Source organism: Mugil cephalus, chromosome 6, assembly GCF_022458985.1.
Source record: "Mugil cephalus isolate CIBA_MC_2020 chromosome 6, CIBA_Mcephalus_1.1, whole genome shotgun sequence".
Classification (NCBI taxonomy): domain Eukaryota; kingdom Metazoa; phylum Chordata; class Actinopteri; order Mugiliformes; family Mugilidae; genus Mugil; species Mugil cephalus.
The window spans coordinates 5,347,026-5,458,897 of NC_061775.1; the positions used below are offsets into that span (position 1 = coordinate 5,347,026).

The 111,872-nt window shown below is 41.9% G+C and overlaps 10 protein-coding genes across 15 annotated transcripts; 5 read left to right on the forward strand and 5 right to left on the reverse strand.

Moving 5' to 3' along the window:
* Window positions 1-13,640: 13,640 nt before the first annotated feature.
* Window positions 13,641-20,965, reverse strand: lpxn (leupaxin). Its single transcript, XM_047586145.1, has 9 exons — window positions 20,828-20,965; window positions 19,848-19,933; window positions 19,606-19,673; window positions 18,943-19,039; window positions 18,403-18,645; window positions 18,126-18,299; window positions 17,603-17,684; window positions 17,379-17,527; window positions 13,641-15,302 (listed from the first exon to the last, which is right to left on the reverse strand). Exons 1-9 carry the CDS (start codon window positions 20,838-20,840, stop codon window positions 15,036-15,038), a joined length of 1,179 nt encoding a protein of 392 aa, XP_047442101.1. The 5' UTR covers window positions 20,841-20,965; the 3' UTR covers window positions 13,641-15,035.
* A 1,745-nt stretch (window positions 20,966-22,710) lies between these two features.
* scyl3 (SCY1-like, kinase-like 3) lies at window positions 22,711-29,497 on the forward strand. 2 transcript variants are annotated; one of them, XM_047586514.1, is made up of 14 exons: window positions 22,711-23,008; window positions 23,106-23,284; window positions 23,774-23,959; window positions 24,146-24,259; window positions 24,396-24,452; window positions 24,535-24,637; window positions 25,594-25,705; window positions 25,787-25,864; window positions 26,103-26,242; window positions 26,386-26,576; window positions 26,721-26,892; window positions 27,461-27,625; window positions 27,708-28,507; window positions 28,781-29,497. In XM_047586514.1, the coding sequence occupies exons 2-14, from the start codon at window positions 23,120-23,122 to the stop codon at window positions 28,841-28,843; spliced, it is 2,346 nt and encodes a 781-aa protein (XP_047442470.1). In that variant the 5' UTR covers window positions 22,711-23,008; window positions 23,106-23,119; the 3' UTR covers window positions 28,844-29,497. The 2 variants fall into 2 exon arrangements, with proteins under 2 accessions (XP_047442470.1, XP_047442469.1); XM_047586513.1 differs by having other exon boundaries at window positions 22,711-23,284.
* On the reverse strand, window positions 29,491-41,836 carry c6h1orf112 (chromosome 6 C1orf112 homolog). Of its 2 annotated transcripts, none has more exons than XM_047586512.1 (25): window positions 41,651-41,836; window positions 41,430-41,555; window positions 40,232-40,271; window positions 40,054-40,142; window positions 39,845-39,949; window positions 39,601-39,741; window positions 38,895-39,057; window positions 38,683-38,767; window positions 38,443-38,581; window positions 38,134-38,223; window positions 37,951-38,015; window positions 37,719-37,852; window positions 37,221-37,350; window positions 35,480-35,666; window positions 34,511-34,593; window positions 34,227-34,278; window positions 33,095-33,184; window positions 32,458-32,643; window positions 31,746-31,865; window positions 31,572-31,667; window positions 31,377-31,490; window positions 30,980-31,084; window positions 30,831-30,911; window positions 30,606-30,752; window positions 29,491-29,879 (listed from the first exon to the last, which is right to left on the reverse strand). In XM_047586512.1, exons 2-25 carry the CDS (start codon window positions 41,523-41,525, stop codon window positions 29,670-29,672), a joined length of 2,748 nt encoding a protein of 915 aa, XP_047442468.1. In that variant the 5' UTR covers window positions 41,526-41,555; window positions 41,651-41,836; the 3' UTR covers window positions 29,491-29,669. The 2 variants fall into 2 exon arrangements, with proteins under 2 accessions (XP_047442468.1, XP_047442467.1); XM_047586511.1 differs by having other exon boundaries at window positions 37,719-37,867.
* A 3,568-nt stretch (window positions 41,837-45,404) lies between these two features.
* Window positions 45,405-46,371, reverse strand: si:dkey-51e6.1 (uncharacterized protein LOC558617 homolog). Its single transcript, XM_047586519.1, has 3 exons — window positions 46,160-46,371; window positions 45,714-45,838; window positions 45,405-45,615 (listed from the first exon to the last, which is right to left on the reverse strand). Exons 1-3 carry the CDS (start codon window positions 46,299-46,301, stop codon window positions 45,523-45,525), a joined length of 360 nt encoding a protein of 119 aa, XP_047442475.1. The 5' UTR covers window positions 46,302-46,371; the 3' UTR covers window positions 45,405-45,522.
* Window positions 46,372-48,892: 2,521 nt separating this feature from the next.
* Window positions 48,893-52,704, forward strand: sele (selectin E). Its single transcript, XM_047586515.1, has 12 exons — window positions 48,893-49,046; window positions 49,155-49,215; window positions 49,343-49,747; window positions 49,836-49,940; window positions 50,024-50,215; window positions 50,347-50,538; window positions 50,662-50,850; window positions 50,935-51,117; window positions 51,267-51,470; window positions 51,591-51,770; window positions 51,873-52,005; window positions 52,098-52,704. The coding sequence occupies exons 1-12, from the start codon at window positions 49,044-49,046 to the stop codon at window positions 52,156-52,158; spliced, it is 1,908 nt and encodes a 635-aa protein (XP_047442471.1). The 5' UTR covers window positions 48,893-49,043; the 3' UTR covers window positions 52,159-52,704.
* Window positions 52,705-59,124: 6,420 nt separating this feature from the next.
* LOC125009029 (E-selectin-like) lies at window positions 59,125-61,728 on the forward strand. The gene is made up of 6 exons (XM_047586518.1): window positions 59,125-59,142; window positions 59,249-59,318; window positions 60,246-60,356; window positions 60,477-60,656; window positions 60,759-60,891; window positions 60,984-61,728. Exons 2-6 carry the CDS (start codon window positions 59,249-59,251, stop codon window positions 61,042-61,044), a joined length of 555 nt encoding a protein of 184 aa, XP_047442474.1. The 5' UTR covers window positions 59,125-59,142; the 3' UTR covers window positions 61,045-61,728.
* Window positions 61,729-62,455: 727 nt separating this feature from the next.
* Window positions 62,456-67,163, forward strand: LOC125009028 (P-selectin-like). Its single transcript, XM_047586516.1, has 9 exons — window positions 62,456-62,565; window positions 62,649-62,698; window positions 62,828-63,223; window positions 63,294-63,398; window positions 65,774-65,959; window positions 66,171-66,350; window positions 66,561-66,650; window positions 66,752-66,773; window positions 66,882-67,163. Exons 2-9 carry the CDS (start codon window positions 62,671-62,673, stop codon window positions 66,925-66,927), a joined length of 1,053 nt encoding a protein of 350 aa, XP_047442472.1. The 5' UTR covers window positions 62,456-62,565; window positions 62,649-62,670; the 3' UTR covers window positions 66,928-67,163.
* A 79-nt stretch (window positions 67,164-67,242) lies between these two features.
* LOC125009024 (selectin P) lies at window positions 67,243-72,753 on the forward strand. 2 transcript variants are annotated; one of them, XM_047586509.1, is made up of 16 exons: window positions 67,243-67,335; window positions 67,442-67,511; window positions 67,591-67,977; window positions 68,059-68,166; window positions 68,765-68,950; window positions 69,033-69,224; window positions 69,699-69,878; window positions 69,970-70,155; window positions 70,274-70,459; window positions 70,618-70,803; window positions 70,933-71,118; window positions 71,266-71,451; window positions 71,559-71,747; window positions 71,838-72,026; window positions 72,237-72,353; window positions 72,440-72,753. In XM_047586509.1, exons 2-16 carry the CDS (start codon window positions 67,442-67,444, stop codon window positions 72,499-72,501), a joined length of 2,610 nt encoding a protein of 869 aa, XP_047442465.1. In that variant the 5' UTR covers window positions 67,243-67,335; the 3' UTR covers window positions 72,502-72,753. The 2 variants fall into 2 exon arrangements, with proteins under 2 accessions (XP_047442465.1, XP_047442466.1); XM_047586510.1 differs by having other exon boundaries at window positions 67,267-67,356.
* Window positions 72,754-74,332: 1,579 nt separating this feature from the next.
* lmx1a (LIM homeobox transcription factor 1, alpha) lies at window positions 74,333-84,239 on the reverse strand. Its single transcript, XM_047587642.1, has 9 exons — window positions 84,026-84,239; window positions 83,882-83,929; window positions 83,313-83,493; window positions 77,937-78,157; window positions 77,190-77,365; window positions 76,600-76,677; window positions 76,140-76,227; window positions 75,789-75,974; window positions 74,333-74,932 (listed from the first exon to the last, which is right to left on the reverse strand). Exons 2-9 carry the CDS (start codon window positions 83,907-83,909, stop codon window positions 74,790-74,792), a joined length of 1,101 nt encoding a protein of 366 aa, XP_047443598.1. The 5' UTR covers window positions 83,910-83,929; window positions 84,026-84,239; the 3' UTR covers window positions 74,333-74,789.
* Window positions 84,240-84,661: 422 nt separating this feature from the next.
* rxrgb (retinoid X receptor, gamma b) lies at window positions 84,662-109,747 on the reverse strand. 3 transcript variants are annotated; one of them, XM_047588289.1, is made up of 10 exons: window positions 109,583-109,747; window positions 94,662-94,897; window positions 91,553-91,697; window positions 91,086-91,265; window positions 90,171-90,331; window positions 88,937-89,066; window positions 88,416-88,548; window positions 88,038-88,129; window positions 87,529-87,634; window positions 84,662-85,579 (listed from the first exon to the last, which is right to left on the reverse strand). In XM_047588289.1, exons 1-10 carry the CDS (start codon window positions 109,611-109,613, stop codon window positions 85,432-85,434), a joined length of 1,362 nt encoding a protein of 453 aa, XP_047444245.1. In that variant the 5' UTR covers window positions 109,614-109,747; the 3' UTR covers window positions 84,662-85,431. The 3 variants fall into 3 exon arrangements, with proteins under 3 accessions (XP_047444245.1, XP_047444244.1, XP_047444246.1); XM_047588288.1 differs by lacking the exon at window positions 109,583-109,747 and adding an exon at window positions 103,625-103,830; XM_047588290.1 differs by lacking the exon at window positions 94,662-94,897 and having other exon boundaries at window positions 109,583-109,702.
* Window positions 109,748-111,872: the final 2,125 nt, after the last annotated feature.

Consider the following 111,872-nt stretch of genomic DNA (forward strand, 5'->3'; position numbering starts at 1 on the left):
TGCACACACAGAAAAATGTATTGCTTCATTTGACTGTAATTGCCATCAATGCTAAATGAGCCACACAAATATTGAATTTTCCCTGTAACCATAGTGTGTTTGGGACTTTTGTGAAATCCACTTGTACTATAACGCAGTAGTGATTTTGGAGCTAGAGATACACAAACAGGCAATACATCAAACGTTATAAGGAGTATAGTTGTTTTGCTTTCTGGTGCAGAGCAAGATGAGAAGATACCACTCTGCTATCTTTTCCTTAAAGCTTCAGCCAGCAGCTGCAGACTGTTTCCAGTTATTTGTGTTGTGCCGGCAGCCAGCTACACATTTACCAGGCAGATATGCAGGCGACATCCATCTTCTCATCTAACACTCCCCAGGCAAGCAAATAAGTGTATTTCCCAAAATGTGGACCTGCTGCTTCAAAGGATACCCTTCGGTGAAAGAGTGGAAAAACAAAGCAAATGTACTGTAAATGCTTCCCATTTCTTTCTATTTCAATTTCAAAAATATTTGGGGCCACAGAATTGTTTGATGATCAGGAAGTTATTTGAAACATCATCTGGGTGATTATGGAATGACGTGTTAGCAAGCACTCCCCGACACCATTATTATCCAAACACCAAATAAGGTGTATTTGTGTATTTGGGAGAATGGATCCTTCCACTGTGGATGGCAGATTGTGGTAGACAAACAGCTGAATATTGAGGTTTACACATACAATACATACATACATATTTTCTTCTCAGAGACCCACATCTCATGTTTTTTCTAGAGCCTATAATGCTCTCACATCAAAGGCTTGGCCGCCAAAGTCACCCCATGGTGCCCTCCCCCTACCCCCTCACAGATGATCATTGCGTTATGAGTAATTGTATTATCAGATATTATATATCTGGAAACCCCCCTGCAATCTTCCCTCTCTCTCTGCCCCATTTACCCATGAGAGTCAAAGCAAAAGAGGTGGTGGAGTGAAAAGGCTCCTCCTGCTGTTAAGCAGATCTACCTTTTTGCTAGTTGAATGGTAAACGAATAAGATGTGGAGGAATAATGGCGTTTCCCCTCTTGTCATTTCAACAGCCATAGTGGCGCTGCTACAAAGCTCAGCACTGGACAATAGATGCCATTGATATCATAATATCATGGAAATGCGATATATATGTTGCTAATATTAGTCTCTATAATACTGTTGTTAGTCATTGTCAATGTCCTGTTTGTGCCTCATTCAAGCACAGGTTCAACGGAGGCTTTCAATGCCAAATAAGGCCCTTTGCATTGACTGGAGAAGACAGTATAAACAGCATGAGTTATGATACCATTAAATCAAAGCCTCTGGTCTGTACTGGTGCGCGAGAACCACACATGAATTCCAGCCTCAGGGATCTGATGAGCTCTTCTGTAAGTCGACAAGAATCGGGATTTGGACTTGACCTTCCTTTGAAGACGGTCATGTGCGCTAATGGGATCCTTTGGAGATTATCTTATTGTGCTTCTCTTTGAAGCACGAAAAGGTGCTTGAATGCCGCATGTATAGTAAATTCGTGGCATCGAAGTTTGCCTCTGTAAAAGGACATCACGCTTAACGATCAACGGAGGAGGGGAAGCTTTGCTTTAACTGCAGACTGCCCACGCTCTGGGTTCAGAGTTTACACTGACTAGAGAAAGCAAAGCCCGGCCTTTTGTCTGAGTGTTCAGTCTGTCGGCGGTGAAACTCTGTGTTTTTACCCTGCATTTGTCCAAGGTTTATTTCAACTTTCTCTCTGTGGTTGGTTTGTCCATCTACCGCTGTAGCCTACACTGGATATAATTGAGTTTGAGGTTTCTGTCATGACCGTCTTGAGCTTTGTTTACCCACATCTCTGAAGCAAGGTGTCCAAAATACCATGCAGTGTGTACCTGGCGCCTTTGGACAGACATGTGGCTTAAACATGTGTTTGAAGAATATAAAAATACTTCAGTAGCCTAACTTGCACTGTAGATTAGCGCCTTCGGGTCAGAGGGGACATCAGCAGCAGCTAGAAGGGATGGGGCAAACATGTTAAGAATCTACCATGAGAACCATGTGATGTCTGTACAGATAAAACCACTTTGATCCTAGTGATTAATAAATCTGGACTTCAGCAGCCAGGTCAGAACCAGTTTAAGGAAGCGAGAGAGAGGAGCTGAATAATGTGAAAGCCCCCCACCACCACCACCACCACGCCAGTATGCATGTTGTTTCGGTAACACAATATGACACTTTATGCTTCCTTTCTATCATCTGTTCTTTTCCAAGTCTCTGTGTCTTTTTCCCCCTGACGTCTCCTTTGGTTTTCAGCTCTGTTTATTTTCAAGATCAATGGGGCGTTCCGTAACACTTGGCCAGTCTGCTGCTGCGAACTCCCAGACTTAAGTTCATGTGTCAGTGTGGATATACATTCATCTAAATATGAGACATGAAGGAAGGAGGGAGAGGTAGTGAACGGAGGGGGAAATGAAAAGGAAAGAGACCCAAAAAGAAAAGGTGTTGATGGAAAGCAATTGATGTGAAGAGACACAGGAACGCCATAGAGGGATGTGATTATAAGGCTGATTGATGACTCAGGCATAATTTATCTCCTTAAAGGGCATGTGTCAAGTGTCTACAATTAATGGTTTGTGGAACGAGAACAGAAGAAAGGGGGCAGCTTCAGGATCTGTCTCTGTAATAACAAGCTGGCTCTGGAGTCAGATAAACACACATACACACTTAGACACCGATACAGGTACGCACACATTGACGTACACACAGCCCAGACTTCTTTGTGCTCTCTGGGCAGCGTTCCTGCAGCTACTCCTCACTCACACATAGAGCTGTTCTTGTGGCTGACAGGGAGCAGTGGAGCTGTCAGCAGGCCCAGAGCCTGTCATCACACACTACACACATACACACTCAGCCACACACTCACCGACATAAACAAAAATCCATACATGCACATGCAGTTGAAACATGTCAAACAGCACGGCTTCTTTGTGAAAATACACACAAACACGCTCGCAGCAGGTCAGGAAGAACACATTAAGCAGCGGGGCTTGTGCGACTGAACTGTAACACACACGCTCTCACACAAAGAACAGAAACACATTAAACAGCATGACCTTTATGACTCAACACACAAACACACACGTACACACAGGCACAGACAAATACACAGGCAGTCGTCCCGGGAAAAGTCCAGAGAGGTAATTTTCTGCTTCTTCAGCTGATCCTGAACACGTGTCATGGTTTATACTGTAATCTTCGTAAGAGACCGAAAAAAGAAAATACACCAACTTCACCTCCTCTTTCATTTCTAGATTTGTTTATGGTCTTGCCTGGAGTGCTGTTTGGGCTTCTACAGGATGTGTGCACGTGTGCTGAATATATCAGCGAGCTTACCTGTGCAGAAACGACTTCAGTGAGTCAGGGAGGTCATTGTTAAACGTGAGCCCAGATTTGCTCACAAAGCAAGCTTTATATTTTTTCGTGTTATCATCACATGGGATTTGACCACAAGGCGAATGTGCTTTCTCTGAGCAAACCAAGCTGAGTGTATAGCTGGAGTGAAACACATCAATAACTTTGTGATGACAGCCTCCAGTCTCCACTTGGTCTCACGGAAGATGAATTGCAGCCTTAACCTGACTGAGTGCTGATGTTCAGGTCCAAACTAGAAGGGGCATTGATACTAATACAGTAGGAGCGATACAAGCTGTACCTGAGGACACACATGGTGGAATTTGCAAGCATTTGTATATGCATATAGTACTTATACAGTACATAGTACACAGCAGTACTCAAATATTTGTGGTACAGCATGTTTAATGCAATTTGTTTAATTGGTTATAACAGAGAATCAAGTTCTTGTATGAGAATAATATGATACATAATCTCTCTTCGAGGTGCCTGTTCAAATGCTGTCTATATTTACATGTTAGTTAGTTGTTAGCTTTGTGAAACACAGCTCCTCTGGTCTTTTTGTTTTGAATGACAAATAGTTGGTATGGGGAGGTGTTTCCTCTCATGTAGGCACGGCACGCATGTGCTAGTTGGCTATTGGTTGTAGTCTTTGCAGTGAGTTCAAGTGTGGCCCTTCGGCCCAGACACAGATGATGTGAGGGACGTAACAGTTGGCCTTTGTTTCTCGTTATCTGATGCTTGTTTGGTATGTCTGAGCCTTTATAGCTAAGGGATTACCAAAGGCCGTTAAGATACGTGGTTAAGTGAAGTTTTGACCTGTTCATATGCCTCCATGGATGTTTGTACAAAATATCATGGTAGTTAAATCGGTGGCCAAGCAATACAGAAATATTAATCTATTTTTATAGGAAATTTGGCGAGGTCCAGTCAGACTCTGGTACTGAGCTTTATCTGTTTTGCAGTGAAATTTCAGTTCTTTATGAAACACCAGTGTTGTACAGTACAGACACTAGCCGAAGGGAAACTCCACTGATGACCTGCTGACCTTTGCAGGGTGTAATATGATGGCAGCCTGGCCTGACTGCAGAGGGTTAAAACATACATCAGACTGTGGGGAGTTCAGAACTCTGCAGCCAGGCTGAGACAGTCGGTTGATTTATGAGCCGGAGCTGAGCCCAGTGTAGTCTACTGGGTTGAATCGCACCACCATGATTGAAAGTCACATCTAAGCCAATGCAGCAGCCTCTCACTCACCACAGTGCATGCGCCCAGAGATGATTGTGTTCTGTTTTGATATTGGAGGCTCTCCAATTAACCGGACAAGGTAACCATTTCCAAAGTAATTTGACACAGGGTACAGACGTCTGATGTTCTTGTGGAGTGGTGTTTCGATTTTGTCACTTTCTCTTCCTTCTTTCTCTTCTACTGCCGCTTTATTTTTTGCTCCTATGGCCCCCTCGCAAGCGGATGCTTCCTTTCACATGCAGCTGGACAGAGTCAATGTGGTGCTTGGGAACTTTACAGCCATTCGACATCAAATGGTGTAGAAAGATTGAGATATTATCTTGAGTATTGCACAACCTTCTAAAGATGGAAATCCCGTCAGTCAACAGTTATGCACGTATCATTTTACATGTTGCTGAAACTGCTGAAGCAGTCTAGCTTGCACAATCAAAAAGAACCATGTCCATCCATTAAGCTATGTTAGGATATAATTTGGTGTCTGGTTTGATGTCATGCTGCTTAGCTGCCAGTCTAGAAGTTCTGGACATCAGATATCAACCACTGGAATTACACATTATGTTTCGCTACTCACCCTCATCTCAAGGGTACGCTTGGACAATGTGGGGACAGATAAAGAACAGAGTCGGCCAGCAGTGTCTTAGCCAGATTTCCAGATGGATTCAGTGATAATGTCTCAGAAGCTAAATGAGGCATGGCATGTTGTCAGCCATGCCTCTGTACAGACAGAAGTGGAAGATAACAGCAGTGGGGTGATGCTGGCTTTGGCAGACTGCTTGCGCTGCCAACAGGATGATGCATGACAAAATATTTTGAAACACCAAAATGAGCCTTGAGTTGTTTGGTCAGTGGTTTGAACTGGACTTTGTTAAACAGATATTCTAGACAGAGTTAAATCAGATTGACCTTTCTTTGACGTGACTGTTGAATCAGGTTCCAAATCTTTGAATGTTTTTACTCGTCAGAGCATTCAGTATTGATACATTTCCTAAATGGGTTGGTGCTGTGGAGGTTAAATGCTGTTTACACAGAGATAATTACTCAGCGTCTACAAAAGAGCGTCAGTCATGTGAAAATAGGATATTATAATCATCGTCATTAATTATCCGACCATTAAAACAAATTTTATTTTACATCTGTTAAATTATTCTACCGTCTGTTTGGTCCCATGAAAATAGTAATAATAGCACAGTGTAATTAAGGTAATACAAGTTATTTAAATTATATTTTTATAGCAGAAATAACAATAACAATTTTCTGAAGACGTGTTCCACAATCCCCAGCCTGAAACCTCTGGAGTAAGCTTCAAAGACATTTCAACATTAAGTACATATTTACCATGGCTATGGGATTTTTACATCTGTCTTCCAGTAAAAGCTGTTACACACCAGAAACCTTGCACACTGAGTCCAATTCGTTTTATTATTGTATTTGATGCAAAAATGTGCAAAAACCCCATACCAACTTCAGTTGTTAAGAAGAGGGGATGTTTTGCAGTACTCTGAAATGAAACGGAAAAGAAAATATCCATATGACACTGGAGAGGAGGGTTTACCCTGCTGAAATAAAGAAGCTGCAGAGTTGTCCATGTCTCGTTATGCTGCTGGAACTAAAACCACACAGTACAAACATTGATTACCAATTTATGCAATTCAACTGATCCTGAACAGATACTGGCAGCGTGTACGCAGTTTGTCAGAAGCCATTTTGGATTACAGTCTTTGCGTGTACGGTGGCTGGGAGTGACCAAAAGTGCTGCAAAATGGGTGCGAAGAAAAAGGAAATGCAACCTGTTCCACTGTGGCAGATGAAGGTTTTGGAGCTGACATATTATTGATATAATGGGCACAATAGCACAATAAATATGAAGGATGTCCTGATTGGTATCAGGGCTCATGCAGGCATTTAAATGATCAGATCCGATCGGTACCGGTCTTCAGCCAAGCCCAATCTTTTGTAGTGATTTATTTTAGGTCTGCCATAAACCAAAACCACAGCCTTGAAGAATCAAACTGGCTTGTTTTTCTTCATTGCCCAGCGTCACAGCTGCCACAAAAACAAAAGCAAAGAAGAAGACAAAGTAGTTCACTCTGGAAAATTAGTCAGTCAGACTGAAATTTGTAAATTATACAATGTGAATGTTTGGTGAGGTGGTAGTAGGAGGTTGTCATTTAACACCACAAACTTTATGCCACAATAAAAAGATAAAATAAATAGGCTGAGCACACTCCAGCAAAGGCTGCACCGAAACAACAACAAACATGGAACACTATGTTCAAAAAAGAGACAACTTTCTTTGAAACAGCCTCAAGCCAAAAATATTACAGCGAGGGTTAAGGAGCAGAAAAGAACATGAGTTGTCTGGAGCCAAGGTACAAGCTACCATTTCCTGGCTACATTAGCTTTAACTGCCCCATTTATTGTACTTAATACAGTTGGACAAGGCACATGTAATCACTTAGGATAAGATAGGAAAAGCCTATATGAATCTTTAGACATTTTGGATCAATCACTACTGAATATTAAAAGATATGTAGGATTGGGAGCAAAAAAACCCCTTGAGGCACTGATGACAAGGAAAGAGGACGAATGAAACAAATATTTCATGAGTTGGCCTACTGCTATCTCTACTGAGCACTTATACTGTTCAATACCATTTCTATATTTTTTAGTCCTCTTTGGTCATTAGTTTCATCTCGCCCAGCATAGTTTCTCTTGCTTTGCATGATTTTACAGTTATACCCACAGAACATCTTTACTTTGGTGTCTTCTCTTGCCTCTTCCATCCTCGGTAGCATCAAACGTTGCACATAAAAGCCTTCCTGCGGCGCTGGAAAGAGTTTCTCCCTTGCAATGTGTTTCTCATTTCATGCTATCATCATATCACTGGACATGTCCACATGCAACTTTTGTTTTGAAGACCGTGGATCCAGAGAGTAAATGAGCCACAGAGTCAGTAATTTGAGCTCTAATCCCACCGTAAGCCCCGACGGAGACTCGACTGTTTAGTGGAAACATTTACGAAACCAGACATCTTTCAAGGGAAGGAAAGTGAAGAAGATGTTGATAAAAATGACGGAATAATCCCCGAGTTCCTGTTTGTCTTGGCTTTGTTGGTTGCTATGTGACTGCGGGGTGTGAGACAGCGAAAAAGAGAGGAGAGAGTGAGTTTCTAATATAAGAGGGAAAGAAAATTAGGTGTTAAAAATCACAAGGTTTTAAGTTCATGAGTTTTGGCTCATGTAGCACTGTCAAAGTATGGTGGAAGGAAAAACTGGTACATAATGGAAGGACGCTGTCATGAATCTGCATTGGTCAGTTATCATGAAAAATGGGACAGAGAAAAAATGCTGAGAACGGGGAGACAAGCTTATGCATCTTCTCACGTACTATGATGTCAAATGTAAAGTTTAACCGAGACAGTCGTCTGGATTCTTAAAGATAATGGTAAAGGCTGGAAAAATGTATTTACATATCTAGAGGGTGTGATTTTATTCCAGTAATGAAACAGATAACAAACAGATGCAATTATAAAGATGTATCGTCTTTGTCTTTGTTTAAATTATTTCATTACAAACAATGAACACATTTTAAATATGTTTCTTGACAAATTAGAAATTTCAAAACCATGGATTTAGTTCGTTTGAAGTTGACAGCATTTTAAGAGGACGGCGCTTTTAAGATTAATTATTACATTTAAGAGCACGGTGTTTTTTGTGTTGCAGTATATCCTCAGGGAGAACTTTTTGTCACAGACCCCACTGCCTTTACAGATGAGTGGAAGTGGAATGACTGAAGTTGCCGGATTGCAAAAGGGAAGAGGTAATCTTTATGATGAAAGCAATGCAGTGGTTTTGAATTACGGTGCACTAAATCATTTTTATGCAAAGGAGTAACTCCAGCTCCATCAACATGTAGCTATGGGTGAGGCCTATGCTCAGAAAAGGGCTTATGATTGCATCTTAATAGCTTTAGTTGGAACAAGGTGTCACAGAAAGTATTCAGGGATTGGTGATTTCAGAAACGTCTCCTCAGACTCGAATTGTCGGAGAAAGCTGCTAATGTATCTTGTCATCAGGGAAAATCCGAATCCGCTCTGCTAAATTTAAATGGATGTTCTGTCAAACACACCAAAGCTGAAGCGCTGGACAATGGACACCTGCTAATGAAATTACTGTAAAACCCTACTGGAGTTGCCACGGTGAAATCTGTGCTTGTACGTGTGTGAACGTGTTTTGTTATTCAAGCCTTTACAGTGCAATTACAGGCCACGCATGTGTGTGTGTGTGTGTGTGTGTGTGTGTGTTACTGTCTGTGCCTTGACAAAGTTTTACTGTGATTTTCATTGCAGGCTCGTTCGACAAGAGGGCGACCTTGTGGGCTTCCTCTGCAGTGGCTGTGATTTATCAACGATCTGCTGCATGTGGGGCTTCCCAGCCCAAAAAAATCCTCCGAAACTTGTCTAAACCCAGGAGGCCATTCAGCTCTTAGGCAACAGGGCTGTATTGTGGTTAACCATCACTCTTTAAAACAAATCTTATAATGATCCATGCTGCGGCCACTACAGATGTGATTTGGATCATAGCCACATCCCCAGCTGGCCCCATACAGAGCTGCTACACTCAGCGTCTGACCCTGTATCCAAGCCTCAACCTTGCCACCTAGTCTTATGTTATAGCGGAAGCTCCTGGCTTCCAACAGCATAGAGCAGAAATGGAGATCTGACCAACCCCAACCCCAGTGTCGAAATGCCACCCATAACCCAGTTTCAACCTGTGTGAAAAACGACCTGACTGTCAGCACTTTTAAAGCAATAACCTGTGACCACAAGAAATTCAAACAAATCATTTCAGGCTTGCCCACTATTCAAAATAGCACTTAAAAACAGCATTCAATTTTCTCAAAGTGCTCCATCGATTCAAAGAATGGTTTCCCAGAACATATCAGAGACTGTACCACTCTGGCATGCTGTCCTATAAACCCACACATGGACACAATGAAGAAGCATAATGAAACCATCTATCTTCTTGACACTAAAGGCTAGCATACAGAAGGAGCTCACTGTCTTATAAATCTTTCTCATAACCCCGGCCAGTACAGTCCGTGCAGTTATTAGGACCTAGATATTATGCACTGTGCTGCCTCTCACCCTCCTTTTCTCTGAGATTTCCCATGTTGAGCATGGAGGTCCAACTGAGAGACTTGGCAAGAGATGTAAGGGAGATGAGACAAAGATGTGTAGCGAAGGAACAGGAGAAGAAGTGTTTTGAAGTTGTCTTGAGAGCCTCCCATAGAGTCTCCCTTGGGAGCTGACTCCATTTAACCCATAAAACTTGAGACCTCAAGTTCACTTGGTTAAGGATCAGTGAACACACAGAGAGGGCAGTGATACTTTCACAGATATGCTTTGTGTCAACCAAAACCAAGAGGAGCACAGTTTCTCTGGCTGCGCAACGAGACAGAGTCTGAGAGCAAACTCGTAAAAGGCATTTATAAATGTGTGTGTGTGCATGTGTTTTGCATCTGTGTGTGTGATCTTGTTGACCAAAGCCAAAGGCAGAGTGCATATGTTTGAATTGATTTGTGTGCCCGTGTATTTTTTATTGTTCTCTATGTGTGGCTGAGCTGAAACCATTTGCATTCATGTGTTTGTGCGTGTCTTTGTATGTGATTATGTGGAGCAGAATCCAAGATGGCATGAATAGAAAATCTCAAAATAGTATTTACAAGATTTTGGGGTTTGTGTGTGCGTGTGTGTGTGTGTGTGTGTGTGTGTGTGTGTGTGTGTGTGTGTGTGTGTGTGTGTGTGTGCATTTACATGCCTACTGCTGTGAGAGTGAGTGAGATATAGCTCAGTGTTCAGCCAAGGACAACAAGAAGTTCCCTTTGGACAAAGGAGCCAGTCATGAATCAGGTGTGATACCTGCACCCAGCATCAGCCCAACGCCAAAACAAACACATCTAAACTAGAGCCGCCTCCAGCCCAGCTTCTCTCTGTGTTGAAGCAATTACTGAGGTGTGAAAGTTGTCACTTTTCCATGAAAATACATTATTTTAATCTCTCACGCAGAAACATTTGTGTTCACCTTTGTGCGTGACCAAAATGTTCCTGCGCTTATTTCTTCAGTCAGACAAACATACCCAACTATCAGCAGTCACAGTGATGGCAAACTCTTTGTCCCGCTTCTACTAGTTGACTGCTGTATATGCTTCATACTGACAGGGTATGACAGTTTCTCAAAAGTTAATAGAGTACCTAAACTAAGCAGTCACAAGCTGAAATGAATCATTTTCCACATATTTTCCAGTCTGCATTGGTGCTCAACTAACAGCTGTTAAGTGGAGTCCCTGCAATGAACTTAACCATGCTTCTGGAAACCTGTATTATCCTTTTTTTTTCTTTAATCACAACTGGGAGTTGGATAATGACAGGTCTTTATTGCAGAATAATGGGAGGCTTTCATGTTCAACAATACGGGATGAGTATAAACCATATTCCAAACTGTGGTTTCTCAGAGGGAACATCATGTTCTGGCAGTGTGTCGTTAAACTTTTGCGACTTTTGATTATTTCTGCATATTGCCATCAGCATCACCTATGATAATGCTACGCACAATTTTATTGTGGCCCCATTACAGTAGCATGTATATCAAAATGTGAGCAGCTCAGTGGTGCGGTGGTTAGCCCCGATGCCTCGGCGCAAGAAGCTTTTTAGGTTCACTGACCAACTGGGGCCTTCCTGTGTGGAGTTTGCATGTTCTCCACGTGTCTGCATGGGTTTTCTCCAGTTTACCCTGGCTTCCTCCCACCATCCAAAGACATGCTCGTTAGGCTAACTGATGTTTCTAAATTGGCCGTAGGTGTAAGCATGAATGGTTGTTTGTCTCTGTGTTGGCCCTGCGGTAAATTGGCGACCTGTCCAGGGTGTATGAGTTATAATATTTCCATCGGTGTGTAGCTATCAAGTGGCAACCTCCAGACAGTGTTAGTGCCAGATAAGGAGGTCTAACACCCTATTGGTCAGTTTGTAATTTTATGTTGCGGGTTGAAGCAGCGTTGGGCAGGCAATCAAAATGTGGTCTGGTTCGGGAACATTTTGGCATTTTGTTCTGATTACTTTGTAATGCTGTTTTGAAATTAAGCCCAAATATATTTACTTCTTCCAAGTGCGTGTGTGCTCTGCTTGTGCAAAGAGTTTGTTTGCTATAGTTGTTCTAGTTGCAGCTCCCTAAAGAGTAGAGGATCCCTCCGTAGACCTAACAGTGGACTACATGAAGTCATCTTGTCTTTGTGGCAGCTAGAGGTGAGTAGCTGTGGCGGTCGGATATTATGATTTGTTGTTGTGTGATTTCTATGCTTCCACTGCATTTTCCTTTTTTATAGCAATCAAGTATTTAAAATATGGAGCTCGTATACCGTATTTGGGTGATTTTTAAACATCTTCACAGAAATAAACATGTTTAAAACCTGATACAAAAAAATAAAAAATAAAATAAAACAATTTGTGACTTTATGGCCTATTGGCTATTTATTATAGCTGCAGAACAACATGCCTAATTAAGGGTGTGTTCATTTTGATGTAGAGTGAGGCACTGCCAATTCGGTAACGGTGAGAATCACCACACTGAGCTTCAGAATCAGTGCTCAGAAATCCTTCAGCTACATCAGCTACATCATTGAGTGTTTCGCCCATATTTTTGTACTACAATGTGTATTCAAGCAAAGTTCTGATCATAGCTTAGTTCATAGTTCATAGCTAATGTCAACTTATTGGTTTTTGGGCTCAGGCAGAGTGAGCTGGGCGTGACCAACAGTGGAGCCGTAAGTATCTGAACAAGCTGCCCCTACATCCCCATCAGGGGTGGCCCAGCGGACACAGGCATTTTACAAGAGAGGAGGTAAGTGCTGGGTTTCAGTGTCACACGAGAGAAACAACTAGAGCCTCCCTCCACACCAGTATCCATTATGCCCTAATATACTCCTCACTCCCCTTCCGTACCCCGTTGAGCTGTAGCTGCCATCTCATGGCCCAGTGCGCTCCCAGACTGTTCGTACTCTGTTTCACTGCTGTAAATGTCACCTGAGTTACACTCTCTCTCTGCCTTCCACAGACTGCCCTTTATTCATCGGCCTTTTTTAAAAGAGAGCCCTGCTCACATTTCATGTTTTCTCATTTTTACTACTTGCTGGAGAGCCCCCTTTCCTCCGTGTTGACTCGCTCTTGCGACAACAAATATTTCTTTCTGTGAATGCCCCAGTTTCTTTTACATTGTATTTTTCGTCTATGATTTTCCTGCTTTTCCGTTGGAGACTTTGTACTTCACATATTGGAGTCAAATACGCTGAAAACTAGGGCCAGTGTTCACATGTCTGCTTTTCACTAATCTAAATTTAAGCTAATTGCTAGTTTATGGTTCTTTGAAGCCATTTGACTGAGAAACAACAAGTCTGTTTTGGCAGATGTGGAGCTGCTCATAATAGCAATCAGCTGGACGCTGCACCATCCAGAAAGAGTTTAATTTAAAATGTTACATGATTTGGTACAAGGTTCAAGCTGATGTTGTTCTACTGTATGTAAGACTCATGCTGGAAAGTGTAGTTCCTCGTGGATTTTCTAACAAAATATGCAAATCTCCGAGGTGTGTTTAAATTTACGCTGTGAGTTCAGTAGAAATATTGGCTCAAGTCTGTGAGAGCACTAAACACTTATGATCTTGGATTTTAATTTTGACTGAACATGATACGTTCACACTCCTTCCATGATGCAAGCCCCATATTCTGCAGAGACCATGAGAGGCCTTGTCTGACAGTGATGACAGCATGATTAATGCCCACCTCCGTTTGCACTCACACACTAACTCCACACAGCGAGCCCAAGTGGCTAGCTTTAAAAAAAACCTAAAGAAAGCTGCCTACAGGACAGGAAAAACTAACCAGTGTTCATCTCAAGATAACATACTCACAGATAAGACAAATACACGAATGATAATTAGCAATAAAACAGAACTTTTTTTTAATTTAATTAATTTCTTTTTTGATTTTTAGTATATCTGCATTTGCATTTACTTCAACTATCAACAGCAGTGTTTTAAAACAGCTACATAGATGGCAGCTTCATGGAAACATTTACAAAATTCTCCTTGATGGTGTGTTCAGTGTGAATATTAGACATCTGGAAAAAGTATTAAGCAGCAACTGAGCGGCAAAATTAAACATCTAAGCATTAAGACCAGGACTACTGGGCTTCAGACTAGCACATATGTAGTACACAGAGGCTCTAAATTTGGCAGCGCAGGGTCAAATTCCCGCACACGTGAAACACTGCGTCCTGTGAGATGGTTCTCCCAGTTGATTGATGCTTGTTGATTTTCTTCTACAATGACATGAATAACGCATTCTTCTATTAGAACGACAGTATATAACATATCATCCACACCATTAGATATTAGTAAACTATTAAATCTCAGCCCATTACTGACCCGGCCCAAATATGCCAACAACATCTAAAGCATTAAAACAGTTTGCGGTTCGTTCATCCCTCAGCCGTCAAAGAGTTCCTGAAGCGACACGGTGAAGTGAAGGGGCTGAAACCACGTTTGTTAACCTTGCCACCTTCATTAATCTTCTATGGGTGGCTATAAAGGAGCCTGTGTGGAGAGTGAAGAGGTCGTCTGAATCCAGCGCATGCCAGGGGCCAAGTGGTCAGTCAGAGTAAGAGGAAACTCAGGTTGGCACACTAAACCAATGCCACTGATTGCCAATACAAGCTATCAGACCACATAGACGAGCCCCTTGACGAGCTGCTCCATGCTGCGAGAGAGCATCTGTGCACTGCCAAGTCTCATGGCAACCTGAGGATAGCTTAATGGAAACCATGGGTTAAAACAGCACTGCTGTGTTTTGCTTTCTCCATTTAGGAAATTTATGTGATCATGATGTATGAAATCCCATAAAGTTTAGACCAAGTGTCAGCAACACGCCTTTTAGAAGCATTCAAGGTTCACATATGTAAAAGCTTTCTTTAAGGTTTTTATCATGGGAAATATGTATTTTCCTTGTGTTCTACAGTCATGCCATTAATAATCTTACAGCGTTAACATTTCTCTGGGTTATTTCTGGATAATATATCAATGATTTACACCACTCTACTTGTAATATGCTTTTAATCATATAATTCGGCACATAAGCTTCCATGCTTAAAATGTGCAGTCAGCCATGAAACACTGAGCATCTGTTCTATGGCAAAAACAGTCTTGTAAGATGATGTGACGTAAGAATAGCGCAGGTGCCTTATTTTAATTCATCCTTCATACTAAAATTAGATTCACAGCAATGGCAACGACGAATCATCTGTATGGCTCCTGTCGCTGTCTGTGTCTCACACAAAGAGTTTGCCAAAGCAAGCCGAACAGTACGGCTTCCCTTTCTGCTCCTTGACGACGCCCTGTTTGAGCTGCTTCAGGCAGAAGGCACACACAAAGTGCTCGGGGTGAAACTTGCGATTGAGAGCAGAGATGCAGGGGCCCATGATGGGCTCGCAACAGCTGCCGCACAAAGTGCCCTGTCTGGTGTGATAGTGCAGAGAACACAGGGGCCGTTCATCCAGCACCATGAAACTGCCATCTGGGAAGGGCATCAGACAGTCCTGGATATGATAACACAAGAGGAAGAGGGGGAAGAGGGAGGGACAACAAAAAGGGTGAAACGTCATGAACAGTTAAAATTTCTCTTTTCAAAATGGAATCTTGATGTTGACTGCGATGAATCAATGCTGTCTTGTAGTTGTGTTTATGGCATTCACTAATCCATATGGATGCCCCTCTTATGGTATTCATGTGGTTCAAATAGAACTTTTGAGCCTGGGATTACGACATGTTATCATCAACTGTTGGCAGTGGGAAATATAAAGGTGTAATGGTTGGGAATATCCACATTTTCTTCAAACATGCAACATTATGAAGAAAACTCCATGAAACTTACAATTTAACATCCACCTCAAACATTCCTGAAACCGACCTTACAATAAAAAGACGACCTTACAAAAAATTTACACTTATGAGTTTGTGAATGCCACCACGGAGGGCTCTTAATGTCCTTCTCTCACAAACACACTGAACACCTGAAGTCAGCAACATAAGTCAGAGGGCAATGGTGATATTCCCAATGGCCTCTTCTTTAAAATACACCTTTGCATTTTCTACATTAAGTTACCTAGTTGTTAGCTCGTTAATCTGGGGTTTGTGTGACTTACACCGAGCATTTTGTACATGCAACTACACAGGTTCCATTTGAAAACAGCATAAACAGCCGAAATTACTGAAAAGATATCTTATTACAAAATGCTCAGCTGTGTTTAAACTGTAGCGACATAATGACAAAATCGCAAACATCAATCTTGAACAAAGAAGACTTGTCACAGCTGAATTCAATCCCTTAATAACTGCTAGAACATTAGTGGAAATTAATTGTTCAGTGGTGACTCAGCATGTGGTCCTGAATTTACTCGAACACATTTCTCTTGGCGGCCACTTAGACACGGTAAAAGCGCAGGTGTAACGCTTAACATTACCAATGACTCTCTTCAATTTATCATGTGCCACTAGGCCATGACAGTGAGCCAGCCTGCACGGCCCCTCTGGCTTTTAAAGTTCTGAATGTCGTAATCCATTAATAATAATAGTAACATCTGTGTTGAACAAGTCAAAATGTCTGTTTGGCTGAGTGTTGGTAACGGCTGGCTTCCCAAAAACAGTCAAACTAAACAATGGATATATTTGATCATTTTCATGCAGACTGCAATCAAAATAAAGTGATGAGAGAGTGGACTTTTCTCTAATGATAATAAGTGGTCTGCTTGTGACGAGAAAAACACTAAAAACCTGATTAACAAGTCCAGCGGTAGCACATTTGGGGTTTGTCGGGAGCTAATGACTCGTGGAAATGGAAATCTCTTTACAAGAACACGCTGCAGAACAGCTCAGTGGAAGTGGCTAAACAGATCAAAGGTCCTAAATTGCTTGAACTGCCTTTTTCCATTATTTTTAGCAGCAGCCTGATTAAAAAGTCTCGGCCACTTTTGAGTGTCCACTGCGTCCTCTTTGTGGAGTGTTTGACCTCATGCCCACTGGATTAGATTGAGGCTATCAGAGGGCAGGTGAAAAGTGACCTTGCTGATAAGGACTGCTCTGTATAAAACAATGTTTAGGTTCTGCACTAATGGGAGGTTGCTGGTTGTGAGTAATGACTGCCTTAGATAGTCCTGATTAGATATATTCCATGTTTTATGCGATGCTGTTAACTGTAATTTGTTTTATGTGTTTTACATTCTGGTTTATGTACCTTGTATTTCATTCAGCTGCTAAAGGAACCTTTCTGTTTGTCTCTTTTATCAGGACATCTTGACTGAGAGCATTCTATATTTGACAATTGCTCATAGCGTAAAACAGAAGTAGAGCTCCGCACTGAACCGATTGTGACCAGATGCTGCGCGCAGAAGACGGTCTGAAGAGGATGTAAAAGATACCCAGGCTGAGGAATATGGCTTTCTTGATTTATCTGCATCATTTCAACCGCAGCGTATTCATCAGGCATACGGTTTTCATCAGGCTTGTGGTCAAAATGTTGCAAATAAAGCATATGTGTGGGTATCTTTCTCATTTACTCTCGGGCTTGATTGTGAGCCAGAGCTGTGTGTGTGTGTGGTCTGAGGTAAGAGGCTCACTGCGCAGACGAAGCACTCTGGATGCCAGGTGCCATTGGCTGCAGTCAGGTAGTTCCCCCTCACCGACTCCCCACAGCCTGAGCACTTGGGAGCAAAGAGGTGGTAGAAGTCCTTGCAACAATATGGCTTCCCATCCTTCACCAGATATCCTGGGGTAGGTAGAGGATACAGTGAGCTGTGTGTTCAAGAGGTGATTTCCATTGGCGAGAAATGAATGCACCCACCGTCTTCGTCAAACAGGCCTCCACAGTGTGTACAGAAGAAATGCTCTGGGTGCCAGGTCTGGTCCAGGGCTGTCAGGATGTTCTGATAAGTCAAAATCATTACATCATGACTTTACTTCCCCTGATGATTAGTAAGGTTAGTGTTCAACCCAGGAATGTGAATAGTGAGCCACATGAAGTGAATCATAGAAGAGGCTGCATTACTTTTTGATAAATGACTTTGGTTTGCAGTGTGCTGTAAGCTCAGTCTGCAGAACCTCTACATGGTTTCACGTCACGTCAAGAAAAATGAAGTACGTACAACTGTGTGTCATCATGCAGTCTTCAGAAGATTATTTTGTAAATAGATGAGTGTAACATATGACAGAACTAATCACAGTGTTAAATAGAAGACAAAGGGTTAGTTGAATGAACAAGTGTGGCATTTATCATGAACACCATTTATACTTTAACACTTGGGTTCTCTGTTACTCTGGTCCGTCAATGCTAGGACGTGATTGTAAATGATGAGATCCCTCCTCACCTGGATAATGGGCCCTTTGCAGTAGGCGCACTGTGGAGAGAAGAGCTGGTAGTAGTCTTTTTCGCAGTACGGCCGTCCGTCCCTCTCAAAGAAGCCTGTGCCGCTCAGCTCCATCTTACACGCCACACACACAAAGTGTTCAGGGTGCCACACTTCACCCAGCGCTGTGATCATCTAGACAAAGGAAATGTAAGCGTAAGAGGATTTCATCATCTGTTTCATCCAGCTATATTTCCAACATACTGGCTTCTTTGTGGGCTGTTGGTCCAGATTGTACCTTTCCCACGATGCATTTGTTGCAGGAAGCACAGTGGCCCTTGGCTGTGGTGCGTACACCGATCTTCTCCAAGTCTGAGCTCAGTCCTCCGAGCAGGTCATCTATAGTATCTGTTTTCTTCGTCTGGGTCGAGGCCTTTGAGTCGGCGGCGCTGCTGCTCCCTTGCTGTTGTTCACCTTCTGTTTTCTTTTTACCAGACTGCTTCTGTGTAAGTGGTGGTGGGGTCGCTGGAGGCGCTGGGTTCTAAATGAATATAAAAATAACCACAGATATTTGTTTCTTTTAGCCATACATTTAAAATCTAATGTTTAAAGGTCAATCTACTGTTACAATGTGTCACCAGTCATACACTGGGTTGTGTTGAGCTGACATTAGTACAATGCTGCCCTCTGTTGTTAAACCCACTTAATTTCACTTGCATAATTTATTTGCTGCACATTTACAGTTCTACCACACCATGTAAATTGTTTATATAAGAATATTCATCCTCTGTGAAGAGGAGAAGAGGATTTTATTTTGAGGCATAGACTCTGTACTGACCTCTTGTCCTAGGCTCAACAGATCTTGCAAGATGGATTCTAGCTCCAGAGTGGGTGACTGTGGCTCCAGGGAAGCTGCCACAGGAGCTGGTGGATGACTAAATCCCAGAAATTAAAAATCAGAACATAATATTTTACTTTCTAAAGCCAACCTCAAGTAATGTTAAATATTAAGTATTAATATTGACGGGGAATTCTTGATGTCAAGTTTTACCGTTGTAAATAATAACATTGCATATGTCATAAATGCTATCTGATTTTTTTTTATTTATGCATTTATTTTGATTGATCGGAATGGAGAGAGACAAGAAATTAGATGAGAGAAAGGGGATAACATGGGACAAAGAGACTAGGATCCAACCTGCAGTAAGGATATTAGTCTCAGTTCATAAACCTGCAGAAGTAATAATACAAATCTGCACAGGAGCCATTCAAAGTTTGACAACAGGCAATACTTGATTTAGATCTTGGTGAAATATTGTAGTCGTGACAATGAAGTAAAATTCAAAGACAGCCATTAAATCAATGAGCTCCTTCTGTGCACTAAGCTGCTTTAAAGGAAAATAACATAACTCTGACATCCTGTGCAGTGAATTTCAAGTTATTTCCTGCTTCCTCTGCACAGTTAATCAGGGTCCACAGGTGCCACAAGCTTCTGGTTCACCTGTAGACGCTTGAAGAGACTGAGCTGGTTCCATTTTTGGTATGTCCGGCATTAACTGCACCTGGTACCTGTGGATACAACCAAAATATACACATAATGATACATGTGATTATCTGATTCGTTGAGCAACTCTGTCTAAAATGTCAGCTGCTTGGTTGAAAACTAATCTCGGATACAAACGAAACACGGGGTAAAACAGAAAGCTGTGGTACACTGTGTAATGTTTATGGTTTTGTTTTCACCTCTCCGCCAGCTGCATCACTGCTCTTGTTCTCAATGGCGCTGTCTGACCGTGCTGAATTCAAGGCGAGTTCCTCTAACAGCAAATCTGTGGCAGGATGTAGACTACAACTCTTAAAACCACAAATAAATAACTTGCGTACAATGCAGAAATCACAAAACCTCCCAGTGCGCTGCTTTTTCATACGGATCGCTCTTTCTTGCACGTTTCCTGTGAACCAAAGTGTGTGTCTTATTTGTGCAGAGTGATATTCTGTGTAAAGCGAGGTAGAGTGTGCATGAGTGTGAACTGAGTTTGCTTCATGCAATTTAGGTTCTTCAGGAAGTGATGGTATGAAATGTTGCAGAAGTGAAACTTGGAGCGATGTTGCAAGAATCTAGTGACAAATATCGCAGCGAATTACTTACTTTATTCAGTGTAAACTGTGTGTGGAAATGAGAAGAATATGTGTTTAATGAAGACACGGGTGTTGAAAAACAAAGAAAATCATGGTCAGCTAGAAGCACTCCAGCCCGATCTGCACCTTCACACGTCTTCAGATCTCAGCAAAATAGTTCATTACTAAGTGAACAAATTGTTGCCCTTGTTGAACGTTGTACTTTTAATTTAGCAATATTCTTTTTTCTTTTGATTTGATTCAATAGTTGTTGTTTTTCTCTATTTTGCCATGATAGTTGATTGAATTAGGAACGTTTTTCAAATACTATTAGTAAAACGTCAGTGCAGACTATAAAAAGATGCACATTAAATTGACACCAAAACACTAGATTTGCATTTTTGTAAGAATTACTTAAAATGGATACATGACTGAGTACAGTAAATACTATACTTATAGTATGACAATACAGCACAAAATATGTCAGGCACTATCTTGCTTATAATAATTCCTTGTTTACATTTTCAGAATCAGTATTCTAAACTATACCCCTGATCAGTTGAAGGATTATCGACTATGTAAAATGTGACAGAAAGTTGTCTTACCGAGCTCCTCCATCTCGACTCCTGCTCTCAGTGCAAAATCTACTTGTTTGTGTGTTCCTGCTGGTTAGTTACTAAGGTTACTAGCCAAATGTATCATCTGATGTAAACCGTCACTTCCTCTGTGAAAGGTTCGTTTTCACTAGTATAAAGACAGTAGTTAGTAAGACTGTTTGCTGTTTCCTGGTAAAGAGGAAACAATGCATGTAGGTGAAATGCCAAGATGACAGCTGTGGTTGAATGCGAGTTTCTCTAATGAAACCTCCTGAGGAAATAGCTCTGAACTTTTTTTTTTATACTTAGTCTATGTTAGTCAACCCCTGGTACTTATAGGTCTGAACCGCCTCTACAAACTCCCTGTTGATGGTTATGGGCTGCAGGTTTGGGGCTGGACCTCTGGAAATCCACTACCATCTCACTGGTTTTAGCCGTATTGTTCACCAGGTTCTCGTACTACTGCTCTTGTCCATCCCCACAATTGCGCTGTGAACTTCTACACATGGCATGACTCTATGTTGTAGTTGAAGTCCTAGGTGTACAGGGTGAATAGGACAGGGGAGAGCACAACCCCCTGTGGCACTGTGATGATAGTTCCTGACGTGCAGTTCCCCAACCTGACATGCTGAGGGGTAGCAGTGAGATAGGCCACTATCCAGGAAGTGAGTTGTGAGTCCACTCTCATCTCTATTAGCACCAACAGGAATTAGGAATGGATTAGTGTGCAAGCAGAGTGTTTTTGTTGTAGGTGCTTGAGCTACTTTTAACCACATGTGTATTAACGTGTATTTCTGTGTGGAGTTCACATGTTCTTCCTGTGCCTGTGTGGGTTCTCTGGCTTCCTCCCACCCTCCAAAAACATGCTCATTAGGTCAACATCAGGTCGGCCCAGAAATAGATGACAGCAAGAAAAAAAAAAAAAAAAAAAAGATGACAGCTAGAATAGGCTCTAGACCCACCCTGACACTCTAGTGGTTATAGAAAATGAGGATGAGAAATGATCTTCTAAACTCATGAGTGTTTGACCTCTTGATGTTTTAGTAGTTTGAATGATTTGATACATAATGGTTTTGACTGAGCAATTATTTGAAAATCAATACTGAAATAATGAAATACTGAAAAGCTAATGAAAAGTTGGGTAAGCTAGATTTCAAAAGTTGCTTAAATTAAAAAAGTTTTATCTGAAATTAAATGATTACTATGACATGACAAAAATGTATAAAATAAGGCTTTGGGTTTTGATGTCTAACACTGACTAAACATTTAATATTTCCATCAGATATAATGAAAAGTTACAAATGGAAACACTCAAGGAATTACATGAAAATAGTTCTAACTGTATTCTGAGTTAATCTATACTTTCTACCGCCCCGCTGCTTCCTTTAGCCTGATGTTCACATATTGGGCGGGATGATTCTGAGTCACTACATCATGCACATCCACCTCCATTATGTAAGTCCCGTAGCAGAATAGTCACCTGACATGCATGTGATATGGTTTTAATTTCAGAGTTTCAAAACAGACACCTATAGTTGCTGTACTGTTAACGTGTAGTAGACAGAAATAGACACAGGAAGCTTCAGTTAACACAGGACGCCACAGTTACTTCTGTTTGTTTTGCCATATGGTGGTAGCCAGCCACCTCTCCGCGGCTAAACCTGCGTTGCCTCACACCACTCTGGTCGCATCCATTTCATACAAAGCAGGGGTGTTACTTAAGTTGTGTAGCACCTTACGATTAACCCTATCGATGTAGCATTTCATGGTTTACAAAAAGAAGTAACCGTTATACTGTAAAAATACTTAAATACTTTAAATTCAAGTAAATCAGTGCCAGTGACCAATAGTTAACAATACTGAGAGTACAGTCCCCCACTTTGTGGTTCCGGCATTTACCGGAAGGGTCGGTGTTTACAGAGCAGCTTTCGCTACATGTTGGGTATACGTTAGAGTCGCACGAAACTGCGAGCAAATTAATCAGTGACTGTGACACATTTTTATATATTTTTTGATATACTGGTTGCATGTATGGCACACTCCAGTGAATATGATTGTTAGGGGGCGGGGAAGCTATCGGGACGCATAACAATGACAAACTGGCTAACGTAGCTCTGAGGTTAGCCAGCTAGGCGACTAACAGCACCTGCTAACTTCTCACAAACCCGTTCATCCAGTGCAGTGAAACAGGTATCAGTACGTCAGCGTTGGCACTCTCGTTGCCACATATCACGTTTGACTCGCTTGGCTTATGTCCCCGTGTCCCCACATTGACCTGCTGGTCCAGGGAGGAGCGCGGCCATGGGAGCGGAGAGCAGCGCTGTGCGGGGCTTTACCCTGGAGGAGCCCCTCCTGACACTACCCTCTGGGCTCACCATGTACTCGGCGGTGCTTCAGGATGGAAAGCCTGCCTCTGTATTTGTCCACAAGCGGGGCAATGAAGACAAAGTCAACAAAGCTGCTAAGGTATTGCAAAGTGAACCCTTGTCCGGGTACCAGGGCATTAGTTGTGGATGTAGTGGCAATGTTTTTTATGTATCATGTCTTACACATCCATGCATCCCAGTGAGGTATCGCCTCCTAAAACACAGTTTTGCGTGCTTGATGTGATCATGTTTTTGGGATTAGTGTGTCTGCCTGCGATACTAAAAGAAACCCGACAGTTAATTTAATATTTTCCCTTCACTGTGTCAAGAAACATTTTTCTACAAAGTCAAAATCTCTGCTCCATAATTTATTTTTTACATGCTAATCACTTTTATAATTTCTATTCAGCTGTGTGATGTTCACATATAATTGAAAATCAATAAGTCAAGAATAGATTTGGGTAAGATGTATGGCACCTCCCACTGGGATAGGCTCCCGTCCCCCCCATGACCCCTCTAAGGATAAGTGGAGATAGACGGATGGATTGATCCAGGCACATTCCTGCTTTCCTTCTTTCATTTCCTGCAGCACCTGAAGACACTGAGGCATCCGTGTCTGCTGCGCTTCCTCTCATGCTCAGTGCAGGATGGCGGCATCCACCTGGTAACAGAACATGTGCAGCCCCTGGAGCTGCTGCTGGAGAATATGTCCCCAGAGGAAATCTGTGCAGGCATCTATGACCTTCTGCAGGCACTTGTGTTTCTGCATGAGAGGGTGAGCAGAAAAAAAGAAGGGTTTGCTCATTTCTTTTCAATTAACGTTTGTTTGAAGAAAAGCACGGAAAACAAGATACAAGATACTGTAGAAAGTAAAGTATTTATTCATGTTGTACTTTTCTCATTTGCCTTGTCTGCGTGTTGCACATGCACAAGTTCCTAACTGGTCCTCCTCTTCCAACAGGGGAAATCCACCCACAACAACGTCTGTATTTCATCTGTATTTGTCAGTGAAGATGGTCATTGGAAACTGGGAGGGATGGACACTGTCTGCAAGTTCTCTGAAGCAACTCCTGAGGTAAGAGGTGGAATGAAATCAAATGCAATACTAAGACGCAGTCCATGTGTTTTTTTTTTGTGAAAGCTCCAAACTTTTGAGGACTCCCTGAAATTTTTCAATATTTAATTTTTTTACATTTGCTACAACTCCATAGTTTCTCACAAGCATTAAGAATGCAAGAGAGGCCAGCTGTGTTCCTCCTGAAGAGCAGGTAAGCAGTATAAATGTCATGATTAAGTATAAACAAACCATCAACCTTGTGTGCAAATTTTCAAGAAACATGTTTTTGACAGGGTGAGGACTTCAAAATCCTTCCGGATAAACATGCTCACTCTCGGGATTGTTATTCTTTTGGAATGATGGTGGAAGCCTTTATTCCTCTCCTGAATGGCTATGGTGAGTAGTGATGACCTCAGGACTGTCTGAGACAGGAACCACGCGAATCATGTTACTGAGGACCCGCTCACACCTCTGCCAAACAAATGGTTTAATTAATACTGTACTCTGCTCTACCCTCAGTAGTAAAAACAAATGAATTGGATTATACACTGCACTTATTTATTTTTTTCAAACTCTCACAGCCCTGCACGGCTGCTTCACAGAACAGTTGGCATGGCAACTTGTAGTCACATCCTGATTCTAATCCTCACCACATAAGTAATTAAAACAAAACCATCCTTGAAAGTTACTTGACATGTGTTATAGTGTTTTAGTTCAGCCCAAGTCCCATCCACTAACATGGAGTACACTATGACCCACGCTGCAGCCAGCCACCAGGGGGAGCTGTACTTACTTTACTACTTGCTTCGCCTTTGAGGAGCTGTTCGCCCACATTTATACAGTCAGGGTATCACCATTAAAAATTATTTATAGTTTTGTATCCTGTATTTGCAGTAAGTTCTTTTATTTGTTTATTTATTTTTTACAGATGCATGTATGAATTCATCTGCTTGCATTTGATTCTCTCTTTACCTGTCCTCCCTTCTCTTCTTCCCGCATACTCTCTTTTTTCTGTCTTTCTACCTGGATGACCACAAACAGATTAATGGCTCCGTATGAGCTAGGTTCCGCTCAAAGTTTCTTCCTGTTAAAAGGGAGTTTTTCCTTGGTACCATCAGATTCTGTAAAGCTTTCTCAGATCATTTTGATTCTTGCAGGTGCTAAATAAATAAATTGGAATGCAACAGGCTGAACCTGCTCACTGTATGTTCATTACACAGACTCTGTAATAGGGAGTTAGCAGGGAAAGGTTGGTATAATGATTTGAACTATGTGGCTGCAGTGCAAGTCTGAAAAATGCTAAATATAACCTGCACGTACAATATTACATTGTGTGTGTGTTTTTTTTTCAGTGTCGCAGGAGCGGTCGGACAGCTTGACAAAGACCCTGCAGGCAGGCCTGCTGAACTCCGACCCCTTATCTCGACCTCCACTCAGCTCTTTACTGACTCACGACTTTTTCAGGTTTGTGTGGTTTCCTTTTGCCATTTTTAGTGCATACTGAGAATGATTTGCTTTAAAACACACTCTTTTTTCTGTGAATAGGAATGACTTTTTGGAAGTGATGAATTTTCTGAAAAGCCTGACCCTGAAAACAGAAGAGGAAAAGAATGAATTCTTTAAGTAAGAAGCAATATGGTTTTATAGCTTTTCTTGGCAATTGTTAATAAAGCACAATGTCAGTGATTTTAGTTCAAACGTATACCGATCAGGCATAACATTATGATCGATGGTCGATGATATTTACATTTCCTGTCAGTGGTTTTAATGTTGTGGTTGATCGGTGTACATCAGTGGTTTCAAAATATGAACGTTTAACTACATTGTACTTTCCACTCATATTCTGGTTGTGTGTTTTTAGGTTTCTTCTGGACCGGGTCCAGAGCCTCCCTGAAGAGCTGATAGCTGCACGTCTTGTCCCCAAACTCCTCAACTCTCTTGTATTTGCAGAACCCATGGCAGTCAAAAGCTTCCTGCCTCATCTTCTAAGGCCAAAGAAGGGTAAGATGGCTTTTTCTTCCCGCCAATAATAAATTGAACTCTATCCCATCTCAAAGAGAAAGGAAACTACTCTGTAGTAGCTGACAGTTTGAAATTTGAAGTAGCTGATGGTCATGCTCTGTGTTTTTCATCTGTGTGGACAGATCCCAGTGGTGGTGGTAACAGTGAAGACTGCCTGCTGTCTGTGTCCCTTTACCGTAAACACGTGATTCCTCAGCTACTGAAACTATACAAAGTAAACGAGGAACATGTCCGGATTGTGCTGCTGGCTCACATTCACATCTACTCTGAGTTCTTCTCCCATGAAGAACTCAAGAACCAGATCCTACCTCAGGTGGAGTACTGATATAGAAGCATAGTTTATAAGTTTAACAGTTGGTCTTACACAGAAGGATAGTTAGGGTTGACCCAACATAAATGCCATCATCCATCTCTTCCATTATCATAGAATCTCTTTTTTTGTTGTTGGTGGCTGCAGGTTTTGCTGGGAATGAGAGACACAAATGATTCTCTGGTTGCCTTGACGCTGCAGAGTCTGGCGGTGTTGGTGCCCCTGTTGGGGGCTCAAGTGGTCGTTGGTGGAGAGCGAACCAAGGTCTTTAAACGCACCACACCCAACTTCACCAAGTCTACAGAGGTCACCCCTGAAAGTAAGCAAGTCTGACTTCTGAGTAGCAATGAATGCATCGATATTAATAATGTTGGGAAAGTGCAACAAATAAGTGTTCTTATCATAATATGAGTCTGGTAGCACGCCTTTTGGTTTTCATTATGGGGCGTGTTTCAAAGAACACAGAGAAAAAAATACGTTTGGAGAATAGTCCTGCAACCATTCAATGCCATTTGTTGTAAAGAAATTCAACAACAGCTGTTAGTTTGTTATCCATCACCACATAAAACGATTCCACTGGCCTTGCAGGCCTTTGTTGGAGCATCATCTCCCAAAGGAGCCACTCCTGACCAACTTTTCCCTACAAAATCTTGGTGGTGGGGGAAGTTCATCTAATCGTACTTTGCCTCTGTGGTTTCCTTCGGGAGACTCACAAGCAGGTTCTGTGAAAATACCATTTCAAACTACGTGATCTGGACATAATCTCTCATTAGCCACTTCAGTCAAGCTGCAACCAATCAGTTGACTTGTTTGCCGTCACGTACCAATCCATCAACTGGATTGGTTTTCAAGGGTAACATCTATTCTTACTTTGCCTCTTTCTTTAGCTTCACCTGTACATATAATTGGAGGTTCCCACCCTCAGATGGCCCAGCCTTCCAAAGTATTGACCTTGTTCCCCAAAGGTTCAGGGACTGATGGCTTGGTCCTCGGTCATACGACTAGTTTTGTAGGTACAAGGGAGACCCCAAGGGATACCACGCCAATATCAGGTATCCAGTGTTACTATTTTCATTAATTTAATGACGTCATAAGACCCAAAGCTCAGTCTGCCTTTTGTCTTGTGTGTTCTAGGTGTAAATAGACAGAAGATGATTCTACCTTTGAATGGCTTTGGTCAGGACAGTGAGATGGAGCCACTATCCTACAGCCCAGAGAAGGCTGAAAGACTGAGAGGCGCAGTGGAAGACTGGCCTGACTGGAGTGACCCTGAGGAGAGCGAGAGTAAAGATGGACAGCCAGTCCAGATCAACATTCAGTCCTCAGTGAGAGCAGATCCAGTCAGCAGCGGACTCACACATCGCAACACAGCAGAAGAGCCGTGGGATGACTTTGAGGAAACTGAACCTACCTCAGACCTCTCCCCTACAGCTCCTTTATCAGACCCAGTCGTACTTCCACCGCCACAAGGGGGCACTCCAACTACACCTGCACAACACGCGCCTGAAGCACTGAGGCTGCCTTCTTCTAAACCACTTAAATTGACCTCAGTGATACGACAATCAACACAGGACAAGACCACTTCCTCGTGGGATAATGGCTGGGCTAAAGAGGAGAGAGACTCTGAAAAATCCCCCAGTCCATTAAAACTTAAGCCCAAACCCACAGTGCCACAAAAAATCGGTGAAAAAGGGAGCCTGGGGGAGGAGTTCACCATCAAGGTGAAGAAAAAGGTAGAGGAAGACCCAGAGCTGGATTTATTTGCAGACATGGTGCCAGACATCAAGTTGTCCTCTCCAGCTCTGCTGCTACTAGAAGAGAGTAATGTTGGACAGTCTCCAGCCTCTCCAGAAGACACTAACTCTCAGCAGGTTGACCCATCCATTGACACTTTAACGCTTACTGCCAAGTTTGCAGCGTACAACTTGATGGAGGTGAGTGTGTGTGCACGGTTATGTGTAGGACGATGGTATTTACACGGTAGTTCATAACTGTCTCATCTCTGGTGATCCACACATGTGAAACAATGTCTGTGTGCAACCACCAAGCTGGTCTCTGACACAACACTTTTGGATGTCTTCAGTTTCAACTGTGTACTATTTGACCTGCCGACATGACATGTTCTACAGGCATCCGCGGTAGAGAATTCCTGTTTGGAATCACTTTTCTCATCAACACATTTTGTTGTTTCTCTCTTTTACTCTCAGACTGAAACGGATGGCTGGGGAGATGGAGAGGACCTGAACTGGGAGGACGAAAATGTCTGGTGATGACAATTAATCACCGGAGAACTTAAATCCATGCACCACATCTGCCAGGTCACAACAGAGCAGTAAACTGGAAGTAGCTTTTCCATGTAACATGATGCAGTAAGAATACAAATGCCGAGGACGGGCTTTTATGGACTTTTTCTATTCTGTTGATTTCCTGACATTTATTATCAGTATGTTCATTATGAGAACTTGGGTTTGAACTGGAAGGATTGAGTGCATATCATATGTACTAGAGTTGGACAAAAGATGCCATTCATAATTATTTGCCAATTGATATTAGTCAGTTTAAGATGGCAGAGGTTCTCAATCACAGGTGAATGTGATTGAATGTGAATCTGGTTTTCATTTTCCCTTCTTTTATTATTATTTTTTTTTAATTGTGCCAACATCTGGACTGGCAGTGACATAGATGAGGTTTTACAACAGATAAAGGTTTTGGCAACACACGAGTCAGGTTTGATTAACAGAAGGCTTGCACTTTGAATGAATGTGAACTAGGAATTACATAATTTATTAGTAGCTTTTTGGTTGCTGGTGAAATAAACATTTTACAGTAGCAAATATGTCACTTTTCTGTTTTACAGCCTAAGATTTTCTCTACTGTTCTCAAAAGAAACTTGGTGAAGGAAATAAAGAAAAAAATGTTTGGTATTCATAGAAGTTTATTAAACAGTAACAAAAAATCAAGAATGACAGTATAAAAAAGACAAGATTAGAAACTATTTTCAGTTGCGGCAAAAGAGCTGTGCAGACATCCAGGGCTGACTGAGCCATTTTTCTGTACAGAGTGAATGATTTGAAGCTGGAAAACAATCTGGAGCTGCTAGGTCGTGTGTCTGACTGTTCTGATCTGGATTATGAGGGTCTGCAGCTCTTGTAGTCTGGATTCCAGCCACTGTGGAAGTGGTGCAGTTGTGTTGTCTTTGCCCTCAATGAGAGCCTGAAGGGCTTTTAAAGCGCTCTCAGCCGTCTGGAGGCAGCGGCTGTACTCCTCCTCTGAACTCGTCTCCTGCCGAGCTCTCTTTGGGCACGGCTGTGAGGGAGGAATAATTACGGAATTCAGTTCTCACACATTTCTACAAAGTGAAATTTAAATCATCGTTCAATACGTAACCTAATTCATTGACTTTTATGAATAAAATATCTGAAGTGCACCACCTGTGGGCTTAAATAAATCTGGAAGACCGCAGGGAAATCAATCTGGGAGAACATTAGATCTTTTTTTTTTTGTCAAAGAAGTTAAATATCCCATCTGTATTTCACTGTCAACTAAGATGAAAACATCAGTATTTTCCTTAATTTGTAACTCCAGCTTGCCTCAGATTTCTCTATTGGGTGTAAAGAGTGTCTACCGTGCAGCCTACGCTACTATAATCATGTGGATTGGCATGTTTTTGTAATTATGCCACTAAAATCTGGTCAGCCGCTAGTCACCTGTGTTAAATGTATGTGTATTTCAAACCATTGCGACTGAAACCAAGCATCATTTTGTAGCTAATAGATGAAAAACAGTTGTACTCAAATCACTGCAACTCAGAAAAGAGAAAAAAACATCACAGTAGATTATTTGTAGGAGACAGAAGGAGAGGAATTTCCTTGCTCCTTGCTTGTCCAGCTGAAACGTGTAGTTACATTTCTATGGAGGTATGTCATACCTACAACGTACCTACAGCATTGATCAGACAATGAAGAATAAATGTCTGCATGTATAGTCAGGCAGACTGAACAGATTACAAATTCATTTAACGATGCCACCAACCTCTGAATCTGCAACAGCTTCATCTGCTGGTTTGCTGGAAACTTTGTCTTTGCTTTCCTCCAGCGTCTCATTGTGCTGCTCAATTATTGAAGCTTCCTGTTTGAGCCTCTGTAGCCGTGTCCCCACATCTTCCCGAGCATTCACAGTCTACAGCAAAAGATAGTCTTATTCACCTCCACCTCGCATCTGCTGGAGATTTCATCACAATATGCCGATACTTCTTACCTTGCTTAGATAATTGACCACTTTGGTCTTGGTTTCTTCTTCACACAGACTCTGGGAAATTACCTCTTCATGGTTTGTATTCTTAAACACAAGAAGGACAGTTGAGAATGGTCCTGCACACTACATCTTAAAGATTGTTCTTGACTTACCTCTGCAAAGCCAGAAAAGGCCTCCAAGGCGTGTTGATGTAGCAGCCAGCATCTGTCAGCCAAAAGAACTCCGAACAGGCTACTCAGCCTAAGAAGAATTTGACTCTGTGGTACCAAAAGATTCAACTTCATCAGAATTTATAAATTAAGTATTTCAATATTACTTTATCATTTATTTTTCCTTTAGTTTATGGAATGTGAAAATAAGGTTCACATCCTTTGAGCAAGATTTCTTGTTTGAATTTATTTTGCCGGCTTTACAGATTTAGGAGCAGCTTATGGTGAGAACAAAGCATCACAGTAATTCACCTTGAGCAGCCATTAAAGTTAAAAAAGTAAAGAGGGTAAAAAACTCAAAGCGTAAAATCCTCAGCTGTAAAATGCGTTGTTTTATCACCTGGCTGTCAGAAGGGACAAAGACCTTCCCCAGGGAGGAGAGGAACTCCAGAGCAGCCAGCTGCAGCTGATCCTCACACTTCTGAGAAACGGCCGCATCCAGACAGAGCAGAGCCTGAGATAACACACCACGGTTAACACAAGTATTCTCCATTGTTCAACAGTGTAATATAGACTATGAAAACCAACAGCACACCTGAGAAATGACTTGAGGTTCAATGTTTTTCACTAAAACGGCTGATATTGACAACAGCAGCTGTAGTGTGCACTGGAGCACGGGGTGAGTCTGTAACTGGAGTGTAACAGGTTACTGATAATAATCTTACACTTATTCCTTTATTGCACCTTTGTTGCATGAGTAGTTTGATACCTGCTCTGGACTCATCCGTAACCAGATCTGTGTGACTATCCTCACTGAAGAGGCCACACACTGTTCTCCAGGAGACGACTGGCCCCGAACTACTGCCAGGAGGGACAACAGCACCGCATTCTAGTGATAAAGGGGACTTATGTCAATACATGCATGAATTTTATCACTTTGACTTCACCCACACTCATCCCCTCCAGTGTTTTCTTAGGTGGGTAGAATCATTCTGGACAGACTTTGACGAATAGCAGCTGAACAGCAGGGAAACGTGTGAGTCAACAGTCAGAGAGCACTCATGTCACAGCAGCAAAAGAGAGGTCACAAAGAAGTTTAGAAAAGGGAACAATCTTATCTTAATCTTGATATCACTTGTGATGATTAATAATCTGTCCACCCTCTCTTCAGTGAACAAAGACAAAATCTTTGCTTAGCCTTGCCCTTGATGCTTGTACTGCTTCTATTTCTGACAATTTAGTATCACAAAGTTATAACAGATAAACATTAATGAGCATGAACTTCTATTGGCATCTTTGTTTTCCTCTTTGCACAGTCGCCCCAATTTACATATATCTCACTTGATCACAAAGCAGACACATTGGTTTCATGTGAAGTGCAGATTTAAGAAAATCTATGATGTTATTAATGTAACATGTTGGTAAGTGAGATTACTACACTAACGCTGCATCATGTCATATACATGTATACAGTACAGTACCATTTTGTCCACTTGTCCAAGTTTGTATCCTCCAGTTTGCCAGTCAGTCAGGACTTTTTGGGCACAGGCAATAACATCCATCTCTACACGGTGGCGGGTGTCCTGTGGAAGAGCTCTGAGGAGGATGTGGCGCCACACCGGATGGTTTTCCACTTCAGAAGGAGGGAAATGCGCCACCAGCTCCATCTGTTACAACAAATACTAGTTTAAAATCACACTCTTACAGTAAGACATAGAGTTTGTATGGCTTTGTGTGGAGACCCAATCAAGAGGCATTAGTCAAACCCACAAACCAGAACTCTACACTGGTAGTTGGTGCAGGTGCTTTTAAGAGTGGAGAAACTAAATTCTAGGCAGTGAACGAGGGCTCACAAGTAAAAATGATATGAATCACCAGTCACTAGATCTCAATCCGGAGATGCTGGAACAATGTCAAGAAGAGAGTGTCCAAAAAAAACAAAGAGGCAATGCTGTGAATGACTAGTAAAAGAGAATGAAGTCTATGCCAACAAGCAATGGAGCCGTTTTGGTGGTGGGTGCTTTAGCTATTGTATTTTAATGCCATACATAAAATGACATACTGAATGATCCAAGTGTGGACAGTGAGTGATTTAAGTTCCTAAGGTCCGGTTCTAACCTGGTGTTGTGGCGTCATAAGGAAAACCATGCGTTTGAGCAGCAAGCCCAGGTGGAGAACCTTGTTACACTCAGCAGTGCACACTTTGACCTAAAACAGAAGGGGGAGACATAAAGAGGGACAGATTAGGTGAGTGTGGGGGTTCTGAATGAGTACAGGCGTCTCTACATTCTCTCTACTCTACAGTGTAGAAGTAAGAACTGAAGCAAGGGGGCTAGGCCTGTCGGAATAAAAAACTTTGCTGAACGAAAAATACAAAAAATAATGATAAAAATAAAGCAGACTGTCAGTAAAGGGTTATAATGTGGCAAAGTCCACTCTATGTGAGCACACACCATTTTGTGTCGTTTTGCTTATATTTACTGCGGGACGAAGGGAAAACTGGACCGGGTGGTTGTGTTTCAGGTGCGCGTGCAAGTTGGTTCAACTGGCATTCGGCTTTAAAGTCATTCCTTTTATTCCTACAAATTTCTACTCGCGTTACCTTGCTCTGTATTCCTCACGATGCTCATTTGCTACTAGCGGCCCCACCCCAAAGCCAACCCCCCACTGAGACTAGGAGAGTGGATGACCGACTGGAGGGTCCGCTCCATTCATTCCTATGGAACCAACACGCCCAGGTGCTGAGACGGATACATAGGGTGAACCCTCTCTTTGGTAGACAGAGATGAGAAAAACAAGCATGCGTGCACATGGCGATATATATCGAGGCCAGCAAAATTATTGAGTTTGTTTTCATTAATCCACGATTAATTGACTTATTGATTATCATGACAGGCGGCGGGAACATGTGTGGGATCCAGCTTAGTTCAATGCCAACCGCATCAATAGTCACTCTCCTTATGATGCCGCAGAAATCAGGATACATAACCTACCAACAAATTAAGACTTATTCCAAAAAAGCTCATAGGAATTCAGGAACTTCCACTTAAATTCAATTGTGTTTAAGCGATTTTTGCAAAAATCTAAAAAATCTAGCAAGTCTACAGAGTGAAGATTTACTAAGTATATTTAGAATTAATTTGTTGAAAGTGCACTGTAAGTAACATTTTCTGCAACCTCTCTTCATTTCAGGGCAAGAACACCATTCGTATTCTCTCGTGTCTCGCAGAGTTTTCTGTTCTCTACCTACCAGATGAGCAACAAGAAGGACATGATGTAGGCAAAGTTCTGCTGTCCCATACCTGTGTACACAGACAACAAAATCAACTGTCAGTTATGCAGAAAATAAACACATTAACACTGTGGCACAGTGAATATTCAGTTGTTTTCATGCAAACGATAAAGAGGTATATGAAGATATGGTACATGAATATACCTGTGAATTAAATAGCCAAAAATACACATTTTCCTTTTGAACAGTTCAAAGGAAAATGACACAAAGAAAGTGAAAACTGCATTTCTCGTCACTCTCACCGTGCTGTAAAACACCACACATCTGTTGCCAGTAAAGCTGTTTGAGTATCAGCCTGCAGCACAGCATCGACCAAGCAGCGTTCCTGAAAAAGCAAGATAACGCACAGGGGAAACCAGGCACACAGAAGGGAGGAAAACACAAAACATAGGAAAAAAAATAATTATAAAACTATTCAACACGCAAAAACGAAAGTGAAAGAATAACTTGCTTTGAATGAAGGGATATCCTGCGCTGAAAAAGCTAGTTATTATGACACATGAATATATTCCATTGCAGTGTTTCCAACACGTTTCGTGAGACCTGGGCATTTTACTTTATTGTGTCTATTGTGTGGAGGGGTTTGCTGTTAAAAAAATGTTGTATATAACGTCATGCGGTTTTATCAGATCTTTAGCCTCAGACCGGAGGTTTCCAACGTTTTTCAGGCCAAAGACCCCAAACTGATAGAGAGATTAAGTAGGGACCCCCTACCTACTATATGTTAAACTTTATCTAGACCCGTTTATAAATATACATTATTATCATTTTACACTCAATATTATTATATTAATATAGCTATTCAAATATATTTTTTTTATTTCACACAGGTGCAGTAACAGTAGGGTGACCGTGCAACTGCCGTAAACATAAACATAACTGATTGGTATACACAATAAAGACAGACAGATAAAAAAAAAAAATAATTGACAGATTCTAGTTTTAATTTTACCTGGGGACTGAAAAGCCTCTTTCGGCCAATTGCGGGGAATGTGGATTCATGTTAATGTGTATTTAAAGAATTTTAAACTTGTGTGGGAAAACTGTGGGAGAAAATTATATAAATATATAAAAATGTCAACCAAAGATTTTGCGACCCCCCCCCCTGCAGTTACCTCCGTGGACCCCGTGTTGAGGACCTTTGCCTCGGACATTATTACCTAACAGTGTGAGTCATTGCACGGAATTCAGTAGAAGTGGGTTTAACTCACCAGCAAGGGAAAGTACACTGGGGAGAGCAAAGCAACGTTGGCACAGAGATGCACACAGATGTGGTGGTGAAGGGTGACCTGGACTTGTGCTTTGCCCTTCAACATCACCCCTGGCAACAGTACAGGGACCTTACGCTCAGCGTAGCATCGTCGGAAACTAGTAAATGTGGCCTGAAAGAGAGGAAGCCTGGAGACAAACACAATGGAAAGACGCTTTGAAGTATTTTCGTTTCAAACTAGATTTTCCCTTTTTCAGCATTTCCAAATACGCAGTTTACTTTCAGCTGACCAAACTCTAGTCCATATGTGACGTAATAATTACGACAACCACTGCTCAGAAAAATTAAAGGGACACTTTGAAACACATCAGATCTCAATGGGAAAAATCATGCTGGATGTCTATACCGATATGGACTGGGTTATGGGGACAAAAGGTTTGCTGGGAATGAAAAGGATCTACTCTAATCTCTAATCTCTAATCAAATCAAAAAGGCACTCAGTACTTTGTATGTCCCCCATGGGCTTGTATGCATGGCTGACGTCTAACAAGATGGCGTCTAACGAGACGACGGATGGTGTCCTGGGGTATGTTCTGCCAGATCTGGACCAGGCCATCACTGAGCTCCTGGACAATCTAGGTTCAACCTAACGGCTCAGAGATGTTCTATTGGGTTTAGGTCAGGCAAGCATGGGGGCCAGTCAATGGAATCAATTCCTTCTTCTTCCAGGAAATATCTGCAAACTTTCACCACATGACGGGGGACATTGTCAGGAGGAACCCAGGACCCACTACAGGGTCTGACAATGGGTTTAAGGATTTCATCCCGATTCCTAATGGCAGTCAGGTGGTATCCTCTCCAGATCATCACTGACCCACCACCAAATCAGTCATGATGAAATATGTTACGGGCAGCATAACATTCTCCACGGCTTCTCCAGACCCTTTCATTTCTGTCACATGTGCTCAGGGTGAACCTGCTCTCATCTGAGAAAAGCACACGGCATTAGTGGCAGACCTGCCAATTCTGGTGATGCCAACCAAGCTCCACGGTGCCAGGCAGTGAGCGTGAACCCCCGGGGCCACCCTCGTCAAGCCTTTTTCTGAGTGTTTGGTCAGAGATCATTATGCAAGGCTCTGACAGCGCTCACCCTTCACCCTTAACAAAACGCAGACACCGGTCCTGATGATGGGTTAAGGACCTTTCCTGTTCTATCCAACTGCCCGTGTCCTGGAATTTCCTCCATGCTCTTGAGATGGCGCTGGGAGACACAGTAAATCTTCTGACAATAGCACGTACTAATGTGTCATCCTGGAGGAGCTGGACTGCTTGTGTAACCTCTATGGGATCCAGATATCGCCTCATGCTACCGGTAGTGACACTGACCCTGGCCAAATAAAAAACTAGTGAAAAACAGTCAGAAAAGATGAGGAGGGAAACCTGTCAGTGACCTCCGCCTGTTAAACCACTCCTGTTTTGGGGACCATCTCGTTGTTGCCCCTCTAGTGCACCTGATGTTAATTTCATTAACTAATTCATTTCAACACCAAAGCAGCTGAAACTGATTAACAGATCAATATCACAGAGGTTGAATCGACCTGATACTATACTTTGATAAAAAGTGTTCCTTTCATTTTTTTGAGCAGCGTACTCAGACAGTTCAAATGTATTTAAAAATAGCAGCAAATGAAAAAATAGAAAATCATAATTGTTCAAAAAAGAAATAAACCCTATTTTCTTACCTTGGGATCTCCTCTGAAAATTGACTACCAGTGTACCAAAGCTGCAGCACCTCTTCTGGTTGACTGCCCAGCTTTCCCATGATGTTTACCAGCAAGAGACACTGAGGAAGCTCATGTTCAGGACTTAACCCTGCACACAGCATGTTGACAGCACAAGGGCCAGTTAGCAGCAGCAGTGAGAAATATAATATTTTATCATTAACATTTTGCCAAATATACCGTCTATACTGTGTGTATATACGCAAACTATGGGAGATCAGCATGAAAACGTTTTTTATGTGAAATCAGTGCTGTTCCAAACCCACGTCCACCATTAAAAGACTTATTATTTCAGTTACATTTAAAATAAACACATAATACACTTTGGCTGATAAGTCTACTATGTGTCCTGCCCCCGCACCGAGAACTGACTCTGTTACAAAGAGAAACAGGAAAGTATTTATCAGCCTAATGATAGTATCTGGGAATATTGGCAAACAGGCCGAGATTTAAACTCACGCAAGTCCTGCCGGAGGACAACTTCAGCGAAGGGCCTTAGTGCCAAAAGCTGTATTAAGAAGGCATCCATGGGAACCAGAGCTGCTGCATTCAGCTCTTCAGACAGAGCCACGGGTAGAGCTGGAGCAGACAAGCTGGGAGGAAACTTACTAAAAAGATTGAGGGTCATTGGCATAATCAGACATACAATCATAAATCTGAAAGTTTGCTTTCTATTAAACTACACACGTACCTCATGATCTGCAAGTAGAGTTGGTGAAAGCAGCTACAACAGTTTGTCAGGAAGAATTTGAATTCCTGTTAAAAGGATAGAGAATGAATGTTCACTCAAATGTATGGTCACCTGCTTCAGATTAGAAAAAGGGACGAGAGATGGCGTGAAAGACGTTTGCACGTTGACTTTAATGTTTATTACCTTTATGTAATGAACCAAAGTGTTGGCAAAAAATCTGCACATCTTTGCAGTTTTCTGGAACAACTTGTATTCAGGGCTTTGTGTAGCCTCCTTTAAAGGGACAGAAGAGCATTAATAAGAAAGGTGCTCAAGAGTCTACCTTTGACCTCACCCCATTTAACACAAGCCCCAGTACAAAGGGTTACAACACAGGAAACACGCATCATTTTTATGCCACGTAGGATACAGCAAATACTGTTAAAGAAATGTCCACCATTGTCCTGACTTTGGTTGTAAATCAAATTTAAAAAGACTAATGTCCCACAGTACCTGCAGACCAGCATGTTTAATCTGTTCAGCCAACTCTATACAGTTGTGGAATGAAGCCAACAGGTTGTCACACAGACTGTTACTGATGTCACCGTGATGTAGATGCTCCTCCACCAATGACTGGTACTTCAGACTCTGTCTGAGAAAAATAAATGACAATAAAACATGTCACTTAGTAATGAAAATGTTAAACTCATCCAACTCTAGTATGGAGGATAATACAGCGTTAACAGCACTGACTTGATGAGGAACTTCCATGTGTTTGCGTGCAGTGCTATGTCGAGGTTGGAAATGATAGAGCAGATATCCAGAAGGCTATGAATCACTGAGGGAGGAGAAAATGATGCCACATTTTTAACTGCATGAGAATAGGTGTAATAAAGGAAAGACTTTATAATGACGAGCAGATCAATGAAAAACACAGAAATGCATATGTCCACGTACAAACTGACCTGAAACAATGTCAGAGACCTCCTCCTCTGAGGCATTGCTGTCGAGAGAGATTTTATCCAGCAGCTCCAAGAGACCCTTCTGGAGGGAATATGCCTCCTTGAAGAGTCCCTGCAGCAGGTCTGCCACCAAGGAGAGACGCCCACAGTAAATCACCTCACTATCCTGTGGACAACAGGGCAGAGTGTGTTGTTGTCTTGATTTCCGCTAACTTTTTTGCATGTAAACATAACATCAAAGCATTTACAACACATTATGTGCTGTAAATGCTTTGATGTTCCTTTGTATCTGTAAGTGGTTGAGTTTTCTGGTGCAACAGGATGCTTATCACACTAGCTTTGAGATAATTAGGTTTTCGCTTGTTGACAGCTTAGATAGTTCAAATGAAAGATGGAGTAAACAAAAAAGGGAACAAAAAAATAAAGTTAGATCTTAGTAATTAGCCATGTATATCCACTCTCATAAACCAAAAACTAACATTTTATTCTTACATAACACATTTCTTGCAGACATTAAAGCATAATTACATTTGTTATTAATTATAAACAATGATTATTTAATTTGTTTTTATCAATACTATTCATGTTTTTAAAGTCTAAATATACCACTATTGTTATAGCTGTTTAAGATAAATAAAAACATTACGCACAAATGGATTTCACATAAACACAAGCTCTCATCACGATCAAGTGAAGTGAACACACCAACCTTACAGTGGCGAAAGGTTTCCCTCAGGACTTTCAGGATGCAAGTCGGTAGCGAGCGGATAGCATCAAGTTCAGGGACTTCCTCAAATGAGCCAACGTGACGCACACAAGAAGACAGTGCAAAGATTATCTGCATCATTGCCTGAAACAGATGAAACGATCTCGTCACAAAACCAGATATACAATATAGCATGTACTGTGTATGGTACCGTTTTGAAGTACACTGCGTGGAAATACTGAGATACCTGTAAAATGTTCCTCAGTAAGGCGCACAATTCAGTGTTTTGGCTTGACAGTCCACCAACTTGGTCCATAATCTCTTTCAGCATGCTGTCAAACATTGTGACTACCTGCACAGTGCCCAGTGTCAAGAAACAAAAATTGAATCATCAAAAAAATATTGGTGTAGTATATAAATGCTAGTGACGATATTCACGTGATGTACGTTGTATACCTTAGGCAAGATCTTGGAGAAGCACTCATTTTCCAGCTCTGACAAACCAATGTGAGGGATGAACAAATCTGTAATTATCCTCAGTATACCTGTTAGGATGTTACACAATGGCTGGTTACACAACGGTTTGGAAACGGCACGACTAAGGCAGGTTGTAGTTATAAATGGTGAAACTCACGTATATGATCGTCCCAACTGTCAGACTTATGATGCAAAGAGTTAAAACAGTCAAGGGAAACAACAATATTACTTTAAGTCTTTCACATTGTACAAACATGATAAATACACTCGAGTGAGTTCATTAGCTATAATTGTGAAAATTAATCAATTCTTATATAACCATCCTATACTAAATCTTAGCGCCCTGAAGGTTATGGTATTCAGCATTTGTTTGAGAATAACCGAGAGTGCTGTTAATTCAACTGTGTTTTTTAGTTACGAAGCTGTGGTTTGTCATATTATTGACTTGTATTGTTTGGTTCAGATATGTTTCTATTATTTTGACAAACCTATTTTAGTGATACACCTAATTTCCAATACACTGATCAGACATAACATTATGACCACCTTCCTAATATTGTGTATGTCTCCCTTGTGCCTCAAAAACAGTTGTGACTAATCAGAGACTGGACATCAGGCACCCCCTCCATGACATCGTGGCAGGGGCAGAGAAGCAGCAACAGAGGGAGGCTTCTCTCACTACGCTGCAAGACTCAGAGGTCAGGAGGTCAGACTGTACTGTTGTACTGTTTAAATGCTCCCTTGTAAAAAATTTAAATGCATAGTTTGGGACCACCACTACTCTGACACCTTTTTTTGCACTGTTGCCACTCTTTTGCACAGACACGCACGTGAACACAGTTTTATAAGTATTACCAGTCTCCCATTTTCACTGCTCTTACTGCTACTTTTGTGTTGATGTTGATTTGGCTGTTAAGTTATGTTGATGTCTGTATGTTTGTGTACAAGCTGTACTGGATGCTCGAATTTCCCCCTCAAGTATTTTTTTTATTCTATTCTGTTCATTGTTGTGGTGTCTGGTCTGATCTAGGTGGGTGGTACATGTCTAAGTAACATCCCCATGAATGAATATCAGGTCCAGAAGTTTCCCAGCAGAACATTGTATTTCACAAGAGTGTATTGTGTCACAAGATTAATCAAAAGTTAGTGTTATTTACTTCTACTGTCGGTGGTTTTAATGTTGTGGCTGATCGGTGTACATACTCCCATCCCGATTTTACCCTGTAAACCTACTCTCAAATAATACATCAGAATTTCACACCACCATACTAAAACCATTTGCGTGAAACTATGAAGCATGTGATCACAATAATGGACCTGAGATGTGACACATAAGGTTACGTTTGAGAGGATATAGTGAGTTTGGGCAGGACGGACTTGAGCTGCTGGCGACAGGTTTCCTGACTCCACTGCACCACCTCGTCCAGGAGAGAAGTGTTGGTCTGGGACATGGCGAAAGCCACCGAGGAAGTTCAACAGTGCTGTCCAAAAGACAGGCATTTTTAGACAGTCCTTATCACCGAGTGAGTCACCGAAAGTGAATAGAAAGTTAAGAATAATACGTAAGACTTCCTACCGTAAATGCGAGACGCAGACTACTCTTCTGTTCATAAGGCCACGCCAAATTTTCTACGAGTTACTTTATCCAGACGTTGCCATTTTATATTAACAACGGCCGAAATAGAGAAAACAGTAGAGAAAAGGAGACAGCTAACTGTGGACAAACCGGACAAACATACCGCGCGCCGCTGAGTCGGATGTGTCGTCATGGTAGACGCTGCCGACGCGACTCGTCTTCCTGCATTTTAATTGGTCGAAATATTGAACTTCAGTTATTTCCAACGAATTAGAGGACAACGAATTACAGCGCTGAAAATAACAACTGTCCAACTGAGCCCTGAGATTAAATTAAAACGTGAACTATAAGTTATTTGTATGGCTCCGTATTTATTTTTTATTTATTTAGATTTAATTTTTTTGTTTGTTTGTTTTTTAATTTTGGACATTTTGAAAAAAACAATAAACAAAAAAACTTTTAACTAAATCCTTAAAAGGTTATAAAGTCTTTGGGATTCGACTAATTATGACGATGAGGATAATGATAATAAAATATAAGTTCATAAGTTTTGATTTGCTGAGCAAACTAACAATATAAAACAATACAATTTACCTATTACCTTATCTGGGTTCATGAAATATTTTGAATAAAATAGCAAAATATGTTATATATTTTGATTACAGAGAGAGTATAAAATTAAAAACGTCACATTCCATTAAAACATGTAATTAAAAGGATGTCCTTTAAATTCGAATGATTTAACAATACATTTCATGTTGTTTTTAATGAACAGAGGATAGACACAATGAATAGTGATTTTTGAGATCCAAAGAGGCAAAGACATACAGAATAGGCAGTACTGTTTATTAGGCTATAAATAGAATAGAATAGAATAGAATAGAATAGAATAGAATAGAATGCCCTTTATTGTAATTGCACAGTGTACAACAAGATTGGAAAGCTTCTACTTTTTAATACAAAAAAACAAAACAAAACAAAACACAAGTATGTGCTATTTACAAGATATACAGCTAAAGTTAAAATACTAATACTAAAGAAATATTCGAAATTTACAAAAATTATAAAATAAAATATATATTATTTTTATTGCAACAGTGGAAAAGGTATAGCAGCAGTGGTGAAGTGTAAGTGGTAAGTGTAAGTGGTAATGTGTAAACATGTATTTCACAAGGTTTTTATAATATTTGGATTGGACTTTGATAATAGCAGCTAAAGAGTGAATGCAGTTTCAAGTCTTGTATTGCACATTGTATATTATGTGGATTGTTAAAATAAGGTAAGATAATACTTCATTGATCCCTATTGGGAAAATTAAAATGTTACAGCAGCACAAGTCAGAAAAAAAAAAAAAAAAAAAACAGTGACCAGAATGAAATTAAATAGGACACAGAGGACAGGCAGCAAATTACATTAAATGGGACAAACACAACAGTCCACAGAAAATACAGTACACAAAGTGAAAACAGTGTGCATAAAGTGGCTATGTACGTAGGCTACATATGGGTCAGTGAGGTCAGCTGTTGTAGAGTCTGATGGCTGTGGGCACAAAGGAGTATCTGAAGCGTTCAGTTCTGCACCGGGAGAGTTCAGGGTGGTGATGGCTTTCGGAAAGAAACGGTTTTTCAGCCTGTTTGACAGTGATCTAATACATCTGTAGTGCCACGTATGGGATGGCATTTAGAATACCTAAAATCCGTCATCCGAGTTAGGGTTCTTGCCTGTTTACAAGGAGTTTCCATTCTCACAAAGTTGGGAAAACATGTTTTCTGTAACAACTTCTACTGAGAAATTCTCAGGCTGCTTATCTATTGCGACATGGTAATAAACTGAATCACAATTTCCTAGAAATCGATTGAGATGTGCAGTAGTGAATTTAGAGACTACATACAGAGTTGGGCGATATTTATAACAGGGGTCTGGAATTTCTGTTGACTCGACTTCACTCCATATTCATTGTCCGGCAGGCTATTGTTTCACTGATATGATCTTGACTATGCAAGAAAACCGTGCTGCCCTTGCGGTGGCTCCTTTTCCCAACAGCTTGAGGTGTGAGCTGCTGCTGCTGCAGGAAGTGACAAACCCCTGTTTCAGGAAACAAGACCCTGCACTGATGCCTATCTCTCTTCAGATGAGGTATATTGAAAATTGTATGTGCGCCATTTGTTGATCATTTTCCAGATTAGAATAGTATCAGAATTGATTAGTCTTAACGTAAAACAAAAACAAGCACAGTGAGGTTAGTAGTAGTAATTTTTCTTTCTCTTTTTTTCTCTCTTTTTTAAAAAAAATTTTTCTTGTCTGGTCCAAAACAGACTTCATGTAGCAAAATGTAGCTTGTCTTTGAGTTATTTCTATTATTACAACCAAATCTAAATCTATTATAGCTGATCTTCTTTTTCTATGTGAGAGAGAATATGCTGTTGATTGGTAAAGATTACAAAGGCCCCTTACTAGATTATAGAATTAAGCCTTTCAGACATGACATAATAATACAGACATATTGTGGTTTGGTCACAAGTCTACTGTTTCATGTGAAAAGAAAGTCCTAATTAAATTTTTACTGTAAATGCATTTTCCGAGAAGAGGGTTGAGCTTAAGTCAAGGCTTCTACTTCACTTGCTGACCTCCCTGTTTGTAGATAATGGAAAGGTTATCAGTCTACAGGAAACTGCCTCTGGATAGGGATACAAGCAGGAAGGAAGATGTATTTTGTTTTTCTTTTTTAAGGTCACAGGGTAACTGGCAGAATGCACAGTGTCAGTGTCTCCTAATGAGGGTCAAGGAGAACGGAGCCTTCACAGATGGGAGCTAATTCTGTCTCTGTTGCATGCCACTCTTTTTCTAAAGGTTTTCTTGCCATAAAATGCATAGTGAGTCACAACCAAAAACAATGTATACTGTAAGGAATGCGCCCATGTGTCTCACATGGGAAAAACCCAGTGGAGGAGGACTCTCAGGCTAACAAAAACATTCTCATTTACTGGAAACAGGATAATTATCGCTACGAAATCTGTCATCATTCCATACCGCATACTTATCCTAGCAAACGTGAGAACTAAACATTTTATCAAAACAGCTACATCCACGTTCCTTTTAAAGTCACCTGAACAGGTGCCACAGATGACTGTTTGTGGTCTGTTTTCTACTTTAGAATACACCTCAAGATATGGAGTATGACATTTTCTTGTATTTCAATTGCATTTTATGGCTGCACCTGCAACAGGTCAAAAGTCTTATTAATTCTTTTGAAATATCTCCCCATCTATGTTGAAACTGACCTGGTTTGAAACCTTAAATGCTAAATATAGATGTGGAAGGAGCAAGAGAAACTATGAGTCAGCTCAGGCTATTTTCTCTGTTTGCCACCATGGTTGCTTGTTTTTTTTATCCTGGTGGTTTTCAGATAGGGATTTATTTATTTTTTGTATAATTGCCTGTGAATGGCTTTGGAAGTTTGTTTGATGTTTATCGTGATACACAAATGAAACTGTAGATGCATAGCTGGGAACAAAAGGTGCTGTTTTTTTTTTTAAACAAAACTTTCCCCAACAGGATATGTCAGTGATTCCAAGTGGCTCACCCTTTCCTGTACGGAGTTTACGCTTGGCAAAGAGACCAACTGAAATTAGACCAATCAAACACAAAGCAAAAAAAAAAAACTTTCTATTCTGGGTAATCTTGCAGATTTCATCTTTCAGATTTTGGATGTATGATGTATCCTGCCTTCCTTTGCAGATATACAAGCAAACAGTTAAATGCTGAAGTACTGTTTATTGACTGTTAAAGCATTACTGTGTGGTTTCCGTATTGGATCAGATAAATAAAGGCAGACATTTGAAAGGAGATGGTGTTTTATGCTGCTTTGTTCCTTATTTTTTGTCGTCAGACCAGGAGATCTCATAATCGGCGAAGGACGTCTTCAGCTTCTCCACAGACACAGAGTGGTCTGCTTTGCCAAAGGCCTGAAAACAAATGAGAGAGCATTGACATTCACAAATGATCTATCACTGAGGAGACATTCGAGTCCGCCTTCCACACGTTTCGATTCAAATGAACTCACAGTTGATTCTCCAAACACCCTGAGTTTTTTCTCTGGGCTGTTGTGCTCTATCTTCCCTCCTCCAAGGCACTGACACTCCATCCCCAAGGCCTCCATGGCTGGAGCGACCTTTTCAAATATATGATCTGCAGATTTTGGAAGCAAACGAAAGCTGTAATCTAGTTTAGTTGCAGGACAGTCAAATACCTGGAAGCAATCGGCTAATGTAACAATTTACTTGAACTTCTGCTGCATCCAGTTTAGGCAATAAATAAATAAATACTAAGACTGGAAAGCTTCCCATGTCCCTGCGCAGTTCTAATGCATGCTATACGTTTGGAGAATGCAAATGTTGTAGAACTGCGTAAATATTGCAACAGCACAAATGATCAGTTTTGATCTGCATGTCATCTGAACTCACGCACTTGGTGCAACCACTGCAAACTCTAGTCTAGTCACGGACTTACTGTGATACTCTGCACTTTTTGTGCCTCGGACTATGTCTTTGTGCACATCGCCATCTTTCACTTTCACTCTGACCAGTATATACTTAAACGTTCCCTCTGGATCAATCTCTACATCGGGGATTTTAGCCAGAGCGTCTGCCATGGTGAACCGAAACTGCTCAGGTGTACTGACCACCGACGAGAGAGTGCGTCTACAAAATTGACTTTATATGGATCAGAATTCTATTTCCTGTCTTAAAGAGACAGACCATTTACAATCGTGGCTGCGGCCATAAATATGCAGGCGAATACTGCGCTCGCACGCTGGCGCACCCATGTGGCAGTAAGCGGGAGCAGTTCTAATTTTAAGGCCGTGTAGGAACCATTGACCCTACCCTACGGCCTAAAATCTGATGGTGATGATGATGATGATGATCAGCCCCACATCTTGACTCTCCTCCCACTTTCCCCTGGATGATCAGTTCATCTTGTGGTTACTGGACTTTTTAACCGATAACACCTTCTTCGACCGACAACACACCTCCACTGGCAGAGGACAAGCAGTTATAGAAGATGAGAAGGAGAATATTTTTTTTTTAGAGAGTTTCATCATCATCATAGCCTGTAGCAACCAAACAACAACCTTAGTGCCTCAAAAATAGCAAAAATAAAATAAGTTTTCAAAGAAGCATAAGCAATAATAAATGAGTGATTCAAAATGTACTTTCATGCTTTCTTTCTTTCTTTCTTTCTTTCTTTCTTTGAGCCCAAAGAACGGAGATCACTGATATGACCCAACTGGGAAAATTCATTGCTCAACCTGAGAGTGTTTGTATTTCCTGTCTTCCAAATGGGTAATTTCCTGTAGCCAGAAAACTAATTTCCCCTGGCACCTATCTGGACGGTCACAGGTCTGGATGAAAGTTTTTGGTTCATGAGCAGATTCAAGCAGAAGTTGTTTTTTTGATATGGGTGGATACATCTCAGTTTGTTCGGTGGTCTCCTGAACCAGGGATCCATCCAATGTTTATTCATTTTGGAACCTAGTTTATCAGACAGCCGCACACTTCTCCTCAAGGACTGTGTTATCATGCCAAATAAGAGTGATAGATAATAGTGGAGTTAAATGATTTTTTCTTTGCAGGGGTTATTGTGCATTGACTATGTCCCCAAATGACGCCTGCATTTATTATATAAAGAACACTTTTAAATGCATGATAAATAGTCTAGGTCAGCAATATGTAGCTTTTTCTTGGCTTTTCTTCAATTTGAGTCAATCAGAGAGCTTATATTATTTCTCTGGAGAAGGCATGGAGGTTAAGAGATGTCAAACAATAGTGGCTACTGTCCAGTGTCTCATTTCCAAGAGGAAGGATGTAAACTGTCACTTCTAGAAACACGGGCAGCCGGCAGGCGCCTCCACTTCTACAAAACACATTTCCCATCCCTTGACACTCATTAACGTGCATTTTTACTCATGTGCGGCTGTCCCTTTTTTTCTCTGCAGAACACTTTCTTTGACTGGACATGTCAGTTCATTTCCTCTCGGTCTATTGCCGGCGAGCACATTTTGTACTACTGTTATAAGTAGGCATCAGCCGGAATGAATCATAGAACACATTCATGGAGTTTGGACTGGCTCTAATGGAAGTTACTCTTTCATCAAAGATAATACCCCTTGTCTTTGTTTGTGGAACTATATATTTGAGTTTCAAGTCCAAGAAAGAATGCGGGCTGAAATCTCTCTGTATTACTGCTTTATCAGCTCAGAGGATTTCCGTGCTTTATTTAATATGAGCATATGCCGGTGAATGTCTCCTTTCCAGTTCAGCACATTAGTAGATACATTATCTTAATTATTTCAATTCTATGTTGAAATAAAACTGCTAAGGCAGCTATGAAGAATGTTTTAATAAACATCTCATACTCGAGACTGAATTCAAAATGTAGAAATACACACATCACAAAACACAAATCCTGCATGGACACCCTCAGATAGTTCACCCATATGAGTCTAGGACAACAGTATCCTCAGATTTTGTCACTGACATCTTTATGAAATCTTTCAATATGGAATGGTGAGATTTTAAAGTAAGTAAGTAAGTAACATCATGAGGATGAAATGTTCCTTTTAAACAAACAGTTTCATACATGCGTTGGCTCATGGTCATTTGGAGGTTGCACTGTGCTGGTGTTGAACTTCACTGCATTATATGCAGAGCGGACAAAATAACAGAAACAGTTCAACATCACCATGAAGTAAATCTTCCAAAGGTAGGTTTTCATTTAAAACAAACAAACAAACAAAAAACAGTTCATCATAATAATAATAAAGTAATGACTGTTGAAACTGAAGGGCTTTATATATCTTTTAGTGGGGTTGTGTCAAACAATAGATGGTGATTTATTCATCTACGCTCAAATGAATGCAAAAAGTAGAAAGTATAATATTTGTTATTATTCATGTAAGTACAAGAATTACAAATACTGGTGTGAAGTATAATGTCAGAGTATTCAAAATCATTCTTAAAAGCATTACCTGTGAAAATAATAATGATAACATACGATTTAAAAAAAAAAAAAAAAACATTAACAGAGGATTCTACTTAAAAGAAAAGATTTATTTATTTATTTTTTTTTTTGCTTCATGGTGTGAAGCAAAAACTGAGAGGAAAACTGTCTGGACTCCAGGAGGATGGGGCAGTAGTGGAGGGGGTGTGGGGAATTCCACTGAAATGTTGAACCGTGATGAAAGCTTCCAGGGAACCTGGACCGGCCCCCTGACCGTTATAAAAGCAGGCACCTCAGCTCACAGAACTCAGAGTCATCTCTCCTCAGACACACTGAGACTGACACAGAAAAAAAACAAAGAATCCTCCAGAGATTATCGTGCAGACCACTTAAAATGGTGAGTGTAGAGATATCAATTTAAATGTTACTGTCTTTAGTGCAAATTCATTCAGTTACAGATTATGATATGGTCTAAATTTATCTAATTTTTATTACGTTTTTACAGGAGTTCCACTTTGGATATAAGAGCTCTGCCTCACGGATCAGCCTGACCTTCTTATGTTCAAGTATGTGCATCTAGTGTAAACAGAACTTTAATTTTTCTGCTCTCAACTTTTAGACCCAGACAGAACTTTTTGAAATCTATCCTTGTTGTTTCACCATCTAATGCGCACCTCTGTTCTTCACCCTCAGTGCTGTGCATGTGGACTAGTGTAGAGTGCTGGTCTTACTACTACTCAAATACCACTATGACTTGGCAAGATGCTAGAGCCTGGTGCAAGCAGCACTACACCGACATGGTGGCAATCCAGAACCAGGAGGAGATTAAGCATCTTAACGAATGGCTGCCCAGGAAAGACACATACTACTGGATTGGGATCCGCAAAATCAATGATGTTTGGACCTGGATAGGCACCAACAAGTCCCTCACACCAGAAGCAACTAACTGGGCAAAAGGTGAACCAAACAATGGCAAAGCAGGGTCAAGTTCAGGAACAAATGAGGACTGTGTGGAGATGTACGTGAAAAGGCACCAGTCCCCAGGCAAGTGGAATGATGAGAGGTGCGAGAAAAAGAAGACTGCTCTATGCTACACAGGTGAGTGAAGGTCTGGGACTGAGATACTAGAGCACCTCATTTTGGGTTTTAAGCACGAGATATTTACATTTCCCTTTTCCTTTCTCAGCTGCTTGTAAGACTGACTCCTGCCTCCATGGAGAATGTGTCGAAACCATCAACAGCCACAAATGTCAATGCTTCGAAGGCTTTCGAGGAGACAAGTGTGAAGAGAGTAAGAAAATAAAGTGGCATCACTCTAGTTTTAAGCCACCTACAAGACTTTAAATCTAACCCCGTTTCCTTTGTTGTTGGCAGTTGTTAAGTGTGACGATGACAAGGTGACCATCCCAAATAATGGAAGTGTAAACTGCACTCACAAGTACAAAGATTTCTCCTACGACTCCTCTTGCAAGTATTCCTGTGACGAGGGATACCAGCTGAGTATGCCAAGACCTCTGAGATGCACCGCCACAGGGAGCTGGTCAGAGCAGCCTCCTAAGTGTGAACGTGAGTCCACCAATATTATCAGGATTTTTAATTTCATAATGATCAAGCAGGCAACTAAAATTCTGATCAACTAAAGTCTATTACCAGAGTGATGAAGTCTTCTCTAAAGCTTTTTGTTGTGTCGTCTGCAGTGGTTCGTTGTCAGGAGCTCTCTCACCCTGAAAGAGGATCCATGGTCTGCTCTGACCCCCTGGGCCCCTACAGTTACCAGTCCACCTGCGACTTTACCTGTGATGAAGGCTATGTGCTGACTGGTTCCCCATCAAACACTCTGCAGTGTGAGGCGTCAGGAAGGTGGAATGGCTCACAGCCAACTTGTGTTGGTAAGGCTACATTTGATGTTTTAACCTTGTATGTAGCAGTAATATTTTGTACATATGTCATATATTGTAATTTCTATCATAGTGAGTGAATAAAAAGATTTTGCCTTTCTCCCTGTTTTGCAGCCGTCCAGTGCCCTGCTCTCGGGGACCTAGAGAAGGGCTCTGTTAGCTGTGGAGATGCGACCGATACAAGGTTCAGCTTTGGAAACACCTGCAGCTTCACTTGTAACCCCGGCTACCACCTGGTGGGGCAGAGCAACGTGACATGCACATCTGCAGCTGAGTGGAGTGAACAGATGCCTCAGTGTGAAGGTAAAAATCCAACCATGGTCTATACATTTAAAAAGACGTCTTGTTTTGTAACTAGTCAGTAAATATGTGTTTTTATTTGTGTAGAGATCACTTGCCAGAATCCGGAGGGATCTCGCCTCATCACACAGTGCAGCAAACCTTTGTCTGAACTGAGGCCAAACTCTACCTGCAGCTTCAGCTGTGAACCAGGCTTTGAATTGAAGGGAGCGCACACCACTAAGTGTTCAGAGCATGGACTGTGGAGCTCAGCCATACCTACTTGCAAAGGTCAGTAAGCCTTTCTTTCCCCACATTAGTCTGTTATATTAATCACTGTTTACTCACCACAGCAGTTTCCCAGTCTTTTTTTTTTTTTTTGCAATTTTCTGCTGTATCATCTCATCTTTTTTTTTTTTTTTCCACATTTTGTTCTGTAGCACGACAATGTCCGGCTCCAGAGCTCTCAACCAGCATTCGGATGAACTGCAGCCCTCTGACTCCATCCGTTTCACTCAGCAACACCCACCCAGTTGGCGTCATCTGCACTTTTAGCTGTGATGAAGGCCATGAGCTGCAAGGCGAATCCAGCATGGAATGTTCTCTCCAAGGCCAATGGAGCATCACACCACCAACCTGCACAGGTATGCATGTTACCTCCACTATATGTGCTGTGCTACTTTATCTGCATGCTCAAAATGTGGTGACATTAAAAAAAAGATACAGTTTCTCAACATGAGATCTCTCACTGTCTTTTTCAACAGCTGTAAGATGTCTGGCGCTTGAGTCTCCGGAAAACGGTCATGTGAACTGTTCAAACAGTGAGCCAGTTTACAACACACAGTGCTCCTTCACATGTGATCAAGATTTCTCCTTAGAGGGACATGAGCTGCTGACTTGTGATCATCATGGCAACTGGACAGGCGAAAAGCCCACCTGTCAAGGTAAAAAACAAAAAAGGCCAAAAAAGTAAAATGTAATAAACTATGCTATATACAGTTAAACTAAACATGTAAAATTATTCACATGTCTAAATATTTTCACAGCTCCCTCAGCTCCAGTTGCTGCTGTTGCCTCTGGTGTGGCAGCAGGGGGCACTGCCTTATTATCTGGCATCTCTCTGGCTTTGTGGATCTTGAAACGACTGAAGCAGAGGGGAAGCAAGTTTGAGCTGAACAGGTTAGTTAAGTAGGTTTCTTTAATGGCACATTTTTCTTTTAAAATATTTGTTAAGAATAGCAGTGCTCATCACGTTCTGTCTTCTCTTCCAGCAACTCCGACATAGATCCACCCCCACAGGTCTACAAAAACAGCATCGACAGCCTCATTTAAATTGCATTCTTACAAGGACAGCATTGTAAACATAACTACATATTCATCATAGTAATGTGAATATTTTTTACCATTAGCATGAAATGTGTTAGCAGGTAAAACCATTTTGTCAGAGCAGTCATTTGTGAGGAAGTTTTCTTTAGACTTTTGCATGAACATAAGATCCATGGTTGCTCTGTAAAGTTGTTCAGACATGTATTTCCTCCCCAGGGGAGTTTTAAATGGAACACATTGTTCTAAATTGTGCTGGAAATGTGGCTCTATTCTTGTCACTGTAAACGATAAATAGCATTGAGGGTGGATTGTCATGTCACTGCGGAACTGTGAATACGTTCACTATATTGATCACAGTATTTATGTGCTATTTATTTAATATGCCTATTCCATAAGAAATGTTACAGATATCTCTATGTCTAAAGCAGCACCGACTTTTACTGAACTTGTAACAACTCAACCTATCATGTTTTATATCTGAATCTGTCCATGTTTGTTCTGGTATTTGCACAAACCAAATAAACTCTGTTAAATAAAAACTGTAATATCCTGTTCTGTTTTTTTTTTTTGTGGTACAAAGGTTCAGTCAACCTTGATGGCTCAGTCATCATCTCTACACAAAAACAATCTGTTCCCACATTTTGAGCAATGGCATTCATCCTGATGTTGCGAGACATGCATTCTCCTAGAGATCCGGGAAGAAACCTTTTGAAAAACAGCGCATACCTATTGTCTGTGTTTGTCGTCCTCCTCATTTTAAAGGTCGGCGCAGAGTAGTTAGATAACAGTGAGAGTGCCTGAGTACCACCCTGGGCGTGTCCGGTCGCTCCGTCACGCTGGGGCTGGGGGGGCTGTGGGGGGTGAGATCTCCGTCCGCCTTGGGGGCACCCCTGCCACCCCGGGGGGTGGATGGGGGGGTAGCTGATGCCATTGCTCGGCTGGTCGGTGTTGGTTCTTCGGGGTTTCCTGGGGGTCTGTCGCATCCTGGTTGCTGTTCTGGGCTGGGGGAGGGGTCTGGTCGGGGGACTTCCTGAGTCCTGGGGGCCCTCGCCCCGTCTGTGGGTCCCATGGGCAGCTGTTGCGCCTTGGCCCTGCTGCCGGGGACTTGGCCCTCACTTGCCTGCCTCCTAAATTGCACTCACCTCACACTCCACCATACACTATGTCGCCCATTACAACCAAGGCTAGATACACCACACACACCCATCCCAAGTTTTTAATGCACCTCACCTTAGGGGTCCACCCAGGATCGGTCAGGGTCAGGGCAGGCTGCAGGACAGTAGTGTGCTGCAGTCCTCTGACCCACCTGACCCTCCTGTTTGCCCCTGTCTTAATGCACCACACCACATCCAGGGTCACAGGGTCACGGTGTAGGGGCTTGCTTCCTCATCAGGGACTGAGGAAGCACAGTAATAGGGACACTGTCACTTTTCATTATCCATTGGCACGGCTTGGGGGGCCTGGTCCTCCGCTAGCAGGGGGATCTTGGGCTGGCGGTCTGTGGCCCCACGGCCGTTGGTAGGGGTACCTACCTAGGTTCTCTGGTGTCCTCTTGGCCTGGCTTTGTCTCCTGGTGCTGCGTGGCGACGGGTTCGTGGGGGCTTCCTTGGGTACCCGGTTGTTCTGGTATCGACTGGTTCAGGTGGTGGCTTGGTGCTTCCCCTCTCCCTTCGATGGGGGGCTGGGGTCTCTCCCTGGCGGATGGGGGTTCTCTCTTCCCGTGGTCTCCCTGGCCCAGGTGCGCCAGGGGCATGGGGCCGGCTCCCTGGCCCCCCGGCTCGGTTGGCCCGTCCCTGGTTGGGCGCTGGGCCGGTGCCCGTCTGCGGGGGCTTTGCTGGACTCCTGGGGGAGTCCTCTCGGCTGGAGAGGTGTCCATGGCTGCCCGCCGGGCGGGGGGTGTTGGCGGCGGTGGGTGGACGGGCTGCGGTGGCTGGGGGGTGTGGGGGGTATGGAGGGCTGCTCTGGCCTGCACCGACTTGTGCTCGCTTGGTTGGTCTGGGGGTGTTGGTCATCGCTCGCCATCTACGCTGGGGTGTGGCTTGCCCCGTGGCTACGGTGGTTCTCTGGTCCTGTCACCCATGCGCCCCACACTGGGGTGGAGGCTCTCGGGCGCTGGGGCTTCTGACCTGACTCTGGGCCCTGGTAATGATCTCACTCATATTTAGGAAATGCCCACATGCATGTGTGTTGTCACCTGCCAGCCCGTGCTGGATCACATCAAAAAGAATTGATGAGTCCCGGCTATTAAGGGCTGGATTATTGTTTTCACTCTATCACCACGTGCCCTATGGCAGACTTCTCTCCTTCCATTGAGACACCCTTACCCCCCTGGACTCTCTCATCTCTCCAGAGATGACTGTACCCAGTCATACTTGAGTGAGGTGACTTGGGAAGCACAGAACCCTGCACTCCACTAGTTCCTACTAGCACCACATGTATCTCCTCCACTGTCCATCCTTCTACATCTTTTCTTTCCTTTGTTCCCCCCCTCTATCCACTGAGGTGTAGCACTGCCCTCCCTGCCACACAAGGTCACTACACTCAATAAAGATCAACAGGACAGTTCTCAGGGAGGGCTGGTGATGGTCACACTCACGCACTGAAGTAATAAAGCTTTCAGCTGCAAGAATATAACTGCATCAACCTCATATAATGTTGACACCCTGTGGTGTTCAACTATGCAGACAAATGCAGACAAAAAAAGAAAAAAAAAAAAAAAAAAAAAGATAACAGTGAGAGTTATGTGAGGAAGGAAGAAATATAGTGCTGGGGTAATCATTTTTTCCCAGATCATCAACATTGTTTGTTTGAATGTAGTTGGTGTCTACCTCGTCAGCAGCTTAGCAGGACCAGAAAAAAGTCTGATATGTTACATCAGGCTGACAGCCACTGCTTTGTCTCTCTCTCTCTCTTTAACTCCTTCCCTCTGTGACTTTGCTGTTACGGTATTATTGTCAAATTCAGTTGAATATGTCAGGAAGCAGACATCCAATGTCACCGTTGGATTAATGCTGCTATGTGACCGTTACATGAAGTTCACTTCCAAGTATAACATGACATTAAATCATTCAGCAAACCATTCATCACATTCATTCAGTCTGTACAGTAAACATCCAGGTATTCTACGATAATGTCGGTCTCAGTAGCCAAACAGAAAATATAAAAGCCTGACACTCATTCCTAGCTGCACTGTAATATTGCAATATTGCACTGTAACTTGCAGTGCTGGGTTTTAATCTTTCATGTGTGACACAATTAGGAAACAATTCCAGTTATGTAAGAAATATCATTTTAAGTAATTTTCATGATTGGTATTCATTGATACTCACATTGCTACTTATTTCTCCTTAGACAAACAGCCTGGCAACTTACTGAAAATTGACAGGAATTAGTAAGAGCGATCATGTTACTCCAGTTTTAACTTCTCTTCAATGACTCCCTTTAAAATCCAGAATTGAACTTAAAATCCTCCTCCTTATATACAAGGCACTGAAAGGCCTAGCTCCATCACATGTGAAGGACCTTGTTGCACCATATTGTCCCAACAGAACAGTACGATCTCAAATTGCAGGTCTACTTGTGGTTCCTAGAGTTTTCAGAAGAGTGGGAGGTAGAGCCTTCAGCTATCAGACTCCTCTCCTGTGAAACCAGCTTCCAGTTTGGGTTCGGGAGGCAGACACCGTCTCTACTTTTAAGGTCAGGCCTAAGACTTTCCTTTTTGACAAAGCTTGTAGTCAGAGCTGCACTTAACTATCCCTTAGTTATGCTGCTATAGGCCTAGGCTTGTGCATGTTAAAAAGAACATGCAATTTTTCCCACATTTAGTTACTTTTTTTTTTATCACATTTACCAAATGTTAAATCTAAATGTTAAATGTTGAATCTAAAACATTAAATATAAATGTAAATAATACATTCAAATTTTTAAATGTAAATGTTAAATCTAAATGTTAATGTTAAATCCAATTGTTAAAAGTAGCGCATGGTGAAACTAAATATTTAGCTAATATGTTAATATGCGCATTTGTTTTGATTCTGAAGTGTTGCACTCTGTGCTGAACATTTACTATCCACATCATCCAAAAACTAATGCTCCTGCACCAGAGCCAATTAATTTAAAAAGCATGTAAGAGCTCACTGTCATTATAATTTTTATATTGTAAAACCTTACTGCACTGGTGTTTTATTTTTATATTAACTTTTCAGGGCTCCATCAGGATAAACAAGGTTGCATCAACAACAAAACTGAATATTCCAGTATTGCTTCAAAAGCTAACTGTGGTTCATCGTGTCAGACCGTGACTGTGAAGGATAGATTTAGCAGGTGTGTTATACAGGAGAAGAACAGCTACAGTTCAGCAAGTAGGCCTACCTTGTGTCCAAATTTCAAGTGTCTACCGATGCCTCCTGAGAGCTCCATGAGCGATGACTGTATTATGTACAAAACCAAAGGAAGCACCTTAATCCAGCTACACCCTTGATCCTGTAAGGAGGTACTTGAAGTTGACTGTGTCAGCAACATATTGCATATGTTGAATCTAAAACATTAAATCTAAATGTAAATATTAAATTTAAATATTACATGTAAATGTTAAATCTAAATGTTAGATCTGGTGTTTATATATTAGTAAACATCTCGCCCAAAGATTAAAAGCACAACTACTTGAGTTTGCTGAGTGTGCTTTCCCTGCTAGAGACAGTGGGATACAGCTGGTGCAGTACCATGTTCAGAGCTGGTGGAGCAGTGATAAGACATTTCTGTCCAGATACAATAGCATTAGCTTTAGGATGATGTGGATTGTAAATGTCCAGCAGACAGTGCAGCGCTGCAGAATCAAAACAAATGCGCTTTGCACCGAGCACGTTGATCGCTAACTAATTGAACAAAGAGTCGGCTGCATGTGCTGCTAGTTTTAGTGAGTTAAATAGATAGTTTTACCTTCACACTTCAGTCAGTGAAGGACAGCACGGAGAGGGAAATCTCCGACTGGCGCGGTCCCACCACACCACAGCTCAGAATGAAGCTTGTATTTTGGTACTTCCGCTGAACAGCAGCGTGAATTGGCATATTAGCTAAATATTTAGTTTCACCAAGCAACATTCAGATTTAGCATTTCACATTTAGATTTAACATTTAGATTTTAGATTTAACATTTAGATTTTAGATTTAACATTTAGATTTAAATTTAACATTTAGATTTAAATTTAACATTTAGTAAATGTGATGAATGTGACAAATTCTTTAGTGTTTTGGAGCTAAATGTAGGAAAAATTGCGTGTTCATTTCAACATGGGCAACTCCATGCCCCTCCACCTCTTGACCACTTGAAATTTTTTCTACAGCTATAAAATGCACACATTCTTAAGTGCCTGGTTTCCATCACTATAACTACTCGTCCTATAGTCAAGAGATGTACAATGGTGGTGGAGTCACACTGACCATTCAGAAGTTTTAGTCATTTGTGAAACAACACACAATTTACAGGCACACCTGAATTCAGTAAACAACAAGATCATCTAAGGAATAGTTGTATATAGTGGCACATATTTACATCTCTTTACAAATTTACTCTCAACTGTCAACTGCACATTTTACTTTTTGACTTATCATTTTGGAAGAATTTTAACTTGGTCATCACAAGCCGAGCATCTGTTTCCTATGCTTCCTGGGGCATGACTGAAGATCATACTCAAAATGCTGATAATAAATGAATCGGCTTGTATGAGCTTTTTTTTTTTTTTTTTTTAAAAAGGAGCCTATTTTAGGAAACTACTGTAAGACTTTACATAACGGACTGGCTGTTTAACCTATTTGTGCTCTCAGCTGTTGAATGCCCCCCTCTGTCTCAGCCTTATGATGGATACCTTAACTGCTCTGGAGGAAGCCAGGGGTACAACACAACCTGTCGGGTCAAATGCAACCTAGGTTTCTTCATGATTGGCCACACTGCTATTACCTGTGGGGCCACCGGGGTCTGGGGTGGACCAAGACCTATTTGCGCAAGTAATTGTGTGAAGTTATAAAAAGTTTCAATAGACATTGAAACAACAATCAGCACTGTGAACCAAGTCCGACCATTTCATGCACTGCTTTTGTTACCTGACAGGGATTCTGCTTCGAGTGGCTCACTAGTTGTCATTATTGTAATCCAGGTCAACACACGGTCAGACCAAGTGCTGCATGATAAAGATCACTGTGTTTTGTTCCCTCAGACTACAAACAGGCTCTGTTGGCTGTAGCTGGGTGTGGGAGCATCTCCACCATCTGCTGCTTCTGTTTTTGCTGGATGGAGCACAGAAAAAGTCAGTGTTTCTCAATTACGCTACACTAAACTAAGAGATTCAACACAGTCTCATTGCAACACACCTCAATAAAGATCTGTTTGCCTGCTCATTTCTCACAGGAAAGAAACTTGCCCAAGGAAGGTCAGTGTTGAAATGAAACATTTGTCTGAAGCAGCTCCACCCTATCCCACACTCTAAGGGTTAGTGCTGAGAGTTTTGCGTTAATGTCAGTCTACTTGTCCTTTACAGGCAGCCTGAGGAGGCAACACGTCCACCCAGCGGTGTGCAGGGATGAACAACCGTGGAACATCATTTATATCTCCTTCAAATGTTTATTTACTCATTTTAATTGTACAATTAATACATAAACCAAAGCACTTTGTCAGATACCCAAGCTTTTATCTAATATACTCACACATTTAATTTAGTGCATGAAGTGATGTAAAGGTCCATGTGACGGTGTATCTCAATCATCAGTCTTGTACTAAGAGTAGATTTTTTTTCACAATAAACGTGAAAGTGTGATACATTATTGATGGATGTCTCTGGGTTTTTTGTGGGTGTGTGATGTGTGTTATGGGTGGCTGAGAGATATCTTCCTGAAAGGAAGCTGTGGTACAAGTGATATTACAAAATTGGCTATTGACTCATTCCCTGGAGGACTAACAATACTCCTTGACTCCTTGTGCGAAAAAGCAAGACAAGAGTACGTGCCTGAAGAAAAATGGTGAGACGTAAAATGTCACTGCAAGTGTTGTGAGAATTTATACTTGACCTTCAGGGAATTCACACTTTTTTTCTATTTTTTTCAGATGGCAGTTGATCTCAGAAGAGTCATGCCTCATCTAATGCTGATAGCTGTTCTGATGGTGTTTGCTCAAGGTGAATCTACAGGATCCAGACACCAAACCCCCCTCGTGTATCAAAAGTAAAATCTTCCAAAGGGACAAAACCATTATAAGAAGAACAGTTCATTATGATAATAATAATAATAACAAAGTAAGGACTGTTGTAACTATTGGGCTTTATATATCTATCAATGGGGATGTGTCAAACAATAGATGGTGATTTATTCATCTATGCTCAAATAAATGTAAAAGGTAGAATATTTATTATTATTTATGCCTGAAATCTGAGTGCTAGTATAAGTATTACAAATGCAGGTATGAAGTACAATTCTGAAGCATTCAAAATAATTCTTAAATGCATTACATGTGACAATAATAATAATATAAGACTTAAAAAAAAGTAACAGATTACACATGTGACTAAAACAGCTGCAGTTTCAAGCCCTGAAAAATACTACTTAATTACTTGAATTACATTACGAGTGGATTGGATAAGGATGCACTAAAGGGGCTCACTCTACCGTACAATTACTACGAATCACTACGAAGTGAAGGGAAACTGACAGATTTATGATCACAATTAAGTCCTTGATGACAGGTTATATGATTAGTAATTTAAACTGATATGCTGGCTGCTTTATATTGAATTTATCTGCATTATTTTATAAAAAAAATAAAAATATATTTTTTTTTTATAGAACAATGGCAAATTATTTAGGGGGGCTAAAGAATATTTTAGCGGTGGGGGGGGGGGGGGGGGGGGTGCTTCAGCCCCCCTAAAACAGGCCTAAGGACGACACTGCTGTAAGCCTTTGTTTCCCCACATTAGTCTGTTCTGTTCTAATCACTGTTTACTCACCACAGCAGTTTCCCAGTCTTTTTTTTTTTTTTTTTTTGTACTTTTCTGGGATGAACTGCAGCCCTCTGACTCCATCCGTTTCACTCTGCAACACCCACCCAGTTGGCGTCATCTGCACTTTTAGCTGTGATGAAGGCCATGAGCTGCAAGGCGAATCCAGCATGGAATGTTCTCTCCAAGGCCAATGGAGCGTCACACCACCAACCTGCACAGGTATGCATGTTACCTCCACTATATGTGCTGTGCTACTTTATCTGCATGCTCAAAATGTGGTGACATTAAAAAAAAGATACAGTTTCTCAACATGAGATCTCTCACTGTCTTTTTCAACAGCTGTAAGATGTCTGGCGCTTGAGTCTCCGGAAAACGGTCATGTGAACTGTTCAAACAGTGAGCCAGTTTACAACACACAGTGCTCCTTCACATGTGATCAAGATTTCTCCTTAGAGGGACATGAGCTGCTGACTTGTGATCATCATGGCAACTGGACAGGCGAAAAGCCCACCTGTCAAGGTAAAAAACAAAAAAGGCCAAAAAAGTAAAATGTAATAAACTACGCTATACACAGTTAAACTAAACATGTAAAATTATTCACATGTCTAAATATTTTCACAGCTCCCTCAGCTCCAGTTGCTGCTGTTGCCTCTGGTGTGGCAGCAGGGGGCACTGCCTTATTATCTGGCATCTCTCTGACTTTGTGGATCTTGAAACGACTGAAGCAGAGGGGAAGCAAGTTTGAGCTGAACAGGTTAGTTAAGCAGGTTTCTTTAATGGCACATCTTTCTTTTAAAATATTTGTTAAGAATAGCAGTGCTCATCGCGTTCTGTCTTCTCTTCCAGCAACTCCGACATAGATCCACCCCCACAGGTCTACAAAAACAGCATCGACAGCCTCATTTAAATTGCATTCTTACAAGGACATTGTAAACATGACTACATACCCATCATAGTAATGTGAATATTTTTTACCATTAGCATGAAACATGTTGGCAGGCTTGAGGATGCTACGGGCAGATGGAGACATGCTCCTGGGGGTTGAAGTTTACATCCCTCCCTGAGCGAACAAGGACACCATACAACACGATCTATGTCACTGTTGTTATGCAACTGACCAGACAAGTGGATCATCTTGGTCACAGTTTTGCCAACTGCTTTTGTACATTTGTTCATAATGCTAATTCTGTAATTTTTTTGATTAGACTGTTTATTTTATTTTACTAGATCATACTTATTTAAATTTAATTTTTTATCTAATCTTGATTTATTTTATCTTTCTTTTTACTTGTGTTTCTTTTATGTAAGAAGCTAAGCTACTTCTAAAATCAATATGGCATTCAGAGCATTGAGGGTGGATTGTCATGTCATTGCGGAACTGTGAATACGTTCACTGTATTATCACAGTATTTATGTGCTATTTATTTAATATGCCTATTACATATGAAATGTTACTCAGATGTCTCTGTATCTAAAGCAGCACCGACTTTTGCTCAACTTGTAACAACTCAGCCTATCATGTTTTATATCTGAATCTGTGCATGTTTGTTCTGGTTTTCGCACAAACCAAATAAACTCTGTTAAATGAAAACTGTAATTTCCTGTTCTGTTTTTCTGCATGTTCCAGCACTGTGACTTATAAAAAGAAACAAAACAACAACAACAACAAAAAAAAGCGGTCACTTGTGCCACCACACTATGAAGGTTCAGGCATCATCTCTACACAACACCACAATCAAACACCACATTTTGAGCACTGACTAAAACTTTTTGAAAAAGAGCGCATAGCTACTGTCTGTGTTTGTCATCCTTCTCATTTTAAAGGTCGGCGCAGAGTAGTTAGATAACAGTGAGAGTTATGTGAGGAAGGAAGAAATATAGTGCTGGGGTAATCATTTTTTTCCCAGATCATCAACATTGTTTGTTTGAATGTAGTTGGTGTCTACCTCGTCAGCAGCTTAGCAGGACCAGAAAAAAGTCTGATATGTTACATCAGGCTGACAGCCACTGCTTTGTCTCTCTCTCTCTCTGTAACTCCTTCCCTCTGTGACTTTGCTGTTACGGTATTATTGTCAAATTCAGTTGAATATGTCAGGAAGCAGACAACCAATGTCACCGTTGGATCAATGCTGCTATGTGACCATCACATGAAGTTCACTTCCAAGTATGACATTAAATCATTCAGCAAACCATTCATCACATTCATTCAGTCTGTACAGTAAACATCCAGGTATTCTACGATAATGTCGGTCTCAGTAGCCAAACAGATAATATAAAAGCCTGACACTCATTCCTAGCTGCACCAAACTACATGCACCTTTGCAGTGCTGGGTTTTAATCTTTCATGTGTGAAACAATTAGGAAAAAACAGGGATTTAAACTTAGCAGCAGCCTGTAAAGAGTGTTCTGCTAACAATCACAAATTTAGGTACGTAAGAAATATCGTTTTCAGTCATTTTCATGGTTGGTATTCATTGATACTTGTATTGCTACTTATTTCTCTTTGAACAGACAGCCTGGCAACTTACTGAAAATGGAGTGGACCCTAATCGTCATCCTTGGTGGGTATTAGTTTTGACACTATGCTAAAAATGAATAGTTGCCAGGCAAATATTTTTTCATATCCGACGTAAATGTGTGAGAACTCTGTTACATCTAATGATTAAGCGTCACACTGTGAGTTTCTTTAGGTTGCTCCTTGGCTAGGAATTCCTACGGATGGACTTATCATTATTCAAACATCACCTTGAACTGGACCGAGGCCAGAAACTACTGCCAGACCCACTACACCGACATGGTGGTGTTCCAAAGCCAGGAAGAGAACGACCATGTGGTTAAACTGCTGCCACAGAGAGAAAAGAGCCCATATTTCTGGATTGGAATCACTAAAAACCACAAGAATGAAAGTTGGACTTGGGTTGGGAATAACAGCACTTGGATTGGTAATAACTCCTGGGCGCCCAATGAACCCAACAACAACCACTTCACAGAGTTCTGTGTGGAGATCTACGTCAACAAAGGAGAGAAATATGGAAAGTGGAATGATGAAAAATGTGCCAATAAAAAATCCCCACTTTGTTATAAAGGTATGTAAAAGTGTTACAGCTTTTAAAATGGTAGAGGATGTCTTAACTGTTGTTGCTGTTATCTTAACAGTCCAGTGCAACGCAACATCATGTGAAAGGGGGAGATGTGAGGAGACCATAGAAAACACAACCTGCATCTGTGAACCTGGCTTTAAGGGAGAAAGATGCCAAACAGGTGAGGATAAGTTGACATTTTTCAACATTTATACAATACACACGTGCTTAAGTGCCTCGTTCCCATCACTGTGATTATTCGTCCTATACTCAAGCAATTTACTGTAGTGATGGAGTCACATTGACCATTCAGAAGTTTTAGTCATTTGTGAAACAACACACAATTTACAGGCACACCTGAATTCAGTAAACCACTAGATCATCTAGGGAACAGCTGTATATAGTGGCACATATTTACATCTCTTTAGAAATTTACTCTCAACTGTCAACTGCACATTTTATTATCATTTCCCTAATAATAGTTCACTGACTGATCATTTTGGAAGAATTTTAACTTGGTCATCACAAGCCCAGCATCTGTTTCCTATGCTTCCTGGGGCCTGACTGAGGATCATATTCAAAACGCTGATAATAAATGCATCAGCTTTTGGTACGTTTTGTTTTTGTTCTCGGTGCACGACAACTTGCGATGAGGATTTTCTGCTGAATGGGACTTCCAGCTCTGAATGCACCTCCCTGAGCATGTGGAGCGCAGACATTCCACTGTGCTTTGGTAAAGCAAATGTTAAATTTATGACTACTAAGCAAGTCAAATCTGCATACCTTAAAATAGACAATGACAGGCCTGGAATTTCGTCGTTTTAGTGGCAAGGCCGTTTGGCCTTTTGTGTTGTCAATTTTTTGAGGGCACAAAGGCCATGAAATAAAACAATGATTTTAAGTTCACGTCTATAATGAATTTAATTTAAGGACTAATGACACTTCCGAGGAAGATTGCAGTCTCGGTCAAAACTATCAAGCAGGTAAAGAAACATCTACTACACTATTATGTCTGAAGATAAGAAAAATATTGAGCATATCTAACCGTATTAATCCATCACTCACTTCAAAAACTGTAAAACTTATTAAACCTATATCCTCCCATAATTTTTTTTCAATTGACACCGAATGATTCAAAGAGCATCTTCAGACTGTACTACTACACAGATTTTTGATTAATCAAAATTGAGTCTGGAGTGCATCAAAATGTTTCACAGTAAATGAAACATACAGTCTACAAGCAGGCTACTGATTAGCATAACCCATAAGAGCCCAGACCGATTTCTCAATCAAGGAAAATTATTGAGGCAATAAAATGAACTAAATCAACGACAATATATACATATATACATATACATATATATATATATACATATATATATATATACATATACATATATATATATATACATATATATATATATATATACATATATACATATATATATATTTCTGACCTTTTGTTTTTAAAAACAGCATTCTCATGTCTGAAATATTAAATACAAGCAAATTTGCAGAACACTGCAACACTGGCAGTAACAAAACGGTGCTAACTGTATAGATTAAAAAAGTGGCTATGAACAGCCAGCGCATGTCCCGTATCATGTTACGGCAGGAACAAGCAGTAGTAACATCCATGACCTTAAGCTTAAAACTCGACAAAGGAAAAACTTTGTCGACAGCTATACGTTGAAATTCCTATATTATACCGCTTCGAAAATACCGCTTCACCTTTGGAGCTTTCTCCCGCTGTGAGAGCTTAGAATTAGAATAAATCACTGTGTCCTGCACAGTGCCCGATATCTGCCGCCAAATCTCCTCGGATGCAGAGCGCTGCCATGATGGTTAACCTATACCAGATAGAGTATAAACACAGTCACACACGTATTCCCCGATCCCGAACATGACGTTCACCTATGCCCTTCCATTAACGATCATGTAACACATTTGATTTGTTTGGAAAATCTCTGACTTTCAGAGATTGGTCTTTATGGGAGTAGACCAAATCCTGTTGTTGAGCTGAAGCTTCCACGATGACACAGTCTGTCAGGCCGTCGAATGAGAAAATCATCATCAGAGCAAAATACCCGGGTCGACGTAGCTTTCGTGTTCACACGAAGCCGTATGGAGCCGAGACGATAAAATCCTCTCATAACGAGCGGGGCTTTGTTCGTTCATTAATTTATCGCAGTCCTACCTCAGTCAACTTTTTCTCTCTTCGGTGAAAATTCAACGTCACAGAGGTGGGTGAGGGTGCGTTTGATTAAGTCTCCTGGTTGGCTGATGATAGGTCGGTGTCAAGTTGTTATTATACCCCGTCCCAGCGGTTCATGCCAGACTCGAATCAGATCCACCACTGATGAGTTGCCCAACAAGAATCCAGACGTATTTTCAAGGCCACTGTGGCCATAAGGCATTTTTTTAAGGGCACAACGCCAAATTGAAATTCCTGCCCTGGACAATGACCGCAGTCTAGACTGATATCACTTCAGTAAAAATGCAAACCAACAAACATTTGGACAATTTTAACCTTTCTCTTTTCCTGTTCCTCTCCAGCCAGGAGGTGTCCACCACTGAACACTACCTCCCATAGCTCCTTACGCTGCTCAGATCCTCACGGAGAGTTCAGTTTTGGTTCACGCTGCACAACAACCTGTGAGGAGGGCTTTCTTCTGAATGGGACAGCTGACAATGAGTGCACCTCTCAGGGCACATGGAGGACAAACATTCCACTTTGTTTGGGTAAATAAAAACATCTGTGTCATAAGCCCAGCATCTGTTTCCCATGCTTCCTGGGGCATGACTGAAGATCATATTCAAAATGCTGCTAATAAATGCATACGCTTGTATGAGCTTTTTTTTTTTTTTTTTTTTAAAAAAAGGAGCCTATTTTAGGAAACTACTGTAAGACTTTACATAACGGAGTGACTGTTTAACCTATTTGTGCTCTCAGCTGTTGAATGCCCCCCTCTGTCTCAGCCTTATGATGGATACCTTAACTGCTCTGGAGGAAGCCAGGGGTACAACACAACCTGTCGGGTCAAATGCAACCTAGGTTTCTTCATGATTGGCCCCACTGCTATTACCTGTGGGGCCACCGGGGTCTGGAGTGGACCAAGACCTATTTGCGCAAGTAATTGTGTGAAGTTATTAAAAAGTTTCAATAGACATTGAATCAACAATCAGCACTGTGAACCAAGTCCGACCATTTCATGCACTGCTTTTGTTACCTGACAGGGATTCTGCTTCGAGTGGCTCATTAGTTGTCATTATTATAATCCAGGTCAACACACGTTCAGACCAAGTGCTGCATGATAAAGATCACTGTGTTTTGTTCCCTCAGACTACAAACAGGCTCTATTGGCTGTAGCTGGGTGTGGGAGCATCTCCACCATCTGCTGCTTCTGTTTTTGCTGGATGGAGCACAGAAAAAGTCAGTGTTTCTCAATTACGCTACACTAAACTAAGAGATGCAACACCGTCTCATTGCAACACACCTCAATAAAGATCTGTTTGCCTGCTCATTTCTCACAGGAAAGAAACTTGCCCAAGGAAGGTCAGTGTTGAAATGAAACATTTGTCTGAAGCAGCTCCACCCTATCCCACACTCTAAGGGTTAGTGCTGAGAGTTTTGCGTTAATGTCAGTCTACTTGTCCTTTACAGGCAGCCTGAGGAGGCAACACGTCCACCCAGCGGTGTGCAGGGATGAACAACCGTGGAACATCATTTATATCTCCTTCAAATGTTTATTTACTCATTTTAATTGTATAATTAATACATAAACCAAAACACTTTGTCGGATACCCAAGCTTTTATCTAATATACTCACACATTTATTTAGTGCATGAAATGATGTAAAGGTCCATGTGACGGTGTATCTCAATCATCAGTCTTGTACTAAGAGTAGATTTTTTTTCACAATAAACGTGAAAGTGTGATACATTATTGATGGATGTCTCTGGGTTTTTTGTGGGTGTGTGATGTGTGTTATGGGTGGCTGAGAGATATCTTCCTGAAAGGAAGCTGTGGTACAAGTGATATTACAAAATTGGCTATTGACTCATTCCCTGGAGGACTAACAATACTCCTTGACCTTGTGCAAAAAAGCAAGACAAGAGTAAGTGCCTGAAGAAAAATGGTGAGACATAAAATGTCACTGCAAGTGTTGTGAGAATTTATACTTGACCTTCAGGGAATTCACACTTTTTTTCTATCTTTTTCAGATGGCAGTTGATCTCAGAAGAGTCATGCCTCATCTAATGCTGATAGCTGTTCTGATGGTGTTTGCTCAAGGTGAGTCTACAGGATCCAGACACCAAACCCCTTCTACACCTTTTCACATTGATCTCATTGTTCGTGTATCGACTCTTAGACTTCAGCAGCAGAGGGCGAGCACAGGCATGGACGTACAACTACAGCACAGACCCAAACCGGAGATGGCAGGAGGCCCGCCAGTGGTGCCAGACGCACTTCACCGACATGGTGGCCATCCACAACCAGGAGGAGACTGAGTTCCTCAACAATCTGCTGCCGTCTCACTCAAAATATTACTGGATAGGGATTGAAAACGTGACAGGAGTGTGGACCTGGGTAGATACTAATCAGACTGTTCCTCGAGAGGCCCTAAATTGGGCGACATCAGAGCCTAGTAAGATACCAGGTCAGAACTGTGTGGAGATTTACATCAAGAGGGATGTAGAGCCGGGCAAGTGGAACAACGAGAAATGCACGAAAAAAAAAGGAACCATATGCTACACTGGTAAAACACTCTTTACTTTGTCTGATTGAGGAATTTACAGAGTGTATGAATAATATAAGATTTCTCATTTCACATCTGTAGTCTCTTGCCGACCTGATTCCTGCAGTGTTCATGGTGACTGTGTGGAGACCGTAGGAAATTATACCTGCAAGTGCCATCCTGGTTTCACAGGTCCACGCTGTGAAGAAGGTGAGGCGATATTGGGTGTAACACTTGAAATGTGAGATATAGTTATGGAACAAATTTGTAATAATATTATAATGAATAAAAGTGAATTACTCATGGATAATATGATGCCTTTCTATAGAGCACGTACGGAGACATTCCATTAATATCTAATCGGGTAATGATTATTTCACGAATATCTGACAATATCTTAACATTTAAAAAAAAAATACTCAAATGATCTCTAAAATCACAGAGTATAATACATCACCAATCTCACGTTCTTTGCTAATTATTTCCAACCAAACCAGAGACAGCAGTATTTTAAAATTGATATTCCTCTTGATTAATAAATTAGGAAATAATCAAAATAAATGCTGGACTTTCAGACATCTCCCAGTCTCTTCTCTTGTAGTATCCACTATTAAGAATACTCCTTGACTGAGAATTACTACTCGCCAACTCCTCATCATGCGTTGTTCCTAAATCCTCCCCTCAGTAACTCAGCACATTTTGATTTGTTGTCTCATAGGAGTGTTACCTGCAGTTTCATAATATTTGAAAAGCCCCTATCTTTTAACTGTGATGGCTGAAATAACATATCTTCATGTTTTCTTTTGAGCTATCGCATGCAAACCTCTGCCAGATCTGGATCAAGGTTCTAAGCACTGTTTCAATCCCTATGGGTCCAATCGTTTCAACTCTTCCTGTCATTTCCAATGTGAACTTGGCTTTTCGTTGGAGGGTGTGCCGCAGCTGCAATGCCAAGCTAGTGGAACGTGGAGCAACTCTTTTCCTCTGTGTCAAGGTATGACAAACAAATACCAACCATAGCTGTTATTTCAGTTGTCAAATCTACAAGGAAAATAATGCTTTACTACCCATCATAGTGGAACAGTGTCAGGTTCTGGACCACACCAAATTCAGCGATGGTGCTATGAGCTGCAGCCACCCCATCACACCTTTCAGCTACAATTCCACCTGTGAGTTCAGCTGTAAGGAAGGCTATGAGCTCATTGGACAGGACTGGATACACTGTGACCACAGTGGCCAGTGGTCTGCCAGTGTACCAACATGTACAGGTAAAGTCCCTGTTTTTAACTTTGAAGTTTAAACGAGTTAACCTAATTCAAATTCATGCAATTTCATGTAAGTGCTGTCATTTTCTGGAAAGCCTCACTGGATTTCGCATTTCTTTTTACTTTCTTTTTTGTAATGCTTGAAACCTGTTAACAGATTGATTGCCACATTTTACCAATTCGTAGTTGGCCTCAGTAAGCAGTCACATCCTGTCCAGACTGTACAGCAGAACAGTATCAGGTCACACCTGTCATCACTTTACTTCACACTCATTTATGTGGCCACTGAACATTGCGATTTTAACGTTGATAGGCAGTCACTGTTTTCCTTTACCAGAAATTATGCCTGCGTGATGAGTAATGCCTCCACAGCATGCATGTGCTGTGATTATAAAAGCGGAGTCATAACACACTTTTGTTAATGTGTTTCATGAAAACATTGATCTGAATCCCGTGTGTATATGTTTCCCATCACAGTGAAAAAGTGCCCCCCCATTGTCTTTCCTGTCACGGGCAATGTGACATGTGTGGACGCTGTGGAGCCTTTCTCCTTTGGCTCCCAGTGCAATTTCACCTGCCCGGAGGGCTACCTGGGAGATGACACGCTCACCTGTATGGCCTCGGGACAATGGAGCAAACCTACACCAACCTGCACAGGTGGCTCACGAATTATTTGCCGGCTTCTTTTAGGCAGCACAAGTTGCCTGAATGTGAACAAAGTTAAACAATGGTGTTTCCTCTTTTCTAGTTGTGCAGTGCAACAGTCTAATGGCTCCACTCAACGCCTATATGCAATGCCAAGATCCTAGAAAAGAGTTCAGCTATGGCTCAACATGCAGCGTGCAATGTGAGGAGGGATTTGATCTGATTGGCACAAACATGACGAAATGTTCCTCATGGGGCAACTGGAGTCATGCACTTCCTCTTTGTCAGGGTATGACCACACATGACTAAGCACATGACTAATTCACCCAAGAGTGAATTTTCAGTAAAAATACCACACAGTTAAAATGTGTTTACAACTGGTCTCTCCTTATCTGTTTTTCTTCAAGCTAAGAGGTGCAATCCAATTGATTCTCGTCCTCATGGTTCTCTGTCCTGCTCTGACCCGAATGGTTCGTTCCGTTTTCGCTCTCGGTGCACGACAACCTGCGATGAGGGTTTTGTGCTGAACGGGACTTCCAGCTCTGAATGCACCTCCCTGGGCTTGTGGAGCGCAGACATTCCACAGTGCCTGGGTAAAGCAAATGTTAAATGTCTGACTCCTAACCATTTCAAATCTGCATACTTTAAAATTTACAATGACCACGGTCTAGACTGATGTTACTTCACTAAAATAGCAAACCAACAAACATTTGGACAATTTTAACCTTTCTCTTTTCCTGTTCCTCTCCAGCCAAGAGGTGTCCACCACTGAACTCTACCTCCCATGGCTCCTTACGCTGCTCGGATCCTCACAGAGAGTTCAGTTTTGGTTCACGGTGCACAACAACCTGTGACGAGGGCTTTCTTCTGAACGGGACAGTTGACACAGAGTGCACCTCTCAGGGCACGTGGAGGACAAACGTTCCACTTTGTTTGGGTAAATAAAAATATCTGTGTCATAAATCCTGTCAGAAATTACTTAAATGGTTTAGATTATACGTTTAGATGAGTGTATCTCTTGAGTTAACAGCATCTCAGTCCTTCTCTGCTTCTGTTTCATCACCAGCTAAGAGATGTCCTACTCTCAGGCCTCCTGTTCATGGCTCTTTTTTGTGCTCTGATCCTCACGGAGAGTTCAGTTTTGGTTCTCAGTGCGCAACAACCTGCGAGGAGGGCTTTCTTCTGAATGGGACGGCTGACACTGAGTGCACCTCTCAGGGCACGTGGAGCAAAAGCATCCCAGAATGCTTTGGTAAAAACAGTGCCCGTCTAGTGGTCAGACCTCTGCATACAAGAACAAAAGATTTTTATGGCTCTAAGTAAATGGAATAACCGAACTCTACTGCGATGTACAGATTTTAAATTGTTCTGTTTCTCTCTATGTTTGATTTTCTTTAAGCTACAAGATGCCCTGTCCTCAGCTCTCCCTCTCATGGCTCCTTAGTCTGCTCTGATCCCCATGGAGAGTTCAGTTTTGGTTCTCAGTGCACAACAACCTGTGAGGAGGGCTTTTTCCTGAACGGGACAGCTGACGCTGAGTGCACCTCTCAGGGCACTTGGAGCAGAGAAATGCCTCGGTGTCAGGGTAATAAATCACTGCTCTTGTCACATCAGTGTTACTACATCGGTAGTCATGTCTGACACAATGAAAAGATGAACTGAGCTAAAGTTTGTGTTTAATGTTATTCACAGCACGTCAGTGCCCTCTACTGGCCGATGTGCCTCAGCATGGCAAGATGAACTGCAGCCATCCACATTCTCCCTTCAGTTATGGCTCACACTGTGACTTTGAATGCAGTGAGGGCTTCCGGCTAAGAGGAGCATCAGCAGTGATGTGCAGCAACTCGGGCCGCTGGAGTCGAGATCTACCCACCTGCCAGCGTGAGCCCTCTGCATTACTTTAAACGTACTGGTTTGTCTTCCTGCACTTGTAATTACACACAGAATCATGACAGCCTCTGTCCCTTTCAGCTGTACAGTGTAAGACCATCAGTTCCTTGTCTTCACACCACTCTATGAACTGCTCTCATCCACTGGGGCATTTCAGCTTTGGCTCTAAGTGTGTGTTCACCTGTAAAGAGGGGTTCTCCTTGAACGGGACAGCAGCACTGCTTTGTTCCTCCACTGGCGTTTGGAGTGACAACCTGCCCAGCTGCGAGGGTAAATACATTTTTGTAATTAAACTTACCCTTTGTTTGAATGTTTCTATTATTTATAAAAATGCAGTGTTTCTGAGGTAGATGTGTCCAGCCTTTATTCCCCCATCAAAGATAACCACAGTGATAAGTGATGGTGCTAAACTATAAGAAAAAGACAGAAATTTCAAAGACTTTCATTCATTTGAGTCTTTCTGTGTGTTTATCTGTGAAGGTATGTCAGTGGGGACTGCCATGTTGCTCTATACTGGTGTTGGTGGAGCCTCTGCTATTGTGATTCTCATCTTGGTGGGACTGGCTTTGTTGGTCATGATGCGATTTAAGAAGAAAGGTGAGACCTGTCATAATGACACCGAATCATTCACACCATACAAATACAGGGTGCTAATGTCTAATCCTAACTTTTGATCTTTGAAGGAAATATGGTCGTATCTGACGTCCAGTGGGAGGACAGAGATAATCCAGCGTTTGAATTCTGATTTCTTTGTTTCTTTCTTTATTAAATTCAATGCATGCTCTTTCTTCTTAATATTATTAATATAAAAAGCACTGTATTGCATGGCATGGCATGGTCCCAAAACTGATAATTCCAATTTCCACTCAGTACATATCATTATTATACAATACATGCACGATAAACATACATAATTATATGTGCAGCTTTTGCTTTTTATTGTGCTTGGTTGTCGATTAATGATCAATAAAGTGTCAGCTTGAAAAATGGTTTCTAATTTTGTTTCCCTTTTCTTTTACCTGGCTTGCCCTGTGTGGCAAATCAAGGATTGTATCAGTGCTGGCATTATTTTAACATTGTCCACTATCATATGGTACAATATGGGATGACCCTGTTGTGCCTGTGCTGTCACATTTGACACTCGGACACTGCTGGGTCACTGGGCAGATAATCTCTGAGCTTGCCAAACCGCCACAAAGTGTCAGTTTAGCACGTTTAGTAACCAGGAAGCTGATGTCACAGAGTTGATAGAAGGTGATCTATTATCAATCTCAACTCATTGTGTCAAATGTGGCACTGATCCACAGTAAGAGGGGCCAATCAGTAACTAATGTACAATCGATACTAAAAAAAAAAAAAAAGGTGACTATATTGGGGATGATAAAACCTTTTTCATCTGTCTGTTCCAAGAGTATATCCCAGACATCATATGTGTGCTGCAAATGGGCTTCGGGGTGTCTTCAGCAGAGCATGTGCATCTGTCTTGGCGCTGCAACAGCATGAAGCCAATTATAGCAGTTAAAAGACAGAGGGTTTGTGGCCTGTGCTTGGCATGAAGGGTGCAATAAATAACCGAACTGTTGACAGGAAACGGTTTGGCCAGCATCAGAATAATAATGAGGTTATTGCTACCTGCTGCGACCGTATGATCACGGTTTGATTATTTTTCTCCCCCCACCCCCCACCCCATTGCTGCTGGCAGCCGTATATGCATGCCAACTGTGCACAGACTCGCGCATTAGAAGGGAAAAGGCCCCGCAGGTAACCACCTTGGCTTCCTTCCCTGATATTTAAGTCTTGCTTTTCTCCCCTAATCTACCTAAAGGCACAAGGCAATGCATTATGATGCGGCAGCCCGTACAACAAAGAGTGTTGTTCCTCCTAACACATGAGCATGCACACATGCGCATGCCAGCAGACACTTTGAGCAGATACAGACACAGATACAAGTGTGGGACTCACAGAAACACAAGTATGAGTGTGCTCTGCTGCACACTTCTTCAGCTCCGCTTGGCAGTAGCGTACTACGCTGACAGACAGTTAGATTGTTCCTGACCATTGACTTGCGCTCTCTGCTCTGCAAGGTCTTATTTCATAGTGGGGAATATGAGATGGGTCCAGGAGAGGGTTCATGGCTGGGGCAAGGAGGCGCTCCATACAGTGGGGCTTCATATCTCTGTGTCACCCTGGGCATTCTCCCTTGACACAGCTTTCAGCCCCTCTGTTGTCTGGAGCCCCCTCCCTGGGTTTTCTCAATCTCCCTTCCCAGGATTGGTGCATTCCAGCTGGGCACAGTGCCTGGGTGGTCCCCCTCCCCGCCTCCCGTCGTCTTTGACTGGAGGAAGGAAAAGGCAGAAAAATGCAGCGAGGGCCTTTGACCGCGAGGAGCACAATGTGAGCGTTGATGACGGCGGCGTGGATGTGATGCTTACCTGCCACTGACCCATACGGCTGTCATAGCCCAGCATTTTACAATCTGATGATTCACCCAACAGCCAGAGGAAGATGTCTCGCTGACCTGTCACCTAGATTGGACTGATAAGCACTGAGGATGGACTGACCCGTCTCTAACCCCCAGCATGAATGCCCCGTCTTCATACTCATCAGCCTGTGCTTTACATCAGTTACAGTCATTATTTTATTCTTTTTTGAATAGTCTTGATTCATTCGAGATGAACGGCATACACACACATTGTGACAATAAATACAAATGCACACCCAAACAGCTATTTACACGAGTAGATGCAGTTATGCTCTCATGATCTAACATTCAAACTTAGCGAGAGAGGTCCGACAGTATCATGCTCACAGTACACAAGAGACTTGACAGAGCCTCCATTGTACAGAGGGGTTGTAAAGCTTAAGAGGCAGTAGTGTAATCAAGTTTGTATAGAGGTGAATACAGTATATTGCATGGTATCACAGTGCACATGTCCCCTTTCGACATTTTACATGTGCTTTCATAACTTATAACACTCCAGAGATAAATGATGTGGCCATTACAGATTGGGGAACATACACCATCATGCACCCTCAGGAGGTGAAGTATGAGTCCTGCATGGAGTAGAGGCGATCAATAGGAGTGAGCGGAGAGGAGTCACCCAGAGAGAGGCAGTCGCTGTCAGCCATGTGACACAGGGGGTCTCTGTCCATGTCACCGTACAAACCTTTAAAACCTAGGAGAGACGCACCGTCAGTGATCAGTGGATCATCAGTGTGTCATCTGATCATCAGTAGGAACCCTCAACATAAAGGACTACGCAATCCACAACAGTTAAAAATAACCCTAATAACTAAAACTCATACCGTGTTTTATTGAAATGTAAGAAGTGGTGGTCATAATTCAGAATTAATTTAATTATGATCCGTAGGTGGAAAGCATATAATATAATATAATATAATATAATATAATATAATATAATATAATATAATATAATATAATATAATATAATATAATATAGTTCAACAGGAGAGTCATGCAGTTAAAAACTGCTTCCATTTCATGCGTTCACAGGTGTAGATATGTGACGTTATTTTTTTCAAAAATCATTATCATTATTATATTATGTTACATTATATTTTACATGATATTTTGCTGTTGCTATATTTAGTTTCGCTCATTCTCAGTATCCTTTTACTTCTTGGATTATTATTATTTAGGAAAGTCTGAGCAAACTAAAATTTCAGTGGTTCTCACAACTTTTCTGTTTTCATGCTCAAAGTGCATTTTTTACCTAAATTTTGGAACATTTTAGAACTTTTCTCCAAAAATCTGCAATGTTTCAATTATTTATCTACAATGTCTCTGGCATCATATGTTTGCAGTGAAAGAACTAGGACTGAAAGTGCTCATTTTACACATTTTTAAACTGTCAGTACCAAATTGCTTATAAAAAAAAGAAAACAAGTCTTCTAATCAGAAGACATTGCAATAATTTACTGTTGTTATTTTTTCTGACGAATCAGACAAGTTTTCGAATGAAGTCAATTTATAATTCTCCTTTACGGTTTGATTGTGCTGAGGTCTTTTACCATAAGGGTGCATGTGATCCCCTGGCATCTGTGGCGGGGTCAGGCCCTGTCTGAAGGGGTCTGTGTCCCAGTCCTGCTGCTCCAGTGTGGTGAGTCCCATCTGCTGCTGCTGCTGCTGCTGCTGAATGTGGGCATAAGAGGACCCCAGGTGCTTCATCTCAGTGGCCAAACTGCCACAAGAGGGCGCTGTGGAGCACAGGACATCCACATCACATTTAAGGTTCACTTTGCTTTTTAAAAGAGTCTTGTAGGGTTAGGAAAGTCGGAAATGTATCAATGTTTCCATCATTATTTCCCACACAACAAAATATATTATGCCAAGTAACATTACGAATAATGTGAGGGTGTTACCTGTGTGATGTGACGGGTGTTCACACTGCTCCTGTGTCTGCTGCTGCTGCTGCTCCTGCTGCTGCTGTCTCCTGGCCAGCTTCTTCATCTAAAAACATGCATGGCCAGACATTAAGGCTGCCTGAATTGCACATACCAGCCCATTGTGAAAATTTCCAGTCCCTCTGCCACCCAGGCGTACGACTGCATTCGCTCAATTGCAAAGTATTAACAGCGAGGTAAAGGGCATCTTTCAGTGAGGGAGGGAAACCACACATGAGCCCACTTTGCGAGGAAATATTGGATTTAATCTACAGTGATCTCTCTGTGAGATGTCATCAGCTTCCTGTATGAAGAGATAACCAGGCTGATTTCCACTCTGGCTTACAAACAGAGTGCAGAAAGAGTGGTTTTATTAGCAGCGCATATGACTGTATGTGTGTGTGTGTGTGTGTGTGTGTGTGTGTGTACTTCGTATTACTTTGGCTCTTTGGTTCTGGAACCAGACCTGCACAACCCGCACGCTCAGGCCAGTCTCTGCTGCCAAGGTCTCCCTTACCTTGGATTAAGATTCAGGAGGGAAGGAGAAAGGGAGGGGACAAAAATGAAACATAGAATGAAACGAGGTTATTTGAAGGTGACGCAAAGGAAAAAAAGACTGCAATAAAGAACATTATTGCATTTATTTTTAAGGAAATAACAATACTTTTTGGATTTTTAACGTCCGGCCTGCTTTGTGTGGAATTTAACTTCATGCAGCAGGTATCAGGTAATATTTATTGAAGATTTATTTGAATGCTCCTCCTGACAAAGAACCACATGACTCAATGTCCAATATCCATATTCTAAGGGAGATAAACATCTGTCTCCATAATCGCTAAAAAAAACATTGGACCCTTTAAAACAAAACAAACAAAAAAAAAAAAAACAGGAACTTGATTTCTATACAAATATACATTATGAAACAGTTAATCGTTTAGTCACAGCTCTCCCGTGTGGCAGGAAGCTTGTTTTTTTTACATTTGCATCTACAGTTTGTCCAGACTACTGAACGCACAAAACAATGTCTACCTTTCGGCAAGGTTTGGAGGACACCTCAAAGGAAGCTTTAAAAGTCCGTCTCTGTTGGGTGGTCAGGATAGTGCGAGGCCTTTTGGGACGTTTGCTCTCCACGTCTTCTGATCTGACTCGTCTGCCCGTAACCCGCCCACATTCCTCCTCCTCTTCTTCATCTTCATCACTTTTACCTAGCGGGCGGACATAATTAAAAAAGACATTCAAATTATGATGTGGCGAACGCTGAGAAAAAGAATAATGCTATTAAGCTGAGATGCTAATAATATGATTAATATGCAGAGTTTTTTTTTTCTTTTAAAGTTCAGTTTGTGATTTCTCACATTCCCATATTTTTTTTCTTTATAAATAGGGTTAGCACTTTTAATTAAATTATGATTAGACGTAAACCAGTAGCAGCTTTAATCATTCTAAACATCAACATTGTCATCCTCTATTGTCATTTCAAAAGCTTAATTGCAAGAATAAAACACAATAAACTGAATACATCTATGCAGTTTTGGATAACATTACACTGAGTTAACTTTAACATCTGGATTTTTTTTTTTTTTTTTGCAGATTATTATCATGAAACAAAAGTATATTATTTGAAAACATGTGTGCACAAGAAATCAGCTTTTATCATCAAAATTTCAAAGATTAATTCAACAAAATTAACTGTGATATCATTTACTGTAAAGCATTCACAAATGATTCAAGCAAAAATGCTAAAAATAGCAGAGTGAAATCATGCACAGTCTGTACCTGTGTCAGAAGACGAAGGACTGGCCAAACACCGGTGGTAGTCCTCTCTGGCGCACAGTAGCCGTCCCTCCCTGAGGATGCAACGGTCTCCAGTCTGCAGGCGGCAGGAACAAACACTGCAGGTGAAGCAGCGCAGGTGGAACACAGAGGCCCCTGCATGCATCACCAGCTCTGCAGGAGAGATGGCCTCGGCACAGCCCCCACAGCGCACTGCAAATAGACTGGAGAGGGAGAGGACGGCAGGCACAAAAAGATAGAGCTCAGTAAATAACAGAATGTAATGCTTTTGTTTGGTTTAGAGACTTGGAGTGCCCTCAAACCGCAGCAAGATGGTACTCTGTGAGAAAAAAAAAAATGCTTGGTAGACTTGGGGAATGTTGCTGAGTAGAGCTGTCATTCACAACAACTGCCAGCCTGACTTCTCCCCTCTCCTCCTCCAGGCCCAACCACTCAGACGCATACCCTTAGCGTGCAGGGTGTGTGTCTTAGCGCCTGGCAACCACGACTGGTGGGCTTATAGCCTCAGAGACTGTTGCCGTGGCTCCGGCTGCCGTGTCCGAGGCTGTGCTCCTGGGGTCGCAGGAGAAAGGCTCTCGGCAGGCCATGGCTCCAGGCAGAGGGGGGGAATCAGATCTCCCGGTGGGAGAGACTGAGCTACTGGTCCCAGGAATTATCCGTGGAATTATCCCTAAGTCTGCTTAACCAGAACTGGACAAAGACAGAGCCAGCCCCCAAGCAGCAGGACCATTGTCTGCTGGCTGGCACCTCCACATTTTGGGTCTGTCACGCAGGATGATGCGTCATCATTCTGGAGCTGGAGTTTGTCTCCAGACGTGACTGGGTCACCAGACCAGTCAGCACAGAGGCATGAGAAAGTGACAGCTTTTCCCCTTTTTTTGTTTTCACCTACTAATGCTACATGTGGCCTGTGAAAAGAATCCACTTGTAGATCTGATTCAAGATTTCTTACTTTCAACGCATTGAAAAACATAAGAGCATTAGAGACAAAAAAAAAAAAAAAGAAAAAAAGGGGGCAATGGTGTGATCTTTGGTATTGATCAATGAATCTCTTCATGGACAAATGCAAAAAAAGAAAAGAAATAAAGATACAATAAACCACAATCATTCCAAAGGTTTCATTAGAATATATATATATATAATTTATTTAGTGACAGAAATAAAACCTCTGTGTAAAAGACTTGAAGTTCTCTTTTGCGCGTTGCATAGAAATGAATCATAACCCATAAGATGCGAATAAATAAAATGTGAGATTTAAAAGCTAAAATAACAGCAGTTTTAGCAGAAATCTTGTACAAATACAACAAATAATTAAATATAGGTAATTTCCTTAAACACACACTAAAAAGATTGAACATTTACTTTCAGATGCATGTGACTGGAAGACAGTCAAGGTGTAAAGTGGAAATTTAACACAATATTAAGAACCATGTGGAGATATCACTGTCTAAAGATCCGGAGCTGCAGCATCCTAAAGCCAAACATTGCTGGGACCCCTCACCGTTGCTCTGGGGGTCACTATGGAAACCCTAAAGCCCATTCCCAGAAGCTCAAGAGGGTCACTCAGGCTGCTTGACCCATCAGAGTCGTCTGCCTCGGTGGTATGTGCTTTAATATGGCCAACATGCCGTCTGTGGTACGTACATTCCTGTGGCAACACAAGATGCAACCGAACATTTTCGGTAAAGTGTGGCGGAGGAAATACCTGGAATGTTTCTGGGTCTCTGTGGTACGGCAACGTACTTCATGCGATGATGCTAATTCTAGATGTCAGTGAAGAAGAAACTACGGGCATTAATGTTTTGAGAACATTCTTGTTTCGAGAATCGCTTTTCCATTACACGCCTTGTCCAGTTGGTCTTATTATCCCCAGTACTCTTAGGGTTGTTAATGCAAAGGTAAGAGTACCTCCAATACTTATGGAGCAGCTTGGGGTGTTTAATATTTCAGAGTTTCCGCTGACATGATTGGCCCAGAGGCCTTGCCAGTAGAGCGGGAACACTCAGTCACGCTGGATTTAGACATGGCAATTAGTGACAAGATCATTACAGAGAAAGAAGTCAGCAAAATCCTCCGCACTGACACAGTCAGGGTGAGGCACTCTCAGACTAGATGCACTGCATAATAACATGAGTGCTTAGCAGAAATGTACACACACACACACACACGCACACAAGTGCACACTTATCCTCGAAGCCCTCCTCTCATTGTTCCTGCCCTGACTTCAGTGCTGACCTTTGGTAGTCAGGCAAACAGACTGCTGGTCTGGTGGACAAGCGGAGAGACAGATCCTGTTTCTGGATCAGGTTAACCTGGATCCTTCGCTGAACACACACCACAACAGAGGCTGTGTATCAGATACAGATCTACGGGTCAAGTGCACCGCTAGCCATGCCGCTGATCTGACGACCAATCTGCTGTCCGGTCCGTCTGCCCGCTGACCCGTTCAACCAATCTAAGTCTGCTGACAGCCTCACCAACCTAAACATCGCACTGTCAGACGGAAATTTGCATACTGCTTCATTAAAATACAATACGGTCTGTCGTATGAGCTGAACATTTTGTACAACTGGGAAAGAAACTATGTAAAAGATTATATCTCATTAAACTACTCAGTTGAATTTAAAGGCCATTCTTTAAAATATGGAATAATACAGGACAGGGATTCAGATGCACAACTTGCTAAGGAGTTAAATCAATCTGGTCTATACTTAATTTAGCCGAACCAGAGGTATTTAAAAGTAAAAAGAAATCTGTCACAAGACATTAGATCGACAAAATTAGTCTTTTTTCCCCCTAATGTTTACATTCTGACTTTGGGTTGGATACTGCACTTGTCAGGACGTGTGTGTATTAACAGTGTATTATTATTATTATTATTATTAACAGTGTATTATTTTTGCAAAATCTGTAGTTTGGTAAAAGCTTTTTTGCGACTTGTGAACTTTTTTGGGATTATTTCATGTGTAATGAATACCAAGACTACTATGGTATCTGGTAAAAGTGCACCAATGATAATTACATATTTAAAAAGAGCAAGACAACTAGACAGGACATTTCAAGGTCCGAGTGTGAATGTTTCTAATCTATATTATCTGTTATATTTGTAATCTAATCATATGCTTTGGTTGAATTCTCCATTTTTCCTTTTTAATGTCATGTTGTATGTGTACCATGTGCATATTTTGTCCATATATTAGTCCTGAAATAGGTATTAATCAACAGCATCAAACGCTGGTGAATTCAGACTGAGGAAAATCCTGGCATTGTTGTCTTAAAGCTCCATGAGCCAGCCAGAACCGGTGGTCTGGCTGGCTCTCAAGCAAAGGTAAAAACAATGTGGGATTCAGAGAGGTGGTACAGTGTGCGGTAAGAGACAAGTGTTGCCTCAGTATGGAATCATCACACTCGCTTCAAAAAAAAGGGGGCAGTGTGACAAGGATTGTTTGGCGAGAAAGAGAGGCACTGGCACAGTTTTTTAAAAATCCCTCATCGTGGACAAAAGTGGCGCTCGTGCACGGGTGGCTATCACAGGTCCAGACAGGACAGGCAGGCCCGGGGCTCAGAGGCGGAGCTTTGGCACCAGGCCTCCTGCTAATTGGTCAGGTCAGATATCTCACGGTCGGCTGGGCGTCGTCCCATTGCTCTACACAGGGGCTGCTGTGAGAAGAGCTTTCCAGATGCCACGGCACATAACGCCAGGGCTCATGGAGCGCACCGTCCCCCAAAATAAGTTCACACCATCCTCACCGTCTTATAGGGGTGCACCAGACCTTCTGACATATGGCTCTCCTCTCCTAATTACCTCTCAGTCCCGCTCTGTTCTCTGCACTTCAGCCAAATGCTGTTATGACCACTATCGCACTAAAAACTTTTTGGTTCGACTCGGATTTCCTCTTCCATTTTGTAGGCTTTCACGGACAAAATGTTCATAATAGTGAACATGCAAATGTCAGGATACTCCACATAGGCTTCCAGCACCACTGCGGTGTAAATTATCCGACAAGTAAGACGATGGTGGGTAGTATTTTCGTGGCTGCAGCGTTTCTAGTTTCCCTGCCTGCTTGGAAGACAGTTGTTCAGAAATAATGCGAGTTATGGCCTTCAAGGCCGTGTGTGGCTTTTATATTGGCTCTCGTGTGAAAGAAGAACGAGGGGATGAGGTGGGGGGCGAATAGGAGGGAGTCAGGTGGGTGTTTTTGGGTGGCGGTGGTGGTGGCGACGGTGGTGATGGGGCACCATATGTTGTCCCCAGCTTGCAGTTGCCACGCCAATGGGCCTCAACATTCTAACACATTTTGACAATGTGTCAGTTGAGCCCTACCCCTGGTTGTGTGTGAAGGTGTGACCGTTGTTATTGAGTGTACGTGTGTGCACGTGTGCGCGCGGACGCAGACTAAACAATAGTTTTCTTACATTCCAGCTCCCTCACCAGCCCTGCTTCCTACAGTCACCTTGTTCTCTCAGTGCACGGTGCCAAGTTTCCTGGAAGTCAGCTCACACCGTATAGACACACATACACACAGCTACCGGACTGTATGAGGCATAAAATGCCCAGGTACATTTATGCTGGTATTAGGAGAAACCCCCTGAATCCCTCTTTCATTTTCTCTGTCTTTCTCAAACATAGACACACACACACACACACACACACACACACACACACACACACACACACACACACACACACATACACACACACACACACACACATACACACACACATTCTCAGTCAAGGTCAAATCTGGACAAGGCTTCTGTTGTGACTTAATGATACTTAATCATTTATGAACCTTAAGCCAAAAAAAAGGAAGAAATAGAAATAAAACTGATCAAAACTAAACCGAATATATCAAACATTTTAAACCAAATAATAATTACAATTTTAAAAATATGTGCTGAACATTTACTTTTTTGTAAGATGGCTAAAATATTTGCAAATCAACTGCCAGTCAAAAACTTAAATCACTGTTGTGCTACTTACTTACTTTGAGGTTAAAAATAATCCGTTTGAAGTCAGTCTGAGCTAAATTATATAATTTTCTAATAGCGATAATGTGAAAGAAGTGAAGGACGGTATAAAGCAGACTACACTGTACCTTTTGTTTTCTATTTTTTTATTTTATTCTGTTCTATTTTATTTTATTTTGATTAATTTTATTTTATTTTGATTAATTTTATTTTATTTTAATAAAGTGCCTAAGCTGCCAATTCTGTCTCTAGTTACTGGTGAAATGATAAATTCTCCCCTTTGGATTCTAGTTTTATCATTTCAGCTGCATCCTCGGAAAAAAATCAACAACAACAACAACAACAACAAAAAAATATTAACTGCTACTGTTAGAAGTGAGCACTCACTCGGCATAGTCCCGCTTGCAGTAAAGTTTGCTGTCCCGCAGAAAGCAGGAGTTCCTGAGCGCTTCCCCACACGCTGCGCACCGCACACACTCCTCGTGCCAGAGGCCGTCAGTGACTCTGAGCAGGAATCTGTCTCTGATCAGCCGCTGGCATCCGGCACACACTGCCCGCCGATCCACATCTGCAAAGTTAGCATAAATCCTTTAAATAACACAATTTTCCAAATCACCCAGACGCAGATGAAATATTTGCCAGTGACTGTTTCTTTCTTGAAGGGACTGGACTAATTTAGATTGACAAGCATTAAATGTTTTAGCTCTTTATAAAAAGTGAAAATTAAGCTTCAGTCAGTCTGCTGTCTTCTATAATTAGGAGTCCGTTATTATTTTATTTCGGTGACTTAGTTAAATTGACCAAATAGCCAAGGGGTTTACTTTTGTAATAACCGTGCCAAATGCGGTAAAAAAGAAATCAAACATTAAGTGAACTTTTTTTGTTTGTTTTAATGCAAACAATTCCTAACTAAATGTATAATTTACTGCCAGTCTATAATCATCTATTTTACTCACCTAAGGATATAACCGGTATATCCACCATTGCACTTCTCTGAAGAAACACTGCGAAATGTATATTGACAGAAGTTAAACGAAGGAAAAGCTTTAATTCGAAATCAAATGTAAAAAGCACATTATTTAAGTTCAAGACAAACATACCGGTTAAATGAGAGATTCCTGGCGGCAGAAAAGTACTTTGGTCACACACTTGGAGTTCTTCTTCTCAGAGCATCTCCGGCGCGTAAAGTCCTGCTGCAACTTGCTGCGCAGATCAGATCCGATCAGATCAGATCAGAGAGCAGCGCATCAAAGTTTCTCCTCAGTGCTTCCGACGACCTCTCTGAGTCCACAGTTATTGACTATTTAGGATGTCTATCAATTATACTATTAGGAGTGAACGGGAAGGAGAGAGAGAGAGAGAGAGAGAGAGAGAGGGAAACTTCCTCCATGTGCAGGTGCAGGTTACCTCCTCTCTCTCTCTCTCTCTCTCTCTCTCTCTCTCTCTCTCTCTCTCTCTCTCTCCCACTGTTTCTGTCACTCTCTCCTTCTTTGTCTCTCACTTCCCCTTACTCTGTCCAAGCTAAACGACAGTCACACAGACCAGATATAGATAGATAGATAGATAGATAGATAGATAGATAGATAGATAGATAGATAGATAGATAGATAGATAGATAGATAGATAGATAGATAGATAGATAGATAGATAGATAGATAGATCAGTCATATTCAAAGCGTCTGGAAAATAAGGAGATGCGGATGCGGAGGGAATTAATGAGAAAAACTAACAAAAAATAGTAATAAAATAAACATCTTTTATTGCAGCCTTTGTTACTGACAAGTCAACACTTTCACTGATTTTCATACAGTCCTGTTTTCATTGGTCTTTGTATATTTCTATGTAACACAACCAGCAGTCCCAATAGTGTAAAGGAGGCCTGACGCCGAAGCCCACAGAGGCTCGGTCCCTTTAGCTCTACCAGACTAAAAGCATGAGGAGGACACAGGAATCTGCGGACAGATGACTTCGAAGATGCCGTGAAGCAGCATCTGTCATGTCATGATCACACCCTGTGGACGCCATCTGGTGGACGGAAGGAACAGCAGTTTTGCTCTTGCTTTTAAAAGCGCAGAGCTGGTAAAATCTGATCAGATCAGCCAATAAGAAAATACACACAACACCTCTCAAATACATTTTAAATAACTTTATTCTGTAAGAATTCTTAAATGTGTGTTTAAGAAATGTAGGGATGGTTTCTGTTTTTATACAATTGTGCTGAATAAAATATGATTTTCTTTTCTTTTGAAATTGCATTGGGTGATTCTTAAAAGGAACACCTGAAATTACCTATTTACAAAATCTGTTAACAACTCTATTAGAATTTATGTTGACAGAGTACTCCATCGTCTGTCTCACAACTGCAACCTCCCCTCAACCACAAAATGACATTTTTTTTGTTTTTACTTGGTACAAAATAAGCTGTTTTACAATTTCAATCAAGTCTTTTTTATCTTCTTATCGCTCACAACGCGGGAATATATACAGGGGAAGGGGAAGACTGGTGTCATGTGATCTGATGAGGAGCCTCCAGCATCTCCATCAGGAAGGTGTCAATAGGTGTGTCCCCGATCAGCTTGAAGAAGAACAGATGCTCCAGACACTTGAGGCCGATGGAGCGCAGGGCGGGCAGGCGGAGCAGCAGTTTGGCAAACCTGGGGATGACGAAAGGAGAGGAAAACGCTTATTACATTTGGCCAGTCAAAACTGTTTCTAAAGAAAACCCAAACGCGTCCTGTTACGAAAGGACTTAAGTGACTTCATTTAGATTTCCTTGTGTTCTTTTTTTTTGATGAGACCTATGAGAGAAACATATAAGGAGGAAGTGGATTTTATTTTACAGATTACAAGGTGTTTTGTGTATGAACAGTTTACACATGAATCTGAACAGACTTAAATGTTTGTAGACCTATATCAAGAAACTATGACACTAACCCTGAGATTTCTACCCCAGAATATTATGATTCACCACCGTAACAGGTAAATAAGGAGCCGAGCTTCTGTTCGAATCCAAGAGCGCTGGAAACATGAGTGTGTGCCAATGCAGACCCTGAAATTTATCTAAAATAACCTAAAGCCTACCTATTGGTATTCTACGGTCACAGAGACACCAACCCATTCACTCACACAAGCACACACATGTTCAGATTCATTCAGATCAGGGGTTTCAACTTATCGCTCAAGGACACTTGAGCATGACTGAACCCCTACCCCTCTGGTTTGTGGACAACCCGCTCTGATATTTTAACTACGATAGTAATGTTGGATCAGTGCGACCAGTCACAACATGAATGCCCGTTCACCGATGAGTGTCTAACGTGTATGACACGTCATGCAGACCAGATGTATTTAAGCAGTAAAGTTTGGTTAATGCAGGGGAAAAGCTGCTTTAATGTCCTCTGGGTTACAGTGCATTAAAGAAGGAGAATGACAGACTGATCATAAAACCGGTCAAGATAGACCTTAGGTAACAGACAAACTAATATAAATTTGATGTTTCTTAAGATTGTAAGCTTTTGCAGATAATACTCTCTGGTGTATGGTTTGATATTGACTCTAAGAATGAGGGAATGATATGAATGTCACGCAGCTCTTGGAGGCTTAACGGGGTGAGAGAATTCAAAATCAGAGTTTACTGCAGAAAACCTGCCAGCGAGTAGGTCAGGCACACAGAGTCATTCACCATGGCAACTGCCCCAGAGTTTAAGTCACCTCTCTCTGAAACCAATAACACAAAGTTTCCCTTCATTTCAAGATTTTCTGAATTACAACAGTGGACCACACCGACTTAACTCAAGTCATATTTTATTTAAATACAAATTTCACATTTGTATTTAGTCGTAGAATTATTTTTCAGAGCATCCTCACTCTACCTTTAGAGCGTAGGCTACTGATGTACACTCTATTGCCAGTTCATTAGGCAGACTAGTGGAAATGAATACATTCAAACATAATAGCCCTGCGCTAAATCTTAGCTTCATAAAGGCTATGGTATTCAGTATCAAGTTTAAAATAACAAAGAGCTCTTGATTGATTCATGTTCGAGACTGTGGATTGTGATGCCATTGAATTGTTTTATGTTGTGCAGACACGTGTTCCTATTATTTTGACAACCTCTTTTATTCAGCGCGCTAGGCTAAACAATAGAGACAGATGTTGACAGTTGTTATGCTTAATTCAATGCAGCTCAACAGAACCTCCAACTACATCGATTTACCTCCTTTCTTACACTGTTCCAACATAAACTGGACATTATAACAGTCATAAAGCAGAATTTAATGCAGGACTGTCATATTAGAATTAGTTTTCACTAGTGTACCTGATGAAGTGAGAAGTTCAAGCATATATGTGTATGGTGTGTTTTAATCAGATTGCATGTTCTGCTCCCGGTAAGCTGCCACGTGGGATTTATCACCAGCACCTGTCGCTGTCATTCAAATGAAAACCATAAATAATCAATCTATCAGCCTATATCCATTTACATGCTGTGGTAAAGCATTTCACTTATGTAAGAGCTCTGTGGCAATGTAATGTAAACTGTAAGCAGCAATTAAAGAATGGTGTTTAATATTGATCGCTCATTGTGATGTAATGCATTTCCTACCTGCCCGGCTGGTCAGGGTACTTCTGTTTTGTATACGACTCCAATGAGGCGTAGACCTTTTCCCTTAGCCCCTCAACCTCTGGTGGGTTTGACAAACCTTTTGCATCTGAAACACAAATGTCACATCAAACACAGACATAACTGCAGTCAAACTTATTTGAGGTCAAAACAGAAATTAAAGCTACGAGGTCGAGAGGCCGAGAGGAAGTGAAGTCTCTCCAGGCAGCAGTGATGTTATGATATTTAATAGTGTGTTTCACTAGCACACAAGAGTCAATCTCAGAACCAAACTGTATATGGCAGCTGTGTGCCAAAACTCTTCTTAAGAAATTGGAAGTTCTTACTAAAATGTTTCCTAAAAGCTGTTGAATTGAGTTTATTTTTAAGTTACTATGCTATTATGTTACTGGCCTGACGACCCTTGAGATTTCACTGGGCTGCATGTTGACCCTGAAGTGAAATGAGTTTGACGCCGCTGTTCTAGTGTATCGCGTGGTGTCCACACTGACCTGGGTTAAAGAGGACGATAGCGCGCAGACAGCCGAGCTCCGTCTTATCCATCTGCATATCTTTCATTTTAGATACCAACTCTGTCAGGACTCTGCAGAAAATAAAGACATCAACAATTCAGTTAATCAGCAACAACAATATACAGTATGCACTTTTCACAACTCTCGATCTGCTCAAGTTGAGCGGTCCCAAAAAAGGCACGACCTATACAGATCAGTGTTATACAGCCCCTAAATCAGTAACAAATCCGTCTGCATATTACCTTCAGTCCATATTTCTACCTGTGATCAACAGGAGGAGGTCGTAGTGGATGGGTGCACCTGTGTAAATCCATTTGTAGTGAAGCAACTCTTGTCTCATCTTTGAATGCTTCCTACCTATCAAAGATGGAGCCCACTCCAGCACTGTGGGCGCTGCTTCTATGCACGTGAAGACCTGTGGCCAACAGGATGCCGTCTTTAACCGTGACCGACCGATGCGAGAACGAGGCGATGAGCAGCTCATTCCAGCCTGGAAACAAAAGAGAAAGAAAAAAGTTGTAAATTACATACAAATTTAATGCTGTGATTTGTTAGTATGCTCTTGCATTATTTAAAGCTAAGAAGACTCTTGTGGTCTTAAGGTCTTTTATTTGTGGTTTCTTGACTTTTGGGCGTGTGTGTGAACTCTCACACCAGCAGAGGTCAGCACTGGTGCAGCTGCAAAGTGAACTCTAAGGACTCTATATAACTCCAGTTATATTTAGTTTCACCACTTCTCTGTTATACTAGAAGGCAAAAATCTTTTGTGTAAATGTAAAATTTAAATAGACTGCTTGTGTGGGAATGAGCAACAATTGTGAAGAAAAAACTCCACACACATGAACATACAGGTGTGTATATATCCTTTGTGTGCGTACCTGCTCGTAGAAGGATGACCTGGTCATCAAGGGGGAGTTCGGAGAAGTGGGGGATCCTTTTGGCCCACTCCACCAGGGTGAAGAGCTGCTTGTCTGCCGCTTGGCAGATATTGGTGACTGGGTCATTGGTCTGGAGGTGAACAAGGTGGTAGAATGCCAAAAAAGGCCGTTAATAGCTGTGCTGGTAAACAGATGGCGAGCGGGAGCCGCTTCAGTTATTTTTGGGGTGTTTTGTAAACCAGCAGCTTCCTCTCATGACTTGTGAAAGCATGAATAAGTCCTTGAAATAGAAGATTTGAAATATGATAATGACACAGTATGCCACCTTTTTGTCACTGAGTTGAATATTATGAGCTTTAATGTGCTTCTGTTCCGGATTGTTCAGTGTCTACTTGTGCTTATTCAGATCTAAGTCTAAGTTTGACATCTTGAAGTGGTTTACATGATTTTCAAGTCAAATTGTTGTCAGCTGACCTCAGCACAACCTCCTATTGGACAATTCCTAAATCCGCCCTACCTTGGCCTCTTCCTCTGCTAGCTTTTCAGTAACCTGCCTCCTCTCCAGCTCCTTCTATCCAGTACCACATTATCTCATTATTACCTTTACCTTACCTTTTGATTCTACGTGTTTATTTTAGTCAGATGTATGTATCTATGCCAGATGTATGTTTATCTCATTTCTCCTGCTGTTCTCTTCTCTCTGTTCTGTCTCTAGCCGGCTGGCCTTAGGCAGATTTCAAGGTTTCTTCCTGTTAGAAGGTTGTTCCTTGCTCTGGAGGTTCCAGGCCGGTTTATGTAAAGCGCGTGTTTCTCTAGTTCTGTCAGGTGTTCTTTGCTACTGCGGACCGTCCTGCAGGAAGGTTCCCTGGCTTCATGGCTTTCTACACAAGCACGTGGAAGAGCAAGGGTTCCCAGGACAGAACCATATCGCCAAACAAAACCTGTGCAAATAAATAACTGACTGAACTAAATCACGCTTCAGATTCTATCAACAGAGCAAAGGAGCATGTCTGAATTATCGAGCCTGAATTTAGTCTGAGCATAAACACCTCAGCTTGTGTTATTCTTTAATTACCCGACTAATCACAACATCTTCAGTGTTGTGAGACACCTTTTTGAATTTATTTTCACCTGGACTGATTATGTTCCGCTCATTAAACCACTCCTACCCATTCTTCTTAGCTTTGGTACTTGTGTTTCAATAAGATTAATTAATATCGTGTGCGACACTCACTGAGTTCCCCGGGCTTCCGTCGCTGTACGTCTCTGTTTTGGGCTCCACAGCCAACTCTGCGTCCAGGATCTTGTCCACGGGCATGTCGTCGTTGAAACTGCTGGTAGATTCCACCTCATTCTCCCCCCGCTCTTTCCCACGCTGCCTCTCTTCCTGCACCGCTGCGCACACAGGCACATGAAATCCATATTTAACACCCTGTGTTTAATATCCTGAACAACAGGCAATATAACTCTCAGCAGGCCATATTAAAACAGACTCTCAGATCTACAGTAAACACACACTGCTTTAATAATTAATTTAATTATTGAACTATAAAACGCCACAAGCGGCCACAAATCCCCATCATGAGCGCTGTCATCAGTGCCCGCACAAACATAAATAATGGTCACTCTGTCAATAATCATGCTCACTCTAGTTGTATAGTTGTAACCTGTACAGTTCATCGCATAGGCAGCGTTTGTACTGCTGTACAGCTATCTTGTGTAGTTATAAATAGCAATGACAGTGTGCAGTTTTTATACAGCGTTGTACTGCAGCTGTCAATAGCAGTGCACGTTCATTGTTAAAGTTAAAGGTTCCTCTTGTAGATTCTGCATCTCTGGTTCAGAAACTATTTCTGTATTCTGTGTCAGAACTTGTCGTAGTGTAGCAGACAGACTAGTGCAGCAGTAGCTTCTGTTGTTGTGTGCTATATGTAGCATATGTGGGACTACTAGAAACAGTATTTCACACCCTGGTGTGTTTTTACTTATTAATTGTGACAATAAACTACATCCTCCAAGATGAGATGTGACAATAAACACAACTCGAACTTGGGATCTTTAATCAAACGTTTGTATATTTAAATGACTAAGAGGAAGAACAAAAGGCCCCGACTGTATCCTTGAGCATGATGAAGTTTCTCAAACACACCTTCTCTCTTCATGCCCATGGCCAGGCACTTTTGGTAGCGACAGTACTGGCAGCGGTTCCGCTGGCGCTTGTCAATCAGGCACTCCTTGTTGTCTCGACACGTGTAGGTGAGGTCTTTGCGGACGGTCCTCTTGAAGAAGCCTTTGCATCCTTCGCAGCTGTACACGCCGTAGTGCTTTCCTGTGTCAAAAATGAACCGATCAGATATGCCTTTATCTCACAGTGCAAACTCAGTGAAGCTCACGACGATATTTGTGAACTGGGATGTTGCCATTTACTGCACCGCAAGTAATACACGTGTAAATATACTGACAGCAGAACAATAACAGTATTCGCAACAGGATAAATGCAGAACCAAACCTTGAAACATGTCTGTCTTTCTTATCTGTCCTCATCTGTTCGGTTATGATTGATGTGTGGGTGCAAATGTGTTAGCCCATCCCTCTCCACCATCCCCATCCCGTTACCTGACGATCGGTCTCCGCAAATGGCGCAGATGTGTTTTGACATCCCCCCCGGGCTCGTACACTGGTAGTTGATGTTTCCCAGGTTCTGCAGGCCCGGCGGGGGCTTGATGTCCTCTGAGCTGCTTACACTGTTCATAGAGTTCATCTGTGAAAGACAGGAAGGCAGAAGAGAGAAGAGAGCGCTAAGAGTTAAAGCTGAGGTGGCCCGAGGTGAACGCAAAAGAGCAGTAGAGGAAGCAGAGAGGAAGTACGAGTGAAATGTTTTTGGCACGCTGATGACAGTGTCTCCCTTCCCCTATTTTCTCCTTTTGTCTTCCGCTTGCTCACAGCTTTTTTTCCCCCTTCCCACCCACGCACATTATTGTGAAAGTGTCTCAGGGTGCGATCACATGCTCTGTCAGTGGGAGGGGCTGAGGCCTGTGTATGAGGCTTGTCATACAGGTTTTTTAATGTTTGTTGACAGGGAGAGGCGCTGGAGAGGAATCACGTGTGCAGTGGGTGCAGTTCTGAAACCCAACAGGAGAGGGGGCCAGTGTAAAACCACATGGTTTGACCACGGACTGTGAAGGGAATTAGGATAGTGATAAGACTTGGGATTTCTAATTAATGCAGTTTTGGTCTCATCGGCCACTTAATGGGATCCCAGGTGGTTTTAAGACACACACGAATCCACAACTTCACACTTTAAAGTCAGGCTAACGACCACACCATAGGGTCTCACACTCGTGCTCTTTTTACTCTCCCGTGTGTCAAAGAGAGACTGACACAATCCATAACTTTGTTGTGCATTTATGTTTGTTTAGTCGTTTGTGTGCACACATCTGCATAGCCACTGAGGACAAGGAGGCTGACCTACATATGCACCCCGGCCCTATATATTTGATGCTGTGTGACATAGAGGACATCCTTCCCACAGTCACTTCAGGCTCTTCCTATCACTTATTTACCATGTGCACTAAGAATATACCCTAATGGCAGACTGCACTCAGGACACCACGGCTGTGACCTTACAGCAGAAGGAGGTAGAACAGATGTTCCTTCTGCTGTCTTGTGCTTTTCACTGACCGTGCTGGTCCTCTACACTGCCACCATCTTCTCAGAGTGTGGAGACGGATAGTCACACTTAAACGAGCGTTCACCTCCTGCCTGCTTAATCATCGGTGAGTCAGCGGTGAGCGGTTACTGCTCTTCGGCACACAATACAGTCTTCACAAATAATTTATTTCGTGTGGTCAGAAAAAAACAAGCGTTTTGGTGTTTCCAAACAGTTGTTCAGACAACATGCAGCTTTAGGCAGATAACACACACTGCTGCAGAAAAGCGCTACAAGCACTGCACATAGATTATTGATGCATCATACATTCTTTATTTAACACATGGTAAGATGAGCATACGGCATCATACATGCAACGTTAGGTCTTCATTGGGCCAAACATGTACACTGATTAGGCGTAACATTACGACCTAATATTGCGTAGGTCTCCCTTGTGCCAGAGAATAGACATGGGCCTTCTGGGGGCGTCCTGTGGTGTCCAACAACAGAATGCTGTTAGTGGGGGCCTTTGGGTCCTATGGGTTGAGGGGAGGGGCCTCACATATGGATCGTCACATAGATACTTGATCTTTTTGGGATCCAGTGAATTTGGGGGCCAGGTCAACACCTTGTCATTTTTTAAAAGCATCATGAATGGAGCACAGCTGAAAGATTAGAACACTAGTAAAGTGTCAATGAAAATAATCTTTGGCTGCAGCCCCACATTTCCACTCACATATAATTATATATTAACTCTGAAAATATTAATTTGTAGATTTGAGAGCTAAATAAATTATATAACCGTTAATATAACTGGGTAACCGCTGGGGGGAAAAAAAGCTAGACTTCTTCCATTTCAGTCTCAATCTTCAATTTCACATCTAAACGTGATTTAGAGCATATGTTCAGACGATAACAAATGGGCCATCCATACATCTAGAATATAGAAACCCTGTGCTGCTCATGAACTCTAGTTCACCTGTGAAAAACATACATGACACAATGACCTGGTAGCAGCTCAGCCACTTAGCTGTTGGCAAGCAATGAAAAGATTGTTAAGCCACACAATCATATTAACCCAGGCTGTCGCTATAGGCCAAGATCCATACCATGATTGAAGCAATGTATATCATTGTCTGCTGTGCCCCGCAGCACTGGCCTCAATCCAGCCTCTGAAGCGCCACATGTGTGTTTGTGTACGTGTGACTGATGACCAAAGCACTGAGCTTTGTGAGGTTTGGAGTTCATGCAAAAGACCACATTAAGAAAGCAAAGCATTGTACCACACAGTAAAAAGCAAAATCCCGGGATGTTGTTGTCTAGTGTTTACTGAACTGTAAAAAAAAAAAAAAATCCAATCTCACAAAGAAAGCTGCATTAGTTTCAGAAACATTTCTTACATAATAAACACAGAATGAAAGTAGATCCTGGTGGACACAGAAAAGTGAAAAAAGTAGAAAATGTCAGAACAGAGGGAGGAGAGATGAGGAAAAATGCTCTTTTCCTTCAGTAATCCCTCAAAAGGCTAGCAGTCGGACTACGTCTTAACTCTCCTTGCATGACACCAGTAACTGAGAACTCAGCAATGACCTTTAGGACGAGAAGTTTAAAAGGTCAGGAGAAGGGTAGGAAAGCGACAAGAACGCCAAGGTATGCCTGCCACACTGGTTATGGCTAACCTTCAACCCCCTGCCTCAGATTCCAAGAATGAAAAGCACATGATCAGCCAGAGAACATGAGCGCTTCACACATGTGGACCTTGCTGAAACCAGCAAATGTAGTCAGTCGTAGGTGGACTCTATTGTCATTTAAACACATGCTTCAAACCACACTCTCTGGTGTTTCCAAGTATTGCTCTGGATAGCGCCAGTTTTCATGAACTGAATTATGTAGGCTAGATTACGTAAAACATTCCATTTCAACTACATCAAAGGCCATTATATAGTCATAAACGTATGAAGTCCAAAGGTATATTCTCTTCCCATATTAAAAAAAAACGTACTTTAAATTGAAGCCACATATGTCAGACGGCCCATTGTTATCTCAGGCTCATCTAACACCCACACACGTTCTCACCTGTGGGCTGTTGAGTGGTCCAAAGTTCATGTTGGGAGCAGACTGCAGCGAGATAGAGGGCGAGCCCAGAGACGATGTGATGACGGGGTAGGGCGAGGCCAGGCCGTTCATCGGTGAGCCCAAGGTGGACATCGGGGATGGTAAGGGCCTGGAGGTGCTGATGACTGATGGGTGGCCCACCATGCCACCCATCGAAGGAGGATGGCCGTGGACTGTGCCCATCGGCCCTGTAGAGTCTGGAAGTTTACGCAAACACAGAATAAACTGACAGGATACTATGAGCCAAAACAGCAGGTCTGGCTACAGCGGCCTCACAAGCTACTACAACATGAAATTTGAGTGTCACATGAAACAAGCAAATGTTTTTTAATGGAATACTGAAATGCTTTCTAGGGAACATGGTGGCAAATTGCAGGTCTGCTGTGTACAGAGCAGAGAGACACTGAACTGTCTAGACGGGTGATGGTTCTCAATGGATTTGTCAGTCAGAGAAGCCCCTTTCACACTACCATTAGTCTTTTATCTATTGGGAACTATTGATTACAGTAGGTCAGCATATTCTCCATTTTAATTTATTCTTTTCTTTTTTTTTTTGGTCCTTTTTTGGTAGTGAAGGGAGACAGAAAGTCATGTTATGAGGCTGAAATAAAACCGGCAGTGGTTTTCTCTTCTCAGCTAGATTATCTCATGCAGATTCAGGCAGATTTAAGTTCCCATGTGATACATATATCACACAATTCTTAAAAATGAGCTGACAAGAAATAATTGCAAATATAATTGACTATCATAGTATAAAGGATCAAAACAGGCTCTATACCAGAGAATATGTATATATTGTTGGCCGAACGGTGCAAGGCGTCTGTGCGCAGACAGTGTTGTTTAAAAATGGCTACACAAAGTGAAGCTTATCTGATTCTGGTCACAGGTTGCTGACTTTATCTTGCCTCCACTGATGTAAACTGACAGTGTGGCATTTACATAGATGACCTACTTAGAAAAGATGTCAGTCATTGGGGTATCAGGGCGTGGTGTATAATTTTGTGCATGCAGTGAACATGCTGTGAGCACCACAAATGTTAGCAAATACCATCACACGCATACTGTACAGTACGCACACACATGGAGGAGTGTGTACTGTACATGCACTTAATGTGTACAAACAGCCACGGGCTAGCGCGGCACAGGAACATGCATTAAGCAACAGCGCTCTGAGCTGATGATGATGAATCATATACAAGTGGGTTTTCTTGTGGAAAATGTTACTGATGATGAGTGACGTGCCACCATAGGCATGTAAACCTTTTAGTTTGGTCCGCAGGAGCTTCTGCTTATGTGTCAGTGCACCCACAACCACCCAGCCTCACCCATACACACTGGGCTGGATTCCACTGCTCTTAGTTAAATGTCACACTCCTGCATCCTGTGTGTGGGTAAAGGTGGGTAATGACTCGTTGGCACTGACACGCAATGAACACCACCTGTGTTTTTGTTTCTTAAAGTCAAGTAAATTAACTACTTTTTTCTACATGAAACCCAAATTGAGCAAACAGTGATCATTCTTTTCATATGGCACCACTACCAAGGCGTTATCAGAGAAAACTGATACAAAAACAAAACATCCAATACATTTTGTTTGGCATTCAGTACTTTTGAAATATGCTTTAGTATTATATTTGTGTGTGTCAGGAAAAGTCTTTTTAAAAAGAGAATAATTCTCCCCACCTTAAAAATACACTTCATTTCACAACATACTTTATTAATCTAAGAGTACTCAGTGAGCTCTGACTTTTTTTTAACATAAAAGTATAAATATCAAGAAAACTCTACTGATCATTGAAACTGATGTTGGAAGCCCAAGATTCAAGTCAGCTGCAACAAATTATCAACTAGATGACCTGCTCAACTTTTATGTCATTTTTTACAAGACGTTTCCTGAACTCTCTTGATAAGGCTGCTCAAATGTGACGAGTTGAGATTTTCTTTTTTTTGTTACGTCTAAATATTGTTTTTGGACTGTTCACCAACACAGGCACCTTCATTTGTTCACCTGATCTTTAAGAATTCAGCTGGGACATACAGCCGATTGGGGCAAATTAATCAATGATAAAAATAATAATTAGCTTCAGTTCTAGGGCCTGACGTGACTTAACATGGATTTAAAAAAAAAGACTCACTATTGCTTGTTTTGTGCAATAACTGTAATTATTTCATGTAAGTATACCATGCGTAAAGGCCACGGTTGCCACAAGAACCACTCTTATGTGCACAAAGATGTGTTTTTGCTTTGTCGTGCCCTGATAATAATTTGCTCAACATATGCGCTTTGCCCATCAAGCATGCTAAAGTGACTCCAGCCTTCCCAAAAGAACAACTTGCTACATATTTTGCAATAGTTCTGAAATGCTGCTCTGAGGACTACTTAACTGCAGGCAGAGATGAAGTCCCGTGTATCACAAGTGTAATCACTAACGGAAGTGGAAACTCTTGGTAATGAAGCACAGTTGCTTTTAGATTTCAAGGAATTGGGAAACAGTGGGGAATGTCATGTCTGCCTGTTTGTAGCACTTTTTGCATGAAGACACACTCTTAAATGCAGCTGGCCATCCACTCCTTCTCTGTATGCCAAGGAACAGATGTTGTGCAACTTCCTGTTTAGCACTGAGACACTAGCCTCCACCCCTTTTCTTGCTCGCCCACTTTCTCCAGCCCTCCATGAGTGATCCCTGGCAGGCAAAAATGTATCAGGGCCTCCCTCTCACTCTCCCACGGTGCTAACTGGATTCCCTGCTTTGAATCATTCAACTGTTCGGACGATAACCAAAGACAATTTACAACCTCAATTTGAATTCATCAATGATAAGAGAGCATTTACAGTCAACAAGTTTACGTAATCATTCACCAGTGTACAGCATTCACTGTGCACTGACCTCTCTCTGCATGTGCAAGACACACTCCCTCTGGGGTTCATAAAGATCTATTCTGTTCCAGTGCTGAGTAGGCGATATAGTGACAGGCCTATCGCATGCACGGTTCGGCAACAAGCTCTCTTAAGCATCCAGACCAACAAGTATCTAGGTGAAATAAATGGTAAGATGGTTATAGTGAGAGATATGAAAGGAGATCGGTGGGGTAGACAAGCTGTAACTTGAAGTGTCCATACCTGTTTTTTTAACACGGTCGATAAAGAAACTAGAAAAGGTTTAAGACCTCAAACAAAACAAAATAAATCATCTTTCTGCGCAACGATGTCTTTTTCTTTCTAACTTAACTCTGCTCTTACCATACAATCAGGACAAACAAGAAACACTTCAGACAGAACAAGAAGCACTTAGAAACTGTCAGCAGACCAGAAAGTATTATTATTTCATGTTGTTGTGCTAAGAAGCTAACGCTGAGACAGCAAATCAACTGGCAAAAAGAAGCCAAATACATTACAACAATCATTTTGATGACTGAGCTGCTTGCACTGCTCTCTGTAATTGGAATATCTTTTGGACATCTGGTCGCACATAACAAGCTCAAGCCTTCCACTTGAGGTCACTCTTTTGACCAAAAACTTGCAAATTATTTTAAACATCTACTGGTTAAATCGTGACCTGAAAAATAACTGATGTGTTAGTGACAGTAGTCACCGGTTGTCTTGAAACCAGTGTTGGTTTAACCTGAAACAGCAAAATTCCTGCTAAAACCTGCACGTTTGACACAACAGAAACTGTCCATTTTCTCCAAAGCAGGGAGACTCCATGGCTACGAAGCACAGGGGAGAAAAAGAGCACGTGGACAGTCAGCTGCTGGGATGCCTAAAAGAGAATGGCAGGCGAGGTGAGCATGCTTTATGTGTTTGTGTGTGAAAGAAGGACAACATGTTCAGCAGAGGAAGAGAATTACTCGGCCCGGAGCGGCTCAGAGGGGCCTATCCTTGAACGACCCGCCTCAACCGGCTGTTCCATTCTATGTAAATCACCAACTCTGGAATGCAGTCCTGTCCCTTGTTTCACAAGATATATATCACAGATATATAAGTTAGAACGCACTGGGAGGCTTCTCCATAGATGGTCTAATAAACATATCAACGCGAGAATCACGTAGACTGCCAGTCTTTGTTTAAACTTGTACACTGCTTCAGCAGTTCAAGCATCTATCTGAGAGCAAACAGACGCAGCAACGAAGGGCACCTTTGACCGCTGGCGTCGCAAATCAAAGGTCGCCTGTTGCCAAACTCCTGAACCAAGTTCAAAAGAGTTTCCTATATGCAGCAGCCGAGTGACACTGATCCTTCCGAGAAATCACAGCAACGAGGGGATGTGAAACTCACAAGGTGACCCCTAATATACGGTTTGAGCTTAATTCAGGACAGATGGCTCCTAGTTGGCGCTGTGATTTACCAAGTTATATTAAAAATAAAAATTTACTTACAGTCGTGCATTTTCTTGTTGACTCCCCTCTGATAAGCTGCTCAGGTTAAAGATTCTCAGTTAACTGATTTGTCAGACATTACAGTTCTGTAGTATTCAGATGACATTTGAGTAAAAACTACCAATATTGTTCTATCAAACTATTTTCTACAGTTAACAGTCCCACCTTCTAATAGATCACGATAGGTTGCTTTCCTCAGTTTTGTGTTACTTGCATTAAAATATATTTGACAAAACCAACAACCTGAAGGCATCTCCCATTTTTTTTTTCCGGGAAACTATGATAACACTTTCCACTGTTTCCTGGCTTTTCATAGGCAAATCTGTCTATCAAAAAAAATGTTATCTCAAGAGTTTCTCTGAACTTCAATGTTATCAACATCAGATTATCTCTTTCTCCAATGTGCAAAAGTCCATTACCCAGCTGCTGCTGGTCCTTATTCTGATAGCAATGGTAGACGAGAGCCAAAACCACAACGCTGATCTCATGATCAACAGGTTTTAAAGCAACATCAAAGACCACAAACCCTCTAAATCCCTTAGTGTTAATTACTGGGTTGTAACTGGATGGAGCGCTCCACTGTGTGGTAATTCAATAAGACCATGGCCCACTAACTAATAATATCTCCTGTCTGGAGAGCAGACCAGCACTGGGAATATAGAGTACAAGGTGGTGATCAGTGAGGAATAAGTGACTGGGGGCAAGCAGGAGATTCTCTCCCTTCCAACACAAGCCTCCATGTACATCAGATCAGGCCCCACAAAAGGAGAATCCTCAGCATGTGCATTAGCTTGTTTAATACTTATATTCTATGTGTCCATCTGTAGCTGACAGTGCTGCGGCAAAATGACATGGAACAGAACGCATCCTAAAGTAATCAGATGGACAGCCCGCGGAGCTCATTAGACTCAGCGGACGTGTAATTAAGAAATCTGCTCACTGCCAGCGCCGCTCGCCTCTTCTGTTCGCAAACCCTCACATATACACACACAGTCAAAAAAATAATAAATAAATAAAATCACCACACTTTGAGCATTCATTTCTTTGCTAAATGAGGTTGATGTCTGATCAATTGTGTCAGAAAATCCTCTTATCCTTGGGTAAGTATCTGCAGCTCAGCGGGCCAGCTGTCAAGAAGGTGGGAGGCCAGGGAGAAGGAGGAGGAGGAGGAGGGGATGGAGAGCAGAGCCAGAGAGGAAGAAAGGGAGTGATGGATGGATGGATGGATGGATGGATGGATGGATGGATGGATGGATGGATGGATGGATGGATGGGGGAGGACTCTATCCCATGTCCCTCCCCAGTGCTCAAATGATCCTACACACACACCACTAATCTGGGCTCCTGGCTGAGAACATTAGATCATCAGTTGAGAAAAGCCCTTCTTTATTTTCTGCACAGCTGTAGTGTAGGCGATAGAATCAGCTACAAGTCAGAGAGAATGAAGGTGTGCTGTTACATAAACAGCAAACTTTCCAAAGCTGCTTCAAGGACACCTGTTCCACTTTCTGACTGCTTTTTCAGTTCAAAATGATTAAAATTTCTAGTGTCACTTGAACAGGTGTCATAGTTGAGCATCATTCGTCTTTGTTAAAACATTAAATGTGAAAAACAAAATGTCTATAACAACAAGGTTTGAACTTCTGTGACCCAAAAGTCTGCATTATAGAAACTTCTCGCACACCTCCAAGAACAGTATCTTCAGTAGTTTCATATGAACATTAAGCACTTCATATCATTCCCACCTCCCCCCACACGTAGGCCACCGGTCTCCTGAGCTCACATCTACAAACACAGGCCTGCCAGTGCGATTTTTTTCCACAGGGAGGGGGGCGATCGATGAAGAGGCCAGGGCTGAGACAGGGACAAGATAAAGATTGTTTTGCAAGTGATAAAAAGGTTTGAAGCTTAAACAACAAGAGCTAACACAGAACAGGCTGACCAAGCAGTCCTGGAAAACAAACAAACAGCTGGACAGAAAAGGCAAATCGAAGCATCTGCTCTTGCGACGCTTCCTGATGACTCACATTAGTTCATAGACGTAGTCTTTTGCTGTTACGGTGAGGAGGAGGGGGAGGGGGAGGGGGGCTTATACTGACCCAGAGAGTGTGATCAGAGCAACCTGACCCCTCGACCTTTGAACACAACCTAAGGTCAGCCAGACTTCACAGCCAGCTTTACAGTTTAGCCTCAGGGCAAAGCAGCATCTGGATATTAAAATGCATTCTTCACCAGAAGGGAATGAGAAAACCTGAACTGAAATGAGAAGAAACAGGCTAAACGACAAAGACACACACGTATCATTTCAAGAGAGAAGGTGTCTAGGTAAATAGTACAAATATTCTGCACTTGTCCAGACAGTCAGAGACGTGGAAATGCATTTTAGACCCTCACAGTTGCAGTCTGCAACTACATTTCTGGGAAGGTCAATGTCAGACTACAGCATAGCTAAACCACACCTGCGGAGGGCCTCATACACCTTCTATGCTACATCCACGCTATTCAGAGTCAGATCTGTCTTTACTGCCACAGACACTGATCAGGCATAACATTATGAACACCTGCCTAATATTGTCTAGGTCGCCTTCCAAAACAGTTCTGACTCATCAGAGAATGGACATGGGCCTTCTGAGCATATGTTGTTATTTGGGGGATCATCCCACAAATACTTGAAGTGAAGTTGGAGGCCAACACCTTGTGCTGTAACATTCACATGAATGTCAGGCCTAAAGGTTTCCCAGCAAAACACACAAGATGGTCCATGTTATTTCATTCTCCTGTTAGCTGTCATAAAGTTGTGGCTAGTCAGTGTATATTCACACATGGGGAATCTATTGTGGTGGTTAGTATAATATATGTTAACATAATTCCAGGAAATTAGAACAATAAAGCAATATACAACAAATCTAGATAGAGGATAACTGTACTATATAGCTATGTGAGGCTTTGCTTTGCCACAACAAGTTTAGCACCTGATCTAGGACCTGGTTTGCTACTTAGCATTAAAGATAAAATAACGGCGCCAACCAATGAAGATCTCTAACTTTTTCTTAGTTACTTGGTCAGGGACCAAAATATGATTGAACTCTGTGTAAGGGCTGTACATTAATGGTGGGAGAGACTTAAGGGCAGTATTAACATAGGGCGGTCCACTCATTAGCAGTTTAAATGTCTCAATGTGCACCAAAGCAACGGGCAAAAAAATAGCAACATCACCGTGTCACACTGCCAAACACTTCAACAACAAACCACCTACACTGCATTTCACGTTACTGCGCATCCATACCGTGTTCAACGGCATTTTTTCCCACCCTTCATGCACATCTCCCAGGCAACCATAATGTGAAATGCCATTTCAGTGCTATACAACATAATGCCTGTCTCAGACATGAATCAATATGAAAACATACGGTGTGCCCAGGTTTAATGTAAAGACTGGTTGTCCTTCTACTTGTTGAAAGCCAGCAGCATCACCCACTGTCACCGTATTCTTATGAATTACTCTTAGTATTAAACAGAGTCAAGTGCACTTTGCATTTCATCAACATTACGGAGCTCAGAATAATATGGATTTAATCACAGCTGAGTTAAGTGTCCTGCTGTGCTCTCAGTGGGAGCAGTAAAGCTGGCCCTCTGTCATGAATATATATCATGTGGACTGCCATGGAAGGTACACTTGAATCTGCATCAGTCTTAATCCTTATGTCAACCCAAGCCTGAACAACATGCATGAGTCTCATCTATCTATCTATCTATCTATCTATCTATCTATCTATCTATCTATCTATCTATCTATCTATCTATCTATCTATCTACACACATATATATACAGCATGTTTTAAAGTGAGCTCGCTTCCATACCACACACACCTTTTCAGGAAGGTGAGCGTCGGTTGAAGGATGCAGGGTGAATGGCAGCAGACACAAACAGAGAGAGAAAGCAGGACAGAGAGGGCTAATATGAAGGGACAAGTGTTGAGAGCTACACAGATAACGAAGGACAAGGCGAAGGGAGCTGGAAGCGTCGTTTTCGGTTGAGTGGCATCCGCACTGACCACATCTGAGACCACAAGTGAGTCACAAGCTCTCGATTGTAACATGCAGCAGAGACGCCTTGTTACTGTCACAACTGGTTACAGTAATCCAGCTTTTTTCAAAGCAGCAACTGAGCTCATGGCAGCAACAGCGATCACAAATTCCTGGTGAAATAAAAAGTCCACACTTTAAGAAAAAAAAAAAACGTAACACTAAAGATCAATAACAAACCACAAAAATTCAACAAAGATTTGCAAAGCCGAAAATTTTCCACGGATGAATTTGCCCTGTAAGTTGGAGGCTTCCCTCAATAGAGGAAAAAAAAATCTAAATAACTTAATCAGAGAGTGCACAGGGATTAGAGGCATTACAGTAATACATCTGTGCAGCGTTAGCTTTTAGTGCTTAAGCTTTACTTCTGTGGACAATCACAGAACAACAGTGTTGCAGTCTGACTGATATCCAACAGTCGTCATATACACACACAGGCAAGACAAAACCCTGCTACTCACAGTGACCATAACCTATTTCCCTCTCAGGGCTGCCTCCAGTTGCGGGTGATGCCATGGGGTGCCACATGCCTCTGGGCGCAATGATGGCGCTGGCTGAACGCCAGTCACTCGGGACAAAGTGCTGGATCGGCGGACACTCAATCAGACACTTTTCAGGACAGGAACTGAAGGGTCAACGCGGAGAAGGAGGGGTGGGGGCGGGGCGGCGGGGGCATCGGTGAAGAGAAAAAGAGGCGGAGTCCACCGGCGCCGGTTATAGGATTACCCAGCTTATCCTTTCCCAGAGATCAATCCCACAGGAACTGTTTGCTGCCCGACTGCCGCACAAATCAGCTCTTCCACCGCCCACTCAACTCACGTCTCTCTCTCTCTGAGTCTTGGTAAAGCTATATGCACTGAGACACCTGTTGAGGAACCGCAATCAGGGTGTCTGCCATGGAGGGGGGGTAGAGGAGGGGGGTCATGGTGGTGCAGGGTGTGCAGACTCTTCAGAGTACAGAACAAGCAGAAGTTTCTGATTACCCCCCCTTAAAAGAGATCCGGGGGGGAGAATATGGGAAGACAGTTCTTCAGACATCAATGACATTTCTTCTTCTTTTTGTTCTCTTTTTTCCCCCTGAATATTAGTCACTGACTCTTTGTACAATATGTAGGCGATGTAAAAAAAAAAAGAAAAAGGGATCTGAGCAGAGAAAGTGACTTACAAGAATCCTCTCCTTTATCTCCCTTGAAACATCTGTAATTCCCCTTCATGCCAAGAAATAGCCATATCAGCATGCATTCTTAATGGTACTGCTGATGGCGTGTCGAGTTTCCTCTGTGTTGCGTTAGTATGTTTGTGTGTTTAACAAGTGTTATAGCATTCCAGGAAGTCAGGAATTGTCTTTCTCAATGCTCTAGGATGGCCAAGAAAACACGCAGCAAAGTGAAAAGCCAGATGGAAAGGCAGGCCAAAAATATACCTTAAAGGCAAATAGGAACAATACATGACAAATCCTGGGGGAACCTAAATAAACTGCTAAACCCATGCAGAGATGGATTCAATCTGGAGAACAACCCTTGTTACAAGATCGTATCTATCAGAACAGGCTTTCGGGAATAAAAAAAAAGTAATACTGTAGTTCTAAAAAAGCAAACTGCAAGAGTTCAGCTTGTTCAGTAATGACAGAGGCCGCGTGGATTCTCGGTCATGGGAGTATGACATATTATTATCACCAGAAAATGGCCCCGGCCAATAAATGTGAAATTGACGCTTTTAGTCTGCAGCTGTTCCTTTTAATTTATCCTGCCATCCTATCAAATGTTCCTCCCGTTACACCCTTCCAGCCTTCGAAACAGACATTTGCATTGAAATAAAACCTTGAGAAGCCTCCGCTGGCATGTGTACATCTATTTTACTTCCATGACTCAACAGTGCTTTCTTGTGCGGGGCACCTGCATGTGACTGGATCGACTGTCTTTACGGTGTTTGAAGGAGAGCCCCCGGTAACCATATCCCCCCCCCGCCGCTCCACTCCAGTGACAGTATCTTGGCTAGAGACACGGCGGCCCGACACAAGAAGAAGAAAGAAGAAAACGGTGAAAGAGAGGCAACGCTTGCCTCTCTTTCAGACTCAACAAATCCCACAGGGTTAAATTAAAATAATGCGGCACTTCTTAAAAGCATGCTGCATTACAATAGTGTGTCACGGCCCACATAAGACAGGCCAAATTAACCCTGAGAGCCATAATTAGCAATTATGTTGGATGTATCATGAGTTTGAAGACACGGGAGAAGGATAATTGGCAGCCCTAAATTTATGGTACACTCTTAAATCTGAACTTCTAATAATCTAATCAGCATACATAATCTCAGGAGAAAAGTTTCTTGTTAAGCCCTCCTCCTCCCCCCCTGCCAGCAATCATTTTTGACAGTGTGAAGGACGTGATCGTGTAACGCGTGCTTGCATTTGTGGATGTGAGACGGGAGTGGCACACTAAAATGGCACTCAGAGCACTGAAAATAGCCAGGCGTATTTTACAGCATGTTCTTCATGTCTCCCAATGGAGAGGTTTCAATGAGATCTAATGTACTTAGCTGTTACCTGTAGCTGCTATTTGTGGTCCTGTGGGGCACAGGGCACAATGAAGAACTCCCGTCCTGTCAATACAGAGCCTAGTGAGTAAACCCCTTCTAAAAAAACACATTCTTATTTAATGGTGCTAATGAGCTCTGTGGTGCTAAAACCTTCTATTTACATAGGGCTGTAACAAATAAAGATTATTATTTAAAAGCTGTCAGAATACAACATAAAATTACACCAATCACAAGTTTTTTTAAGGTGATGTCTTTAAAAGTGCTGTTTTGTCTCAAGTAGATATTTTATTTACAGTAATAAAGGAAACCAGAGCATCTGCACATAGAATGAGAAGCTGGAACCAGGGGAGGTTTTGGTGCTTTTTTTTAAACAAAAAAACACACACACACAAAAAAAACACATGCACATATACATGTTTTTCATGCCAGTGTATTTTACAGGGTTAGGGTTAAGGTTAGGGTTTGAGTAATTTACAATGACAAACTCTGGAAATACTCTTGAATGTCACTTTAACATGTTCAAAAACTAAATGACTCTAATTTGAGCCTATACTGTTGTCATTTTTTTTTTAAATACAACATTACAACATTTGTTTTCTTCATTTTTTGCGACATATCTATGTCCCATAAATCTATACATCTTTCTCTGTATGTAATTATTTATATTACGTTGTTATATTTAATTATTTTATTTTCTATATGATATTTAATTAATAATATTCTTTGCACAGTGGGCTTTTTAGCACAGCATGGTTCACCATTTACCAACACCTTGTGCTGTTTTTCATGTTTTTTGAGTTATTCTGAGTTGTGTGTGTGTGTGTCAGGCTGTATCCTGCTGGGGACGACTGCTGCCATCAAGGAATGTCATTGCTATGGGGTGGGGGTGTCTGGTCTGGTCTGGTCTAGGTGGTAACAGCCACATGAATGCCAGGTCCTAAAGTCAGCAGACCACTGTATTGTTCCAAGATGGTTAAAGCTGAAGAAATTCAGCTCACCTGTCAGCAATTTTAATGTTATGTCTGATGGCCGTATATTGTAAATGGAAAGCATTCATATGGTGGAAATATATTTACATTTCTCATGTAGCGAAGAAGCACTTTAATGCATCGTATAACCAAATAGTGCTGCAGCACATGAGCCTTTCAAGGTTCTCTGCTTGATTAAAGCTGGAATTAAATCAAGGCTTTGACCTTCTTTGTTAATGACTAATTACTGGCAATTAGTCCAGAGAATGGCCTCCTTACACCCCTTCTTTTACTTCATCCTGTTCCCACATCACCCACAATCAAGACAAGCAGACTATTTTACACTGACACACAAATACCAACCCAAGTATCCTGAAATAAACCCATTATTCTTAGTAGTAGTGGTATGTACTGTGTGATGATGCATGTCTCTACACTGAGGCATTGCAGGCATCTCTCTCTATAGAATCCATGAGCAAATACCTGCAGAGGGCCACACCTCCTATACCTGTGTGGTTTGTCTAATTCTGCATGTCAAACGATCTGTACAGGGATCAAAGTTTTAGAGCAGGTTTTAGTACTGCAGGGACCTCACGCTCAAACAGTACAACCCACATTCTTTAAGTCACATGTGACCGTAACACAGACAGAAATGCATTTAGGAAGTCTGCATATCTGCCGCCTTGAAGTAAAGGCATGTTTTTGTGTGTCCGAGTGTGTGTTCTGGGAGGTGAAGCATTGACCCCTGGCAAGTGACGATAGTTCACATCAACTAGGATGACCTCCTTCTCCACCACACCCCACTCCACCCCCACTCTCCATTTCCCCTTTATTTAGCTCCCTTCGCTCTCCAATCACGTTCTCCTTTTTCTGTCATGACTTCCCCGATTCACAAGCTAGTCAAGAGCAGCTAGTGGGTGCAGCTTGTCTGGAATCACTTCCACTGACGGAAAATAAAATATGCTGAAGTGCTGAGAGAAAAGTGCTGATTCTACTCATCAGCCTCCGGGCAGGACTGCATCAAACCTGCTGAAACATAACATGTCTGGGAAAAGCTAAGGAGGTGGATCACGAAGCCATTCGCGCATAATCACTAGACTGTTTTTGTTTGTTTGTTTGTTTGTTTGTTTGACTCCACACTGCTTCGCCTTGGCTTGTGACAGCAAAGGGTGTCCGTATCCTAGTTCAGAAACGAGAACTGTTTATTGCCCTGTTTTTATGCGTGCCTCTGCTGTGTGGGCTGATGATGTTAAAATACATTATAAATCACAGTTGTGAGCCAACACACAGACAAAATCAGACTTGGAAGGGTCTTCCTGCGGTTGTGGCTTTCACTCAGCCCAATCGCTTTACTACCAATTTTCATAAAGTGAATGCATGAAAATGAAAACAGCGTGATTCAAATGGGGCTGGTTTATGACCAGCGCTTTGACAACTATGACATTTGCTCACAATGCATACTGGGGACTATTTAAGAAATGTACAAATATTCAGACTGCTGGCTTTTGTTGGGTATTGTGAAAAACAACATTACTGTGAGCCTATGATGGGAAACACAAGTGAAACCGAGACCGATCACTTTTTTTGAAGAAACAGTGTGTAATATAGAAACTGTAACAAAGCAGAGTGTCACTCACAGGGCATGTCTTTACATGACTGACCAATGTCTGAAACACACTGGTCTGACTCAGTCAAATCTGCATAAATCTTGGGATGCCATTACTGCCTTAACAAAGAAGACCTTTAAAGACAGAGAGGAAAGACAGTGCAGCCCTGGGGGACTGCTGTGTTACTTTTGTACACTGTGGGCTTCCCTCTACATTCTCTCATCCAGATGTCTCTGTCATTCCCCTGGGAGCCAAATTCATTATGGAAACAATTTTCATCCCCTCCAAATGGTGCAGAGATATCTGTGATAAAGGGGCTGCCTAATTATGTCTTCAAAGACCGGTTTTTATTTGCCTCCTTGTAATGCACCACCACTATCTTTCATGTTCCGAGTGACGAAGAGTTGTTTTGAGGCGCAAGCCATATTTTTACTGCTGTTGTTTGACAATCAGCGTATCTTTCAGAATGACAAGAAAAAAAAAAACATCACATGGTGAGTGATGAATATGCTGTGTGACTCAATGAGAGCAAAAGCCTGAGACTCTCATTTCACATATAGTCAGATTTAAACGATTTAATTAACACACAGCCGAGCACAAGAAAGACGTCTGTGTATTGCACATGTTGCAAACTCCATATGTCCCACTTCCTTGTCTCTGCGGATTTAAAGCTGTCACTAAAAGGATAACAGAAAAGAGGCATCAGCTGGTTCAAGGGCAAAGTCATTGAGTCAGACCAGAGTTCAGCGTTATGGGCAAATTCACATCATGCTGTCATCCAGCTGAATATAGCCACAGCGCTGACCAGGGCGCGTCTCACATGTTACTCTCCTTTCTACCACTAAAGCGCTTTAAGTTTGTTTATCAGTGGAAATCCGCCATTCCTCCGCGCTGCTACGCACAGTTCTCTGTGGATGAGACGACTATCCCAGACCAATAAATTGTGTTTCTGTCTCAAACAGTTTAGCAAGGGACGCGCGACAAGCGCCATAAATTACATAAGCGCAATTAAAGTGCCAACCTCTGACCTTGCCGGACCGGCACAACCGCGATCACCTGACTTTCGCAGTGGCCGCAGCTTTCGTTTGAAACCGCAGAGTTGCGAGACGATTTTTTAACAGAGTAACACTGGCAGACAGGAGTAGGCGGTTAAAGTCCGCCAGCACTTTCGCGCACGGCTCGCAGACCGGAGAGAAGACGCCATGAAACAAACGCACTCCCTCTCAAGTCAAAATAAAATGCAGCAGCTTCGGGAGGAACACAACAGCCCGAGCGGGCTCTATGTAAATCACTGGAGCGTACTTACTGAGGTGTAAATACGGATCATTAGTGTCCATACTGTGCGAGTAGTTGCGTCGATTCCCTACAGTCGCTGCTGCTCCGCATCCCAGCGCATTCCTCTCCCAGCCCGACTGAACTCTGCAAGGCGGCTCTACACGGGGGCCCTGCGAGGGAGGGGGCGGCAAAACAGGGCTTCTCCCAATGACAACAGTGGTCGATATCAAGCTCCAACACGATCGTGACGAAACATCTCTCCTGCAGAGACACTGTGTTGCAACATTTTCTCGGAAAAAAAAGAAAAAAGAATAATGTTTCACTACAGAGAGAATAAAGGGAGCATTTGAATAAGCTAGTGCATGCCGTCCCTCCAGTCTATTGTTTCAACACGTAATCCAACTCCAGTATCTGGAAATCTGCTTCAGTGACTCTAATTAGCTCATTTAAACAACATCACGCCAAAAGATATGATAGCACAACTAATGTGGATCGCACCGAATAGAGTGGTGCTGCTATTTTAATTTCCGATTCACGCATTGTGCGGTTAGAGTTTTGTACATTTGACCAGTATTTACATTTAGTGTACTTCTTGAAGTGTGTCTAAAAATCTGCGCCCAAACGCCAACTAGTCGCTATTGATTAAAATGATGCGGACTGTAGTCTACTCATTGGTTATTGCGTAAAGACTATTATATCTGTTTCTGCAGGAAATCCAAAACATTGTTTTTGTCTCCTGCCGTCTTTCTCTGAGGGGATCTCTCCTGTGTTTACCTAATAGCTAGTGTGAGCCCTGGTCTGGGTATCCCCCCGTGGTCCCCCCTCTCCCCTGTTCGGAGTGCGGGGTCATGTAGGGGTGAGGCTCCCGGTACCTCAGAAGGTTATTCAGGAGTCAAGCCGCACTGAGGCATTCACAGTCTTGAACTGCCGAGCGGGCAGACGCTCCGTCAACGCCGGGCTGCTGACCACTCAGCGGGCCCTTTGCACCGCTAATGGGACAAGCACCCCGGCTCCACCGTCCTTGTAACAGCGACCCATAAAAGAGCGCAGGAGGATGCTAACCAAGATGAATGGCATCCCCCCCCCAAGCTCATTCTACACTAATCAGAGCTTTTCATTTGTTATGGCCTTGCGCCAGCCCCTCGCCGCAGCCTCCATTAGGGCCAGATAACGTATAAATTCATTAAAGTCAAAGAGGGGCATTAAAATGGTCATTTGTCAGATCTCTCTTTGTGTGTCCCTAATGGTGGCACATGGTTCAAGGCATTGAGATGGTTTTGGTGGGGCTCTCTTTTTCTCTCCAGTGCATTTAGAGAGGGGACGTGGGAACTGGAAATTAAGGTGTGTGAGTCAACTGATTTTTTAAAATTATTATTATTTTTTTTAATTTTACCAAATTGTGGTCTTATAGTTTGAAGTGCGTTCAAAAATAAATGCACAACAATCCTCGGCTTCCCAAAGCTGTTCAGTCAGTATCGGTCATATTTTTATTCTATTGTTTTTACACTGACTTTATTTCAGTTTGAAAGTTATTTTCTTTTGCCCAACTGTAGCAAATGTTTTATTCTGCTGATTGCCCGATCCATCCATCAATTTCAGACTCCCGCTCCCCCCACCTCCAGCACACATTCAAACTCACAGTCAGTGAAGCAACCCTTCGCGCTAATCCCTTTGTATTCACAGCCCCATTCCCACCAAACAATGTCCTAAAGCCTAATCCTCAACCAAGCTCAACAAACCTTGGCCACCTGCTAGCAAGTCGCAGTGGAGCTAAAAGACCAACACAAACCTTAATGACGAAACCATCTCTGTTAAGTCACCTTAAAACACCCTTTTACATGTGTTCGTGCAAAGAGTGCCACCTCATTAATGCACGGATGGAAAAACACACACATCCGAGCGCACACACACTCACTGGGTCTTTTCACTCCTTCTTTTTTTAGCCCATTTTTCTCTATTTTTCCAGTTCCCTCTCTGTATCCATCCTTCTCATGACTTGAGGATGGAGGTTCTGGCCGCGTCGTCATGGGAGATGTCTCTCTCCATCTGCCTCCACTGTCATTAGCCCATCTCCATCACGCTTTTTTCATCAGAGAGACCTCCACCACCCCCCACCCTCACGGACCCTCTTCACCATTCTGACAACCCCTGCCCCCTTGCTCTATACATAAGCCCGAGATGATAAGTGTTCTCCCTCTTTGTGCTTGCCGGGATAAGACAATGCCACACAGCACCACAGAACATCATCCATCTCGTAGGTCATCAATCTGGCACACAAAAGATGAAATGTAGCTCGAACTCCTTTTTTCGCAAAAGGGGCT

What these genes read in the sequence shown, in the direction of transcription:
- lpxn (XM_047586145.1), bottom strand. An exon ending in TGTTGAGCCTAGGACAAGAG is followed by an intron (nt 18,646 to 18,942) that starts GTCAGTACAGAG and finishes ATATTCATTTAG; the next exon opens with AACCCAGCGCCTCCAGCGAC. An exon ending in AGGCCTGTTTGACGAAGACG is followed by an intron (nt 17,528 to 17,602) that starts GTGGGTGCATTC and finishes TACCTACCCCAG; the next exon opens with GATATCTGGTGAAGGATGGG.
- scyl3 (XM_047586513.1), top strand. Translation starts at nt 23,120, where the DNA reads ATGGGAGCGGAGAGCAGCGCTGTGCGGGGCTTTACCCTGGAGGAGCCC. An exon ending in GTGTTCCTCCTGAAGAGCAG is followed by an intron (nt 24,453 to 24,534) that starts GTAAGCAGTATA and finishes TGTTTTTGACAG; the next exon opens with GGTGAGGACTTCAAAATCCT. An exon ending in GGATACCACGCCAATATCAG is followed by an intron (nt 27,626 to 27,707) that starts GTATCCAGTGTT and finishes TGTGTGTTCTAG; the next exon opens with GTGTAAATAGACAGAAGATG.
- c6h1orf112 (XM_047586511.1), bottom strand. Translation starts at nt 41,525, where the DNA reads ATGTCCCAGACCAACACTTCTCTCCTGGACGAGGTGGTGCAGTGGAGT. An exon ending in GGTCTCTGACATTGTTTCAG is followed by an intron (nt 38,768 to 38,894) that starts GTCAGTTTGTAC and finishes CTCCTCCCTCAG; the next exon opens with TGATTCATAGCCTTCTGGAT. An exon ending in TGGTCAATTATCTAAGCAAG is followed by an intron (nt 30,753 to 30,830) that starts GTAAGAAGTATC and finishes CTTTTGCTGTAG; the next exon opens with ACTGTGAATGCTCGGGAAGA.
- si:dkey-51e6.1 (XM_047586519.1), bottom strand. Translation starts at nt 46,301, where the DNA reads ATGGCAGACGCTCTGGCTAAAATCCCCGATGTAGAGATTGATCCAGAG. An exon ending in AAAAAGTGCAGAGTATCACA is followed by an intron (nt 45,839 to 46,159) that starts GTAAGTCCGTGA and finishes CAAAATCTGCAG; the next exon opens with ATCATATATTTGAAAAGGTC. An exon ending in GGGTGTTTGGAGAATCAACT is followed by an intron (nt 45,616 to 45,713) that starts GTGAGTTCATTT and finishes ATTTGTTTTCAG; the next exon opens with GCCTTTGGCAAAGCAGACCA.
- sele (XM_047586515.1), top strand. An exon ending in ACAGATGCCTCAGTGTGAAG is followed by an intron (nt 50,851 to 50,934) that starts GTAAAAATCCAA and finishes TTATTTGTGTAG; the next exon opens with AGATCACTTGCCAGAATCCG. An exon ending in AGCAAGTTTGAGCTGAACAG is followed by an intron (nt 52,006 to 52,097) that starts GTTAGTTAAGTA and finishes CTTCTCTTCCAG; the next exon opens with CAACTCCGACATAGATCCAC.
- LOC125009029 (XM_047586518.1), top strand. Translation starts at nt 59,249, where the DNA reads ATGGCAGTTGATCTCAGAAGAGTCATGCCTCATCTAATGCTGATAGCT. An exon ending in CACACCACCAACCTGCACAG is followed by an intron (nt 60,357 to 60,476) that starts GTATGCATGTTA and finishes CTTTTTCAACAG; the next exon opens with CTGTAAGATGTCTGGCGCTT. An exon ending in CGAAAAGCCCACCTGTCAAG is followed by an intron (nt 60,657 to 60,758) that starts GTAAAAAACAAA and finishes ATATTTTCACAG; the next exon opens with CTCCCTCAGCTCCAGTTGCT.
- LOC125009028 (XM_047586516.1), top strand. Translation starts at nt 62,671, where the DNA reads ATGGAGTGGACCCTAATCGTCATCCTTG. An exon ending in GACCCTAATCGTCATCCTTG is followed by an intron (nt 62,699 to 62,827) that starts GTGGGTATTAGT and finishes GAGTTTCTTTAG; the next exon opens with GTTGCTCCTTGGCTAGGAAT. An exon ending in AAACATTCCACTTTGTTTGG is followed by an intron (nt 65,960 to 66,170) that starts GTAAATAAAAAC and finishes TTGTGCTCTCAG; the next exon opens with CTGTTGAATGCCCCCCTCTG.
- LOC125009024 (XM_047586510.1), top strand. An exon ending in CAGTGTACCAACATGTACAG is followed by an intron (nt 69,225 to 69,698) that starts GTAAAGTCCCTG and finishes TTCCCATCACAG; the next exon opens with TGAAAAAGTGCCCCCCCATT. An exon ending in ACCTACACCAACCTGCACAG is followed by an intron (nt 69,879 to 69,969) that starts GTGGCTCACGAA and finishes CCTCTTTTCTAG; the next exon opens with TTGTGCAGTGCAACAGTCTA.
- lmx1a (XM_047587642.1), bottom strand. Translation starts at nt 83,909, where the DNA reads ATGGTGGATATACCGGTTATATCCTTAG. An exon ending in TCCAGAACCAAAGAGCCAAA is followed by an intron (nt 76,228 to 76,599) that starts GTAATACGAAGT and finishes GCATGTTTTTAG; the next exon opens with ATGAAGAAGCTGGCCAGGAG. An exon ending in GGATCACATGCACCCTTATG is followed by an intron (nt 74,933 to 75,788) that starts GTAAAAGACCTC and finishes CGTCTCTCCTAG; the next exon opens with GTTTTAAAGGTTTGTACGGT.
- rxrgb (XM_047588288.1), bottom strand. Translation starts at nt 103,691, where the DNA reads ATGTGGCACCCCATGGCATCACCCGCAACTGGAGGCAGCCCTGAGAGG. An exon ending in GACCACTCAACAGCCCACAG is followed by an intron (nt 91,698 to 94,661) that starts GTGAGAACGTGT and finishes TGTCTTTCACAG; the next exon opens with ATGAACTCTATGAACAGTGT. An exon ending in GTGGGCTCCATCTTTGATAG is followed by an intron (nt 88,130 to 88,415) that starts GTAGGAAGCATT and finishes TATTTTCTGCAG; the next exon opens with AGTCCTGACAGAGTTGGTAT.